At 44.6% G+C, this 107,214-nt stretch overlaps 1 protein-coding gene across 4 annotated transcripts; it reads right to left on the minus strand.

Moving 5' to 3' along the window:
- Positions 1–6,644: 6,644 nt before the first annotated feature.
- SPEN (spen family transcriptional repressor) lies at positions 6,645–76,733 on the minus strand. Of its 4 annotated transcripts, XM_040423343.1 has the most exons (15): positions 76,464–76,733; positions 65,496–65,816; positions 61,282–61,755; positions 33,526–33,686; positions 31,634–31,834; positions 31,319–31,470; positions 28,869–28,994; positions 26,788–26,901; positions 26,052–26,165; positions 24,953–25,053; positions 15,207–22,998; positions 14,396–14,764; positions 12,910–13,104; positions 7,256–7,414; positions 6,645–7,069 (listed from the first exon to the last, which is right to left on the minus strand). In XM_040423343.1, exons 1-15 carry the CDS (start codon positions 76,544–76,546, stop codon positions 6,938–6,940), a joined length of 10,494 nt encoding a protein of 3,497 aa, XP_040279277.1. In that variant the 5' UTR covers positions 76,547–76,733; the 3' UTR covers positions 6,645–6,937. The 4 variants fall into 4 exon arrangements, with proteins under 4 accessions (XP_040279277.1, XP_040279285.1, XP_040279293.1 ...); XM_040423351.1 differs by lacking the exon at positions 26,052–26,165; XM_040423359.1 differs by lacking the exons at positions 65,496–65,816; positions 76,464–76,733 and adding an exon at positions 64,339–65,467.
- Between the last annotated feature and the right edge of the window lie 30,481 nt (positions 76,734–107,214).

Below are 107,214 nucleotides of genomic sequence, written 5' to 3' on the forward strand. Positions count from 1 at the left end.
GGGTTGTCCCACAAAAATATTCTAGTTTACAAACCAGCACCTGGTTCAGAATACATTTGTAATTGCATGTAATTCAAAATTTTGCATAGCCACTAGGTTATTCAGTGAAATCTATGTTTTTTTTTCTTATTTCTTTGACCTGCTCAGTTTCACACGGCTGGATTTCTTGCGACTGCGGCGATCCCATTCATTTCTATAGGATCACCGCTGCTCAGCGATCCTGGCCATGACCAGTTGTTGCCGTGTAGCCCTTGCCTTAGGGTGTAAATGTCTCAAAGTGAGGCTACATTCACACAACCGTATGTGTTTTGCGGCCCGCAAAAAATACGGATGACGCCCATTTGGTATCTGTATTGCATTCTTTTTTTTTTTGTGGATTCATTGTAATGCAATGCCTATCCTTGCCTGCAAAAAAAAAAATTGTGATTCGATTTCGATACCATACGGAAAAAAAATAAAACACCAAAAAAGCTGAGTGCATTTCCGCATTTTATGGAACGTCTGACCCATAATTTAGCAGTCCTATCCTATTTTTTGGGGGGACAAGGTAACTAGAAAATGGTGAAACGCGCAGTTTATTTTTTTTCTCTTTCAGCGTTCACCGCATAGGAGAATTTTTAAAAATATTTTAATAGTTTGGACGTGGCAATATGTAATGTTTGTTTATATTTATTGTTTATATATTTTATATGTAAAATTGGAAAAGGGGGTGAAATATACTTAAATATTTTGGTGTGTGTGTTTTTTTTTTTTTTTACTTTTTATTTAAAAACTATTTCCCCCTTAGGGGCTAGAACCTGGGATCTTTTGATCCCTTGTCCTATTCACCCTGATAGAGCTCTATTAGGGTGAATAGGACTTCACACTCTCCCTTCTGCCCTGGGCTTTATGCACACAGCAGCAGGGAGATTACCATGGAGGGCTTCAGTACCTTCCTGGCTGCCATGGTAACCGATTGGAGCCCCAGTATTATACTTCAGGGGCTCCCATCACAATGGCCACTGCACCATTAATGAGGAGTAGGGGACCCTGTGACCACTGCCACCAATGACTTCTTACTGGGGTGTTGGGGCGCACTGCACCACCAATGTTTTTAAACCATTATTACAAATACAGGAGGCGGTGCCGGCGGCAGAATCACATAGCAGGTGCCGCACCTGAGGGGTTAACTGCCGCTGATCGCAGCTCCCTGTCAGAGGTCGGGTGCTGGTTATGTTTTTGCCGCCAGCACCCGCCTCCTGTATTTGTATTAATGGTTTAGTTATCATTGGTGGCGCAGTGGTCACAGCTCCTCCGCCCCTCTCTCTCTCCTCATTGGTGGCAGCGGCACAGGGGGGAGGGAGAGAGTGACTCCTTCTCCCCTGTTCTGCTGAGGGAACATGGAGCACGCTGAGAGCAGCGTGATCCAGGTTCTCTGATACTAGGCTGCACAGTAGAGTAAATTGCAAATCCCGGTATCGAATAGATACAGGTACAAAAGTATCGATTGGGTATCGATAATTCGATACCCGGTGCAACCCTAGTATAGAGTCAGAGAAAAGGGTCTGTCCCTGTGCCAGATTTATCATCCAGCCTGAGCCCCTGTGATAGATCTGGTGCAGGTCTAGAGCGCCGGTCTGAGCTTACACCATCTATAGGATAACTACCTAAATGTGGGCCATTTGTACAGGAGGGGTATACACCTGTTCCAAATTATTATGCAAATTCTATTTAAGTGTCACAGATTAAATATTTTGTTTTTCAGTTTAACCCATGGATGGCACTGTGTCTCAAAACTCTTTTGATCACTGAAAACAATTTCGGACACCTGTAATAATTTGATTGGCAGGTGAGCCCAATTTAAGGAAAAACTACTAAAGGAGGATGTTCCCCATTATAAAGCAGAGCACCATTTTCAAGCAATATAGGGAAGAAAAAGGATCTCTCTGCTGCCGAAAAGAGTGAAATAGTTCAATGCCTTGGACGAGGTATGAAAACATTAGATATTTCACGAAAACTTAAAGGGAACCTGTCATGTGGCTATTTGATTATAATCTAACTAATTATATACAATCATTAACTACTAAAGAGTGCCTTAGATGTATTCACTTACTGGTGTGACAGATGGTTACCTCATAATATACACACAAAGATGCCACATGCTAATGAGCTGATTTGAGTCCAGCGTTTTTTTAAAATTCAGAGCTATAGCCACTCCCCTGCCCACCTGCTGCTGATTCATATGGAAAATAACTGTCAATCAGCAGCAGGTAGGCGGGAAGAGTCAGGAGCTCATGAATATTCAGGACTCATCATTATGAGCTGGAGATTTTCAATACAAGATGTTGGCAGATTGACTGGGTCAATTAAAGAAAGTGACCCAGCATTTTGCTAAGAGAATCAGTCACTTATTTATGTTGCCCTTAGTTAGGACACCATAAAACTGGTGACAGGTTCCCTTTAAGCGTGATCATCGCACTATTAAGAGATTTGTGGTTGATCCAGAGCACAGACGGGTTCGTGCAGATAAAGGCCCATTGAGGAAGATTTCTGCCAGATCCATGCATCCGATGAAGAGAGCAGCTGCTAAAATACCATTACATAGCAGCAAACAGATATTTGAAGCTGTTGGTGCCTCTGGAGTCCCATGAACATCAAGGTGTCGAGTCCTCCAGAGTCTTGCAACTGTGCATAAACCTTCTATTCGGCCACCACTAACCAATGCTCACAAGCAGAAACGGCTGCATTGGGCAGAAAAATACATGAAGACTAATTTTCAAACAGTCCTGTTCACTGATGAGTGCCGTGCAACCCTGGATGGTCCAAATGGATGGAGTAGTGGATGGTCGGTGAACGGCCACCCTGTTCCAACAAGGCTGCGACGTCAGCAAGGCGGTGGTGGAGTCATGTTTTGGGCCGGAATCATGGGAAGAGAGCTGGTCGGCCCCTTTAGGGTCCCCAAAGGTGTAAAGATTACCTCTGCAAAGTATGTGGAGTTTCTGACTGACCACTTTCTTCCCTGGTACAGAACTATGCTTTCCATAATAAACTCATCTTCATGCATGACAATGCACCATCTCATGCTGCAAAGAATACCTCTGCATCAATGGCTGCTATGGAGATAAAAGTAGAGAACGTCGTGGTGTGGCCTCCATCCCCCCCTGACCTCAATCCTATTGAGAACCTTCGGAGCATCCTCAAGCAAAAGATCTTTGAGGGTGGGAGGCAGTTTACATCCAAACAGCAGCTCTGGGAGGCTATTCTGACATCTTGCAAACAAATTCAAGCAGAAGATGTCCAAAAACTCACAAGTTCAATGGATGCAAGACTTGTGAAGCTGCTATCAAATAAGGGGTCCTATGGTAAAATGTAACGTGACCTGTTAAAATGTTAAAAAGTTCTAATGTTGTTAAAAGTTTGATTGAAATAGCTTTTGATTTCAGTAAATAAGCTGCAAACACAACAAATGACAATTTTCAGTTCTTTACAATCCATAAAGTGTTTTGAAACTTCCTATGCGTAATAATTTGGAACAGTGCATGGTACGTTAATGTTTTAAAAAATAAGTGTTTCCATTCTACTTTCCGCACATAGGCCACCTGCACATCTGCGGCAAAACCGTATCAAATTCGCTGTTAGAAATTGCAGATTTGGGTGCGGTGCGCTACAGAAACCCACATAAATCTGCACGTATATTTGTAACTGAATCCCCGGCAAAAACCTGAGACTGCTCCTCAGATTTCTAAAGCCGGTCTGAATGCTGCAGATCTGACCGTGGTTTACCTCTGTTGAATGGAGCCACGTCCGGTATCAGGCCCTGAACACATTTAAGGAGTCAGCTGTAAGAGTCCCGGGTGATCTTAGGACACACACAAATCCTGAAAAAAAGCTGCCATGTTTTTATAGGGAAACAAAATCCTAGAAATGAATAGTAACAGTAAAGAGGAGATAAGCTCTCTCAGTATTTATAAGGCTTCATTCACACAACCGTATTTTCAGTCTGCTTCTGATCCATGTATATACCATTATGATTGATCTAATATATTAGATATATTAATAGGGGCTTGATTACTAATTTATATCTGTATTTTAAACCAAATGAAGACCATTTTCCGAAGTAGGTAAAATAATGGAATTGGTTGTTGGATCTCACAATTTTAGGTAGGGTTCACAGGGTGCATTTTCAATTTAGTTGTTTTTCCCCTTTTAATGCAGTTAGGGTCTGCTATGGAACTGAACTGTGTGAATGCACCCTTATAATGTTCTTAAAGGGGTTGTACCATCATGGACATTGGGGGCATATCGCTATGATATGCCCCCTAATGTCTGATAGGTGCAGGTCCCACCTCTGGGACCCGCGACTATACTTAGAACGGAGACCGCAAGTCCTGGAGGGTGCACTAACGCCCTCCATTCAGTCTTATGGGAGTGCTGAAAATAGCTGAGCAGTGCGCACGGCTATTTTCAGAAGTCTTACTGAAATGAATGGGAAGTGCACTGCGCAAGCGCAGCCACCACTCCATTCACTTCCATAGGGCTTACAGAAATAGCCTATTTTCGGCAGCCCCATAGGAATAAATTGAAGGCGGCAGAAGCACCCTGCGACATTTTGCAGGCTCTGCTATAAGTATGGGGGGCGGGGGGGTCCCAGACCCATTTGAGCAGGTTGTTTGTGCTTTGTTTTTACCATATTTGTGTTTTTATCAGTCATGTTCATGTAGCTTTAAGGCTAGGGCTACACGGTAACATGTATTTTGCAACAAAAAGGGGCACGGCTACACAGAACCAGTCAGGTTTCTACTCTGATGGCTGGTTGTATAGCCCTTATTTCTGAATTCTTGACAGCTCAAATGTTCATAATAGCTAAATTCTTATCAAGCTGCTAAGAATATGGCTTAAATGAGTGTTTATGAGCTGTCAGGAATTCAGAGATAAGGGCTATTCTCAGATCTCCCATAGAGGTGAACAGAGAGCGGCCACACCGTTCTAGAGATAAGAGCAGGTCCCAGAGGTGGGATCAACACCTATGTGACATTGATATCATATCCTAGCAATATGCCAATGTTTCAGAAGAGAATCCCCCTGTAAGTGGCTTCCTTTTAGGCTGAGCCCTTACACAGCAGTCAAATACCACAAGGACAAACTAACAGTTTGGTGCGAATTGACACAGTTTTTTTGGCAATTTACAGGTGAAGAACGTGGTCATTTAAAGACCGGCAAGTTCATCCCTCTGCGCTGCTGGTGAACGCGCCAAAGTTATGTGGAGGCGCAGGCCTCTACATAACTATGGCACTGCCTCCAGCAGGCCGTGCGCCATACTAAAATCTACGTCAGCTCTCATGCTGGCGTAGATTTAAGCCATGTTCCATGCCAAAAAATTGGCGTGGAAAACGATAAATGAGATAGGCCAGCCAGCCCACGCCACCTTTTCTCGGCACTCGGGAAAAGTGGTGTGAACAGCAAAGAATCACAGATTTTGATGCATAAAACCAATGCGACAAATTTGCTACAATAATATGTCAAAAAGTGCCATATAATTCATAATAAATGTCTATGATTTTTATGTGCTTCACCTGCACTTGTGGCGAAAACCACAGCAATTTATATACATTTTTTGCAGTTTTGCTGCACTGCAAACTACTCAGTGGCAGCTGCGTGAAGACATTCTCATTGTTCTAGATTCCACACATTTTGCTGTAGTTATCATCCACTGCACTGCTAGATTGGACACACTTTTTCCGCTCCAAGCAAATTTTTAAAACTTGCATTGTTTAACATCCACAACAAATACGCAGTGTAAGAACCTAAACTAAAACCACACGTGCGTCAGCACCCACATTATACTCTTGACAGCTGAGAAAATGGGGCAGTATCTTTTTTTTTGTTTTTTTTTTAATAAAGTTTGTAATCCAATGGACACACAAAAAAAAATCCAGGATGGGAAAGGGAAGAAAATCCATAAATTAAGAGGTATCTGGGGAAAAAAAATATATGGAGAAATAGAAGGGAAACGTTGGGGGAGGGATGGTTAAAAAGTTTTTTGTCCAAGTGTATAACACTTCCTCACAGATTGCGATGAGCGGAGAAATGTCTTAATGAAAAGCACTTACAAATGAGGGACAATACGTCTGAGTATGAAAATAAGATTCTTTCTGAAAACACATTTTTGGCACAGATTAAAAAAAATGTTATGTCGTGGGGTCTGATTTCTCTAAAGTCAGTATTATATATATTTATATATATAATATATATTATATATACTTATATACACACACCCATGGAGAGTCTTAGAATATCCGAGGAAAGGAAAATAGATCTCCCTTTTGAATGTTTCCCCATGTAAACTGTACATCCCGAATGAAAAGAAGTGAGAAGTCCTCAGAGCAGATCAGACCGGCTGCAGAAGATGACGGTGGCGACCTGCCGCCGCTGTTCCAGTCTCCTTATCAGCAAACGTCCTTTCTGTTTTCTTCCTCGGCCATGAGTCCAATAATTACAGGTTTCTGCTCATCAGTCCACCGTATCCAGGCTTCTCTATATCACAGCATGTCGCTCAAAATATGACACACGCAAAAAAGGGTGGGAAGGGCAGGGAATGCTGTACAAAGGTCCATGTCACTAATTTAGTGCAAAGGCAGGTTCAGCTTTTTTTTTTTTTCTTAAAAAAAAAAAAAAAAAAGAAAAAAAAAGAAGAAGAAAGAAGCACACAAACAGTAACCATCTTGGAATACTGCACGTTTTTTGGGCGTGGAATCAGACGCCACTTTCCATAATGTTGCATTAAGCCACCTGTGTGCATCAGCTTGTCCGTAAGCAATATGTAAACATCCTGGGAAGCAGCAGCTCCAGCTCCGTCCGGTGGGACATGATCTCTCCACGGCAGAGCAGGCCAGAGCACTCACTCAGCAACTTGTTTCCTAACGGTTTAGTGCGTTGTATGTGATGGCGGCAAGTGGTCTCATGCCGATGCAATGACAATCATTAGATGAGGAGAGATGTTAGAGATGCTGGCTAGTAAGTCCGGTGCGAGGCGGGACAAGTGACTTTCTGAAAATTCACAGGGCGGGAAGATCTGCAGGACATAGGCCGGCTGCAACACAAGAAATATTTCTGTGAGACACAATAAGTGACATTGAATTCCCAGGTGGCCCTCATCATCGCTAAGTGCTGCCTATGTCCATTAATTACTAAGCAATAAGTGGACGTTCTGTCTTGTATGAATAATGAACTTAATCAATGCTCTGATTAGATCAAGTAACAGCTGATGCCACTGTACCTGGTTGGACCCTGGATTGGGCACATTGATGATGCCAGCAGCCTGCTTTGCCTGTAGGTAAGTGATGAAAGCGGCTTTCAGTGATTCAGTCTGGTTTACCACATCCTCCTGGTCACGACCACACGGAAGAGCAAGTAACAAGCAGTAGTCACTCTCCACCTGCATAGACAGAAGTGGAAACAAATATTAATGGAAGAAATTAATCCCAAACAAATGCTGCTACAGCACCTTGTGCATGGCGTTCTGTGCCATACATGCAGAATTAACCTTGTTGATGGGCACTGGGTTGGCTGTGGTCTTTCACACCTCTGTCCAAACACATATCCTGCATAACCCAATGCATTCTGAATGGATAGAAATCAGTTCAGTTTGCATCAGTATGACTTCCGTTCGGTCACTGTCAGGCGTTTTGGCCGGACATAATATAGCAGCATGCTGCTGTATTATGTCCGTCCAAAATGCCTGATCAGTCGCCGGAATGCCGTATCTGGCATTAATTCCCATTGACTTGCATTAGTGCCGGATCCGGCATTGCAAAACAACTGAAGGACGGATCCATCCTTCCGGTCTGCGCATGCGCAGAACGGGAAAACTGTGAAAAAGACTGCAAGACGGATCCGTCTATCCGCATGACAAGGGGAGAGACGGATCCGTTCTTGCAATGCATTTGTAGACGGATCCGCACCCGGATCAGTCTACAAATGCTGTCAGTTGTCACACTGATCGGCGGATCCGGCAGGCAGCTCCGACAACGAAACTTTCTGCCGGATCACACTAACGCTAGTGTGAAAGTACCCTTACTTATCCAAGCCATTCTGAGAGATTGTTTTCTTGTCATGTATTGTACTTCATAACAGTGCTAAATTTGAGTCAAAATATTTCATTTTTATTTATAAAAAAAACTACCAAATTTACAAAAAAAATTTTATAATAATTTCTCTGCTTTTAAAACAGATAGTGATACCTCCTAAAATAGTTATTACTTTACATTTCCCATAGGTCTACTTCGTGTTTGGATTATTTTGTAAATGACGTTTTCTTTTTTTGGGACGTTTTTCAGAAAATTTCCAAAACCCAATTTTTAAGGACCAGTTCAGGTCTGAAGTCACTTTGTGAGGCTTACATATTAGAAACCACCCATAAATGACCCCATTTTAGAAACTACACCCCTCAAGGTATTCAAAACTGATTTTACAAACTTGGTTAACCCTTTAGGTCTTCCACAAGAATTAATGGAAAATGCAGATGAAAGTTCAGAATTTTACTTTTTTGGCAGATTTTCCATTTTAATCCATTTTTTTCCAGTAACCAAGCAAGGGTTAACAGCCAAAGAAAACTCAATATTTATTACCCTGATTCTGTAGTTTACAAAAACACCCCATATGTAGTCGTAAACTGCTGTACTGGCACACAGCAGGGCGCAGAAGGAAAGGAACACCATATGGTTTTTGGAAGGCAGATTTCACTGGGATAATTCAGTTGCCATGTCACATTTGAAGACCCCCTGATGCAACCCTAGAGTAGAAACTCCAAATAAATTACCCCATTTTGGAAACTACGGGATAAGGTGGCAGTTTTGTTGGTACTATTTTAGGGTACATATGATTTTTGGTTGCTCTATATTACACTTTTTGTGAGTATAGGTAACAAAAAATAGCTGTTTTGGCACAGTTATTTTTTGTTATTTACAATGTTCATCTGACAGGTTAGATCATGAGCTATTTTTATAGAGCAGGTTGTTACGGACAAGTCAATACCAAATATTTTTGGTTGTTTGTTTCAGTTTTACATAATAAAGCATTTTAGAAAAAAAAAAATTTGTGTCTCCATATTCTGAAAGCCATAGTTTATTTTTTGGGCGACTGTCTTATTAGGTAGAGGCTCATTTTTTGTAGGGTGAGATGATGGTTTGATTGGTACTATGTTATGGTGCATATGACTTTGTTCGCTTGGTATTACCATTTTTGTGATGTTTTTGACACCGTTTTTTTTTTTTTTTGGCGATTGTCCTAGGTAGGGACTGCGGGATGAGATGACGGTTTGAATGGTACAATTTAGGGGTGCGTATGACTTTTTGATCGCTCGGTATTACACTTTTTGTGATGTAAGATTACAAAAAATAGCACAGTTTTTATTTTTAAAAAAATTACGGTGTTGACCAGAAGGGGTGGATCATGTGCTATTTTTATAGAGCAGGTTGTTACGCATGCAGTGATACCTAATAGGTCTTTTTTTTTTTTTTTTACAATTTTATATGTCTCTTTTTATGGGAAAGGGGCTTTTTTTTTATTGAAACTATTTATTTTTTAGGACGCTGTACATGCGCGTGCCTTTGAATGGCTTGGGGCTGCCATGGCAACCATTGGGTCCCCGCCACCGCAGCGTGGGGACCCGATGGCTAAGGGGAGGGCGCGCAAACCTATCATATGCTGCAGTCCGCGCTGACCGCGGCGTATGACGGGTTAATCCACTGGCATCGACGTTCTCACCGATGCTGGTGGATGCAGCAGGGATCCGTGCTGCTGATCGCAGCACCGCACAAGGGGAAAAGTAGGACCGCAGGACGAGAATGCTCGTCCTGGGGCGCAAAGTACCGGCCCTTTAGGACGAGCATTCTCGTCCTGGGTCGTTAAGGTGTTAAAGAAGCACTCTATAGGTAAAGTAGAAACAATCCTATAGTGCAGGATAGGCCATTTTTAACGAATAAGATAGAGGCTCTTGTGTATACCCTGTGTACACCGGTTTTGTTTGATGTGAAATTTGTTGTCAGCCATCTTGATTCCTTCTTCCCCTCAGATATGGTTTTCCTAATGAATCCTACATTTCCCATCATGCCTGGATTTGCAAAGACACAGAGAGCAAAGTCTCACTACACTACACTGCCCTACATGAAGACAGCAAGTAACAGACCAGTGACACAGACCTACTGTCTCCTCACACTGCAGGGACTTTGGGTCAGATTTATCATGACTCTGACAGCTGACTCCACTTTCACATATGGCTAAAGTCAGTTTTAGCCAAGTCAGATTTATGATCGGCCCTTTAAGACTGAAATAAATGTGGTTTGACGGTAGCAGTTTATCTGTCTGTAAGCAGCTTTACGAAAAAGTTGCACATCTTTAAGAAAAAGTCGCATGTTCTATTAAAAAGTCTTAAGATAAGCATGGTCCTCACTGGAGTGAAATTGCACATTTTTTTGCGACTTTTTAAATAGTCCCAATAGTAAATCTGTCTAGAGATTCATTTACATAAGAAAAGACGCCCACTTTCAGAAAACTGGTGAGCATAGTGCAGAGCAGAAAAAAGTCGCAAATTTGTGCGCAGTTTTAGCGTTTGCGCATTTTTTGCGACTTTTTCACTCCATTATTCTGACTTGAGCTAATGATAAATCTGGCCCTTTGTGTTTTCCTGTGTGATGCAGATTGAGCCCATCTGCCCTGTCAGCCATTACATGCAGGAGAGAGGGAGACCAGTGTGAAGCTACATCCCATAGAACTACACTGGAGAGTCAGCACACCCAGATAGTACAGGCAGTATGAGTCAGGAGGTTTATATAACTTGAGCTCATCACTGTATACACTTATCTACTAAGTGTCTGCACTTCTGGTCTTTTAGATAGGGGAGATATTATATATTTAACAAAATACAGGGACATACAGAGGAACATGTAGGAAAGGGGAGGGGTCTGAGGGCTGCCAGGAGGGATTTAATTGGTAGTGATGTCATTCTGTAGTTCACAGTGGAGGGACTGAGTTCCATTAGAGCAAGCTTGAGGTCACAAAACCAGGTTCCTATAATGACAAGGTTCAGAATATATGGGTGCAACAGAGTTACAGTGTAACAAATTACACTGCTAGAATACTGGTGCTGAGTTAATATATGCAACATTAAACATTGGAAAAATACAAAAGTCCATCAAGTTCCGTAATCCTGCTATATTGACCAGCTCCTGCAGCTATTCCAGAGATTCACAGCCCTTACTGTAAAGAATGCTTGTCACCTCTTATGACAATCTTTTCTTCTCCAGGCGTAGGGAGTGGCCCCTTGTTTTTTGACGGGGTTTAACACACAATAGCGTCTCACAATATTTTTTGTTTGGTCCGTTTATGTATTTGTACAGGTTAATCATGTCCCCCCTTAGATTTCTTAACCTATCATCCACTTTGCTGTTACTGTAGAACGCTGTGGATTTGACGCATAAAATAAACAAGAGCAAATCCTTAGCGTTTCAGTCACATGTAGACATACTCTTAAGAGTCCATTCACACGTCCGTTATAACACTCCGTTTTCGATTTAAATCGGAACGTTTTTTCGGATCCATTAATTTCAATTGCCTCTGCAAAAATGCGGACACCAATCATAGTGCTGTTCGAATCACGGAATCAGTTCTTTTATTTTCGAGTATGCGGATCCTGAAAAAAAAAATTAAGCTTGTCCTACTTTCTGTCCGTTTTTCGGGTCCGTTGTCCATTCAAGTCAATGGATCCGCATAAATGCGGATGACATGCACAAAACCATGCGAATGTCATCCGATTTTGCGGATCTGTTGACAGGAAAATGGATGGAAAAAAAAATAAAAAACTAAATAACGGAAACACGGAACGGATTCGGAAGCAATTTAGTAAAAAAAACGGAAGGTTGTACTGAAAAATGGATCCACAAAAAAAGAACGTTTATCTGGAAAGGTAAAAATACTGATGTGTGAATGGACCCTTACATTGTGATCTTTAGAGGATTCTGCCACAGACCACCATTTTTTTTTCCAGCAGTATGAAATATAAGTAAAAGTACTGACTAAAACAACTTTTACACAGCATTTCCACATGGCATCACATGAGCAGATTCTCCATAAACATGTCAAAAGTACCTTAAAGGGACACTGACAGGGCCAATAAGCATATTGAGGTATATATATGGCAGTACAGGTCTTATAATGGGTATTACAATCATCTAAGTATCCCCCCTGTCCACCTTATACATACAGTAAACTTAAGTTTTATAACCTGCTCCAACGGTCTTCAATCTGCCCAAGGGGCGGCGTTTCACCTCTCTTGCGCCCAGCCAGCCTCCCCCAACTGCCGCTTTGAAGCGCCGCCCAGCTCATGAATATTCAGTTTGCTGGGCGGCTTCTGCGGTCCCCGCTCTGAAGCGCTGCGCTTAACAGTGCCCTGCGCATGCGCCGGATCTTGTGAAGTCGGGGACAGTAAGCGCCGCCCAGCGAAGTGAATATTGATGAGCTGGGCGGCGCTTACTGTACCGGACTTCACAAGATCCGGCGCATGCGCAGGGCACTGTTAAGCGCAGCGCTTCAGAGCGGGGACCGCAGAAGCCGCCCAGCAAACTGAATATTCATGAGCTGGGCGGCGCTTCAAAGCGGCAGTTGGGGGAGGCTGGCTGGGCGCAAGAGAGGTGAAACGCCGCCCCTTGGGCAGATTGAAGACCGTTGGAGCAGGTTATAAAACTTAAGTTTACTGTATGTATAATGTGGACAGGGGGGATACTTAGATGATTGTAATACCCATTATAAGACCTGTACTGCCATATATATACCTCAATATGCTTATTGGCCCTGTCAGTGTCCCTTTAAACACAGTAGAACCAGTGTGCCAAGTCTAGCACCAGGCATATTAAATACACTCATAAGAACCCTCACCATCATTCGTCGAGCTACCCCTTCCAGCTGAGTGGCCTCGAGTCGCATGCGCTGAGCAATCCTTAGTGGGGGTCCTCCTTCTGGGGCTGGTAGAGACCTGTGCGCCAACACATTATTCCCAGAAACAAAGTGCAGCTGTACCGCGGCCGTGTCATTCTTCAGCGCAAGGAGACCCTGCCATACGATTGGGTATTTCTAAAAAGGAAACAAACACTAGTTAAGCAGCCAGAACATGAGGTATAGGTTATCTTTTAGTAATGCATGACATTATCAGATTGTATCTCTCAATATAATATTTTGATATATTGCATGCTACAGACTCTTGCATGGTTCTTTCACACTGAGCTGAGTGCATGACTGAAAAGGTAACAGTCATTTTTAATTTTTAATAAAAGTGTAAGGCAAGTTGGTTTTCTGGGATTTTAATATTGATGACCTATCTAGAGTGGTACCTTGGAACCGAACCAGAGTTCAGAAAATGTTTTTTACAGTACAAATTAATTTATGAAGTTATTACCCGAAGTCTCGCGAGACTTCGCGAAGCAATAACGTCGGCTCATCGGAGCCAATACATTCTAATACTGTACGGAGCTCCTGCTCCGTACAGTATTAGAACGAAGTTTTAGGCCAATCGACTTTTTGGATGTTTCATCCGAAGTCGATTCGCTCATCCCTACTCATGACATCCATTTTTTGTCGACCCACAGAAATGAAAGGGTCTTTGTGTTATCCGCAGAATAATGCAGATGGGACACGAATGCAAAATACGGTCGTGTGCGTGCGGCCTTATTCAACATCTAGCACTGAATACAGATTTTCAGTAAGAACAACCAGCTGCCATTAGCAGAGGGGCTGTACTTGAACGGTTTTAAGAAAAAAGTTGATTTGCCTAATAAAGTATATTGTAAAATTTTATAAAATTACCTCCCCTATACCTTAAAAAAAAGAAGAAAAAAAAAAAGAAATTACAATTGCACTTTACATAAAAACCTCTTATGGTCTAATGTGGTTACAAAATCAAACACGACAGTCCCTAAGCATGAATACTCTTAAGGGCCCTTTACATGGGCCAATTCTCGGCCAGATGATCACTAACAAGCGTTCACAGGGACACCTGTTAGCAATTATCTGGCAGTGTAAAAGTGCCGCCGATTACCCAATGAACAAGCTAAAAGCTCGTTAATCGGGTAATTGCATCATTCATGGGGTCACAAAAATTGTTTTGTCGGCAGCAGATTGTGCGGTGTAAAAATCCTCTACTGCCAGCAAAGAATGTGTCAGTATGGGGATGAGCGATGGCATTAGCGACTGCTTCTCCCCATACTGTGGAGCAGATCGCTGCATGTAAATGCAGCAGTCTCCTACACTGGCGAGCAGGCAATTGTTGGAATGTAACGCTTCCTTCCAGATAATCGCCTGCAAAATTGGCCAGTTTAAAGGGGCCTTTACTGTATCTCCCAAGTTGGCCAGCAGTAAACATACTCACCGTTAGAAGTTGCACCATATCCACCGATCTTTGCTGGGGTTCTTGTTTAGGAAGAGACTGGACATCCGACCTTTGGAGAGTGCTGGCTGTGGAGGACATGAACGCGGCCTGTTTCTGGGACTGGTGAGGGGAGGGCAATTCTGGTTTTAAACTGATCGTAACAGGAGAGGGATAGGAGGTCTGAGATGTATCCACAGGTGCTCTTTGAAGGTGCTGAATGTGAGACTCCATCTGACCAGTATGCCTGCTGAGGGCAGCATGATGAGCATCACTTACTGATGACTGTGCTACCTTAGGGTCTTGGCCAATTTGTGGCGTTTTACTGCGAACAGGAGCATTTGAATGTGAATGTTCATTGTCAGGACCTCCCTAGAAGAAAAACATGCAAACGTTAGAACGAGCAGAAGAAAGCTGTAGGCAATATACAAAAAAATACAACACTATGGGTCCATTCACACATCCGTATGTGTTTTGCAGATCGCCGGCAGTATAATAGAAAATGCCTAATCTTGTCCACAATTGCGGACAAGAATAGGACATGTTCTATTTTTTTCGGGAACGGAATTGCGGACCCGGAAGTGCGGATCAGTATTTCCGGATACGGGCAGCACATAGTGTGGCCCCACAGAAATAAATGGGTTTGCAATTACGTTCCGCAAAATGCAGAACAGAATTGCGGACATGTGAATGGAGCCTATCCCAGAGGTCTGGAATAAATCCCCAGCATCATTTTACTAAATGTTTGCTTTCAACTATGTACAGGTATGGGAACAGTTTATGACAATGTGCCATTTCCTATATTATTTCTTACCTGAGATGGGGTCATGCTCCGGGACTGTAAGCCCATGGCCGATGCACCAGAGTACTGAGGATGGGAGAGCTGAGCAGCAGGATGATAGTTGCGGATGTCCGTGTACACTGGTCGATAGTCATGAAATGAGCTCCCAGAAGGATGGATGAGAGGCACACCGTGTGACACTACGACCGGCTGTGATAAGCTCAGGCCACTCATCATTCTGGCATCATTATGTTGGGAATGAGATAGTTTGACATCAGGTTGTTTGGCCAATTCCTTCACAGGCTGTGGTGTTTTACTAGCAGGTGGAGTCTTCACAGAACTCTCAGGGGTTCGGGATCGTCTGGTCTCTTGATGATGATCGCCAACAGCAGAGATGTGAGAGTGCATCATCATGCGGACATCACGAGGCAAAATGACATCCTGTGGAACGCTATAAGGATCCAAGCGCATCCCTGGTGTAGGCATGCGGTATTCATGCTGCATCACCAGGACTTCAGACTGAACATGACCTGAACCTCGGCCCACAGGATGGTGGTAATGCAAGTCCTCATCTGGAGCGTGCTGGGAAGACAATGTAGGGAGTACCACTTCTCGAATAGTCGCTGGCTGTGGAGTACTCGATCTTTGAGGTCTGACGTCCATCTGAGGCTGCATAGCTGCTCTAGGAGAATGAAGGGCTTCTGGCCGCATACCATACTGCATCGATGGCAGAGGCGGTGTATTGATTCTGACATCACCTTGAGACAAGTGTCCTAGAGACACAGGCTGCGTTACGCTGTGAGGTGGCATGATGACTGTCTGTTCTGGGTGCATGCTCGGGATGTATGGAGGCACTGGCATTCCTGCACCCAGCATAACTGAGGCATTGTTAGTTAAGGCAGGAGAAGCTGTAACACTGGGGTGACAAGACCTGGCAAATGGAGATGGTGAATGGCCAGCTGTACAAGGTGAATGAGGCTCCTGTTTAATATTTAGATGTGGGAGAGCCCTGTCTGTGGGCGTGCTGGATCTAGAAGTCACGTGGTTTGACTCTGCTGGAATCTTGCTTGATAACGAAGAATGGTGGGGGCTCATATTTGTAGTCTGAAGCACTTTAGACTCTATGACCTCTGTCATCTTTTTACTAGATGGGACCATCTGACCGGGTAGCATCTGGCTGTGCATTAAAACTGGAGCAGCATTCTGGGTAAGCACTTTCACTGCTCCGGATTGCGAGGACGAATTTGGGGCACTAATGTGGCTCGATTCAGATTTCTCCAATGACGTTCGCTCTTGTTTTATGCTTGAAATGACAGGTGATGCATTGTACTGTTGGTAACCCGAGGGAGTCTGAGGTCCTTTCGGCAACATCTGAGATGGAGCAAGCGGTTCCTGTTTGATTTGGGATTTGGACACAGACTGTTGAATCTCTATATCAACAGCACTCGCAGGAGGGATCTGGCTGATTTTTGCACTTATTCGCTGAGGCCCCTCTGTTTTCTGGCCAGAGTAACTTAATAGCATTACTCCCTGTGATGTGTTCACTCTCAGTCCAGGGCTTGAGCCAGTTTCAGTGGGTCGCTCCTCTATTACAGTCATTGTTGGTTTTATGCAGGCACGACTGTCATTAGCGTTTTGTCTCACCTTGATCTTCTGAGATGGGATGCAAGGTGGAGTGGGCTGATGCTGTGCATGTTTTGCCAATGTTATCCTTGGCAAATCATCAGGATCAAAGCTGGGGGGCATTCTACTGATAACAGAGGTGGCCTTATGGGCCACTGGAGTCCCTTTCTCTTGAAAAGATGGGGCTTCGGCCGCTGGTGGGACAACTGTGTTGGTAAGAGGAACAGCTGATTTCTCCTCAGACACTGGTTTAATAGCTTCTACTTGCGGATGAGTGGGTTCTTCTACATGTGACGCAGGGACAGGCTCAGAGATGGATGCTGTAACAATACTAGGGGTGTTGCTGGCCGAGGATACATATTTTGGTTCCATTAATATCTTCCTTAAGGTGCTTGAGCTTGTATCCACATCAGAGGCCTTTGTATCTGGGGGCATCGCAGGAGGTGTAGTAGAAATGGAAGCATTCTCTTCATGCCTAACAATCCAGTCAGACATAATTGCTGGAGCTGAATGAGCAAGAGGGGATGCAGTGACAGGAGCTCCAGTTTTCCCTGGGGTAGCGGACAGAACCGAAGTAGTAGTTACACTGGGAGGGGTAACTGGGGCACTTTCAGTACTTGAACGTAGTTTGAAGCTTCCCTGACTAACATCATCAATGTACAGAGGTTGGGGCGAATCACTTAAATTTGTAGCGGCAGACATTTCTTCATCTTTAAATCCTTCATCTCCTTCTTTGGAAATTGTGTCAGAAGAGGAATTCAGGCTTGTATCCATAGCTGGATTGTCAGGATTTGATGTAGACTCTTCACCAGGCTGTTCCTTTAGACCTTCATCCGAAGAGATCTTTTCATCTTTTGCAGGAGATTTGCCTTGAATATTCTCGCGCACAAACACGTTGCTCTGTATGGTATCACGGCTCTTGCCGGCTCTTCGCCTTTTCTTGTGTCCCTTATTACGACCCTTTTGTTTTGCAGGTAACTCCCGTAAAGATTCGCTTTCTTTGGCAGATTTTGTAGACTCGTTGAAGCCAACGTCGGGTTCTTTGCGGTCAATCGATTCTGTTTGCTCAGGTACAGCAGGTGCAGGAGCTGCACTGCCAGAGCTAGTGGTAGTATCAGTCTGTATGATGAGATTTACTGCTTGGTCTGTCTCAGGCTGTAAATCATCTGGCTGAGAAGCAGAAGCAGCAGCAGCAGCACCAGCAGCAGCACCAGCAGCAGCAGTCGCTGATTCAGAAGAAATTTCAGATTCCCTTTCTGCTGGATATGTTGGAGCAGGAGGGAAACTTTCAGTGTCAGTAGAAATGTCACATATAATGGACCCAATAGCTGCTGCTAATTCTGTTTCACTGGCCTGGTGCGCAGGTTTATCCCCATCCTCTTCTGTTCGAGTCTCAGATACTTCCCCACTTTGGGGGTCTTTATAAGGTGGAACGGCAGTAGTTTCAGTGATCTTCTCAATGTTTTCCACTGCTTGCTCCAGTTCCATCTGACGTGCCAGCCGCACAGCTTCAGATGAAATATTACATTCTTTCCCTGTGTCTTTGTCAGAAGCTTCAGGGAACTCTGTTGCAGGTAGATTTGTTATAGATGGAGAAACAGTATCTTCTTTTTGAGGACTTTTTATTTTGACAGGAGAAACAATCAGTGACTCTGTATCCTCATGTGGCCGCAAAGCATCCTTCACATCAACAGCATTAAGACGAATTTCAACCTTTTTTAAATGAGGAATATTTTTGGGATTTTTGGGTCTTCCAACTTTAGGTTTTGTAGCTTTCTCCGGAGATAATTTCTTGTCCAGGGGTTCAGTAACAGATTTCTCTGCAGGACATTTCTCTGGCTCCACATCTTTTAACTGGAGATTAACATCACCAGTTTCTTCCTTGTCCAATTTTGTCTTGCATGCCTCTTCAGCCTGCGGCTCAGCCATTTCATTACAGTCTTTATTGGTTTCTGCCAAACTCTCCTGAGCCTGTGGTGCTGGGTCACTTTTATTCTTTTTACCCATTTGGCTACTGGACAGAGGGGAATGGCTTTGAGACAGTTTTTGAGATCGTGGAGACCGCCATCCCTCTACTGGTTTTGCATTTTCAATTGGTTCTTTCATTTCTGTATCCTCGTTCTCTGGTTTTAATGCCTCTGCTTTGATAGGAGATACATCTTTCTTGCGAACCTTTGGTGGCCGCCCTCTTCTCGGAGTGGGAGGAGCAGTAACCGGGGTTTCAGCAACATCTTTTTCAGGTCTCTTTCTTGTAGATCGTGATGTCTCTGTAGTTTCTTTAACTGAAGACACTCCATCATTATCGCCTGTGGTGGCATAAACAGATCTAACATTTCTTCGTGTTCGGGGCAAAGCTGGCTCTGAGATGTCAGGTTCTGGAACAGCACTTGGAGATTTTGCAGAGCTCCTGGAACCTCTTTCATGTTCATTTTTTATTTCAAGATGTTTCTGGGGTTCTCCACGTGGGGAGGATGACCTGTTGCGCTTCTCGCGGTCAATCCTCACGCTCTTTCTAGTAGCTGGTTTGTCTGAAACATTTGACCTTTTGCCTTTAGGTGCCTTTTTGCTTTTCACTGCATTAAGAGGTTCTACTTCCATGTCATTTTCAGCTATAACAGGTTCAACTTCCTCTGGCACAGTTTCTGATTTTTGGCATACATCTGTGTCACCACTTGCAAAAACAGGAGTTTCTTCTTCAAAGGTCTCAACGGGTTCTTCTACCTTTATTTCAGGCTTGGAAGGAGAAACAGTAGGTGAATCACTTTTCAGTTCAGTGACAGGGTCTGCGTTGACCTCAGAAAACGATGCTCCTGGTGTCGGTGGTTTTGTATCCAAATAGGGAGGCTGTTCTGTACTTGTTGTTGCTATCTCTTCAGTTATATGCGGGGTAGTAGGCTGCGTCTCAGTTTCTACAACAACTTGAGTAGCTTCTACTGGGAGTGGTGGAGGGAGTGGGGGAGGGGCCAATGCAGGAATAGGGGCAACCACACTGGGAGGTTTAGGTTCCTCAACAGCTGGTTCACTAGGTTCAGCTGGCTTATCTTCTACTGTCTCAACAGAATGCGGTGGTGTTTTGTCAGCAGAGACTTTTTCTTGGACTGGTACTACAGGCTCTGGTGGAGGAAGTGTTGCTGGTGTTGGCACGACCGACACTGGTGATTTAATCTCTCGCTCTTTGCACTCTGGCATTGACTCAGGAGTTTTAGGCCGAATCTCTCTCTCTTCAACTTTTTCTACCTCTTTTGGCTTTTGCTCTTTTTCTTTCTCTTTCTGTTGCATTTTTGTGAGCTCAACGAATCGACTATGAAAGAGGACAACTGGTTCTTGCACAAGGTCTGAAGCATAACTGATCCCGTCAGAAGAAAGCTGTCGGCCGTAGGGACGAAAAACACCTATATCTGTATCTTCCTCTTTCCTTTCCAGATGTTGGAGTCTTTTTGAGTCTTGTTCAAAGATTGAACTGTGAAGGAAACGAGAGGCAAACAGTTCTTGCTTTTCTTGCTCCTCTTCTTTGTGGTCCTCTTTCTTATCATCGGATTTACCATCAGAGTCAGTTTTGATTTTCTTCTTTTTCATATACCAGGATGGAATAGGTCTTGGAGCAGAGTCAACTTTTTCTTTGTCTTTATTACTGCGAAAATTAGCAAATCTGGAATCCCAGTCTAAAAAAGACCAATTTTCTTCACGAGAAGAAGAGAGCGATTTTGCCCTCTCTAACAAGGCTTTTGTATCAGGGGTGATGGTTTTATCTAATGCAAAGGAATAAAACTTATTTCTTTCCAATGAGCCAGACAACCGATCTTCCTTGTCTCTTAACTTATCTTCTCCATCTCGTAACAAAAAAGAAAACCTTGAACCGTCTAACAGAGAAGAAACTTTGGGGGAAACTGGTTTTGGATCACTATCTTCATCAGAGTCTGATGGAACTTCCCCAGGTTCTAGGTCTCTGGGACGCTTTCTAATGGCTTCTCTTTTTATAATGTTGCAAGGAAAGCTAATATCCACCCTGTTGCCTTCTTGTTTGATCTGGTTATCCCATTTGCCATATTCTTCTTCTGGGCTCATAGCAATTAATTTACCTTTGGAAGGATCAGTTATGTTTTCCTTCTTGACAGATTCAGTTAGTAATTTAAAATGTTCATCTTTAAAGGCCACATTAGGAAACGTGCTCTTTTCATCTACATGGGGCGACTCTTTGTATTCTTTAATTGGTAGTAACCTAGGTGAGCCAACGGTAAATTCCTCCTCATTAAATCCGAAAGGTCGCATACCTGGAGAACCAGCCAGTCTCTCAGATTCATCACTTATCTGGCGAGAACTTCTATAGTGTCTTTCTGGCTTGGTGATTTCATAATCCAAATGATCGTTCTTTTTTTTTTTAGTTGGAGGGGAGTCATCAGTAACATCTTGTGGAGGCTTACCAACTTCATGGACAAGGCTACGTCTTTCATACTCCTCTGCTTCTTTGCTAGGACTCCTGAATTTTTCAGACTTCAAGATCTCCAGTTCCATCTGCTGCTTCAACTTGCGGTTTTGCTCCATCTGTTTCCTGTAGCTCTGAGTGTGGTCAATGTCGATTGCAAGTTTTTCATCCGTTTCTGATCTCTCCATGCCCACTGTTTCTCTTGAAAGAAGGCTGTAATTTTTTCGGTCATCCTTGGAGGAGTCTTTATCCATATCGTCTGACAAGAGTGCATGCCTCTGAATGTTCTTCAGGAAGGTCATCTTTTTAGAAGCTTGATCTGGAGATTCAAATTGTTCATCTACCGATTCCCCTAAGTGAAACTGTAGATCTGAATTAGGACGTCCAGAGATCCTGACAGGCAACAAATCTTGGCCATCTTTGGGGCTGTTGATGGCAAAAAGTCTTTCAGATTTGTTTTTTCGACTTTTTAAAAGTTCTTTCCTAGAAGCTTTCCTTTCAAAATCACCCTCTCTGCCTACGGTGAAGTCTCTTGAAGATACAGGCTCTGGTGGTTTCCTTAAACCTAAACGGCTATCCTCCTCATCTTGGTTATTCCTTCGTACATCAAGTTTTTGCCGTTCACATTTTAAATTTGCATCAGCAAAGCGCCGTTTACGAGCTTCTAGCTTGTCTAGGTCAGCAGTCGTGGCACCCTCTGCAGGCTGCTCTGACTTTAAGTGCTTTTTTAGTTTCTGTTTTCCCTCTTTGTCCACGACTTCAATGTGGCTGGATAGTAACTTGTCTTTTGGCACCTTAGTTCTTGCAGATTCAGCTTTAAGTTGCTCAAACTTGGGTTGCTCAAGTCTGACCATCTGAATTTTCTGATCTGATGAAGGGGACTTTACAGACTCACCATCAACCTTGTTTTTTGAAGCCTTATCTACTCCAGGAGTATCAAAGACTTTCCCTTCCTTTTCATTCACTCTTGTAAGAACAACACAAGGCATAAGGTCCAAGCGGTTTTTAGATGCACAGTCCTTGTCATTTTTCTCTTTGGCCAGCTGTTTGGTGCTGCTTTTCTGTTTCTCTAAGCTCGGCTCCTTCTCATTATCTTGATCTGTTTCAGAGGATAGGGAACTTGTTGAATGATTTTTGGACTTTCGTTTAGATCTATCTGATTTGTCCTTTTCACCCTTTTCAGACTTTTCCTTACGCAGTAGCCGCTTCTCTTTATCAGAACGATCTGAATCAAAAGTGCGCTCTTTTTCTATTTTTTCACCTTTTATGTAACGATCAGTCCTAGCTTTGTCGAGTTTGTCAAACCGTGAAGGGGACACAGAACTACAACTTCCACTGCGGTCAGATGAGCGACTGTAAATTCTACGTTCTGGGTCGCTAGCAATTCTTTCAGATTGTGAAGGGGATGCAGCAGGACTCTGAGGTCTTCTTGAATGGGTTGGACTTTGGCTACGTTCTACCTGCCTCCGCTCACTCGCATCTCGATCAGTCTCGAAGCGTTCTCGTTCCCGCTCTCTTTCCCTTCTGTAACTATATTCCCGGATGTCCTGTTCATATGGATCCCTATAGTCTCTATATTCTCTTGACTCATCATAATATCGTTGCTCGTAATAATCCCCTTGATACGAATCAAAGTCTGCGTACAATTCTCTGCTTCGAGCAGGGTATTCTCTTCTTGTTTCCTCCTGGTAAGCCCCAACAGTCCGGACACTATCATAATAAGTCCGTTCGGTGGTGGAAGTAAATTCACTGAAAGAACCCCTTCGGGGCTCATCACTTCTGGAAAGAAGAAAAGCAAAAAGCAAGTTAGCAGCGATGTACATATCGTGCGTGAAATATCTGTGTGTATAATACACTGCTCAAAAAAATAAAGGGAACACTTAAACAACACAATGTAACTCCAAGTCAATCACACTTCTGTGAAATCAAACTGTCCACTTAGGAAGCAACACTGAGTGACAATCAATTTCACATGCTGTTGTGCAAATGGGATAGACAACAGGTGGAAATTATAGGCAATTAGCAAGACACCCCCCAATAAAGGAGTGGTTCTGCAGGTGATAACCACAGACCACTTCTCAGTTCCTATGCTTCCTGGCAGATGTTTTGGTCACTTTTGAATGCTGGCGGTGCTTTCACTCTAGTGGTAGCATGAGACGGAGTCTACAACCCACACAAGTGGCTCAGGTAGTGCAGCTTATCCAGGATGGCATATCAATGCGAGCTGTGGCAAGAAGGTTTGCTGTGTCTGTCAGTGTAGTGTCCAGAGCATGGAGGCGCTACCAGGAGACAGGCCAGTACATCAGCAGACGTGGAGGAGGCCGTAGGATTGGCAACAACCCAGCAGCAGGACCGCTACTTCCACCTTTGTGCAAGGAGGAACAGGAGGAGCACTGCCAGAGCCCTGCAAAATGACCTCCAGCAGGCCACAAATGTGCATGTGTCTGCTCAAACGGTCAGAAACAGACTCCATAAGGGTGATATGAGGGCCCGACGTCCACAGGTGGGGGTTGTGCTTACAGCCCAACACCGTGCAGGACGTTTGGCATTTGCCAGAGAACACCAAGATTGGCAAATTCGCCACTGGCGCCCTGTGCTCTTCACAGATGAAAGCAGGTTCACACTGAGCACATGTGACAGATGTGACAGACGTGACAGAGTCTGGAGATGCCGTGGAGAACGTTCTGCTGCCTGCTATATCCTCCAGCAATGCCAGCATGACCGTTTTGGCATTGGGTCAGTAATGGTGTGGGGTGGCATTTCTTTGGAGGGCCGCACAGCCCTCTATGTGCTCACCAGAGGTAGCCTGACTGCCATTAGGTACCGAGATGAGATCCTCAGACCCCTTGTGAGACCATATGCTGGTGCGGTTGGCCCTGGGTTCCTCCTAATGCAAGACAATGCTAGACCTCATGTGGCTGGAGTGTGTCAGCAGTTCCTGCAAGATGAAGGCATTGATGCTATGGACTGGCCTGCCCATTCCCCAGACCTGAATCCAATTGAGCACATCTGGGACATCATGTCTCGCTCTATCCACCAACGTCACGTTGCACCACAGACTGTCCAGGAGTTGGCAGATGCTTTAGTCCAGGTCTGGGAGGAGATCCCTCAGGAGACCGTCCGCCACCTCATCAGGAGCATGCACAGGCGTTGTAGGGAGGTCATACAGGCACGTGGAGGCCACACACACTACTGAGCCTCATTTTGACTTGTTTTAAGGACATTACATCAAAGATGGATCAGCCTGTAGTGTGTTTTTCCACTTTAATTTTGAGTGTGACTCCAAATCCAGACCTCCATGGGTTAAAAAATTTGATTTCCATTTTTTTATTTTTGTGTGATTTTGTTGTCAGCACATTCAACTATGTAAAGAAAAAAGTATTTCAGAAGAATATTTAATTAACTCAGATCTAGGATGTGTTAATTTTGTGTTCCCTTTATTTTTTTGAGCAGTGTACAAATGTCCCTACTACAACTGCTACAATCATAGCTTTTTCTAGATATGCATCATACTTCTACTAATTAATTCATGCTCATACCACAAAAACCTATGCACAGCAAATGTGATAAAATACATTAATTTTCCAGTATTGCTTTACGACAGTTACGTTTATAACAAAAATAAGCTTGCTTCATTGCTTATATTTTGGCTGTTTTGTTCTTATGCTGCCCCAACAAAATGTATTTATTAACCGGAATCTGTGAATTACAGAAGCACAATGCATAAACTCACCTTCTTTCTGATATTATTTCATAGATATCCCGAATGTCCTGTCCTGAAGACTCCATGGAACCATAGAAGGCCAACTGGCTTTCTTGGTTTGCAAAATCCACCTAAAAGAAATACATATTTCCATCAATTTACGAGAACATTTTTTTGTTTTTTTGTATGGTGTGTCCTACTTCTGTACTACAAAAATGGCTTGAAGGGCCTACACAGTGCTATAAGTATGCCTCATGCAGCAATAAAATGTAGGCTCTGGATCATGCAAAATGATTAGGTCCCTGTTTAGTATTGGCTATTACAAAAGTCTTCAGTTAAAGGGGTTGTCTCATCTCAGACACTGATTGACTATCTCTAGGATACACCATCAATGTCTGATAGTTGCGGGACCCATATCCTAGAGATATGCCATCGATGTCTGATATGGGTCAGCCCCTTTCAGTTTAAAAAACATTGGGCCTAGAGGCATCCTTCAAATAAACCTAAACCTCAAATTACAATCTGTTCTTTGACTCTCAAAAACACCTGAGGTCAACGTGAAAAATGCTCTTGCTCGGGTGATGAGGAAGATACTACCGTAACAAGAGATCGCCACAAGAAGACATAACAAGAGGAAGGATAGAACTACAGGGAAAGTGGAAATGGGATGGTATAGGCAGGGGTTCTAGACACTGGGAGAATGTATAAAGGCAGTGTGTGTAAGCCTATACATTGTATGGGGACTGCTACAGAATCAGTAAAAAGATTCAGAAAATTTCACTGACCATACATACAAATGTAAAAGAAAAACGAGATGCAATTCAGACACTGAATCATCTCCCCCAAAATGATCAGGGTTACCTTAGTGTAGAGATCTAACTGCTTACCAGTAACAAGAGAGGTTTAAAGAAATAAAAACAACAGGATGCTCAGAGACACAAGGCAGGCGCTCCGCTACTAAATGCTTCACGTCAGCCTACAGGCTCTGGGAAAGCTGGACTTATTTAGTAGCTTTCCAGTGTATTATGGATCCCTTGCAAAGGATTTAACATAAGTAGAACTTGCTAGAAAATCCTACTCATTTCAGGATTTAAATTTTGATGAACTTATTAAGGTGGTCTCTGCACACCTTAAGGATATTCCCACCAATCTTCCTCCCCTTGGTCTCTTTTACAGCTGTTTGGGCAAATTCAATCTCATTGTAGAGAATCAGGGCCATGCCTTTAAAGCGATCATACACCACCTGTCGGGAAAGAAAAAAAAAAAACAAGGAAACATAAGAGCCACGTCCACTGGGGACTTGGTAAAAGAGCAGCGTTCATCTTGTCTTGTTTCAGTGAGGATTCTGACTTAATGACAGTCTTGTATCCCATGTACCAAAATGGATTCCATTATTGCCTTGATGATGAATTCTAATTTGCTTTTATCTTCAGTTCTAAAGGCTTAGCATTCACTCTAAGAAATGCAACGTATTCCATATAAAATCTTTAGCATTTTTTGTTACTGGTAAGACAGCTGTGGGCTTGTAGAGAGGTATGAATGAGCGCGGCCTCACTTAGCAATGAATATATGGATGTACAATGTATACTGCGTCCTCTCCACAAACTGCTGTCAGGGGAAAAAGCGGAAGCTCACACATTATTGGCAATACAGATGGTGCAGGGTTTGATCATATACGTGTACTATAACATGACTATTACAAATATAGTCAGACCAGCTCACAACTTAGAATTTATCATCTCCGATTAAAAGGTCATTGCGTCTGACAATATATGTAATTGTAATATAAAGGATGAAAGGACAGGAAAGAATTTAAGAAGATGAAAGATTAACAAGTAAATCATAATATGTGTTGGTTAACATACCTTAACCACTGGCCCATAACGGCTAAAATGGCGAGTTAAATACTGTTCTGTGACACTAGAGGACAGACCATCTATCCACACGCAGTTAGTTGGCATACTTTTCCCAAAGCCAAGCTGTGAACGAAGAAAATTGCCAAAATGTGAGATCACTAACAGACTTACATTTAGACATTTTCCAGAATTTTGATATGGATGGCATGTCCTCATTTGAACGGGAACAGTGCTAAAAAGAAACCAGCTGTGTCCATTACACAATGTACTCGAGCTGTACAGTTTGGACCTCTACTGATCTGATATTGACCCATCCTGAGAATAGGCCATTAAAGGGGTTGTCTGAGTTATTTTTTTGTTCTTTGTATGTTTCTAACTAGGCAAATGTAAGGACTTTACAATTCACTTACTTTATCTCCAGTTGCTGCTTTCTCAGATTTCACTGAGGGTCACATGACCTGTGATGTCAGCTTCTCTCCCTGCTCTGATGATGTTTGGTGCACAAGCCTGAGAGATCAGATAGGAGTCTGTACACAGACTCCCTGTGCTGGCCACACACCCCTGGATTCTTAACCCCTTCAGCTGCACAGACTCAGGGCTGAAGGCTTTACTGAGTAGCTGCAGGCAGTGAGGAGACAAATGCTGGGCACAGGAGCTGACAGGAGTTCTGTAGAGCATTGCTAAAGAACAAGTAGGGGGAAGATTCTGTGTGTATCAGCAGTGTCATTATACAGCTGGGACTTGTAGTCCTACACATACAACATACTGCTGAGTCTCCCAGCAGGCAGACATGTCACTCAGGGCAGCACTTGTATTCACTCCCTTTGCAGAGCAGTGGGAGGGGCAGAAATTGTTGTTATTGCAGGTAAACAAAGGGCCGGAAAAGAACCAGGGAAATGAGAAAATAGATATTTTTTTGCCGAAAACTTGCTTAGCTCAGTTATAGATTGCTGACCATCAGATTTACAGTGAGATATATATATATATATATTTTTATTTTTTCATAACTCAGACAACCCCCTTAATATCAAAATACTGGAAAACCACTTTAGATGCATATACACTTTTCTTTTGTATATTTGGGGTGGGGGGGGGGGGTTATCAGATTGATAGGTTTTCATTATTATTCAGAATAGTGATGGAGCAAAACAGTGTGCACGTGCAGTCTCCCTTCCGGATTTGCTGCCATGTCTATGGCAAAGCAGCAGTAAACAGGAAAAGAGACGGCATGTGCACACTGTGAGCGCCGTCTGTTCATACAGCTGATCCGCGGGGGTGCCAGATGCCGGACCCCGCCGATCTGAGGATAGGTCATCAATATTAAAAGCCTGAAGAACCCCTTTTAAAGAAGCACTGTGGGAAAATTTTTCATCTTTATCTACATTTGTAAAGTACACCAGGTAAAAACTAGGACAGATAAATCCTCTAATTGGACTCTTTATTGCAGAATTAAAGGGGTTTTCCCATTTCAGACAATGAGAACATATCGCTGGCTCAGCTATTTCGGTCGGCCCCACAGAAGTGAATAAAAATGGTGGCTGCGCAAGTGCGGTGTGCTCATTAATTTCTATAGGGGTTCCAAAAATTAGCAGAGTTCACTGCCATTAGGAACAAAGCCACCACATTGCCGGCTTTGTTTTTGGCTGCGTTTATGATATAGGTACGGGTCCCAGAGGGAGAGAGATATGCCCCCATTGTCGGAGATGGGAATACCCCTTTAAGAGTCTCAATGTGAATCTCAAAAGGCATGCATGCAGAAACGGACGTCTGGTCCACACAGCAAATTCTTCAGGATTCAAACAGTCAGAGCGTGGGTCAGATTATATAACAGAGGACAGAAACAGAGCTAATAATAAAGCACCCGGCAAGAGAATTTCCTGCACTACCTTTAACCTGATTTACAAACTAAGAAGAAGATAAAAAAAATGTTTCCTGGATTCGTTTTTCATAAGCAGCAAATATTGTGGCACTAACCCAACAATGCAAGAAATTTCATCCCATACTGCAGTTAGTTTGAGTACACTTGTGGTGGGGCCTGCACTGGTGTTTAGCGTGAGGAATAAAAGCTGATTCACTCTATAACTATATACCTTCAACCGGTTGTTTCCCAGATACTCTCCGTCCATCTTCTTAATGGCTTTACAGACGCTTGTAATATCACAGTACTGCAAAAACGCATATTGAGGGACGCCATTCACCTTCTTAACGTCAATATCCTGGACAGAAGAGGAGATGAATACAGAAAGATCAATAGGGCAGAAGTGGTGTGAACGCAAACCTAGCGAGGTAGGCCAAACAAGAGAATGACACATAAAAAGAACTAGAGACAGAGCAATTACAAACACATGCCAAGCTCGAGGATCAAAAAAATTTTACTTCTAAAATCATATTTAACAGAACATGTGCTTTATAGAGTATTACCATACTTTGCTCATATTGTTCAGTGCATGGCACAATTATAATACAAATTAAAATTAATCAATGTTGCTTTAAAGAGGTTGTGCAGTGCTCCTCAGTATAGATCATCAACATCAGATGAGCAGGGGTCTGACTCCCAGCACCCCGGCGGTGCTCCTGCAAGTGCTGCTTCCAATTACCTGCTCATCGTCTCAGCAGTGCAACGTAATTATAACTGCTTGTCCCATTTACTTGAATGGGACGATTAGTTGTAATTACACTGTGCTGCAAAGACGACAATGTGAGGGAAATTTTGAAGTAGCAGCAGCTCTGATTGGCGGGGGTACTGGGAGTCGGACCCCACTGATCTGATATTAATGAAATGTCTTAAGGATAGATCATCAATATACTATCACTACAGAACTCCTTTAACCCCTTAAGGACTTGACATATTTTGGCCTTTGGGACTGCAGATTATTATTTTTTATTTTTTCTATTTTTTTTTTAACATGTTGCTTTTACTCTATGGGTCATTACAAATCCAGCAATAACAAATATATAGATTATTTTGTTGCTCTACTACTTTTAGACAATAAAAATGAATGAAAATTGTATTTATGTCATCACATTCCAAGAGTCTTAACTTTCATGACCACTGAAAAAAAACTAAAACAAACGAGAGTTGCTGCGTTCCAGCAGCATGTACTGGGTAACATCTAACAGTAATTAACAGCTTCTAGTCTGGGTGCTGTTATCGGGATCTAAATCAATCAGCTCCCAACAATACACCTGGACCAGAGGCTTTTAGCTATCGCCAGAACTGGACACCCCATGAAGCAAGAACTCTGCGATTGTGAGGAAGAGGGGCCGTAAGAATACGGCAGCTCTGTAGGCTGGACCACTGCAAGCTGCCCTAAGGAGTTAAAGAATTACAACTGATCAAAACCTGTTAAACATTAGAACTAAGGCCCCTTTCACACGGGCGAGTATTCCGCGCGGGTGCAATGCGTGATGTGAACGCATTGCACCCGCACTGAATACCGACCCATTCATTTCTATGGGGCTGTGCACACGAGCGGTGATTTTCACACATCACTTGTGCGTTGCGTGAAAATTGCAGCATGCTCTATATTGTGAGTTTTCCACGCAACGCAGGCCCCATAGAAGTGAATGGGGCTGCGTGAAAATCGCAAGCATCCGCAAGCAAGTGTGGATACAGTGCAATTTTCACGCACGGTTGCTAGGAGACGATCTGGATGGAGACCCGATCATTATTATTTTCCCTTATAACATGGTTATAAGGGAAAATAATAGCATTCTGGATACAGAATGCATAGTAAAACAGCGCTGGAGGGGTTAAAAAAATAAAAAAATTATAATTTAACTCACCTTAATCCACTTGATCGCGCAGCCTGGATTCTCTTCTGTCTTCTTTGCTGTGTGCAGGAAAATGACCTGTGGTGACGTCACTCCGGTCATCACATGATCCATCACCATGGTAAAAGATCATGTGACAGACCATGTGATGACCGGAGTGACGTCACCACAGGTCCTTTTCCTGTACACAGCAAAGAAGACAGAAGAGAAGCCGGGCTGCGCGATCAAGTGGATTAAGGTGAGTTAAATTATTATTTTATTTTTTTTAACCCCTCCAGCGCTATTGTACTATGCATTCTGTATTCAGAATGCTATTATTTTCCCTTATAACCATGTTATAAGGGAAAATACAATCTACAGAACACCGATCCCAAACCCCAACTTCTGTGAAGTTCGGGTACCAAACATGCCGATTTTTCTCGCGCGCGTGCAAAACGCATTACAATGTTTTGCACTCGCGCGGAAAAATAGTGCAGGTTCCCGCAACGCACCCGCACCTTTTCCCGCAACGCCCGTCTGAAAGAGGTCTAATTGTTAAGCAAATTCTTGCTTCGGCCATAACATAAGCACTCCTGATCCTATCATACACATACCTGCTTGGCCAAGCAAGCATATGTGCTCACTAGGAAAAGAAGGAGGAAAGCAGTGTGTTCTGTCTACATACATCTAATGTGTATGGGCAGCCTTACAGCTACAGCTCACAACAGAACAAAGCAGCTACAAAAATAAAATAAAAAAGTCTCTGAAGCAGCTAAAGCCAACATACCACAATCTCCCCAAATCTCTGAAAAACAGTGTGCAGATCCAGGGGGGTGGTGGTTTTCTCCAAGTTGCCAATGAAGAGAGTCCTAGTGGCCTTCGGGTGAAATTCATCTATTCGCTCATCCAGAGGCCGGAATTCATTTTCACTTTCTGTTTCTGGAGGAAATAGAGGACATGCTTGAAGTTTTTATATCACTATAATATGGTGGGGGTCACTAAGTACAGCATATATTACACACAGTACACAGTGCTCATTCATAAATATAGGATGTATATTCACATTTGGTTGGCTTCCATGGACACAGATGTGACAACGTACCTGGTCCTACCCATGCTGTCACTTCTATCTGCATTCCAAAGAAAAGTTTTCCTTTTGAGGCATTAAGTGCTTTCTCCTGATCTTCTTGTTGCCTGAAGAAGACCAGACCGTATCGTTCCTCGGATACACCATGTATCTGCACTGATGTGACTTTCCCGTACTTCTTGAACTCATGAAAAAGTCCGTCTTTAAGGCTTGTATCTGGAGACGAAAGATACATTTTCATGCAGTTTCATAAATCGCTTGTGCAGGAGGAAACGTTTGCATTAGGATTCATCTTAGGCTACTTTCACACTTGTGCTTTCCGCTATTGAGATCCTTCATAGGATCTCAATAGTGGGGGAAAACACTTCAGTTTTGTCCCTATTCACTGTCAATGGGGACAAAACTGAACGAAACGCTTTAAAATGCATTTCGTTCCGTTTGATTGCGTCCCCATCGCGGACAGAAAAAAGCTGCAAGCAACGTTTTTCAACATTTCTGTCCGCGGCGTGGTGCAGAGCAAGACCGATCCATTATGACACAAAATGTAAGTCAATGGGGACGGATCAGTTTTCTCAGACGCAATATAAAACGGATCTGTCCCCCATTGACTTTCAATGGAGTTCATGACGGATCCGTGTTGGCTATTTTAGAGAGAGAATACAACCTGATCCGTTCATAACGGATGCAGATGGTTGCATTATCCTGACAGAAGCGTTTTTGCTGAACCCTGCCGGATCCAGCAAAAACGCTGGTGTGAAAGTAGCCTTAGGCCCCTTTCACACGGGCGACCCGGATTTACTCCGGATGCGTCACGTGTGCATTGTGGGAAACCAGTGCGCACGCAATTTCAGTCAGTTATGACTGCGATTGCGTTGTTCAGTTTTTATCACACAGGTGCAATGCATTTTGCACACGCGTGACAAAAAACGGAATGCGGTACCCAGACCCAAACTTCACTTAAGCTCGAGTTTGGGTTAGGTGTTCTGTAGATTTTATTATTTTCCTTTATAACATGGTTATAAGGGAAAATAATAGCATTCTTAATACAGAATCGCGCTCATCACGTGGTGACCTGCGCTGACGTCACCACATAGTGAGCGCAATTATGTCAAAGGTCCTTTGGCAGGTCCTGAAAGAAGAAGAAAGAAGACGATGCCGGCTCCACGAACAAGAGGATAAGGCGAGTTAATTTTTTTTAATAATTTTTTTTAAAACCCTCAAGCCACTTTTAGTAAGCATTCTGTATTAAGAATGCTATTATTTCCCCTTATAAACATGTTATAAAACAAAAATACAGTGATTAAACTTTAATGGGTTTGCTCATCTCTATCATGTCCTAGAAACCATGCGTGAAAATTGCACCGCATCCGCACTTGCTTTCGGTTTTCACGCATGCCCATTCATTTCTATGGAAAACACAGAATATAGAACATGCTGTGATTTTCACACAATGCACAAGAGATGCGTGAAAATCACCGCTCATCTGAACAGCCCCATTGAAGTGAATGGGTCCGGACTTAGTGCGGGTGCAATGCGTTCACCTCACGCATTGCACCCGTGCAGAATTCTCGCTATCAATGGTGGACATAGAAGTCTTCAACATTATATTTTATTTGCACTTAAAGCCCATCTGTCAGCAGATCTGTACCTATGACACTGGCTGACCTGTTACATGTACATTTGGCAGCTGAAGGCATCTGTGTTGGTCCCATGCTGCTGAGAAAAATGAAGTTTTAATACATGCAAATATGCCCCATTGCTCCTAGTTGCTCATTTGCAGGTACTTTTGAACATGGGACCAACACAGATGCCTTCAGCTGCCAAGCGCACATGTAACAGGTCAGCCAGTGTCATAGGGACAAAACTGCTGACAGATGGACTTTAACAACAGCCAACGCATACACTACCTGTTGAGCGCACAGGGAGATTCTGAACTTTGATCCCAAAACTTTTGCGAGGTTCATCTTTATCCAGAGATAAGAGTGTCTGGGAAGGAGGTGCAGGGACTGCTGCAGACTGCACAGACCTCGCTGGAGACTCATCACTCGAGGTGCTGCTGGAATCGCTGCTGTAAAAAAAAATTAATACGGTACTGTCAGACGTCTCAGAACACAGACCGGTGTCCAGCCATTATCAGGTAATGCTAATTCATCAGCTACTTAAAACAAATAAAAAATCATGTGTGAAAATGTAATATTTATGATCAGCCATTTTGTTTCAGGAAGAAACCATATACTCAAGGCATGCCTGAAATTAATAAAAAATAAAAATAAAATAAATAAATGAGATGCACTGTTTGAGGGCAGTGATAGGCTGCAGCACTGACATGTCGTTGATATAACATCACTGCTGCAGCCGGGCCAACAGAGCCTTGCCAGATAAACCGCAGTGGCATAGCAGGACCCGCTAGGTAAGTAATGGGCAATTTTTTTATTTCAGGCATGTGCTGAGTGTTGTCTGGTTTCTTCCTCCTTTTACACCAGTATCTGAGCACCAGCCACATCTGAACTACTTAATGACAGGAATAGTGTTACAGATCAGAACCCCCCCCCCCCCCCCCCCCTTTTTTTTTTCCAGGACAGAAATTGAATAAATTCTAAGAAATATATTTCATGAGAAAAATCAAACCAATGAATCCTTCAAATAAAAGAGCCGAGCTCTTGAGCCACAAGGGGGAGCCCTACATCCACATGACCGGGTAGGAAAGTCAAAATGACTCACTGCCTATTAATGATATTCACTTTGCAGAACGCGAACATTACAAAAAAGAGAAAATCAACAATACAGGGAGAAAACATTTTGCAACGTACATACATAAAACAGTTAAAGCTGTTGACCACTTAAAATTTTTTATTTATTTTTTTAAACTAAACTGTATGCAATTTACTAAAAAAAAATACCATACTACCAGTTCAGTGCCAATCTCTTACATTCAGATTTGCTGTCCCCTTGTCACTAACGCCTTCTGCACTGACTGTACAGCGATCCCATTCTAAACATGGCCACTAATGGAGCAACCTTCGACCAGACTCATCCATCAACCTGCTCTATTGAAAACCAATGGCACGGGAAATTAGCGCATGTGCAGTTTGAGGGGGCTGACGGATGAGTCCGTTCACGTCTTTCTCCATCAGCAGCCATGTGGAGAACAGGAGCTCTGTGTAGACATTGCTGAAGCAATGACAAGGCACTGGCAGGGCTGCTGAGTGAAAGTTCACGCATCCACATCTGATGATATAAAGCAGCCTCAGGATAGGACATCAATATCAGATCGGGGGATCCGACTCCTGGCACCCCCCACAATGAGCTGTTTGAAGGGGTAGCGGTACTTTTGCGACTGCTGCTTCCTCTTCAAAATTACCTGCAAGTCACCTCCTTTACAGCGGCAGGGCACTGTAGTCCGATCACTTCAATGGGACAGAGCAGTTGGATTGCTGCAAAGGAGACGACGCGCAAGGAATATTTAAGAGGGAGCAGTGGTCGCCAAAGTGGCAGCTGATGGTGGGGGTGCCAGGAGTCAGACCTCCACAGATCCTGAGGATTGGTCATCAAAATTAAGCCACTGCACAACCACTTTAAAGGGGGTTGTTTCACTTCAGTAAATGTAATTTATCATGTCGAGAATGTTAATACAAGGCACTTACTAATGTATTGTGATTGTCCATATTGCCTCCTTTTTTCCCCCATCACATTATACACTGCTCGTTTCCATGGTTACGACCAGCCTGTTGGCACACTATAGGAAAAAGTGCAGGCCTCTCTGGTGGACGGGACCATAAGAGCACACATAGGCCGGCTCTTTTTCCTATAGTGTGCACGGCCACTGCTGCTGGATTGCAGGGTGGTCACCACCATGGAAACGAGCAGTGTATAATGTGATGGAAAAATTTGTCTAGCCAGCAAATGAGGCAATATGGACAATCCCAGTACATTAGTAAGCGCCTTGTATTAACTTTCTCTACATGACAAATGCCTTTTGCTGAAGTGACACAACCCCTTTAAGGCCCCCACACACATTAGTGTATTGTCATAAGAAGCCGCAGGCTCGGCCGACAACCTAATGTGTGTAGAGGGCTCCTTTTAACTGAATCTTTTGCCAGACCCCTTTGCTCTCCCAGGAGACGCACATACAGAACATGCTGGGATTTTCTCGGCATGGACTGATGGCCCACTCGGATAATCACATAACGTCTGTAAACATACCCATCCAATTGAAATGGTCAACGTTTCTAGGCATGTTCAAATGCGGATCGGATGCGAACCAAACTTACGGTGGTGTGCATGAGCCCTTAAGTCTGGATCTCTAAAGAGTTAAAAAGTTTGGTCCACATCCGAATTTCTGGCGGATCGGATGTGAAACCATTCATTTTATAGGGGTCGCAACAGATGCGGAAAGCATAAAGCTCAGCAAAAGAGATAGAACACGCCCTATTCTCCTCCGTTTTGTGGACATGGATAGGGCATTTATACAGAAGTTAAAAAATAAATGGTGGCATGCACTAGGCCGAGATCTGTGCTTTGCGAACTGCAAAACACTTATGGCCGTGTGCATGAGCCCTAATAGAGTGGTAGTTCCTATTGAGCCCTGCAGGTGGCAGTGCTTCACTGAAATATAAGGAATTTCCCATACACTACTGCATTAAATCACAATATTGTATGGGAGCAGCGATATACAGACTGCATTAGAGAAAACTTGCCTGAACTCCGCACGGGAAAGCCGCTTGGGCCATGGGAGCATTGCGCGGAGGTTGAGAAGGGGTTAATTCACCCTTTAGTGTCCAATGATTTATTTTAAAAATTGTCATTGATTGTTTTTCTTCTGAAGCGCTGTATCAGAGCACCATGCTTAATTCCTTTTTAGTCCCTGCAGCCCACACCATGAATCCTGGCACGTGCTGCACTCATACAGCACTCTAGATCATCGCGGAAGCCTGGCATTGACTGTATCTATGCCCCCACTGTAACGGCCCACATCTGGTACCCACTAAAGTGCCAGGAGCGGGTACCATAAGCAGCAGACACTTCCAGGAGAGAAGCAGAACCAGCAGGCAAACAGCCCCATGCCTACTCCTTGGTCTCCTGCTATTGTCTTTCCTTTCTTCTTCTGGTCTCTTCAGATCTCCCCGGAGATCTGTGCAGGGAAAAAGCTCGACACGCAGGTAATGGATGTAGTCACCACGGTGACAGAGGAGGGGACAGCCTGTATGTGGCCTCCGATATGAGGCTCGTCCCGTGATGTGGTGACTATAGCAACTCACATGGCCACCTATGTGCAGCCTGGGCTCAGTGATTTGTCGTTTTTCTTTAGTCTCCATCTTCCTGGCGGCCCTGCGTGCTGGGTAAGTCTCGCGCCTGCGCAGTGCTGTTTAACCAGCACACAGGGCCGGCAGGAGAAGTCAAACACTTGCCTATCAATCAAGGACGGCGGGGCGTGGAATGAGGTGGGAGAACAGAGCCTCCCCCCAAAGGCTAATTTGCATATTACAAAAGTAAGAATTGTGCAGTAAGGGGGGGGGCATCAATAAACATAAAAATAGCAGAGTTGGATTCTGCTGACATTAGCACATCGCTAATGTCAGACAGTTTAAGAGGGTTAATTCTGGTGATCTAGGCAGTTTGAGTGAAGGCCGGCCACGCCTCCTTATGACATCACACTGAGAACTCAGTCCTTGTGGATAGTATTCCCACTCCATAGCGTCCTCCCCCAGTGTCCATGAACTCCATAGCGTCCTCCCCCAGTGTCCATGAACTCCATAGCGTCCTCCCCCAGTGTCCATGAACTCCATAGCGTCCTCCCCCAGTGTCCATGAACTCCATAGCGTCCTCCCCCAGTGTCCATGAACTCCATAGCGTCCTCCCCCAGTGTCCATGAACTCCATAGCGTCCTCCCCCAGTGTCCATGAACTCCATAGCGTCCTCCCCCAGTGTCCATGAACTCCATAGCGTCCTCCCCCAGTGTCCATGAACTCCATAGCGTCCTCCCCCAGTGTCCATGAACTCCATAGCGTCCTCCCCCAGTGTCCATGAACTCCATAGCGTCCTCCCCCAGTGTCCATGAACTCCATAGCGTCCTCCCCCAGTGTCCATGAACTCCATAGGTTCCCCCCCAAGTGTCCATGAACTTTTTTTTTACACCAGAAAACTGGCATGATAAATTCTCTCCAAGGGATACAAATCAAGTTATCGTATCAGATCTCTGAAGGGTTTCACAGAGTCTGCACTGAAAAACTGTTGAGAATTTTTAATCAAGTCGAATTGGAAAATTAGAATATAAAAATGTTACCAAAGGCGTCCATAGCCTTTATTGTACAGTAATTGTCTTCATATAAATTACAAACCTCCAAAACCTAGTATAAACACAAACTGGTATTTCCCATACCTGGATACAAGCAGATCGTACAGACCAATGCTGTAGTTAGCGCTTGCATTTATTTTAACACCTCTACATTGCTCCCACTGTACCTCAGCCGATCAGAAAGATTTGCTGTGCTAATTAAAGGAAACATATAAATGACAAAGAAATTAAAACTGCTACTAAATTTAGAAATATAATACAGGTCAGGATATGCATCTAGTTTTAAATCTCGAATTTCTTTAAATCTGAAGCAAAGAGCTATTTTACAGGTTTCCGGCACATTGCTGAGGTAGTTAAGGTGTAGTTTCCATCATAAAATAAACCACGACAGTGCTGGATCTGTCGCACTAGTCACAACTTGTAATGGGGTCCAGCAGTTTCCACTTAGGTTTCTGTTTTCATGGAAAAATAGTACTGCGCGCTGCACTTTTCTTCCTGCCGTGTATGATGGAATATGCAACACAGACTTCCCAACTAGTGAGAGATGAAGGAGCAGGATATCTTCTTTTTCATGTGTGCTGGTATGGGAGACATCAGAGCAGCTATAACCATATATAATTAATTCTGGTCAAGCCATTTACTTTTGGTACCAGAGCATTTGCAGCTTGCAAACTTTGGAAACCTTTTAATCAGCAGGTCATTATTAAGCTCCATTCACACGTCCGTATAATGGGTCCGCATCCTTTCCGCAAATTCTCTATGGGGACGGAGAGCACACTATGTGCTCTCCGCATCCGCATTTCCGGAGCGCGCCCCAATCCTCCGGTCCGCGGCTCAGGAAAAAAGGAAAACATGTCCTCTTCTTGTCCACATTGCAGACAAGAATAGGCAGTTCTATGGCGGTGCCGGCCGGGTGTATTGCGGATCCGCAATGCACTATGGACGTCTTAATGGACCCTTAGGCTCAACAATTGGTGCAGATCAGACATTTACAGCATATCCGCAGGGATATAGAGGGATTGGAACAGTTTTCCGATATAAAACTACAAACCCTCTGCATAGATAAAGGGTTAATCCCATCATCACTTCCTGAGATGTCAGACCTATGTCACCCCAATCAATTATGAGAAACAAGACCACAATATAAAGGAGTATTCCGGTTATAACAAAGAGCGCCGCGGCACCATTCCTTTCTATGGAAGCGCTGGAGATAGCCAAGTACAGCGGTCGGCTATCTACAGCGCTCCAATAGAAATGAATGGAGCGGCGGTGCGCATTTCTGAAGAGCTGCTCCACCAGGACGGGGGGCTCCACAGGGTACAGGTACCAATCTGATAGCTATCCCCTATCCTGTGGATAGGGAATAACTTGTTATAACCAGAATACTGTTTTAAATTATTATTTCTGTCTACCTGCAGCCACCACTAGGGGGAGCTTAGGAACATCACAGGAAACATGTGGCTTTAAGTGCAGAGAGCAGTTTACACAGGAACGTGGCTCGCTGTCGGCATGAGCGTTACCCAATAGCTGCATACTTTCACTAAAGACTATTCACCATGTTTTACTACACATGCTAAAGTCTTCATTATGATTGGTGCTAATAGACAGATGTAGGGAAACATGTTTATTCTCAATTACCTTCTAATTTACACCAATTAATCCTGTTATGCTCTTTACCAAAATAGCACCAAAAATAACAAAAGGTCCCTTAGTTAATATGTGGGTTTGCAGATGGGAGTAAACTACATGTACACAGGTCTGAGCAGAAGAAAGGCGCGCGCCCCCCCCCCAGCACTAAAAAATAAAATTAGGTAACTTTGATGGACACAACTTTGTTTCTCATTAGGGATTGTTCACATCTGTGTCGGCGACTCCGCTGTAGATTCAGGGATCAGGTGTTGAGATTTGGCTACTTTCCCACTCGCGTTTGGTGGGGATCAGTCATGGATCTGCACAGACGGATCCACACAGATAATACAACCGCATGCATCCGTTTAGAACGGATCCGTTTGTATTATTTTTACCATTGCCAAAACGGATCCGTCTTGAACACCATTGAAAGTCAAGTCAATGGAGGACGGATCTGTTTTCTATTGCATCAGTTAAAACGGATCCGTCCCCATTGACTTACATTGTTTGTCAGGACAGATCCGTTTGGCTCCGCTTCGTCAGGCGGACAGCAAAACGCTGCAAGCAGCCTCCAGAGCCGAATGGACACTGATCGGAGGCCAGCTGATGCATTCTGAGCGGACCCTTTCCCCTTCAGAATGCATTAGGGCAAAACTGATCCGTTTTGGAACGCTTGCGAGAGCCCTGAAACGGATCTCACAAACGGAAACAAAAACGCCAGTGCGAAAGTAGCCTTCAACATGCCTGATCCTCTCTTTCCCTAAAATCTATCAGGGAAGAGTCGGGAACTCCCCCATACAAATCAGAATATAAGCCGATCACGCTAAAACAAGTGTAATGTGTATGGGGGTCTTTACACAAGTACCACCACTTTAGCTTGGGAAGGTCATATTGCTTGAAATAAGACATTTAAGATATAAACCAAGCTTAAAAGGGGTTGTCTCACTTCATTAAGTGGCATTTATCATGTAGAGAAAGGTAATACAAGGCACTTACTAATGTATTGTTATCGTCCATATTGCCTCCTTTGCTGGCTCGATTCATTTTCCATCATAATGTACACTGCTCGTTTCCATGGTTACAGACCACCCTGCAATCCATCACCAGTGGTCGTGCTTAAACAATATAGGAAAAAGCGTCAGGCTCTCTGGTGGCCGGGACCATGGGAGCGCACATAGGCTAGTGCTTTTTCCTATATTGTGCAAGCACGACCACCGATGCTGGATTGCAGAATATCCATGGAAACGAGCAGCGTATATTGTGATGGAAAAATTAATCCAGCCAGCAAAATAAGCAATATGGATAATAACAGTACATTAGTAAGTGGCTTGTATTAACTTTCTCTACATGATAAATGCCACATGCTGAAGTGAGAGAACCCCTTTAAAGGATGCTATTTATATAATAAGCGCATAGAAAGCAAATCATAAAACCCTAGGTGAAAACAGGAACCAGTCTGACTAGTTCTGCTGACAGAATTTGCTAGTGATTGTATAGATAAAACCAGAAAGCTGTAGAAAAACAGAGAATACGACAGTGCCAGCTGCCCCCAGGGATCGCTGCCTGATATCAGATTTTAGGCAGCGACCTTGCCGAGAACACGGGGGAACTGCAATACTGTCAGGCTGAGCTTCTCCGAATGAAAACCGCGCATGTTCACAGCAGAGGAAAAGCCATAAGTATTCTCAACCCACTATTCACATGAAATTAAAAAATACTCACCAATAAAGCAGCCGGGTAGAGCGCCCAGCAGCATCATTAATGGCCCTGTGCAGCCGACATTGCGCTCACATAGGTCGAGGTGGTAAAGGTTCTGCCTGACAGTCACCCCTCACATGCTTGCAGGAACACCCGTTCAGCTGATCACCAGCCTGTCTATACTCCCCACCAATCATCCAACAAATGAGTAAATGTAACCCGTAATCGAATCTTTTAGGGTACGGTGACGTGTTGCACGACTATTTTAGAACTGATAAAACACAGCCAAGTCGCATGTAAAGCGTGACTTCCGTTAAAGTCTATGGATGAGAAGTTGTCCGCAAAATGTGAATGGTGACATAAAATTCAGCATGTCTGGATGTTCTGTGCCACCAATTGTTTGCATCAGCTGTGTAAAGGCAACTTCAACGACTGCCGTCCAACTTGCTACACTGTCAATCACCGCTTATCATGGCCCGAAACTGGGCCGGGACCCAAGCCGGGTCATACAGATTGACAGTGCGGCCATGTGTCCTAAATGGGGAGAGACAAGAAAGCCACCACCAGACTGAACTGGCAACAGCTTACCTCACCAAGCGGCAGATATTCAAATGATGGAGTGGGGGGTGTTAGTCAGGAGACCCCTACACACAGCCCGAATTTCTCTAATAAGCTTGGCCAGCTTAGCATTTAGAAAAAGAGGCTCTTTGCAGGATGATGCTAGGGAGCACGACCGCCAACCCGAGCAAGATGGAACCTAAACTGACAATCTTAAGGTGGTGAATATTCATAAGAACTGACTGCTTTCTACAGTATCTCCAGTCCCTGTGGAGCACCGTGTGCAGACATCAGCCATTGCTAAAGGTTGTGTAGGGTTATCTAGTCGTTCTGGTCTTTCTGGTTGGGTGGATCATGAAATAAAACAATGCAAATGAGGGACAAAACACTCCTGAACATGGTCTTCGCCTCACAGAAAATGACAGATGTTGACACCTCCACATGAAAACCACTTCCAAAAAAAAAATATATATATATATATATATATATATATATATATATATAAAAAAATTATATACGCACACACACGACTATTTTAGAACTATTTATATTTATTTACTTTTTCTTGTAAAACTTTTTCTTTGCAACTGGGGACTGGGTGGAGGTCAGTACCCAGAGAACTATGGGTAAGAGGTTTTTTCCCAAGTGTGGGAACTTTTATAGCAACCATGTCCATTTATATGCAGACTAAAATCAAAGAGCTGAAAGCAGTATGGCCGACACTGTCATTAAAAGGGGTTGGCCAATGTATAGAGAAATTAGTAAAAGGCCCATAAACTAATATTTATACACATAACATTACCGATACTGACTACTGTACCTCCGCTCTAAAGATAAAGGCTCACAGCTGCCCCAGTATCTGCCATTGTGCAGGCAGCAGAATCCCTGTATCTGACATGAGACACATACGTCCAGTTGTCAAGGAACACTTGAAGGTGGAGGAAGCGGTCACAGGAAGTCACGTGACAGACGCCATCTTGCAACCTGCAGAGGATTCCAACTTGCCGTGTGACATGGCCAACACCGAGGCAATCAACTTCAACAAAGATTAGGGTTTATGGTCTTAAATTTATATATAGACTGGCAATCTCCTTTAAAGAACATGTAATAAGGCAGGAAGCAGTGTACGATGCAGTACTGCTCAGCAACTCATTCAGGGTCTCCATGAATAGCTAAAAGAAGGTGGGAGTTACCGGCAAAGAAAACGGGCAGAGCCTCGGGTGCAACGGCAATGCCATCGCTGCACCAAGTGGCTAATTTGCAGAAAATGAAATGGCCTATTTCTCTGTATTTGGGCTGTGTATCATCATGGGATCAAGAAGAAGTGCATGTCCCATGTCAGCTGCATTTATTTCAAGGTATGTGGTGACAGATTCTCTTTAATACCGCCCCTGCGGACAAATATCAGTGACTGACACACATAAAGGGCCCTTTACACAGGCAGAGAATAGCACAGATTATCGCTAACAAACGTTCACAGTAACGCTTAGCGATGATCGGGCAGTGTAAATGTACTGCCAGTTACCCGATGAACGAGCAGAACACTGGTTCATCAGGTAATTGGATCAAAGATTGTGCTGTGTAAACACGATCCGCTGCTGGGAAACGAGTTATGGGGAAGAGCGACGGCATTAGCGACCACTCTGCCCCATCTCTGGAGGAGATCGCTGCATGTAAATTCACCAGTCTCCTCCACCAGCGAGGAGCAGATTGTTGGGAAGGAACGCTTCCTTCCTGACAATCTGCTGTAATATCGTCCCCGTGTAAAGGGACCTTTACACAGAGAATCCTCAATTCAATCGAGTAATCGTTTCAGCCCTAGCCAACAGACTCCTGGAGTTCGTGACACATATGTGAACGTACCCTAAGGCTTTCCACTTCTGGAGATCGGCCCACTTTGTAAATAAACCCCCATTGATTGCTTTCTGTGGAACATTGTGTCCATGGATGGAAAACTCCTAGTGGCACCAAAGAGGTTAGAAAATCATCCAAGCTAATAAACCTTTTACTGTGCTCGATCACTTTTTGGAGGATTGACCAGATCTTGTTTATTTGCTGGATGAATGGAAGCGAGATAACGGCATAGTCTGCTAAATGAACGTTACATGAAATCTGCACATTTTGACATGAACACATTACTTTCATTCTTCTAGATATATTTGCGACAGTCTAGAAATGCCCTGGTGACGCATATCACATACCTACAAGTACACACACTAGCAGGATGATGATCTGTCACACTGACCTCATTCCTAATACCTTTTATATACGGTAACATGAAAATGCAGCCACCAACCAGTCGGCATTTCACAACTCATATTTTGATGATGTCACACGGGAACTAAGGGTTGCATGTTCCATGGCTTGTGGGAAAACTAGATTTGTGCTGGTGATTTAACATGTCTGTAATCTCAAGTGCAAATATAGCTAATTAAAAAAAAAAAGTGGGTGTGAGGAGAAATCTGATGACAATACCCAGTGACCTGAACGGTGGCATCAATTACTGTGCGTTAGGACTATAACCTCTGAATCATCAAGTTCACAAGTCACAGAAAAGTGGAAATTTCTTTCTCAATACGTCCTGGCGTGAAGCAGGTCCTTGGGGAAGGAGGTCACTAACAGAGGTAACGATTGGCTAAAACCAGTGAGATTGTATATGGAGGGAAAAAAAGCTTGCTATCTAAGGTGTGTGGCTGTAAAATTCCCGCAGGTTTTATTCCACTCTGTACAATAAGCAAGCCTTGAGCGGATCAGGCAATGGCTGACCGGACTGCTCCTACTTAATCACATTACTGTCTTCATTATCCGGGGTAAGGATGAACACCGTCAATGGGATATAGGTTACTGGTTGTAATCCTGAAGACGGACTAGACCCATGCAGAGAAATTAGTCACAGTAGATATACCAGATAATTAGACATGTCAATTAAATGTGATGGTTGGGGGGGGGGGTTCTCTTAATCAGATCTGAGAACTATCTGTTCTTGAAATGCGTTAAAAGCAACTCAAGAATTCAACATCCACTTGAATCTTCCTTTGTCTCTTCTGCACAGTGACCAAGATGGATCCTCTTTTAAGGCCGCTGATAACTGGCCTATGCAAACATGCCATTAATTAGCCACTAAACAAGAAAACATTTGTTTATTGTGGTGATCCGATTGTTAAAGGGGTTTTCTGAGGTTCTAATACTGATTTCTAGGGATGAGCGATTTGCATAAAACTTCGTTCTAATACTGTACAGAGCAGGAGCTCTGTACAGGATTCGAATGTATTGGCTCAGATGAGCCAAAGTTATTGCTTCGCGAGACTTCATAAATGAATTTGTACTGTAAAAAAAAAAAAAACATTTCCCGAACTCGGGAAATCGGAGCCAATACATTCTAATACTGTACGGAGCTCCTGCTATTCAGTTATGCTGAATCTTTCCCCACCAAACTATACATCAATCTGCTCGGCACCTTCTGTTCAATAGTATGTGGCCTGCAGATTGCACTGCATTTTGTGGTGAAATGTCCTCTTTGAAGAGAACCTGTCACCATAAAACAGATTTTACCAGTCTTGGGGGGGGGCCATGTCCTCTGTCGCTCTCGTAGCATAAACATAAAGGCTTTACTTTATAATAATCTACATTAAAATTCTGCAGCTTAAAAGGGGTTTAACGACTTATATCATAAAGCTACTAAATGTGATAAAATACCGTATACCTAGGGCTGGGGTCGATATGGCCTAAAATCTATATTGCGATAATTTGAAGCATGTGTGATATAACGATATATCGCGATATATTATTTTCTTCTGTATGTATACAAATTACATGGCCATCATCATCCATGCCCCCCATCCAGCGCCATCGGCCCCATGCCATCCATCCCCCCCCTCACCCCCCGGTAAATTCGGACCCCTGCTTATATACTTACCTTTCCTGCGGGGTGCGCGGCTGGCTGATGGAGCCTGCAGGAGATGGACCGTGTCTTCTTCCCAGCATGTACACGCAGCGTCAGCCAGCGCGCTGACGATGTGTGCACGCAAGGCCATGGCCAGTGCAGCGCGGTGCAGAGTCGGGAGGCCACAGAGCGGTGAGTAAGAAGCTTCTTCAATTCACTACCGCTCCATTTTCATCTATCGCGATATGACGATATAGACGAAATCTATATCGTTGCCCGAATTTATGGCGATAATATCGTATATCGTTTATATCGCCCACCCCTACGTATACTCACCACTTAAACACCTGGCTGCTCCAGTCTTCACAGCGAAACTGCATTAACAAGGCTGCAGTGGTGATGTAGCCGTATAAAGCACGTGACCACTGCAGGCAATCACTGGCCTTAGTGGTAAACACTAACTGGAGAGCGGCAGTGCTGGAAACAGTGGGGGATTTAGCATCAAATTTTTTGCATCGAGGATTCATCCTTGTCATGTGACCACGGAGTGGGAGTGAAGCGCTTTCTATTACTCACCGCTCTGTGGTCACCCGCCGGTCCGCACCACGCTGCACTGTATCCGGACGTAAGCGCGAACCATGAGCCAACGCTGTCTGACATCAGGACAGCGCTTTGAGAAGATGGAGGAGCTGTGGCGCGGCGCCCCTACAGGAAAGGTAAGGAGGGGCTAGGAGGGGGAGATGGTGGTACTGAAGGGGCAAGCTGGTGGCACTGAGGGAAGGGGGAGGGCAGCTGATGGCAGGGGCGGGGGGCCTGATGAGTTTTTATAAAGAAAAACCTTATTTTAATTAGTTTTTTGTTATTAGAGTACTCGATTAATCGTTAAAATACTCGATTACAAAAATAGTCGATAGCTGCAGCCCTATGACCTTTTATTATTTTAACACATGTAGGGGCTTTGGGGAGCTTTTGAAATAGGTTTCACAACACCTTTAAAATAGGTGCGAGGAGGGGCAGCAACAAAAAGGAAACCGCGGTTCTGTGCTAGAGGTACAAAGGACGGGCTGACTCACATGGATTTCTATGGAGGCAAGCTTATATACACATTTATGGTCCTCAAGTATATTAAAAAAAAAAAAAGTTGTCCAGTGAGAAAATTACTTAGAAGTAGCTAACAAAATGCATATAAAAATAAAAAGGGATACTTATCCATCCCGATCCCCCACCTTTCCTGTTCCAATGCTTACTGTGTGGCTGCTGATCTCTACTTTCTTGTCCGGTCTTGACACACAGGAAATGCCAGGATTTACCTGCTTAGCCAATCACTTGGCACAACAGTGAACCGCCTCTGCCAGTGATTGGCTGACCAGTGTCTCCAGTCATTTCCTGTGTGTCAAGACCAGACAAAGAAGCAAAGACCGACAGGGACCCAGTAAACACCATATCAGAAACAGCAGGGGATTGCGAGGGCGAGTATGAAGCCATAAAAAAAAGTGTGTGTGGTTTGTGCAGCCGTATATCAGCGTTTTTATAAAATCACACACAGCAAACACGTTACATTAATTACAAAATTAAATAACATTAATGCAATTCAAGTTTTTTGCGTTTTCACTGGCTAGAAGTAAACGCAACAAAAACGGCACTTCATGTTGGGTTTTTTGCCACATACAAAACACAGCACTAACGCGATATGTGGCAGCCCCCTGAGAGGAAAAGGCGATGAAGCTTGAATGACATGATGCTGCAGACCGCATCCGGATCTGATTAAAGCATTTTCTGCTGTATCAGTTTATAAAGGAATTGCTCTATTAGCAATTTCCACATGCTTAGTAAGTATACAGAGGACAAAAGTTCAGGCAGTCTCCCAGAAATCACCCACATTCAGGGGAACTAGGGCAAACAGGCTGAGAAGCAGCAGGAAGAATGGTAGGTGGTGACTGGTTTCTTCACAAACAAGGCCAGTCTGTCAGGTTTGCACATTTGCATTTCGCAGCTTGTGTGCTCATCACCGGTGATCGTTAATTGCTGAACTATAGAAAACAAACTGCACAAAAGGTAAACTGTTTGCTAGAAGATTGTGTAAGTAAAGCTGCATTTACACAGCCAGATTTTTGGACCAATTATCTGGAATGAGCATTCCTACAAATGGTGTTCCCAACAACCTGCCAGACGAAGAAGTTCAATGCGAGAAACTTGCTGCATGTGTCCGTGTGAGCTCCCATTCTGACCTCTGCTCCTCTGGCAGGATCCAACAGCATTATAATGACTTATAAGGCTGTGTGTCCCTGTGAGACAGTGTCATTTAATAGATCCTCCAGCCTTAGGCCTCTTTCACACGAGAGTGACTGATTAGGGCCAGATGCGTTCAGTGAAACTCGCACCATTTTGCAAGCAAAACAAGTCAGTTTTGTCTGTCATTGCGTTCAGTTATTCCGCGGGGGTGCAATGCGTTTTGATGCGTTTTTCACGCGTGCGATAAAAAAACTGAAGGTTTACAAACAACATCTCCTAGCAAAAACACATTGCCTCCGCACTTGCTTCCGGATGCAGTTTGTTTTTCACTGAAGCCCCATTCACTTCTATGGGGCCAGGGCTGTGTAAAAAATGCAGAATATAGAACGCGCTGCGCTTTTCAGGCAACACAGAACTGATGCGTATAAAAAAAATATTTAAAAAAAAGTGTTAATGTGCTTGTCTGTGTCTGGCCTAAAGGTGCTGCATATCACTTGATGAATGAGCAAAATAAGCGCTCCGCTGCCCAGGAGCAGTGATTTTTAAGGGCACAAGTGACAGCAGCCACCATTGCTCGCTCTCATACTGTGGAGGTGATCGCTGCATGTAAAGGCAGCACTTCACCTCCACTTCACGAGCAGCCGATTGTTGGGAAGGAACGCTTCTTTCCAACAATAAATAAATGCAGCTAACATCCTGAAGAATAAGTTGCATTAAATTAATTGTAAAAAGGTGGCAACTGATCATTTCAGACTACAAAGTTGACCAAAAAAGTAATGATAACCAAGAACAATTTAACCATGTACAATGATCAATGCTAATCGCCTATGGAAATAAAAATAATGGGTTCTGTAAGGCAGACACCTGGGGTTTAAACGTGGTGCCCACTCAGAAGCCCCTCTTTCACCACATTTAAAAAGGAAAAAAAAAAAAATGCACTGGTACCTGTGCATCCCAAAATGCTCAAAATATTAACACATTAATTTATTTATCCCATATGGTGAGAAACAGAGAAAAAAAAAATGTATGTATTAAAAGAAAAAAAAAGAAAAAAATAAAATAAATTATATATATATATCGTATTTTTAGCTTTATAAGACGCACCCCCCCCCCCCCCCCCCAAAAAAAGTGGGGGGGAAATGGCTGTGCGTCTTAAAAAGCGGATACTTCGCTAGCCGCTATGCTACACAGCGCGGCCAGCGAAGTATCAGTGTGGAGGGAAGAGGCGGGGACACTCATGGCGGGGCCCGGTGCAGTGACTCTACTCTAATACACCGGGCCCCACAGCTGTTAAGTACATTCAATCCGAATAGGTCCGCAATTACTGTACTTACTGTAGTACCTTATGTATAGCATTAATACGGCGCAGACCGGCAGCTCCCTCGGTCATGCACCGCCTGCCTCAGCTCCTTCCTTATGGGGGTGCCGCCTGTCTGTTCATTCATAAAGTGAGATAAGCTGGCAGGCGGCGCATGAGGAGCGAGCTGCGGCAGGCGGCGCATGACCGAGGGAGGTGCCGGTCTGCGCCGTCTTAATGCTATACATAAGGTACTACATTAAGTACAGTACAGTAATTGCGGACCCATTCGGATTGAATGTATTTAACAGTTGCGGGGCCCGGTGTATTAGAGTAGAATCACTGCACCGGGCCTCGCCATGAGTGTCTCCACCTCCTCCTCCACACTGATGCATCTGATGGGGGATCTGTAGATGACACTTATGGGGATCTGTGGATGACATAAGTGTCATCCACATTTCCCCCATCAGTGTAATCCACAGATCCCCCCCATAACAGTGCATCATCCACAGATCCCCCCCCATAACAGTGCATCATCCACAGATCCCCCCCATAACAGTGCATCATCCACAGATCCCCCCACAACAGGGCATCATCCACAGATCACCCCCCCCCCCATAACAGTGCGTCATCCACAGACCACCATTAGTTAAAAACTGACCAAAAGCACACCTTTTGGTTCAAAATATTTTCTTCTTATTTTCCTCGTCAAAAACCTAGTTGCTTCTTATCAGCTGCGTCTTATAAAGCAAAATACGGTATATGCGATTGCTGTGATTGTACAGATTTGGAAAATGAAGGTAACTTGTCAGTTTTACCACATAGGGAACGGAAAAAACACAAAACCCAAAAAGCTATTCTTTTTTTTCCAATTCTACCCAGTTTGGAATAATTTCCAGTTTCCCACTACATTGTATTCATGTATTCAATATAAACTGGTGACATTAGAAAGCACAATGTGTGATAATAAAAATAAAAAAAACTAATTTAATAAATTAAAAAGTTATGACTCTGCAAAAGCAGAAAATAGCTCTGTCCTTAAAGGGTTGGCTTTCCGTGATAAATGCTGTGACTATCATTTACTGACCCCATACACCGCAGCGCACCGGCAATACTTGCAACACTGGAAAGGAAGATCTGTCACTTCGGCAGCAAAACCACCGGTGACCGACGGCTCTGTAACTACTGGCGCTTTATCCTGATGTAATGTATTAATGCCGGGCACAAAACAAACTCTGCAAAATTGCTTCTCAAAAGATAATTCTGGGGCCAGTAGGAATTCCTAAAAAAACAGTCCCTGCTACAAGTCTAACAGTGGAGAGACATCCCAGTAGATGAGCTGCAGAGGTGCACATCTGCCCACAAAGCATAAAAAACGTGCTATGTAAATCCAGGAGGGTGCACTTTGTAAATGACTAAGCATAATCCCCTCCCTGGGCTTTTTGTAACATATCCGGGTTAATTGGAAAGCGGTTCACACTTTGCATTAATGAGAGCTTCGCCCTCCCCCCCTTCCCATGCTACACGCTGCCAGGATGAGGAAGTGCAATGTACTCGGCCTGGGAGGTGGCACTCAGCCAAATAAAACTGGATTATTCCAGACCAGACTGGCTGCAGACATCCAAACAAGGAGCCCCATCCTCCGCTCAGCGACCACCTCTCACACACTAGATACACAGAACACACCCTGGACCACAGTTGTGGTTCATTCCCACGCACAGAGGACACACTTGACAGAGCTGATAGCAGCAGCAGCGCCGCCTCCGGCTTCCTGCATTTTTATGGCTTGGGACAAAGAAGAGTAACTAAAAATAAGACGGCACACTCTATAATCTCATCATACTTGCTGAACTTCAAGAAACAAAGGAATTTACTGAATCATTTGGAGATCCTTCATTGCACCGGACGGTGAGGGCCCCTGCACACAAATTTGCACTGGCCAGTAAAAGGGCATGCATTTAGTTTTTTTGTTTTTGGACGCCTGTGTCTTTTGCCACATATTTTCGGTGATTTTCTACAAACCGTGTTTTTGCTCATTAGTATTTTTTTCTCCAACAAAAGGGGATAACAAAACAAAAAGAAAAAAAACGCTACAACATGCTGCAATTTTTAATTTTTTTTTTGAAAAGCAAGAAAGAAAAACAAAAAAGAAAAAACACCTAATGAATAAAAACACCAGTAGCAAAAAATAAAACTAAATAAATAGAGTGCTTCATATTTCCCGTACACCTTCAGCTAACATGTGGAGCTGGCATTTAAAAAAATATATATATAAATAAATAAATAAATAAAATAAAAAAGAGACCAGAAATAACCTGTGTAAACCCACCCAGGTTTATGTACATGAAATCCACACTATCTATAGTATTTTTTGTGCAATTTTTATGCATTTTTTTGGGGACAGATTTCATGCAGATGTCACCCTTAGGCCTCATGCACACAAACGTATTTTTTTCTTTCCGTGTCTGTTCCGTTTTTTTTGCGGACCGTATACAGAACCATTCATTTCAATGGGTCTGCAAAAAAAACTGAACTTACTCTGTGTGCATTCCATTTCTGTTTGTCCGTATTTCCGTTCCGCAAAAAAATAGAACATGTCCTATTATTGTCCGTATTACGGCTAAGGATACGACTGTTCTATTAGGTGCCAGCTTTTCCTTTCCGCAAAATAAGGAATGCACACGTATGTCATATGTACTTTTTGCGGACCGCAAAATACATACGGTCGTGTGCATGAGGGCTTAGGCCATTGTGTGCACTGGGGACCACAATTTTGCGGTCCCCAATGCATGGGGAACATCCGAGCGGGGGCCAGGATGGATCGAGACCCATTCAACTTGAATGGGTCCGTGGTCCGTCTGCACCATAAAAAAATAGATCAAGTGAATGGGTCCGCATTCGTGATGCAGGGAGCACAAGGCCGGTGCCTGCATATTTCGAACCTGCGGTTTGCGGTATGCAATACAGCCACAGTCGGGCAACTGATTTTCTGCAGATTTCAAAATTCACACCCAAGATAAAAAAAAGCAAAGTGTACAAATTCCCTTTGCTGGTACTGTATTAGGCTACATTCATGACTGTATGAATGAGTCTGCATCCGTTCCGCAATTTCATTCATTTCTATGGGGCTCTGTTGCTCCGTGCTGCTGCCCCGCAAAAAATAAATAAAAATAGAACATGTCCTATTCTTGTCTGCAATTGCGGACAAGAATAGGCATTTTCTATGATAGCCGCAGCATGTGCAGTCCGCAAATTGTGGAATGCACATGGGCCGGTATCCATGTTTTGCGGATCCGCAAAACACAACGTTCGTGTAAATGTAGCCTTATACTGTGGTTTTTCCGCCCAAAAACCACCTGCAGATGTTGTGCAAGGCTGGGTTCACACGGGCGTTGCAGGTGACGTGTGGGAACAGATATGGAAAATGCACGATTTTTTTCCGCGAGTGCAAAGCGTTTTAATGCGTTTTGCACGCGCGTGAGAAAAAATCTGCATGTTTGGTACCCCACACCCGAACTTCTTCATAAAAGTTCGGGTTTGGGTTAGGTGTTGTGTAGATTTTATTATTTTCCCTTATAACATGGTTATAGGGGAAAATAATAGCATTCTTAATACAGAATGCTAAGTAAATTAGGGCTGGAGGGGTTAAAAAAAAAAAAAAAAAATTAACTCACCTTAATCCACTTGATCGCGCATCCCGGTTTCTCTTCGGTCTTCTTTGATCTGTGAGGAAAAGGACCTGTGGTGACATCACTGCGCTCATCACATGATCCATCACCATGAGCACAGTGACGTCACCACAGGTCCTTTTCCTCAAAGAAGAAGAAAGAGGAGAAGCCGGGCTGCACGAACAAGTGGATTAAGGCGAGTTAAATTACTATTATTATTTTTAACCCCTCCAGCCCTATTGTACTATGCATTCTGTATTCAGAATGCTATTATTTTCCCCTATAACCATGTTATAAGGGAAAATAATAAAGATCGGGTCTCCATCCCGATCGTCTCCTAGCAATCATGTGTGAAAATCGCACCGCATCCGCACTTGCTTGCGGATGCTTGCTATTTTCACGCAGCCCCATTCACTTCTATGGGGCCTGCGTTGCGTGAAAAAAAGCACAATATAGAGCATGCTGCGATTTTCACGCAACGCACAAGTTATGCGTGAAAATTATCGCTCATGTGCACAGCCCCGTAGAAGTGAATGGGTCCGGATTCAGTGCAATATGTTCACCTCACGCATTGCACCCGTGCAGAAAACTCGCCCGTGTTAAAGGAGCCTAATACGTGCAGTTTTTCTGTACAGACTCCCGTGCGGGAAAAACCACAGTGCAGTACAGGAGCAGCAAAGTGTATGAGGTTACACAAATCTCATGTACACTTTGCAGATTTTTTTTCTGTGCGGAAATTTACCTGTCGTGCGGATTTCCAAATCTGCAGCATGTCAGTTATGTTTGCGGTTTTAGCTTTAGGCTACTTGCACATGTTGCAGATTACATGCGTTTTTTTTCTGCGCAGATTCTCGGATGGAAAAACTGCAGCATATAACAGTACCGGAAAAGTGAAAGAAATTACACACTTTGCTTTTTTCCTCTGTGCGGAAATTTTATTGAAATTTTAAATCCGCAGCATGTCAAAAACCTCAAGTAACATTGGTTTTTGGTGCCGACTTGGAGTGGAAATGCACAGAAATCCACGGAAATCTGTGAGGGTTTTCTGATTTAACAGATATTGTGCTGGAAGTGCTAAACGGCAATAACTTGGGGGACTTTCACACTAGCGTTAGAGGAATCCGGTAGGCAGTTCCGTTGCCGAAACTGCCTGCCAGATCTGGAAATCTGTATGCAAACGGACATCATTTGTTTCCGGATCAGTCTGACAAATGCATTGCAATACCGGATCTGTCTCTCCGGTGTCATCCGTAAAAACGGATCCAGCATTTTATTTTAATTTTTTTTTTAAACATTTTTAAAGGTCTGCGCATGCGCAGACCGGGAAACCGGATCCGCTTTTCCGGAACACTTGGTACCGGATCCGGCATTCCTGCAAGTGTTCAGGAATTTTGGCCGGAGAAAATACTGCAGCATGCCAAATACCGTAAACGTGACTGAACTGAAGACATCCTGATGCATACTGAACGGATTGCTCTCCATTCAGAATGCATTAGCCCCCTAGAACGGAACTCAATACCGGAAGACTTTAACGCTAGTGTGAAAGTACCCTTAGATGTAGCTCATCGCTTACTTTTTCTGCAAAATAACCAACGGGAGATTGGAGACATGCTAACGTAATAAAGCAAATAAACATACTAAAGGTTCTCTAGCCCACCATTTTCCACAATGAACAGTTGTTCATTGAAAGCAGAGAAATATCAAAATTAAATTATATAATTATTTCTGGCCAATATGTTAAAATAGGAACAAGAAAACCAGTGAAGTGAACGATGTCTGTGGTTCAGAAAGGTTAAGTTCTGAATTCCTGCTGCTCCCTTCACAACAGACTACACAGATTGCATGAAAGCTGCCACAGAGGAGTTTCAACAATTTTCAAGCACAGTGGAAAAATCACACTGGTGGGAGGATTTATCACGAGGGTAATATTTGAGGTTAGTTTTACTCGAGTCTGTAATGGCGTACTTTGCACCAAATTTAATCAAACCTCGTATGTTGTCCGTTATAACTGGTGCATCTTTCAACCTAAACTTTTCTAAGGCTACTTTCACACTCGTAAGCTTTTCCGGTAGGGGAACAGCCTGCTGGATCCGTAGCTACTATTTGCACACGTGTGCTGCCGGAAGTCTGCCCGACCCCATTCACTATGATGGAGACCGGTCGGAGATCCAGCCGCAGCACAGCAAACATGCCGGTTTTTGTCCGGTAGCCTCTTTGCATGTTTGCCGTGCTGCAGCCGAATCTCCGGCCGGTCCCCATTATAGTGAATGGGGCCTGGCTGACTTCAGTACAGATCCGGCAGGGGAACAGCTTGCAGCGAGTGTGAAAGTACCCGTAGAAACACCACTCCAGTTGTTTTTCACAGCCCCCTCCCTTCACTGGGGTGAGTTTGCAACTTCTTAAAAAAGACACGGTGATAGAATCTAGAGTGAAACTAGTTAACATAGGCGACCACAACTTTCCCAACCACTTTTCAAAACTAGAGTGAGTGGTGTAGAAATGCAAAAGAAGTAACACATAAGCCTGAAAGGGTGCAAAGATCTATTCTGTGACTTTTTGAAGCTATAATTCTGGAGCGCAGGGCGTGATATAAACGCCCTCCAGAGAATACACCGTTTGCCTGACAAAACATGTCTATGGGAGCAGGTGCAGCACATGGCAACCCTGCAGTCGGCTATAGCCAGCCATGAACATGAGCTAAAAGTCAGATGAACTTATCTTTATTGGGGTCTCTCAACATGGAGAATAGGTCATGTCAGATACCGAACATGCTCCATCCTTTGTTCCATGATACATAAGTCACTACCAGAGAAGTCTTAGAGCTATATTTACATAATACACAGAAATAAATGGAAACAAAGCATTCACTTCTGCTCATCACCGGCCCATTCAGCGGCCTTATGTGCAGCAATCATCACCTCCATATGGGGATAAATGATGGTTACACCGTTACAGCATCCCCATACAGATTTATTGCTTGTGACGAGATATCCCTGTTTATATAGGGCGAGGTGTTGCTGACAATGAACTTATGCACGGCATAAACGACAGCTCACCCAACAAACATTTTACTCACTTGTCAAGTGATCAGCAGCACATTTACACAGGACAATTATCGGCAATGATCATTCGGAAAAATATTTGTTCCCAATAATTTGCACTTATTCCATTTTACCCACTGGAGATGGGTACATTCAACAGCGATCACCGTAATAGCAATCGGACACCACATGAAAACCACAGGCAATGACATTCTAGCCACATGATATTTGGGGGGACGCAATTTTACATGGCTGCAGAGACGACAACTCAGATGTTAAAAGTATAAAACTACTTGTTACCCACACCTATAGGATTTACAGGGAAAGCATTTCCAGGGAAAATAAGCCAAAGCCGCATAAAAAGATCAGCAGAAAACAAAATGATTAACAGTATCACACCAAGGATGCTAAATGTGCAAATGTAACAAACATTCAGCTGTGTGCATATAGTGAACACCACGGGAAGACTATATCAGAGCACTGCTCTAACCCCTCTGGAAACAGCACAAGTTCTCACTGGTTCGCCAATAACGTATTATGTTCCAACAATTACAAATGTTGTCAATGTGAACTGAATATTCTGGTAGAAGCAATCAGTGACATGGAAAAATAAAAAAACAAAAATCACCAAAATTATTTAACAAACATGATTTATTAAACAATAGGTAATTTTCTAATGACACATTCCCTTTAATACAGAAAGGTACAGGTCTGCCAATGGACACTTACCCCCTCCAGCTGGATTCTGCATGGCTGTGAGGCTATCTGCAGTATACCAGTCCGTATACAAAGGGAAAGCAATATCAGGGAGCAGAAGATACCAAAGATTACCTGTTGGTATCTTCTGCTCCCCTCATATTATATACCGACTGTATCACCACTGCTGCACTGCTATATGGCAAAGGACCTTAAGGAGGACCTGTCAGCACAAAATGCAGTCTGCAGATTATAGAGCAGGGGGAGCGGAGCAGATTGCAGATGCACTTGAAGTAAGTTAAGATTATAGACACTCTGCTAACTTGCACCAAATTTATGAACGTGGGCATGGTCTTTATAAATTTGGCACAAATATAATGTTTAAATCACTGAAAAAAGGTGCACCACAATAATATGCGACTGACCATACTGGCTAGACCCTCACGCTGATGTTAAAAGCGGAGATTTTAGCCTATTTATTCCAGTCAGGAACATATTGGAGCCCTGCGCACCCCATTAAGGGTCCTCCCGCTGCAGACGTCTGTTTTTGGCTGCAGTGGTGACCTTCCATGCACAAGTCCCTACCGCAGACATTCACTGGCCTCAGCCGTGCAGCGGACGTCTCTGCTGAGGCCAGAGGTGAGCAGCAGTGACCTGCGTGCACAGAACGTCAAAGCTGCAGCCAGAAGAACAAATAGCAGTGGAGAGGATGGGATTGCAGTGCAGGAAGCAGCACTGGAGAACACAGGCGAGTATCCATTCATTTGTTATTTTAGGCCATTTACAGGGGTTTCATGAGTTTTTATATTATGCTGACAACCCCTTCAAAAGTGATCTACTGGCAAAACCTGACAAACTTCTCAGTCCACTTCTAAAAGGGGTGTGGGAAGGAGCAGGTCACATAACATTAACCATTGTTTGCAACATTTTTACACCACAAAAATGGGGTAGCAGATTTCATAAACGACCCCTTCGGTTCTATAACTTAGACATTTAAATCTCTGCCATTTCTGTCTTCAGTTGTACACAGGGGAGGTGTCATCAGTGAATGATAGCGTTCCCTGTGTACATCTGTATACAGAGATAGCTGTCAGTCATTGATAACTGTACAAGGGGGTTGTCAAGTTATAAATGTATGAAATTACAAGTTTTATAGAATATTTTCCCACAAAACTATCAATCTGCTCAGCTCCCCCTGCTCTATAACATGCAGCCTACAGATTGCCTTGTGTTTTGGTGGCAGGTTATCTTTAAAAGTGTTTTCCAGAACTGGGTGTTTTTTATTAGGCCCCCTAAGGAAAGAATTATACTCTCCTACCCCATCGGCGATCTTCTGTTCCCTGAGCTTGTTTACTTTCAGCCAGGGTACGGTCAGGGTAACGTGCATACTATTGCCAATGACTGGCCTCAGCGGTGATATGTCCCCAATCGGCAAGTCATTGTTGGGTAAAGTCACTGCTGAGGTCAATCATTGGCTATAGCAGTGTACAATGTACATGACCCCGTCCATACCCTGGCCAGAAGTAAACAAGTCAGGGAGCAGAAGATTGCCGAACAGACGGAAACTGAGTAATGGTGCCGGACAGGATCGGTGGGGAGCAGGAGAGTATGCAGTGCTTCAGACTAAAAAAAAAATAACCAGGAGCCATTGGCTCCTAAACTAAAAAATTTAGGAGCCAAATTACATTTTTTTAGTCGCCAAATTTAAAATGCATATACCGGTAATAAAAAGATAAAAAAAAGGACTTTGAGAAGATGAGACGCAGGTCACAGTAGTGAGCCAGCACTACATATAGGAGAATACAGCAGCACATACCTCTTACATCCAGTGATATCTTCTGGGGGACAAGGTGACTAAAAATGGCGAATTGCACAGTTTTGAGTTTTTTTTTCTGTTACGGCCTTCACAGAGCGGAAATATTTTTTTATATTTTAATAGCTCACACTTTTTCGGACGTGGCGATATAAAATTTACAAACAATAAAGAATAAACATTTTACATATGTAAAATTGGGAAAGGGGGCGATTTCAACTTTTAGTATTTTTTTTTTTACTTTTTAATTTAATAACCATTTCCCCCCTTAGGGACTATAACCTTGATCTTTTCATCCCTTGTCCTATTCCCCCTGATAGAGCTCTATCAGGGTGAATAGGATCTCGCACATCTCCCTGCTGCCCTGGGCTTTGTGCACACAGCAGCAGGGAGCTGAACATGGCAGCCAGGACTTCAGTAGCGTCCTGGCTGCCATGGTAACGATCTGAGCCCCAGCAGTGTAATCTGCCACTGCCACCAATGGAGGGGATGGGACCCTGTGGCCACTATATAACAATGGGCTTGTGGCCAGTGATAATGGGGGGGCTTTGGGAGGGCGCACTGCACCACCAATGAATGTAATTAAAGAGGACCTTTCTTGGGTCCAAAGATGATGAACTAAGTAGCAGGCTGCATAGAGCGGCGCCCAAGGATCGAAGTGCATTTAATATTATTCCTGGGCGCCGCTCCATTCGCCTTCTGTGGCCCCTGGTATTTTCAACATTCAGAGCAGGGAGGAGGAGACGCCAGTGTCTCTCCTTCTCCCTGACAGCAGCGCTGTCCAATCGCAGCTCAGAGCCGGGGAGGTTTTTTTTCTCACTGGCTCTGAGCTCTGAGCTGCGATTGGACAGCGCTGCTGTCAGGGAGAAGGACAGACACTGGCGTCTCCTCCTCCCTGCTCTGAATGTTGAAAATACCGGGGGCCACAGCGGGCGAATGGAGCGGCGCCCAGGAATAATAGTAAGTGCACTTAGATCCCTGGGCGCCACTCTGTGTAGCCTGCTACTTAGTTCATATTCTTTGGACCCATGAAAGGTCCTCTTTAACTCATTTATACAAGTGTCGGCAGCGGTATCACAGATCCGGCACCTGGCCTCAATAACAGGGCATGCGATCTGCTGCAATTAAACCCTCAGATGTGGCACCTGAGGGGTTAATTGCCACGGATCGCATGCCCGTTTATTGATACCGCTGCCGACACTTGTTTTAATATGTTTTACATTCATTGGTGGCACAGTGGCCACAGCTCCTCCCCGCTATCTCCCCATTGGTGGTAGTGGCGGTCGCGTCACAGTGGCGAGGGAGGGACTCCTTCCTTCTCCACTGTGCTAGTGAAGAGAACGTAGGTTGCGCAACGAGCGCGGTGATACAGTGGCAAATGGCAACAAGACTAAAAAGTCTTGTCGCCAACTGCAAATTTGAAGGCGCATTGGCAACCGTTTTGGTCGCCATCTGGAGCCCTGGTATGATTTTTTTCTTTAGGTACCACCCAACAGGAGGCCCAAATAAGAAGGGAACCGATCCTGGGATACCTGTTTAATATGGAGAAGCACTTCTGCATCAGCGCAATGACTGGACGGCATCACGGTGATAAGTGGTTACCACTCTCAATGAGAATATAGGGAGGCATAACTATGGAATGGGCCGTTGTAGAAAAAAAATAAAAAATAGACTGGTTTTAGCAGGAATAAGAACAAATACGCAATTTTAATTTGTAAAAGTCCTCTTTAAGACGATTTCCACCCAAATTATATAAATGGAAATATTTGAATTAACTTTGGCTATCCCCCCCTAACCTGTCCAATCAACAATAGCCACGCTACCACACACTACCCCCCCCCCCCATAGCATGCGGTCATGGGAGTTCACCCTAAATGATTTTCTTGACATATAATATGGGTGTACCAGAAAATTCCATCGGTGGAAACTAAGCTTGACTAAGCGTTAATTTTCAGAACCATAGAGCCGTCAATTCCCTACAATGCCTGCCTTAGGGTATATTCACACAGCAGATTTTTCTCATCAGCGTAACCTTAGATTTCTGCCACAGATTCGCCTGTGGGACTAGTTTATAAGCGCTGACCTGCCACGGAAACTACAAGAGGAATGGAGATGTCAGTTGTCCTTTTTTGCATGAGGATTTAATAAACTAAGGCGCGATTTTCCAATCGCAGCAGTTAAGTTATCTTATTGAAAAAAAAAAAAATAATAAATGTGAACATAGCCATAGACATGACTGAAAATCGGATGCAACATGCTAAACAAAAGGCCTTCCAAATATATGCAATTTTGCGTGAAAGGTTGTGTCAAACGTCCAGTTAAAACACTGATGTGACAACCTGAGAAAACATGTCTCACAAACACAGAATGAGGCTTCTGTAAAAAAAAGCAGCTGCAGTACATTACAGCACATAAATCTAAATAAAAAATTAAAGCTCCTGGGCAGCACCACCAAACCGAGGTGAAGTCGGAGTGCCAGCGGTTAAGGCTTCGGTCCTACCACCTGTACATACAGCAAGGAATAAAGGATACAGCGGCACCTCCAATAAAGTGACATGTGCTTTATTCACCAATTAGGCGCCTAATTGGTGAATAAAGCACATGTATCTTTATTGGAGGTGCCGCGGTATCCTTTATTCCTTGACAAAATCTAAATAGCTCTGTAAGAAAAACCAAAAAAAAAACATGATTACATTTTGGCTATTGCTCAAACATCAAATTTTTTGGGTGGAAATAATCTTTAAAGCTTTACCAATGCAAATTACAAAATGACAAGATGAAAGACAATCAAATCAAGTTATGAGAAGCTTGTCACTTTAGTCTGCCCCCCTCCGATCCAGCAGTGAGACCTACCTGTCACTACTGGTACTACTGCTGCTGCTGAGAGAATCACTACTAGACGATCTACTGCGGGAGCCACTGCCGCTGGGCGACCTGGCGGGCCTAGAAGCTTGGCTTGCGAGCCTCTGAGGGGACTGGTTCCTTGACTGGGATGAATGAGGCGAGCGACTCCTACTGTGCTGGTAGTTCCGTTCAGGCCGTCTGCCTCGTGCCTCCCTTGAAATGTCATTTCTGTAAATATCCCTGTGCACTACACTGGGCAATGTAAACGGCTCCCGGGTCCTAGACTCATAACGTGGATCATGAGCATCAAAACGGCTTGGACTCCGTCGAGAATTATAATATATTCCATGTTGTAAGGTCCGGTCACGTGGGTCTCTATAGTAATCCTGATCATAGTGTCGTGTCCGTTCGAACGCTCCAGTCCCACGCTCATGGTGTCCATAGGCACTATGTTCATAAGAACGCTCCCGTGTTTCAGAAGCCCTGTGGTTAAAGAAGGGGGAAATAAAAATAAAAAAAGGAGGAACTGATCAATCTCCTGTCACAAAAAAAGTAGAATAAAGAAAGCACTTCATGCATTCAAATATGTAATGTGATCTAGTACTAATAAACACTAAAGGTGGGCATACACCTATAACAGCTGTTGAACAGATGAGCAGTTATTCCTACTGACTCCCCCGACACCATACACACCCTGCTTGGCATAGCATGCATGTGCTGTGAATGAGGAGAGGGGAATAGCCTGCTGCCAGAGACCTCTAATGGTGACTCCCTTCAACCGAGAGAAAAATAAATAAAAAATGCCGATCCTTCCCCTAATTTCTGTTGGTTAAGTATCGGCAGGTTTGGTCGACCTGTCTCAAATGTGTATGGGGGCCTTAAAGGGAATCTGTCCCCTGGCTGGGGGCCACAAAATCAGCCCTTATCAAACCTAACTGTAAAGTATAGTAAATGAAGATCTTACCAGTTTGGGACTCATCTCCAGAAGCATCAAACACATGCACATTTTGCAGAGTGCGATACGCCTCTCTTTATCAAACATGTGCCTGATGTGAAAGTTGTATGAAGTGATGGAAGGTGATCCATAAACGCAATACACCTGCGCCTGAGATGAGCACTGGACTAATATTGTTTTGTTAGATCTCCATTCACTATTCTTTGCAGTGACCATGGGCAGGGTGGGATCGTAAAGCCAAACTACATAACAGTGTGCTGGTGGTTTACTGGCCCCAAGTAGCTGACAGATTCCCTTTATTTCATTCATAGGTCCATGTGTGATGATGAATGCCATTTAATAACATCTGAGAGTAGCACTATCCAAAAATTATCATTTACACCAACTGTAAAAAATGTGAGGTCTGCTAGACTTGTCCAAGATAATGAAAAACCTCAAACAAGCCCTCAATTAGCCTAAAAAACAAAACAAAAAAAACGTTATACTTGCCCCTTTTCTCTGCTGCGCTGGTCCGGTCCTCCTGCTTCTTTACAAAACTGCAGCATTGACATACTACACGGCATGCGACTGCTGCAGCCAATCACTGTCCTCAGCGTCACACTATGTAGTCACAGCTGCAGCAGAAGTACCGGACCGCCGCAGCAGACAGGGGTGAGTATAACATGACTTTTTGTTTAGGCCATTGGAGGGCTTGATTGAAATGTTTGAAGGGTTTTCTGAGATTTTCTTACCGACGACCTATCCTCAGGGACACCCGGGAACCCCACCGATTAGCTGTTTGAGAAGGTACCGGTGCGCCCTTGAGCGCTGCGGCCTTCTCTCTGCTTTTCTTAGGCTGAGTGACTACACGTTCATGTGACACATGGCCTAGGCGCAGCTCAGCTCCATTCAAGGGAATGGGGCTGAGTTTAATACCAAGTACAGCCGCTATACTATGTACAGCGACGGCGCTGTGATAAGGCAGAGGCGCTCACAGGTGTGCTGCCGTCTTCTCAAAACAGCTGATCGGCGGAGGTCTCGGGTGTTGGACCCCCCAACCAATAACATACTGATGACTTATCCAGAGGATAGGTCTTAAATAAAGAAATCCTGAAAAACCCTTATAATTATCTTGATCAACCACCTTTTAAGTATCATTTATGTCAGCTAGCTTGGTCACAAATAATTCTGTTTTGCTTGACTAAGAATTATACTAAAAATATGCATATTCTTCTGTCTTTTCCAACCAGAAAATGATTCTTAAGGTTACAATAAGGCACGGCATCAGTAACATGTACCTTATTATTCAATTCATCTAAGGGGTTGGCTGATATTGTTTGAAGGAGCATCCAGAAATCCACAAAAAAAAAAAAAAATAACTCCACTTCTAGGAGAAGGAAATTTTCAGGGTTTCCTCTGGATAAAACACAGTGCATTCACCATATGAGATAGGCCAGTGGGTGGAAGGCTTGTCACTAGCGCACACCTCTACTACGGGACACTTCTTCCTGCCATGTTACTTGCGCTCACTAAACTGCCTATAGAGCGGCTTCCTATCCTGTGGCGCCTAGATCTCCCTTACGTCTCTTCTGGTAGTTCTTCTATTTGCTGGTAGAGAAAAATCAGTCAACGATATGTGGAAAAGGAGATGGCTCTTCGATAGTTATCCTGGTTTGAGCAGTCTATCTTACATCTCCCGGCCTGGGAGGTTATGATCATGTTTGCAATGTTGATTCTAGAATTCCCCATGGGTGAAATTAAGGCCTAGCACATCCAATCATACTATAACAGAAACAACTCGTATATTAAGAATGTCTTCAGCAACACTGCACTGGTGAGAGGGCTGCGGCAGAACCAACAGAATAGATTGTCATTGCCAAGGATTAGGAAAGCGGAACTACTGATAAAAGTGCCATGGCTTACGGTTATAGTTATGACAGACACATCAATACAATTGCTAAGAAAGTAACAGAGAAGAAAGGAGGAAGAGGAGGAAGCAAAGCTGTAAGGCTCAGAAGACTAAACACTAACAAGCTGCTGAATCTATTAGTTCTATAAGGGGTTAGTGGAAATAAAAGGATGACTTTGGGTTAGGAGAGGGGCGGAATATACACAGGGCAGCACATACCAACCTTTTCCGAGTGAGGAAACACGACCTACAATCCCAATTAAATCTAGGGAGTGATTTGAGAACATAACTTCCCCAATTTGGTCCCTTTTTAGGGTACATCCACCTTCTCAATGAGGCAAAAAGGGCAAGGGTTTCAAATGGCACTTTAGTTGAATCAAGGAAGAAAAAAAAAAAAAAAAAAAAAAAAAAAAAAAAACGTAACCAAAACAAAAACTTAAAATTTAAAAATGGGATAAATCCGCAGAGGAACCGTGTCCAATGGGGGGAGGGGAGGATTATTTAACCTTCTCCAGCCCACTGACTTGGATCAAAGTTATCCACTGTGGGTTTTAAAACAAAAAGAGGAAAGAAAAATAAACGTGTCCCCAGGCAGCTGCTGTTTTCTGGAAAACCATATCCATTAAAGTCCAAGGAAGCTTGTAATTCACATGGGCACTGTATAGACATCCATACTTTTCATATCCTCAGGCCACCCGTTTTTGCGCTAAGATTGTTAAGTTTTTTGGTGTTTTTTTTTCTAGTTCTTTTCAAAACGCATGTGATGTTACCACCATCCTCACTTCGACCATCCCTTTGAGGTCCAAAGTTCATCAAGAATTTCATATCCAATATTACATTCCATGTAATTTGGTTTTACACCGCCATGTGATAGAATAATTCCCAGCTATAACTGTGTAAATCCCATGCGTGTAGTCTTCACTCTTCTTAAACTATTCCCAGTCAGATGAATACACAATCCAGGAGCGGTCAGAAGATACGTCCCAGCGATTAACAATCCATCTCCAAGGTCAATTCCACCAGCTGAAAGATGTCACTGTGCACCACACCCCAGCGGTCCTTCGTAACTCCAAGGATATATCCACACAGACAGCAGCACTATTCCCGTAGGGAGGATAATCCATGGGAATAAACGCCATACTTCCGACTAAAGACAGTCAAGGACATACATCCAGCCAGCTGCAGGAAGACTCCCTTACAAATCCACGGGGTCCCAGCCATTAGGATAAGAATCACATATTTCCAAACCCAAGAGGTAGCATACAAATTTCCCAAAATTTTTTAATCCAACAGGGGGAACCTAAGAGTTTTGTATTTTTTTTTTCTCTCTCTCACCATAATAAATACAAAATACCTGCCTAGAGAAACCGTACAACTTACCCATCAAGTCTCCGCTCATAACGTCCTTCCCGTGCATGAAGTGATTGTGGGGGTCCGTAAGTGGGCCCACCACCACCTCCTCTGAAACCAGAAACCTCTCTACTACGAGATGTTATGGAAACTGTCTCATCCAAAACACGGGCAGCTCCCGGAATGGTGCCCGGTTCGTTATAATCCGTCCGTAGGTCTCGGTCCCCCATTTTATTGACAGCATTGTGTGCTTTCTGAGCACTTTTAATATCCACAAAATCCACAAAGGCTGCCACGCCACCATCAGATCCACGTTTAGGTAAAATTTTGACACTTTCGACGCGTCCATATCTGCAAAATATAAAAAAAGAAAGAAAGGAAGAAATAAGAAAACATTAAACCTAACCAGAATGTACATACATATACACAATGTCTTGTCCTTACATCTTAACCAATGAACATCTTTGAAAGGGAAAAAAAATAAAAAATTATATATCTATATATCTCTATCTATATATATACGAAAAGCTTTCCAAAAATAACCAAAACCATGACATTTATCTTTGCAAAGTGTTTTCAAGCTGTGACCTGCTCAGACGGTAACCTCTCTAGAAATGTGAACATTTCAGCCTGAAGGCCGAACTACGAGCTGAAAACCTTTCAGCATTCTGTCCTTACACCTGGTGAGTTAAACACCTCATGTGAGCACGATAGACAGCAAAAACCACACCCGGGCGTTTCATGCCCAAACTTGCGAAAGGGGTGTCAAGTCTCACTGCCATCAGAACAGAGGTAGCATCCAGAGAATAAGAAGGCTGCTGTTCCCCATGACACGGTGATTTACTAATTGCAAAACACGTTCTAAGATAAAACCTGCAGCAATGGCAAACACCCTGCTATGTACATTGGCCAATATTGTGCAAAGAACAAAAGAAAAAAGACCCTTCCCTAGAATCCTGGAGGTCACATTTTCGTACAACTGGGCAAGTGTAGGCGTATATTTAGTACAGACCTCCTATAGGGTATATGCACACCGTACGTATAACTCCCAGCAATTTAATACAGTACATACATTCACACTACGTGATCATCGTCCAATATTAATTGTTTGCGTTCAAACTGTAACGATTTGCCTTAAGTTCACATGAGCATTGAATTTTCTTTCAGTAAAAAAAAAAAAAAAAAAAAGTTTTTATTTTAAACATTAGCTGCATCAGCTCGGTTTCAGCTTTTTTTGACTGATCTTTTCTGCTATCAAAAATAACAAAACCTGATGGAATTAGCACAAACTGCTGAAGCTGAAAGTAACCCATCGACAGAAAGGACTATTCTAGTCCACAACATGGACAGGAACAGGACACGTTTTATAACTTGCAGAACGGCCACGTGGATCCACAAACAACAAGAAGGTGTGCATGGCCCCATAGAAAGTGTGCTATCTGCAAAAAAATAAATAACACACACACATAGCACACACAAAAAAATACGCACTCCGTATTGTGGTGCAGACCCATTGACTTGAATGGGCCTCTTGATCCGCAAGATACGCCCAAATGATAGATGAAGTCCTATCGTCAGTCGTATCTAGCAGATCGCGGACCCATTCAAGTCAATGAGTCCACACGGGGGGTGACCGTGCATTGTGTACTGTGCCAGTCCGCAATACGAGCACTGAGCCCTTACGTTCATGTGCCCTAAGGGTGTATTCACATGCAGCAGTTGAGGTTGAGTTTAAAAACTGCATCTGCAATTATGTTCTGTTTTTCAAACCCAGATCCAACACTTTCACCTGTATAAAAAATAAATAAATGCAAGACCAATTACAGATGAGCACTACTGCTGAAAAACCAAATGCAGTTTCCAGTTGCTTTGGGCCATGTTCACATCTGCACTAGTTATTTCCATCGTTTCTCCCCCTCAGAAGAGCAGAAACAATGAAAATAATTGAAGTGTTGGACCAACTGAGCCGAGCAGCCTCCAAAAACTATGTGACCATGCACCTCAGCTTCTACATCTAAATATATCTTATGGGCGCCAGCACAGAGTGCAGATTTATGTGCAGAAAAACTGCAAAACCGCACATAAATGCACACTACTTATTGCATTTGTGGTGCGGTTTTTCAGCTTATCGCACCCTTCCATTGAAAGGTGAAATCCCCAATAATGCAAAAATCGACATGCTGCAGACATGACGACAGTGGAAAATGGACATGTGATGGTCATTTTTTTATTTTTATTTTTAACGGCCGTCACATGTCCGTTTGAGGAAAAATGGTAGGCTACTTTCACACTCGCCTTTTGGGCGGATCCGTTATGGATCTGCAAAAACGGATCTGGTACAATAATATAACCGCATGCATCAGTCATGAACGGATCAGTTTGTATTATCTGTAACATAGCCAAGACAGATCTGACATGAACTCCATTGAAAGTCAATGGAGGACGGATCCGTTTTCTATTGTGCCAGATTGTGTCATAGAAAACGGATCCGTCCCTATTGACTTACATTGTGTGTCAGAACGGATTGGCTCAGTTTCGTCAGACGGACACCAAAACGCTGCAAAGCGGAATGGAGACGGAACGGCGGCAAACTGATGCATTCTAAGCGGATCCTTTTCCATTCAGAATGCATTAGGGCAAAACTGATCTGTTTTGGACCGCTTGTGAGAGCCCTGAACGGATCTCAGAAACGGAAACCAAAACGGCAGTGTTAAAGTAGCCGTAGACTATGGGGTTATTCGCACAGTGGTCTTTTGACAGCCTCTGTATAACAGCCGTTTAAAAATAGGACATGTCCTATCCTATCTGTTTTCATGGACCGACAGCCCCCATACAATTGGGGGCATCAGTGAAACACTACAAGTATTGCTACATGCACACGAATGTTGTTTGTTTGAGTGTCCGTTCCGTTTTTTTGCGGATAGGATGCAGACCCATTTATTTCAATGTGTCCGCAAAAAATGCGGAGAGCACACCGTCTGCTATCCACATCAGTATGTCTGTTCCGTGGCCCCGCAAAAAAAATATAACATGTCCTATTCTTGTCTGTTTTAGGCATTGTTACAATCGATCAGCAAAAAAAAAAAAAAAAAAAACACGGATATATTGACGTCATGGTTTATAAAAAACAACAACACCACCACGAAAATAATCTTTACTTGTAATGAAACCATGGGAACTTTGAGTATTCCCCTGCTACAATGTGGAAAACCAGCACAAGAGTGTATTCAAACTCTGCAGCCGGGGGTAGTTAAAACCACATTGAAAAAAAAAAAAAATTATATATATATATATATTTATTTATTTTTAATGTGGCTTCAGCTGCATCTCAAAGTCTGAATATAGCCTAATACTCCATATGCCTTGGCCATACTGATAAAGGCTAAAGTCACACGACAAAAATAAATAAATAAACACGACGGCCGGTTTCAGAACCACTTTTTTTTAAATAATCTGAACTAAACATAAGAAAAAGGGTCACATCTTATTTAGTCCGTTTTGACGGACAGAAAGCCTCCATACAATGCAAGGGGGGCTTTTTTTAATGAATGTTTTTAGAAAGCCATCCATGAAAAAAAAAAAAAAAAAAATTTTATAAATAAATTGCCTTTAAATATGGACCAATCTTAACAGCCGTGTGAATGTAGCCTAAACTAATGCAGGGAAAAACCACTTACTAAATGACGACAGAAAACTGCCACAGCCATCGAGCCACACGGCATGGACGCCGCTCCAAAACTTGGCCAAGATCTTTAGTGCTGCCTCCCAAACGAGGAGTGAACGGCGGCTATCACTAGGCCTTCATCCTCTGTACTTCTAGTAGGTTTCCTTTTGGTTCACGTTTAGTGCAGCAAATAAAAAATAACGACAAAGAGCTGAAAACCCAGGGGAAGATTTACTAGTTCAAAGGAAAACTGCCTTAGTTGCCCATAGCAACCAGCTTGATCATTTAATTTTCCAAAGGAGCTGTGAAAAATGAAAGGTGGAATCTGATTGGTTGCTATGGGCAACTGAGCCAGTTTTCCTTTACAGCAGTTTTGATAGCTCTCCCCTCCAGCCTTCACTATGACTGTTGCAGGCAGCAGCCCTATGTAACAGGATAATGTGCGCTTTCTAGCTGAATCATGACAAGGACGGACTACACTTCCATTAAATGGAAATGCTGTTCCATAGGCCTCATGCACATGACTGTTTTACAGTCCTCAAACCGCAGATCTGCAAAACACTGATACCGGCCGTGTGCACGTCGCGTCGCCGTCCCCCTTTTATAGAAATGTCCTATCCCTTTCTGCAAAACAGACAAGAATAGAAAATGTTCTATTTTTTGGAGGGTCGGCAGAACGGACAAACCAATGCAGACAACACGCATTTTTTTGCAGCCCAGTTGAAATGAATGGGTGCGGATCCGATGCGGGCTAAAAATACGGTCCTTTAAGGTCTTATGCATTGAGAAGTCTATTAGCCATGACAACAATCTGCTCATTAACAAAGTTTTAAACTGAAACATACAGCAGATCGGAGGCGGGTTATTCCAAGAGGTGCGGACACCTGCCGCTCTGTCCACATTACAAATATTGGCCATGGACGTCTCACTTCTAGCAGGTAAAGACTGGATCACAAGACCATAATGGTCCATTGTTCCAAACAAAGGTCCTGCCATAGATAATTATTTTGTCTACAGCACAGAACAAATTGCCATGCCAGAGATAGCGTAAGGTTCGCGCACACAGCTGCAGGTTTTAAAACCGTAATTCCGCACCCATTTCTCTGCGTTTCTGCACCAAAACCCGCAGAAACAATGAACATGCTGGACAGATCAACTTCCACACAGGAAAAAAAAAAAAAAAAAAATAAGCAAAAAGCGCCTCAGATCTGGCAAAGCTCATTCCCCTTGCTGGTTCTGTATTAGGGCTCATGCAAACAGACAGATTTTTGGCAGGTCGGATGCGGACCCATTCACTGCAACGTGGCCGCAAAAGATGCGGACAGCACACCTTGTACTGTATGCGTCCGTAAGTCCATTCCGCGGCACCACAAAATAAAAATAAATAAATAAAATAGATCACGTCCAAGTCCGGTCCATTTAACAGACAGATAGGACAGTTCTATAGAGGGCAGAACGTTCCGCAAAATGCAAAACACACGCCTGGCATCAGGGTTTTGCAGACCACAAAAACCGCAACGGCCGTGTGCACGAGCCTTTACGCTGTGGGTTTTCTAGGTGGAAAAACTGTGTAAGGCTACATGCACACGACCATATGTGTTTTGCGGTCCGCAAAAAAATATAACTGATGACATCCATATGCCATCCGTTTTTTTGGGCGGATCCATTGTAACAATGCCTAAAACGGACAAGAATAGGACATGTTCTATTTTTTTGGGCGGGGCTGCGAAACGGACATACGGATGCGTACAGCTGTCCGCATTATTTGCAGACCCATTTAAATGAATTGGTTCGCAACCTAGCCGCAAAAAAAATGGAATGGACACGGAAACAAACAACCATCGTGTGCATGTGGCCTAATCCACGTGTGTAGGAAGCCTAGGCGCTGTTAAACATTTGGCAGAGCAATGGGTACCACACAGAGGTTATTGCTACCTGAAACCACTGCAGCTACAGGGGCAGCCTAGCGATTAGTGTTAACCGCCGCATAAGGCTACCTGCGCGCGTTGCGGATTACGTACAGTTTTACAATACCAGCAAAGTGTACAAAATTAGAAAAATCTCACGTAGACTTTTTTTTGTCCCATGCGGATTTTGGGTGAGATATGCAGCAAATCCGTTTTTTGGTGCGGAAACACATGGTAATGTGTGCGGCATGTCTGCATGACAGCCCGCGCCCATGTGCAGGTAGCCTAAAGGGATAGCAGCACCCTTGTTTTAAACATTTCCTGGATTTGGTTAGTTTTTAACAAAAACAGTATAACTATTACAATATTTGCAACAATGGAAACCATTTTCAAACAAGCTAAATAATTCTGCTTTCAATGTACGGTCATTTGTGAAAGAGTGTGAATCAGGAGCGCCCATTCCCATCCAGGCTGTCAAAATATGCGCCAATCTATTTTGGTATCAAACAACACATTGTACAACAGGGGGGAAAAAATATATATATATATATATATATATATATATATATATATATATATATAATCAAACGCCGCATAAAAATCACTAAGACGCGCGCGCGTCAACAAGTCGGCACAACAAACAATGACATGAACAAAAGCGAATTAGTCAGGACGACGACTGGGACAATGAGCGATATAAGGCATAGACAAAGTATTTTCTATCGAAGCTGCACTTCCAGCGACGCACCTTGGTGACAAGCTAAACATAAGTTGCTCTTTGTAGCCGCAGTGCCATACAGAGTATTAGTAGGTAAAGTCCACATTTCACAACAAATGTAACACAAGGAGCGAGCCGGCCCAATTTAGAAAACCACATTGCAGACTTTGTCCTTGAGTGAAAACATGGGCTATGACGTGGTGAGTCAGTGAACAGGCATGTGGATAACCTAGATAACCGGAGCCAGATAAAACCGAGCAAGTGCAAGGACCCAGGGACTGGAAGGTTCAGAAACACTGATTCCTACGTTGTGACAATGCCCTAATGAGCGGCATGTGCCCGGTGACAACCAACCCTGCAATTCTCCCCAGCACAGTGACAAAACAAGGCGTCAAGGAGCCCCACAGAAAACAATTCCACAAGACGTAAGAGCAGGCCAGGATTTTACACCGATGTCTATGCTGCGAGGGGCTCATCTGCACGGCTCCAGGAGATCGCACTTTCACCAGAGAAATGTAATATACTGCATGGAAATTAGAAGTAATAGAGGGAGACGCCATCTTTCACTAGTTGGAGATCTATAGTTCACATAGTATTTCTCTTACAACGGATGTTGGACGTGTATTCTTCTATTTTGTCATAGTGGCTTATTGAGAGCCATTCGATCCAACTGGGGTTTTTTGTTTTTTTTTTGTTATGTTTTGGGGGGGGGGGGGGGGGTTTCCGTAGAGGGTATTTAACATGTGGGAAACGACAGTAAACATACCATTGAAGCAATCAGGGAGCAATTCAGATGTAAAATCTACAAGAGCAGGGCATTTACTCAACAAAAGGCGCAGTAACTGCAGATATTGGACAATAAAAGCAATTCCCACCCTAGACAAAGGCAAACTGCTGTTTACACATTCCCAAGGACAATGCAGCTTTAAGAAAGGGGAAAAAGAAGAAAAAAAAAATTCTAAATAATAAAAAAAAAAATGACTGCATTTTCACAGCGCGGTGGAGCACATGTTCTCTGGAGATCCAAAGAGGCTTTTATGTGAGCAAGCTTCAAATAATCTTCATGGGTTGGGGGATGGGTGGGAAGAACACGCAGTGTGTGTGTGTGTATATATATATATTATATACACACACAAAAAGCAGAAGGATATAAGAAGCAAAAAGCGACTGTCTGGAGAAGTGTCTGCGCCAGGTCGGGCTCAGATTCTGATTTTGGGATGCAGGACATGATTCTCCATTCACATTCCCAGCTTGTGGACAATACCATGTAAAATAACCATTATTTAAAATAAAAAAATAATCACGGCGGCCCCGCAGCGTACGCACACGGCAGATGCCCCCTGCTTTAAATAAGAGGAGCTTATTGTGAATTTGCCATCTAGATCCCTCCCTCGCTGCATCTCTTAGCAACCTCTCCATGGTAACTTTGGGCACAATATTTAAAGCCCTTTTCAGTCGCTGTGAAAATCCTAGCAACACAAGAGGCTTTATTTGCTCTATCCTGCCGAGTACAAAATGTCAGATTAACCTGGGGGGGGGGGGCTCCAAAAATAACCGACGCTGAAGGCGAAGAGGAGCCCCTCCTGGCGTACAAAGGTGCCCAAATGTTACCGCGTCACTGCAGAGACTGAGGGAGAGGCTGCGAGGGACATGTCGTAGGGGAGGCAAGCGTCTGTGTACACAACTTGCACCCGGGATGGGGGGGGGGTTGAGTAAACCAAAGAAAGGTGCCGGTCGCCATTTTAAGGAGAACCTCCGCTCCGGGATCTGCAGAACCCACGGCTCTGGATTATTATGGGTGGGAGCAGGGAGGTCACTGCTGGGAATTATCCATACAAGGATGCAGAGATCACAGCTCGCCCCCCTCCCCCAGCGTACAATAGGCTAAAGACATTTTATTATTGTTTTTTGTCCACGGGAAACACGGACATTGCCTCCATCGCAGGGACTATGTGTGGACCCCGGGGTCAGTTCCCTGGCAGTGTGGACAGGACGGGATCCTAGCCTGAGGTTCCCATGAAATCCAGGACTAATAGCCATTGTGAACACAGCGCAATGAAATCCCACAGCTCCCCCTCCCCCCACACACACTGAAATTAAAGGGGAGGAAGGGTAAAATGTTTAATAATTCACCAGCCCAAGAGCAAAATCACAAACAATACAAGCGATGCATCTCCAGCCAAGATCAGGATGGCGCACATTTCTTTATAACCGCTCTGTGCCCTGAAAAATACATATATATATATATATATATATATATATATATATACACATACACACACACACAGGCTACATATATACCTAGTGAACAAAATGTGGCATCGCATTTGCACCAATGCAAAACCCATGGATGTGCCCCTTTCAGCATATATCGGGCTCAAATCCAGGAAACGGGAATATTCTGCACATACCATAGATTATTGAACCCCCCACCACCCCACCCCCGCTACAGGACGCAGCACAAATATAGAAAGAGAGGGACATGATGAGAAATGCACACTGCCGGCATGGTGTCCACGCAGGAGCCTGACAGAACATGGTGTCTGGATCAGCCCTGCAGCAACACTACATACACAGGGACAGTGCAAGGCACTGGAGATGGAGGGGCCCGTCACAGGCATCACATCAATGGGATTAATGGGTAAAGCTCAGGGATAGTCAGGGAAAGGTAAATGGTGGAGGAATCCAGTCAATTATACCATGGGAAAGATGGGGCCAAGAAAAGCCAGGTCACAGCAGGAAAGCACAGGAACCACCAGCAATTGTGCTACAGGCAGTGGGAAAATCAAAGGGCTGCCAGGGAGGAAGAGTGGGCATAATGATGGAGCTGCTGAGACCCAGGAGTTCAGGTAAGGTATGGGGTCTACAGCCAGGGGAATGGCAGGTCTATTCATGCAACCGCCACTGGAGAAGGGGGAGAGGGGCATTGGATCCAGTCATTCAACCGCCACCGAAGATGGGGGGACGACGACACACGACATTGGGTCCAGTCACCGAACCGCCACCGGAGATAGGGGGGCATTGGGTCCTGTCACGCAACTGTCACCAGAGATGGGGGGGGGGGGGCGGCATTGGGTCCAGTCACTCAACCACCACCGGAGATGGGGCGGGGAATTGGGTCCTGTCACGCAACTGACACCAGAGATTGGGGGGGGGGGTTCGGCATTAGGTCCTCAACTGCCACTGGAGATGGGAGAGGGATATTGGGTGTTGTCACGCAACTGCTATCAGAGATGAAAGGGGGGGGGGGGGGGGGGAGACAGCCACTCAACAACCACTGGAAATGGAGGGGGGTGGGCATCGGGTCCAGTCACACAACTGCCACCAGAGATGGAGGGACATCGGGTCCAGTCACACAACTGCCACCAGAGATGGAGGGACATCGGGTCCAGTCACACAACTGCCACCAGAGATGGAGGGACATCGGGTCCAGTCACACAACTGCCACCAGAGATGGAGGGACATCGGGTCCAGTCACACAACTGCCACCAGAGATGGAGGGACATCGGGTCCAGTCACACAACTGCCACCAGAGATGGAGGGACATCGGGTCCAGTCACACAACTGCCACCAGAGATGGAGGGACATCGGGTCCAGTCACACAACTGCCACCAGAGATGGAGGGACATCGGGTCCAGTCACACAACTGCCACCAGAGATGGAGGGACATCGGGTCCAGTCACACAACTGCCACCAGAGATGGAGGGACATCGGGTCCAGTCACACAACTGCCACCAGAGATGGAGGGACATCGGGTCCAGTCACACAACTGCCACCAGAGATGGAGGGACATCGGGTCCAGTCACACAACTGCCACCAGAGATGGAGGGACATCGGGTCCAGTCACACAACTGCCACCAGAGATGGAGGGACATCGGGTCCAGTCACACAACTGCCACCAGAGATGGAGGGACATCGGGTCCAGTCACACAACTGCCACCAGAGATGGAGGGACATCGGGTCCAGTCACACAACTGCCACCAGAGATGGAGGGACATCAGGTCCAGTCACACAACTGCCACCAGAGATGGAGGGACATCAGGTCCAGTCACACAACTGCCACCAGAGACGGGGGTAGCCTTAGGTTCACAAAACCACCAGAGATGGCCAACGTTTGACCCATGCAGGGGATATCAGGTCCAGTCACGCAATCGCCACCAGAGACGGGGGAGACGTAGGGTCCACCAGAAATAGGAGGCATCAGGAGTTTGAGGTATATCCTATAGAGCACCCTCTGTAACTATTGGGGTGCTGCTACTTGAGGGGGGGGGGTGTCTCACGGCCACGAGGACAGGACTATCACTGCAGCCAGGGACAAAACAACCGGCACAGAGGTTATAATCTTGATGGAGGACAGGTGGAATAATTGGGGAGCAGGTATCTGAGGTAAATCCTGTCAGGAGCTGCCGGTGCCCACGCGGCGCAGGCTGTATGACCGGGCACCGCCGGGTAGAGGAGGTAAATCCTGTCAGGGACTGTGGTCGATTCGGGCACAGCCTGAATAACCGGGTGCAGCCTCGTACTCCAGGTAAATCCGGTCAGGTACCGCCGGTGTGATCGGTCAGCAGCCGAATATCTGAGGTAAATCCTGTCAGGAACCGTTGGTACATTCGGTCACTGGCGGAATAATCAGGATCCAGCCGGCAGAGCCCCCTCTCCTGCACCGGTAGTGATCTCCCAGTATCCTCCGCCACGTCGCGGCCACTCACCGTTTAAAATGCTCGATAATCTTGTCATCTCGCACGTTCTCGGGTAAGTTCCCCACCCACAGGTGCCTGGTTTCCCGGACCATGCTGGCTCGGTGTCCCGGCTCATGCAGACGGAGGTAGGGTGAGGAGGGCCGCGTAGCCCAGCATTGGCGGGTAGGTTGTTGTAGATCTCCCCGGATGTGCTCGCTCCTCTGCGCCGCGCACTCTCTCCGCCGCGTCCCGGTCACACACTCACAACCAGCTCTTCGGCGCCGACACTGACTCTGCGCATGCGCGGCGGCCAGTGAGGTGAATGGGGAGCTGAGGGGGTGGTGGAGGGCGGGGCCGCTCTGCGCAGGCGCCGAAACGGAACTTCCCCAGTCTGCGCAGAAGCCAGTGGCGGGTCGTAGTAGTGCGCATGCGCGTTGGCATTTGGCTATGAAATTTTTCTGTGGGGGGGAGAAGCGCTGGGAAAATACGAAGGGGGGTGAGAAAGAGGATGGGGCTGGCTGTGTGGAACAGACAGGCACCATTACAGAGGGAGCAGTGTGCAGAGAGCACAGAGAGGAGCGCAGGCAGCTGTTCCAGAGCCTGCAATGGAGCTAGGACTCCATAGAGGAAGCATTCTGCCAGCAGTCAAAATTTAAGGCCTTCTGTGACTAAAATCTGGCGCAATTTGGTGCATTTAGACTTTCTCAATATTTTTTTTAATCCTCTAGAAGAGGGTGTGGCCTGAGAGGCGCCGTTTTGCTCCAAAACAGCGCCACAATTCTGGCGTAAAATTGTCTCTCAAACGGAGCCGACCAATGGCTGCGAAGGAGTGAGACAAAATCATAATAGTAATAATCTTTATATAACATCTGTCCCCGCGCCACATTTATCATCCTGCCTGAGCCCCTGTGACAAGCCCGGTGCAATGTTTGTGGCCTTTTTTTTTATGTGGCTGCTTGGTTTTTCAAGCCATTTTTGTGACAAAATTGCTAAACGTCGCGCGTCATGTGATCAATTTGCTGCATAAACTACCTAAGGATTTTTCGGTCTAATTTATTACAAAGTCAATTTGTGCGCCCTCAGCTGTACACGTACGGTGCACGCGGCTCTATACGTACACAGGGAGATTTATCATGACAGGCGTTTTACACATCAGTATTCATTTCTCCCTACATTTAGTAAGAGGCGCATCTGGGCAGGTCCGTGCCTCAAAACTGAGGTCTATATCAGCAAAAGAGCCGGTGTAGATGTCCACTATAATCAATGGCTGTTTCCTGGGGCAGGTTGTAATGAATCTAATGGGTCGCCTACACCGGCTTCACGCCACTCAGAAAGTGGCGAACGGCGCCTTGTGCCACACTTTGTTATTTATTATTTTTCTTTTTTGTTTGTTCCAGTTTTCTGGTGCAGAGGGGATGATACATTTCCATCATAGTGTATGTAGCTTTATATGTACAGTGCGCACAGCTCTGCATACACTACATGCAGTTCTACATACAGTGCACGCAGCTCTATACATACAGTGCATGCAGCTTTACATATAGCGCACGCAGCTCTATACATACAGTGCACGCAGCTCTAGATACAGTGTATGCAGCTCTACAAATAGTGTATGCAGCTTTACATATAGTGCACACAGCTCTAGATACAGTGTATGCAGCTTTACATACAGTGCACGCAGCTCTAGATACAGTGTATGCAGCTCTACAAATAGTGTATGCAGCTTTACATATAGTGCACACAGCTCTAGATACAGTGTATGCAGCTTTACATACAGTGCACGCAGCTCTAGATACAGTGTATGCAGCTCTAGATACAGTGTATGCAGCTTTACATATAGTGCACGTAGCTCTAGATACAGTGTATGCAGCTTTACATATAGTGCATGTAGCTCCAGATACAGTGTATGCAGCTCTAGATACAGTGTATGCAGCTTTACATATAGTGCACGTAGCTCTAGATACAGTGTACGCAGCTCTAAATACCTTAAATGCAGCTCTAGATACAGTGTATGCAGCTTTACATATAGTGCACGTAGCTCTATATACAGTGTATGCAGCTCTAAATACATTACATGCAGCTCTAGATACCGTGTAGGCAGTATGCTGTATCCATTAAGTGCATGTAGCTCTATACACACAGGGCATGCAGGTGATTGCTCTGTACACAGATATTCACGATGCAGGTTGCATTGAGAATAAGGCTAGGGCTACACGATGACACATAGGGCACAACTACACTGCAACATGTGTCGCGTGACATTGATTGGGGGGGGTGTTGTTTTTGTTCTCCTAATGTGACTGGAGGAGGGATGGGGGTTCCCTGCTTGTAAAAGATCTCCCAGCCAGACCCTTCATAGGAAGAAAGAGGCTGACCTCTGGGGCCCTCCAAGGGTGCAGAGATGAGGGGCACATGAATGCAGCCGCCTGTAGTATTGCACATTAGGAGAAATCTGCACTGTACCTGTCTGAAATCCACAACAACAAAATCTGACCTTATAGTGTCGATTTTGCTGCGGAAATGCTGTGTAATTGCAGCAGACTTCACCTTTCACATTGCAAAGGTGGAAATCCAGGGCTCAAAACCGCAACATAAAGTGACGTGGAATCAGTACCGCATGTGAAGCTATGTGCGGAATTTCCATCCATTGTGCTGCCACTGTGTGCAGATCCATTGCAAAACATCTGCAGCATATAGGCCAGATGTGTCCGTCCCCTATAGAGTCCCCCCCACAATGAGCACCATCACGTACAGGCGCGTAACCTGAAGCTCTAGTCTCAATGCAAAATCTGTAATAGCTCTACCTCCACCCCACAATATGCCGTTTATAATACAAATGTCACAGAGGTCTTGGTGCGCTTTCCGGCACCAGGGCCTGATCACAATTGCTACCTCTGCACCCCAATAGGTTCCCTAACATATTTTATACACGTGCACTGCCACTTAGCACAACATAACATAACATGCATCACGAAGCTTAAAGGGGTATTCAAGTTTCTGTAAATTGATGACATCATCAACGGATCAATATCAGATTGGTGGAGGAGATCAGCTGTTTGAGGAGGCCATGGGGCTCCCGTGAGTGCTGCGGCCTCCTCACAGCATACCAAGCACAGAGCTGTACATTGTATAGTGGCTGTGCTTGGTAGTGCAGCCCCAGCCCATTCATTTGAACGGGACTGATCTGCAACTAGGCCATGTAATCAATGGCCTATCCTGTGGGCAACCTGTGGCACCCCAGCTGTTGTGAAACTACAACTCCAGGGGTGCACCACCAATGAGGCCAGGTAGGGGCAGGAGAAGGGGGATTATCTGTTTCTGCAGTATAGTATTGGGAAGCACAGTATATGGCGCTGCATTACCCTGTATGTTTCGTAGAGCTGTATGTAATGTCTTTAACAGTAGGGCTGGAGGGAAAGGGTTAGGTTAAGAAATTGGCATTGGAAGGTTGAGGCGCCATTTCAGTTTTCGCCTCAGGCAGCGGAAAGGGTAGGGTCACCACTGAATAACTCCCATAGCTGCCAACTCTCTCTGATTTTCACAGACAGTCCTGAGCCGAAAACAGGTGGGGCTAATACCAACCCCGCCCACAAATAGGTGTTTCTGGATGGGTCGGGGGGCGGGGCTTATATGCCCAGCATGCATACTTTCTCTGCTCTTCTCAGAACTGTCATAGAAATAAATGGAGCATGCTGGGAATTGTAGTTTCACAACAGCTGGAGTGCTACAGGTTGCCCACCCCTGGTAAGGTGCCTGGAGTCGGACCCTTGCCGATTTGATGTTGATGACCTGTCCTAAGCATAGGCTATCAATATAAAGGTATATAGTATGCACACAGCGCGGAGTTTCCACGCTGATTTCAGTACAGTTTTTCACTGCGTTTCCAGACCAAAATCCACGTGTTACTTGCGGATTTTATCACAGATATTTACGCAGATTTGCCCCAGGTCTCACCCTTTTGCATTGCAAAGCTTGATATCGGCACTTAAAATCCACACATACTGTGGATTTAAAAATTCTCAGCATGGCTTCAGAGCTGTACTTCCCGGCATCTTCTTTCAGAGGTTGTCTCTGGGGCCTCTAGGACTCCTGTGCGTTATTCCAGCGGCGTTCTCCACATAGCCCATACATATTGCTATAAATAGCAGGAGGCAGCTGTCTAAGGACAGTAATTGACCCTCAAAGACTAATGATCCAAGGCACTGTCCCAGCATGGAACATGATACCGCACTACTACTGCCCCCTCCATCCTTACATAAGAGACACGTGCTGGAACCAGCCGAGCGGTGGCCTACAGCCATAATAAAATATCTCTGTATATGCACACAGGCATCGAATGCCATCATGCTGATACTAGGAATGCTATGGCCTCCATTCCAAATCCCACCTTGATTGTCACCTTTCTAATGACAAAATGAAGGGCCGTTCACTCGTATCATTTCAGTACATTTCATTTCATTTTTAGTGGCCCTAGACAGCTCCTTTTACTACACCAATGTAGATAATCTTATAACTAGTGACATATATATATATATATAAAATCCGTAACCCTATCATGTGTGATACTGTCTGCTGAGATGCTGTATCTAATCCTATCATGTGTGATACTGTCTGCTGAGATGCTGTATCTAATCCTATCATGTGTGATACTGTCTGCTGAGATGCTGTATCTAATCCTATCATGTGTGATACTGTCTGCTGAGATGCTGTATCTAATCCTCTCATGTGAGATACTGTCTGCTGAGCTGTGTATCTAATCCTATCATGTGTGATACTGTCTGCTGAGATGCTGTATCTAATCCTATCATGTGTGATACTGTCTGCTGAGATGCTGTATCTAATCCTATCATGTGTGATACTGTCTGCTGAGCTGATGTATCTAAGTCTATCATATGATACTGTCTGCTCAGCTGCTGTATCTAACCCCGTTATGTGTGATACTGTCTGCTGCGCTGCTGTATCTAATCCTACCATGTGATACTTTCCTATGAGCTGCTGCAGCTAAGGCTACATTCACACAACCATATGCGTTTTGCGGTTCACAAACCGCGGATCCGCAAAGTGAGGATACTGGCTCTGTCATTTTTTGCGGGCCTCATTGTCGAAAGGCCTATTCTTGTTCGCAAAACCGCATGAATAGGACATGTTGTATAATTTGCCGCACAGATGACATTCATGTGCTGTCCACATTTTTTGCAGCCCCATAGAAATGAATCGTTCTGCCTGCAATCCGCAAAGATTGCGGATCGGACGCGGGCCAAAAATTCGGTCGTGTGCTGGAGGCCTTAGCCTATAGTTTGTGATACTGGGTAATGAGCTGCTGCATCTAATACTATAAAGTGAGATATTGTCTGTTGAGCCGCTGTATCTAAGCCTATAATGTGTGATACTGGGGGTCATCTACAAATGACCCCCACAGTCTGCTAAGCCGCTGATACCTGGAGATGGGTAATGTGACGTGTGCGTGTGGCATTTATAGGGTGCTCCCTGTCAGTAAACATCTATGTCCAAGGTTCAGGTAATAAATAGTAAAGCGCGTCCCTGGGATTGTGCCGTTTACAGATGACCTTTGTACGCTTGTATTGTGCACACACGTTTTGCCACATCCCCGTCATGGGAGGCGCCGGTGCAGAGAATTTTTACAATTTATAAACCTGGACATAATGTGCAATCTGTGGATGCAGTGATTGCCCCTCACCTACTCAGTTATGGCCGTCTAAACTGCTCTGTGACCTCGCCACCGGTGAACATCTCGCAGGACGTACAGACTGGGGGACGATTTGAATAGGCAAAATGGCAAGCTATCATTTAACCGGCTACAATTTCACGGCTATAAAACGCAAAACCGTAAAAACCTGCTTTGAATAAGGATTTGCATTGTGTTCATATTCCACGTAGAAAAACAATACGGACACTGCTCAGTACCACTTCTCCTGTCCTGTATACTGGGTGTAATCCTCAGTATCTGCTCTTATTCTGTATACATGGACACTGCACAGTACCACTTCTCCTGTCCTGTATACTGGGTGTAATCCTCAGTATCTGCTCTTATTCTGTATATATGGACACTGCACAGTACCACTTCTCCTGTCCTGTATACCGGGTGTAATCCTCAGTATCTGCTCTTATTCTGTATATATGGACACTGCACAGTACCACTTCTCCTGTCCTGTATACTGGGTGTAATCCTCAGTATCTGCTCTTATTCTGTATATATAGACACTGCACAGTACCACTTCTCCTGTCCTGTATACTGGGTGTAATCCTCAGTATCTGCTCTTATTCTGTATACATGGACACTGCACAGTACCACTTCTCCTGTCCTGTATACCGGGTGTAATCCTCAGTATCTGCTCTTATTCTGTATATATAGACACTGCACAGTACCACTTCTCCTGTCCTGTATACCGGGTGTAATCCTCAGTATCTGCTCTTATTCTGTATATATGGACACTGCACAGTACCACTTCTCCTGTCCTGTATACTGGGTGTAATCCTCAGTATCTGCTCTTATTCTGTATATATGGACACTGCACAGTACCTCTTCTTATGTCCTGTATACTGGGTGTAATCCTCAGTGTCTGCTCTTATTCTGTATACATGGACACTGCACAGTACCACTTCTCTTGCTGCATTTTCATAATTGCATGTATAATCATCCGGTATTTCATTCGTAGTGCTATAAATCCATTTTGCTGTGTTTCTCCCCGGTCAGATGTCACCTGCAGGCAGTGTTATCAGTTGTTTGTTCCAGGCTCCTGACTTCCTTTGTCTCCATGGTTACCTACCAACCTTTTGGTCGCCCACGATGACAGCCCCCTCCCCAGCAATCGCTCGGATCGCGTGATGGTCCTGTGTCCCAGGTAACAGTGCTAAGCAACAAGCAGCCGTGTTACTGGGTAGAACGTGTCACAGAACAGAACTGGTGGGGTGGTCAGAATGGTCACTGCCGAGACATGGAGAAAAGTATCTACAGATTCCACCTACAGGAGCTTCTATGTCCTCCCATTTTGCCTCCATAGGTAATACTATGGAGTTGATGCCCCCTTTGCAGGTAGACCAGATTCCACTCTTCTACAAGATTCTGGATGTGTCTATGAGATTTTTTGTCCATTCATCCAGAAGAACATTTGTGAGATCAGGCACTAATGCTGGACAAGGGGTTCTGGATCGCAATCTCCGTTCTAGGTCATCCTAAGGCCTCGTTCACAAATCATGGACAGCACACGTACCCATTGATTTTAATGTGTTTGTTCATACATCAGTGGTTTTCCACAAAGCATTGATTGGTCAGTCGAAAAATTACGGAGACATGCACCACGCCCATTGAAGTCTAAGGGGTCATGCACACGAACGTATTTTGTTTCCGTTTCGGGTTTTTTGCGGACCGTATGCGGAACCATTCACTTCATTGGGTCAGCAAAATAAACTGAAGTTACTCTGTGTGCATTCCGTTTCTGTATGTCCGTATTTCCGTTCCGCCAAAAAATAGAACTTGTCCTATTATTGTCCGCATTACGGACAAGGATAGGACTGTTCTATTAGGGGCCAGCTGTTTCATTCCGCAAAATACGGAATGCACACAAATGTCATCCATATTTTTTGCGGATACGTTGTTTGCGGACCGCAAAATATATACGGTCGTGTGCATGAGCCCTAAGGGTCTGTGACAAACCGCTGACTTTGCAGTTGTTTTTCATGGACCATTGTTGAGCACTGTCTGTGGAATACAGATGACACATGGAGGGCAAAACACTGACACGCAGACCAGACCGCACACGGAATCTTCACGGATGGATTTTCCCTTTTTTTTTTTTTAATGAACAGGGAAATATGAACGAGGCCTAAAGGTGTTGGATAGGGTTGAGGTCCGGGCTGTGTGTGGACCAGTCAAGTTCTTTCACACCATTCTTTCTTTTCTATCACAAATGTGTGTAATGGCAGACTGCATGGCCGGGGGTTGGATGTTATACACTGTGGTAATGGAAGACTGCATGGCCGGGGGCTGGATGTTATACACTGTCGTAATGGAAGACTGCATGGTCGGTTGCTGGATGTTATACGCTGTGGTAATGGAAAACTGCAGGGCCAGGGGCTGGATGTTATACACCTGTGGTAATGGAAGATTGCATGGCTGGGGGCTGGATGTTATACACTGTGGTAATGGAAGACTGCATGGCCGGGGGCTGAATGTTATACACTGTGGTAATGGAAGACTGCATGGCCGGGGGCTGAATGTTAGACACTGTGGTAATGGAAGACTGCATGGTCGGGGGCTGGATGTTATACGCTGTGGTAATGGAAGCCTGCATGGCCAGGGGCTGGATGTTATACACCTGTGGTAATGGAAGACTGCATGGCCGGGGGCTGGATGTTATAAACCTGTGGTAATGGAAGACTGCATGGCCGGGGGCTGGATGTTATAGACCTGTGGTAATGGAAGACTGCATGGCCGGGGGCTGGATGTTATAGACCTGTGGCAGACTGCATGGCCAGGTGCTGGATGTTATACACCTGTGGCAATGGCAGACTGCATGGCCGGGGGCTGGATGTTATACACCTGTGGTAATGGAAGACTGCATGGCCGGGGGCTGGATGTTATAGACCTGTGGCAGACTGCATGGCCAGGTGCTGGATGTTATACACCTGTGGCAATGGCAGACTGCCTGGCCGGGGCTGGATGTTATACACTGTGGTAATGGCAGACTGCATGGCCAGGTGCTGGATTTTATACACCTGTGGCAGTGGCAGGCTGCATGGCCAGGTGCTGGATTTTATACAGCTGTGGTAATGGCATTGATTGAGACTCCTGAATTCAGTGGGGGTCATTTACTAAAACCATCTTTCAACACCTTTTCTTACATTATACGCTGCGCTACCATAGGCTTGGGATAATTTATGAGGCATGCATCTAATAACGCCCATGCAACTAAATATTGTCACATTGGCATTAAAAAAGGCACCACTTTTAAGCCGTAGCACAGATTTAGATTTTTACGTGCGATCTTTCTTTTCTATGTCCGGTTTTACTGCTTAGGACTAATATATATCCCGCAGCACTGACGCTTATATTCCTTCCTTGTGTACTATCCATTTCACCACTCCTCTACAATCAGGAACATTTCACACATTTCTTGTCTTTATGACAGACGTCCTGACATTGACTTGGCTCGAGTTATAGCTTTGTGCCTAGCAACCAATTACCGGCAGTAGAAATGTACTGCGCATGCCCAGCTCCATTTCAGACACCCATCCCCCTCCCTCAATAACACAGCCAGGTAGCTCAGTACGCATGCGCAGAACGCCTCTTCCCCCAACACATTCTTGTCTGCCGCAGAGAGATGCCTGCGGATTCGCTCTACGCATGCGCGTCGTGCTGAGACAAGCTGGGGGAGGGATGGGTTGGTGGAAGCTTCTGGAACGGCGGAGGCAGCGGCTGCGAGAGTGGACGGTTCGGCAGCTACGGGACCTGGATCTGCCCTATGGATTACTAATAAAATATCGATGTTGAGGAGTACGGTGTGTGTTATAATGAGGAGCCCCAATTGATTTAGAAAGGTGTCACGGAATGAGGGGCGACTTTGGAGCTGTACGATAATAAACCCGGGATTTAGCCGCTTTTCTGCACGGATAAACACCGCCTGTTTTTTTTTCTCGTTGCCTTGTTTTGTAGGATTTATCTGCCTGGTGTCGCTTCAGTATGTGGATTATTCTCGCCGCCATTTTGTGATCCGAGAGCGGAGCACAGCCGCCATTTCGTGTAGCGCGCTGGCGGCGCATGCGCAGAGCATCGCTGGTCATTTGGCCGCTTTCCCGCAATTTCTGAGGGTTGCTGAGAGCAGTAGTGCAACAATAGTGGAAGAGAAAGCTCCCGATTCTCCCTGTAACCGCATGTCGTGCTGGGATGTTTTATCATGGCTCTCTGGGCAGCTGTGAGGTGATTTCTCTGTCACGAAGGGACACATTTATTTGTAGCAGTGCAATATCATGGGTGTATGTTGTGGTTTTGTGAGAAAATGCTAATTGGTGGCCTGTATATATATAAATATTCACAAAATACCTCATTGTAATGATGTCTGCGGTAAAAAAAAAAAAAAAAAAGACTGGTTTTGACCTGCTAATCATGTTACTACACTACAACTCCCAGCATGCCCTGTCAGAAAGCTGCAGGTCGGAGACCTTACCTGGGAGCCATTGATGTAGATAAATTCCTATGAGCAGTAATATGACAGGATGCCAGCGGTGAGCGCTGAGGAGAATCCACTGCGTTTACCCTTAGGGCTCATGCACACGGACGTGTTCCCTGGTCGTCCTGCGGCAGCACAGATCGAGCTGTCCCTGTGCTGCCTGCGGACTCCAGGAAACAACATTTTCAGGTAAGAAAAATGTATTCCTTCTGGTAGTTTGACGTTATCCCCTATCCACAGTCGTGGACGTAGCGGTAGGACCCCCACCGTTCTAATAGCTATCCTGCGGATGGGGCGATAACTTCATACAACCAGAATACCCCTTTAAGACAACGTACAGGGGGATGTGTCTTATCGGCTAGGGCCCCCACAGATAATAAGAATTGGGGCCCGCTCTCCTTGTTTGAATAAGGCAGCGTTAATGCGTGTACACTACTGCTCTATGGGGCTGTCGGCGATCGTGGGCAGCCATTAGCGGCATCCAGCGGATGAGTTCTTTAAAGGGGTTGTCAAGCTTTTTACCAACTTTTTTTTTTTTTTTTTATAGATCCCACTGGATCTGTGGAGGGAAGAGTATCTACCTGCTCCCTCGGGACCCCCGCTGATTAGCTGTTCAAGAAGGCACCGGCGCTCGCAGTAGCACCGCACACCTTCTCTCTTCTTCCCCCTAGGCCGAGGGATGACACGATTATCGGTCACGTGGCCTAGGGGGCAGCTCGGCCCCATAGAAGTGACTGGGGCTGAGCGCGATTCAAAGCACAGCTGCGAGAAGGCTGTGGAGCTACTGCGAGTGCCTGTGCCCTCTCAAACAGCTGATCGGGGGGGGTCCTGCAAACAGCTGATCGGGGGGGGTCCTGCGTGTCGGACCCCCCAACTGATCAGATACTGAGGAGGCCATCAGCATTTAAATCTAGGAAAACCCTTTCAACATACTTATGGGTTCAACCAAAACATTGCGAAAGGGTTATTCTGGTTAGGCCGCACGCACGCTGTAGTTTCGTAATGCGGATCAGATGCAGACCCGTTTATTTCAATGGCCCCCATCCGTTAGGCATTTTTAACATACTGCGGGAAATACGGTATCCCCTATTCACCCAGTAGGGGATAACTATTAGATCGGGGGGGGGGGGGCACTCGCCGATCAGGTACAGCGCTCGCCTATTTTTAATTTTTTTTAGAACTCCCATAGAAATGAATGAAGCGGCAGCGCATATTTCCGGTCACCCGCTCCTTTTGTTTCAGGTCAGCCCCACAGGGTTTGGGGCCCCCGTTTTCCTGATCGGTGGGGTCCCAGCAGTAGGACCCCCACCAGTTTAATAGTGATCACCTATTTTGTGAGTAGGGGATAACATGATATAACTGGGATGCCTGTTTAAAAAAAACTAACTGGGAATCCCTTTTAAAGGATTTTTCTGGGATTTTGACTGTTTTGGTCTGACTCTGCTTCCGTCCACTGTATAGATTCCAGCGGCTGCCTGCCACAGCTGATCAGTGGGGTTCCCGGGTGTTGGACTCCCACGATCAGATATTTTTGACATCAATACTGGAGTCCTGGAAAAGCCCTTTAGGCACAGGCAGTGTAGTTTATGCAGGTTTACAGAAAAGTTACTACAAGGCACTTACTAATGTATTGGGATTGTCCATATTGCCTCCTTTGCTGGCTGGATTTATTTTTCCATCACATTATACACTGCTCGTTCCCAGGGGTTGTGGCCCCCGCTGCAGAGCAGATACGAGGTGGCTGGGATGCCTATGTGCACTCCCGGCCACCAGAGAAGCCATTGCCTTTTGCTATAGTGTGCCGGCTTGACCACCGCTGCTGGATTACAGGGTGGTCATAACTAGGGGTCCACCGAAATGAAAATTCTGGTCCGAAACCGAAAATTCAGGATGCCCTTGACCGAAAACCGAAACTGCCTTTTTGCCCAAATACTTTTAAAATACTTTTTTTTTTAATGATTTTATTAATAATTCTTTTTCATGAATTTAATAAATCATATTATATATGGAGAGGGGGATCTGTGGGTGGCTCTGTTATGGAGAGGGGGATCTGTGGGTGGCGCTGTTATGGAGAGGGGGATCTGTGGGTGGCGCTGTTATGGAGAGGGGGATCTGTGGGTGGCGCTGTTATGGAGAGGGGGATCTGTGGGTGGCTCTGTTATGGAGAGGGGGATCTGTGGGTGGCGCTGTTATGGAGAGGGGGATCTGTGGGTGGCTCTGTTATGGAGAGGGGGATCTGTGGGTGGCGCTGTTATGGAGAGGGGGATCTGTGGGTGGCGCTGTTATGGAGAGGGGGATCTGTGGGTGGCTCTGTTATGGAGAGGGGGATCTGTGGGTGGCTCTGTTATGGAGAGGGGGATCTGTGGGTGGCTCTGTTATGGAGAGGGGGATCTGTGGGTGGCTCTGTTATGGAGAGGGGGATCTGTGGGTGGCGCTGTTATGGAGAGGGGGATCTGTGGGTGGCTCTGTTATGGAGAGGGGGATCTGTGGGTGGCTCTGTTATGGAGAGGGATCTGTGGGTGGCTCTGTTATGGAGAGGGGGATCTGTGGGTGGCTCTGTTATGGAGAGGGATCTGTGGGTGGCTCTGTTATGGAGAGGGGGATCTGTGGGTGGCGCTGTTATGGAGAGGGGGATCTGTGGGTGGCTCTGTTATGGAGAGGGGGATCTGTGGGTGGCGCTGTTATGGAGGGGGGGATATGTGCACTGTTATGGGCATAACAGTGCACAGATCCCCCCTCCCCATAGCAGTGCCATAGACCGATCCCCCTACCCATAACAGCCCCGGCCCTGCTGCTCACAGCAGACTAATCACTCACTGCATCTTTATTTTACCTTACAATCGTGACGCTCCAGTACAACTCTGCAGGCAGAGCGGAGGGCGGCGTAACGTCACTTACTCACGTGACGCACCTGCTCTGCCCACTTTATGGTAAGTGACGTTACGCCGCCCTCCGCTCTGCCTGCAGAGTTGTTACTGGAGCGTCACGATTGTAAGGTAAAATAAAGATGCAGTGACTTAAAGTAAACCGCCCGCCTGCAGATGGTGAGCTACTTGGTGGGTGACAAATCCCACACCCCATATTTTCGGCCGATATGTAACAATATCGGCCGAAATGGATTAGGTACATTTTCGGCCGATATTGTCGGCTGCCGGAATTTCGGTGCACCCCTAGTCATAACCTTGGAAACTTAATAGAAAAATGAATCCAGCCAGCAAAGGAGGCAATATGGACAATCACAATACATGAGTAAGAGCCTTGTATTACCTTTCTCTACATGATAAATGTCACCTGCTGAAGTGACACGTTCACATCTTTTTTTGTGGCTTTATAACAGATGCCACAAGGCTCTCCGAGGTCCCCATGTCGTACAGGGCCAGGTCAGCAGTGGCTCCCATATGTGCAGTAGGAAGATGACTGTAAATACAGGAGGAAATTCAGATCCTGGTAGTTAACCACTTCGGTTCCATGGTCAGCCGTGTTTGACACTGCAAAGTGTTATACAAGTCATTCTATATATGTTTTGTGTTACGATTCCTTTGGACTTTCTTTTTTTTTCCTGTACGTTTGAGTCCCCTGACTCCATTTTGTTTTTCTAAATGTCAGGATTAAACTATGTAAGAAACGAGGCCGCCAATGCACAATGCGTCGGAAAGTCCACCAGAGCTCGTCGTCAAGCTCACAGACGCTGTATGAATCCGCCTTGAATTGCAAATCGATAAAATCCAGGACTTCTGATAGATGTGCCCTAATACCGGGCACGTGGGGACCATAATAAGGTTTACAAAGGAAATATTCGCCCTGAGAACTTTATTTTCTGCAGTTGTCTGATGAGAAATAATTCACTATGTGGAGCGTTCAGCCGAGAAGAGAGAGACAGCATTGTGAGTGCTGATTAGTTCAAGGGCACATCTCCCAGGGATTGCACTTTTATTTTTTTTTTATAGACCGGATGATAAATTCACCTATACCCCCCGTGTGTGTATATATAATTTATTTTTTATACCTTTCAGAAAATTTCATAAGTTTCCCTTAACATAACTTGTGTGAATGTTTCTCACGCACTTTCTCCAAATGTTTTGTACTGTACGTCTGCTATGACTGTAGTTGACCTTTCACCTCGGCCAGTACATTTTCAGGTTTTTGAAGCTAAAACCGAGAGAAGATTTGAAAAAGAGAAGTACAATCTTTCCTGTGTGCTTTTTCCCTTTGCAACCTACCTTTTGTTTTTGGCTTCAAAACTGTGAGAAGAAACCTGACGGTGTAAACCCAGTCTAAGGGCGTTATAATGGCGCTTTTACACAGGACGATACAAAAAAGTGCCCCCGTCTAAAGGCTGTTAAAAAGGACCTGTGCTCCCAGTGTGATGATGTCACATGATCATGCTGGGGGCACAGGTCCTGATGCCTGCAGTGAGGGGCGAGTGTTCCTGCGTGTGCAAGTGGTTGAGGTGGGTATTTTTTATTATTATTTGTGTCTGCGCTAAAGGGAGAAATGTACAATACCATGGGTAAAAAAGGGGGCCATTATCTCTACTGGGGACACAATGGGGGGTATTATATATACTGAAGGTACTATGGGGGCATTATATATAAAGAGGGCACTGGTGGGATTTAAAAAGATTTTATTTTTATGGTCCATTCACGCTTCCGCATGAATGGGTCTGCATCTGTTCTGCAATTTTGCGGAATGGGTGCAGACCCATTCATTTCAATGGGACCGCAAAAGACGTGGACAGCACACCATGTGCTGTCCGCATCCGCTCTTCTGTTCCGCGGCCACGGACAAGATTAGGCATTTCTATCATAGCGCCGGCCATGTGCGGACCGCAAACTGTGGAACGCACATGGCCGGTGTCTGTGTTTTGCAGATCCGTGAATGGACCCTTAATCGATGTTTTGAACTCACACTGATGCAAAATGGCCATAAAAAAAGTGTAAACTAATCTGGTTTTAACATCCGTATGAATGTACACTTAAAGGGGTTCTTCCATGACTAATGTAAAATATGAAAATCAGACATCATACAGCACATGACAACCTTTTTAACAAAACTATAACCAGTGCTGTACCTCACATAGAACCAGAGATCTCCACATTCATTGCTCTGCTAGATTTATATCAAGCTGACAGCTCAGGGGGCGTGTCCTGTCTGCTGCAGCTAAGGGGCGTGTCCAAGCTCTCCCTATCACAGCTCAGGGGGTGTGTCCTGTCTGCTGCAGCTAAGGGGGGCGTGTCCAAGCTCTCCCTATCACAGCTTGGGAGACAGTTGAAGAATGAAACTGAGCATGTGCGGCCTTCTCAGTGAGCAGGTCAAAGAAATAAGAAAAAGAACAAACTGCCGGTGGCGCTATACAGATATATTATATTGAATAACTTAGTGGCTTTGCTAGATTTTTAATTACATGCAATTACAAAAGGATTCAGATCCAGGTGCTGGTTTGCAAAGTGTAGAATATTTCTCATGGGACAAACCCTTTAAGGCATATTCTCTTGTAGCTGATAAAAAAAAAAAAAAAGTTTAAAGTAGCTTGCAGTTTTTTTATTTTTTCAAAAACTGCTGCAGCATGAAAGCAGCTTGTATATCTGCCAGCTGGGCTGTTGCGCAGCATTCCCAGCAGCACGGGAGCAGGTTATGTTGCATTGCATATATACTCGTGTGTTATTAAAGGGTTTATCACATGAGTAATGTGAAAAATGAAAATCAGATATTATATAGCACAAGGCAGCCTCTTTCTAACAAACTTTGAACCAGCCCTGCACCTCACATGGATCCAGAGATCTGCCCATTCATTGCTCCAATTGCTGTACTAGATTTGTATCCAGCTGGGAGCGTGCACTTCCTCAGGGGGCATGCCCTTTCTGCTGGAGCTGGTGACAGTTGAAGGATGGAACTGAGCATGTATGTCAACCTCTGCGAGCTGGACAGAGAGTTTACAAAAAGTGCAAACATCAGGTGGCGCTATACAGATGGATTAATTACATGCAATTACAAAAGTATTAAGACCCAGGTGCTGGATTGTAAAATGTAGAATATATTTTGTGGAACAACCCCTTAAGAGGCTTAGAAGGCTGGGTAACAACTAGGGATCATTTCAGTAATCGAGTATTCTGTCAATTATTTTTTTTACAATTAATCGAGTAATCTAATAAGAAAAAATGAATTAATAGACTGTTTTCCTTTACAAAAACTCATCAGACCCCCTGCCATCAGTCCCCAACACCCTTCGTTCCCGCTGTGTGATCAGCCCAAGTGCTTTAGTTCCCCCCAGTGCCATCAGCTCCGTTCCCCCCACCCCAGAGCCAGCAGCTCTCCCCCCCTTGTGCCATCATCTCTCCCCCCCTTGTGCCATCATCTCTCCCCCCTTTGTGCCAGCATCTCTCCCCCCTTTGTGCCAGCATCTCTCCCGTCCTTGTTGCCAGCAGCTCTCTTAGCCTTAGTCGCACCAATTTACCTTTTCAGCAGGGGCGCCGCCGACACCATCATTCTGCGCTGCTTTGCGTCTGACGTCACACAGCGTGTCAGGTTGCGGCGCGTGTACGTCAGGAGGTCAGTGCAGCGCGGGACCATGGATGTGCTATGGAGTGTCCGGACGCCCCCTGCTGGAAAGGTGAGCATTGCGGGCCAGCGGGAGACCACGGAGCGGGAGTAATAGCAAGCACTTCACTCCCGCTTTGTAGTGACGTGACACAAACAAATAATTCGAAATTGATTTTTCTGCGACTGTCAGAGTCACAGCATGTCGCAGTGCGACACCATAGACGTATCATTATGAAAAATGTCGCGCGACACATGTTGCAGTGTAGTTGTGCCCTATGTGTCGCGCGATTTATTGTCGCCGTGTAGATCTACCCTTACTGTTTGGTGCTTTCGCACAGGTCTGCTGTTTTTCTTAGCTTTTTTTCAGCTTCAGGTGTTCGCTGAAAGTCTATGAGAAATATAAAAATGCAGGACGCAACTGTTTTTCCGCTCATCCATGACAGCTGGGATGGAGGCCTTAGACTGGGATGCTCAACCTGCGGCCCTCCAGCTGTAAAACTACAACTCCCACCATGCCCTGCTGTAGGCTGTCCAAGAATGATGGGAGTTGTAGTTTTGCAACAGCTGGAGGGTCGCAGGTTGAGCATGCTTGCCTTTAGAGCAATTAAAAAGGGAACGCCCACTTGCACCTTCAGTGGTTTCCTGTCCCCCAAACAGAGGAGCCCAACAATGTGGCCTCCAGGGCTGTGGAGCAAGGAACAAATAAAGGGGAAAGTAGAGGAAGTTGATAAAGCAAGGCTTGATGCTCCCTGCCCTCTTTCTGGACTTCCACGCCCCATAGTCCTGCTGCGGCACTCCTAGGGGGGTTAAAGGGTCCTGCTGCGGCACTCCTAGGGGGGTTAAAGGGTCCTGCTGCGGCACTCCTAGGGGGGTTAAAGGGTCCTGCTGCGGCACTCCTAGGGGGGTTAAAGGGTCCTGCTGCGGCACTCCTAGGGGGGTTAAAGGGTCCTGCTGCGGCACCATTCCAGGGGGAGTTTATGAAGTCAGGCTCAAGGCTTGATTGATATCTGTGTTAAGTGCTGTGGAGTGCAGCTCTGAGGGTATGACCGCACAGCATGGTTAGGGAACGCAGTTGGTTACCGCATGTATAATGCTTTTTGGGTGTGTTTTTTTTTTTTTTGTCCGTGATTGTTTATTGACTGTTGTTTAAACTGTTGTGAATTTTCATGGCTCTTTAGCCTCTGATTAACTTCAAATAGTGATACATGTGGTGTAATATGTTAAACATGATCAGTTGTACAGCCAAGCGGTCAGGCATGGTTGACCGCACATACACAACAGGTGCAGCCATCACATCTTAGAAAGTGCCAGGTCTGTCTCAGAAACCTATTTCCCCATTGACTTCTATTGAAAATTAGGATGCGGCGGTTCCTGACCTCGCCGTGTGGTCATACCATGAATCTCCTCTCGTTTGGGACCACACCCGGCTGCATGTCGTAGTCTCCAGGTTCTTCAGGCACACGTGGGATATTTTTCCTTTTGCTTCTGTGTCTGATTGGTATGAGTGATGCTAACCCTGATTATTGTTGGCTTGCAGCTTATGTGCATGTTGACTCCACTGACTCTTACTTTGCTGTAGCCTACATGCACACGACCGTATGTGTTTTGCGGTCCGCAAATTGCAGATGACGTCCGTATGTCATCCGTTTTTTTTTTATGGATCCATTGTAACAATGCCTATCCTTTTAACACTATTTCCCAGCAGACCATAGTGTTGTGTATGATCTCATCTAATGTGTGGTCTGTCCTTTCCCCTGAGACAGGTGGCTCCATGCACAGATCGTCATGTAATGTGTATGGGCAGATCTATAGTCTGTGTGACATCACTGTCCTCACGGAGTGACATCATTCAATGACAGTTAAGCAGTTGGTGTCCTGTAAGAGAATCTCGTGTCCGTTCACAGCCTTCTCTAGATGTCCTTATCTGTCGGGGTAGATGTGAAGTGCCAAGGTTCCCCACTGCATTGTGTGAACAGGACTTCTCTACAGTGTGGCAAATGACTGCAGCAGCCAGGCTGTAAAAGATGTACCCATGGACGCCCTCTTCTTTCACATGCCGCCATGTTGCGTCCCCCAGGCCCTTGCGGCCCCATTCACTTCTTTTATGTCTACAGCTTGACTGCAGGGGGATGTGGCGCAGCAGATAAGAGGATCTGAGATGAGCGCCCAGGCTGATCCGGCACATCGCAGCCTCACTAATTACACACAGGAGATTAGTGCTGCTGATCAGATGATACAGGACACAGCTCCGCCGTCGCCCTCAGGGGGTCCATGTGTGAATTTCTGTGCGCTCATTACGCTGGGAAAATGCATTTCCCATGGAGCCCCGCACATATGCAGAGCCCCTCGTTACATGGCCGACGGCTCTATTCCTGCCTGGATTCCAGCAAATTCTAATAGATTCACAGATGACGCTGCGCGGGAAGGGCTGCAACTAATTACTCAAGTGCTAAAAAAAGAGATGAAACTGTCATTGGCTGCAGGGTTCGGATGGAGCCGTCCGCCCTGTCATAAATCAGAATAAGGATATATTCCTTAAAGGCTATTGTTACTTCATTTTTGGCTAAAAATCACTTTTTCAATTGGCCTTTATTAAAAAATATTGAGATGCTCTGTCACAAAGGGTTAACAGTTTTTTTTTTCTAGCTGTGTGACTGGTATTTTCACTTTCACGTTGTGCCGGTCATCTAATAAGCCTTAGGCCTCGTTCACATTTCTGTGTCAGTGTCACATCTGTGAAAAAAAGTGTATGTGTTTCATCCAGAAGGAAAGTGGTTGGTCCATGTGTCCGCTGACGTTGCTCCGCTAATAATTAATTTCCAAAGAATCTCTTATTAGTCTTTAGTGAAAAATGGACGCAACACGGATGTGTGTCAGTGATTTTCACGGACCCATAGACTTCAATGGGCGTGCTTGGTCCACATCTCGGATCAAAGTAGTGCATGTCAATGTGATTTTAATTTTTTTTTTACGGACCCACGTTCAGTAAAAAAAAAAATACTGAAATGTGAACAGACACATTTAGATCAATGGGTACATGTGCTGTCCGCAGAAAATGCAGACAGCACACGTAAGTGAAAAACGGATATGTGAACGAGGCCTTATCTCTAAACTACTAACAGGTCGTAAACACTTAAGCCACATTCTTAGGGCTCGTTCACACAAACGTATTTTGCGTTCTGTATTTGGGCCGTTTTCTGCGTTCCACATACGGTCCGTATACGGAACCATTCATTTTAGTGGCCCCGCAAAAATTATGAGTCCTGTCCTATTGGCATTTTTATAATAGGCCTCCTGTTGTGTTCCGCAAATTGCGGAAGGCACACGGGCGCCATCTGTGTTTTGCAGATCCGCGATTTGCGGACCGCAAAAAACGGCACAATTGTGTGAACGAGCCCTTAGGCCTCTTGCACACGAGGAACCATTCATTTCAATGGATCCGCAAAAAATGCGGAAGGTACTCCATATGCCTTTTGTTTCCGTTCAAAGATAGAACATGTCCTATTATTGTCCGCATAACGGACAAGGATAGGACTGTTCTATTAGGGGCCGGCCGTTCCACAAAAAACGGAATGCACACGGACGTCATCCGTATTTTTTGCGGATCCGTTTTCAGTGGACCGCAAAATACTGAAAAAGTCATATGGTCGTGTGCAAGAGGCCTTATCAGTAAGATAAGAAATGAGCTATAATCAGTGTTTATAATGTCAGAGAGCAGAGATAAGGAGCCTGTTTGCTCCTGGTCTGGCGGAAAAGACAGAAAATCTAGGGGCTGCTACTAGAGCATCTTAGCTCTGTACAGAAAAAAGAATGCCAAATTTTAATAAAGCCCAAATAAAATAAAAAAATTTTAGCTGAAAATGAGTACAATGCAATAATAATTTTTAAAAAATAGCACCCAAAGGTGTACATAGCCTTTAAGAGACCATGTTCTGGACGGAAACGGACCAGTTTTAAAATTAGTGGAGCCTGCGTGCAGTGCATTGTTCCTGCAGACCCATTCATTTCAATTAATTAATCTTGCGGTAAAAAAGGATAAATATAGAACCTGCAAAAAAAAAATCGCCCATGTATGTGCTCTTTCAATTAAAGGGAATCCATCAGCAGTGAGCTCCCTATAAAACTGTTTGCATAGACACATACAGTAGCTGTGGTTCACCTGATTGAAGCTCTGTTTCCCTTTTGTTGATCCGAGGCTCAATAAGGGCATCACCATTGCTCTCGTTGCACCCAAGCGCCACCTCTTTCCTGTCAATCAAAGCAGCGTGGGAGGGGCTGGCCACAGAAAGGGGTGGAGCTTGGGTGCAACAAGGGTGATAGTGAGGTCCTCATTGCACCAAAGGCTTAATTTACATAGTAATAAAAAGTATCATAACTCGTGAACAGCGCCTCGGATCAACAAAACCAAAACTGCATTTTAATCAGGTGATAGGGAGGTGGCTGCTGACAGATTCCCTTTAAATGAGTTAATATTCGGTCTGGGTGTTCTCTGTCATTAATGTTAGGGCTAGACGGCAACATGGGTCGCGGCCAGGATCGTGGAGTACCGGTTATCTTGGGGAAATTAATGGGATGGCGCTGCAGTCCTATTAATCTCTATGGGATCACTTGTAGGGCTCATGTACATGAGTGTATGTATTTTAGGGTCAGCAAAAAATACGGATGACGTCCGTGTGACATCCATATTGCATCCCTTTTTTTTGTTTGGATCGATTGTAACAATGCCTATCCTTGTCCGCTAAACGGACAAGAATAGGACATGTCCTATCTTTTTTGCGGAACAGCTACGCGGACATGCACACGGAATCATTTCTGTTTTGTTTTTTTGCTGACCCATTGAAGTGAATGCATCCGCATGTGGGCCGCAAAAAAAAAAAAACGAACGGACACAGACAAAAAAATATGTGCATGAGCCTGTAGTCTGCGATCCTGGCCAAGGCAGCTGTCGGCAGGAATAGTTCTAGTCTAACTCACAGCACGTGGAGGAAAAGATCACTAAGGCCTCATTCACAATTCTGGGTCCTTGGAAAATACATCCGTGTTCCATCCGTGAAGATGTCCATGTGTCCGTTTTTTGCCCTCCATGTGTCATTCCTATTACACAGACACTGCTCACCTGAAAATTAATTTCCAGAGCATCTCCCACTCAAAAACTACTGACTGAATGTAGATACCACCCATGTTGTGTCAGTGATTTTTCACTGAACCGTACACTTCAATGGATGTGTTTGATCCGCATCACAGACCAAATTAGTGCATGCTCCCTTGTTTTGTTCACCACTGATGTGTGAACAAACACATTAAAAATCAATGGGTACATGTGCTGTCCATGGAGACCAAGGACAGCAGAGGTCGTGATTCACTGAAGTGTCAGAGGCCTAGGCCAGACACAGACGAGCGAGTTCATTGCGAGAAACTCGCGTGTGGCAGTCTTCTGACCACTGCTCCTCTGACAGGATCCCACGGCTTTATAATGATATATAAGGCTCCGTGTCTCTGCCAGACCTCGAATCTGCTGAATTAGGCCTCATGCACATGAACATATTTTCTTTCCATGTCCGTTCAGGTTTTTTTGCGGACCGTATATGGAACCATTCATTTCAACGGGTCCGCAAGAAAAATGGAAGTCAGGCTACATGCACACGGCCGTATGTGTTTTGCGGTCCGCAAATTGCAGATAAAAAAAAAAAAGTATGAAGTCCGTATGGCATCTGTTTTTTATTTTATTTTTTTGCGGATCCATTGTAACAATGCTTATCCTTGTCCGCAAAACGGACAAGTTCTATTATTTTATTTTTTTGTGGGGCTACGGAACGGAGCACTAGATGCAGAAAGCACACGGAGTGCTGTCCGCATCTTTTGCGGCTCCATTGAAGTGAATGGGTCTGCACCCGAGCCACAAAAAATGCGGCTTGGATGCGGAACCAAACCACGTTCATGTGCATGTAGCCTTACTCGGTGCGCATTCCGTTTCCGTATGTCCATATTTCTGTTCCGCAAAAAAATAGAACATGTCCTATTATTATCCGCATTACGGACAAGGATAGGACTGTTCTATTAGGGGCCGGCTGTTCCGTTCCACATAATACGGAATGCACACGGACTCAGTAGAGTCGAGATCGCACTGAACTCGATTGGTCTGTCTCTTGCCTAAGGCTACATGCACACAGCAGCGTAGTAATGCAGATTTTCGTGCGGTTTTCGCTACATTTCCACACTAAAATCGCCATGTGTTACCTGCGGAGTTCGTTGTCGATCTGTCTAGGGTCTCACCCGTGCTATTGCAATAGGTGAAATCTGCTCTGAATATCAGCACAAACAATTCACATGCTGCAGACTTCAAAAGCCGCATTGTAAGTCATCTACTTAGCTGGTACTGTATTACACTGCCCGTTTGCCACGTGTAATACGCACTGTGGGCGGTCACCCTCACATATAGCTTTCTTTAACAAAAATGTCGAGTTTTTAGCATAATTTTTGAAGCAAAAATTTTTTGGGCCCGATGTTATCTGTATGTCAATTAAAGTCTCAAACTTCACAAACCAGAATTTATTATGGGCTGTGCACCAGAATTGTGGCAAAAAAATATATATGCTAATTTTGGCACACGTCTATTTTGTGCATGGCCCTACATATTTGCTATAATTTATGCCAGAAACTGGTGAAAGAGGCAACTCTTTTAATAAGAGGTACCTTTTAAGAAGTTTGATTCATACTCCAGCACGCTTTGTATTAGAACGGCCATATAAAACGCAGTCTCAGTCAGTTTCCAAAATCTGCCACGGAGCTTTTGGAATTTCACAAAATTTTATCAAATGTAATGGTAGATACATCTAGTGGGTTATGTAATAGAGCTCCGTATGGAAGCAGAGACCAGGCTTGTGCTCCCATCGCCATCTGGTGGTCAGAAGTGTATTACACCAAATGACACATAATTGGAGTCATTTATTTTATACCAGTTTTTCCATTATCATGGTTTATTATCCTTTTTTTTTTTTTTCTTCTGGGAACTGCAGCTAAAAAGTTAAGCCAGAAAAAAATAGTTGTAGGGATGGAAAAGGGGCATATAAAATGGGCAGGGTGAATATTTAGATATTTTATAAGGCTTAAAGGGATTATCCAAGGTGTAAAACATCCCCCCCAAATACCCAGGCCCCTCATATAGACGGTAACTTACTCCGCTCCTCCGATCTGCATAGCTCCTGCTCCCTGCACGGCCGCCAATGCATCTCCCCAGTGCGCAGATCAAAACATCCGGCAACTGGGATGAGCCTCCCTAGCATCACCCGCGAGGGAGATCCAGCAGGGACCGTGTGGGGAGCAGGAGCTACGTGCATCGGAGGAGTGGGGTAAGTACCATCTATATGAGGGGCCCGGCGTTGGGGGGGGGATATTTTACAACTTGGATAACCCCTTAAACAAATCCTCTCGTCCTCTTGGGAAGTGGTCACCAGGGTCTAGTAAAACTAGTTTGAGGTAACTTTTCCAAAAAATACATTTTTCAAACCAGCACCTGGATCTGAATACTTTTGTAATTGCATGTAATTAAACATTTAGCATACCCTTTAAGTTATTCAATAAAATGTTTGTTTTTTCTTATTTCTTTGTCTGGCTCACTGAGATGGTCGCACATGCTCAGTTTCATCTTTCAACTGCCTCCTGATGTGGAGAAATAGGTCAGTGCAGGACTTGGGGCATGCAATGGAAATCTGTTTTACCAAATGTAATAAAATGGGTAAGGCCCCTTTCACACGGGCGAGTTTTCCGCGCGGGTGCAATGCGTGACATAAACGCATAGCACCCGCACTGAATCCTGACCCATTCATTTCAATGGCTCTATGTACATGAGCGTTTTTTTTTTTCACGCATCAGTTCTGCATTGCACGAAAAACGCAGCATGTTCTATATATTTTTCACGCAGCCCTGGCCCCATAGAAGTGAATAGAGCATCAGTGAAAAACGCATTGCATCCGCAAGCAAGTGTGTTTTTCACTGATGGTTGCTAAGAGATGTTGTTTGTAAACCTTCAGTTTTTTTATCACGCGAGTGAAAAAATGCATCAAAACGCATTGCACCCGCGCGGAAAAAACTGAACAGCTGCACGCAATCGCAGACAAAACTGATTGAACTTGCTTGCAAAATGGTGCGACTTTCACTGAACGCATCCGGACCTAATCCGTCACGCTCGTGTGAAAGAGGCCTAAAATTGGCAATAAAATCCACATAATCGTGCAATGGAATTTGGCTTTTGTGTGGATTTCTTTCTCACAGCGGTCCATGTTTGCTATTATGGCCGGGTCTGAATTCTTGTGTGAATTACACTGAAATCTTGGCGCAATTTGGCGCTTATGACTTTAGATATATTCATGAAGCAAGTACTTTAAAAAGAATAGATCACTGCACTTTGCCCAATCTTTGTGCTTTTTTTTTTTTTGCTTATCTATTAACTTGAATGGGCAAAGTCCTGTGTGAAAAAGGATGAACATAATTAGGCCTCATGCACACGACCGTTAGCTTCCGCGTCCGTTCCGCCGATTTTAGCGTTTCAGGTGCGGACCCATTCATTTCTATGGAGCCGTTGAAAATGCGGATAGTGCACCGTTTGCCATCCGCGTCCGTGATTCCAATCCGTCCAAAAAATATAACCTATCCTATTCTTGTTGGCGGACCCATTCAAGTCAATGAGACCGCTAAAAAACGCGAAGGCACACAAGATTGTCATCCACGTCTGTTTTATTCCTATCATTTGCATGGCAAACCTGTCTTAGACATTTTTTTTTACCTTCCTTTATGTCTGGTGGTCCTCCAAAAATAAAGGAAGACACACGGAAACAAAAACGGATCACGGAACCCCATTTTGCGGAACGGAACACAACAACGGTCGTGTGCATGAGGCCTAAACCGAAAGAGATAATGGATGAATATGGTAATCTGGTGAGAAAAATATATTGAGATCAGAGGGGAAATTTGGGGCTTTAGGTATTGCCTGAAGGTATTTAGGAAGGTATCTAGGTATCAGAAATGGATTGCAGGTACATTTGGCATAGAAACCTTGTCAAAGCAGTTTTATGTGGAAAGAGCACATAGGGTCCCATCAAAGCCTCCAACTACACGGGCAGGGCCGCGTGCATTATTAATTAGTTTTTTGTCCCAGGCGGATAAACACTATATATTACAGAGGGCATAAGTGATGCCTAAATTAAAAATTAACACTAACTTGGTCTTGGTATATCTGGCTACATTCACACGACCGTATGAATGAGTCCGCATTCATTCCGCAATTTTATGGAAGGGGTGTGGACCTATTTATTTCTATAGGGTCGCAAAAGATGTGGACAGCACACCGTGTGCTGTCCGCACCCATCGCTCCGTGCTGCGGCCACGCAAAAAAAAATAAAACATGTCCTATTCTTATCCGCAATTGCAGACAAGAATAGGCATTTTCTATGATAGCCGCGGCATGTGTGGTCCGCAAATTGCAGAACGCACATGGGCCGGTATCCTTTTTTTGCGGATCCGCAAAACACAATGTTCTTGTGATTGTAGCCTTATGCCTCTTGCACACGAACGTATTTTCATTCCGTGTCCTTTCCTTTTTTTTGCGGACCATATACGGAACCATTCATTTCAATGGGTCTGCAAAAAAACAGGAGGTACTCCGTGTGCATTCCGTTTCAGTATTTCCTTTCCGCAAAAAGAATAGAACATGTCCTATTATTGTCCGCATTACGGATAAGGATAGTTCTATTAGGGGCCAGCTGTTCCGTTCCGCAAAGTATAGAATGCACACGGATGTCATCCGTATTTTTTCCGATCCGTTTTTTTTTCAGACCGCAAAAATACATACGGTCGTGTGCAAGAGGTCTTACTCTGTATACAGTAGGATAGAGCTAGATTTGTCAAGGTTAGTCTACTTTCACTTTTGGCTTTCCGTTTGTGAGATCCGTTCAGGGCTCTCACATGCGGTCCAAAATGGATCAGTTTGCATTCTAATGCATTCTGAATGGAAAAGGATCAGTTTGCCTCCGTTCCGCCTCTATTCCGCTTTGGAGACGGAACCAAAACGCTGCTTGCAGCGTTTTGGTGTCCTTCTGATGAAACTGAGCCAAACTGATCCGTCCTGAACCACAATGTAAGTCAATAGGGACGGATCACTGACACAATAGAAAAGGGATCCGTCCCCCATTGACTTTCAATGGTGTTCATGACGGATCCGTCTTTGCTATGTTAACGATAATACAAACGAATCCATTCTGAACGGATACAGATGGTTGTATTATCTGCCGCACATAACGCGAGTGTGAAAGTAGCCTTAGAGGGGTTGTGCCGCAAAAAGTATGCTTCATTTTTCAAACCAGCACCTAGATCTGAATACTTTTGTAATAAAAAAAAATTAGTATAGCCACTGAGTTATTCACTGAAAACTATATGTATAGTGCCACCTGCTGTTTGTACTTTTCCTTATTTCTTGTCCCCCTCACTGAGGTGGTCGCACATGCTCAGTGCTGGTCAATGAAGACCGGCCAATCGGAGCGTTCTCACTGATAAAACCAGTGAGTAAGCTGCAGTTGGGTTCCGATGGGGGCGATTGGTGCTAAAATGAACAGCACAAATCATCCCTGAGGTTAGACAGGGGACACCTGTCCCCTCTTAGCACTGCGATTGGCTGTTATGCTGCACCACCCAACAGGAGCGCTAGAGAGGCAGAGGGAACAGGAAGAATCTCTGCACGCAGCCATTCTAGTTGGTGGCTGCGTGCAGAGAGGTGCCCCTCTGTGCTCTGGCTGACTGGGACTTGTGGTGCACCTGGGCTCCAGTGATCATCAGTGCTACTGTTGAATAAAATCACTATTTTTTTTTCTGGAGGTGGTGCAGTCAGTATTAAATGAGGGCTCGCAAGTGCCCAGGGGCGGCGTTCGGGCTGTAAGTGCCCAGGCCGCTCTGCCTTCTTCTCACATAACCCCTCCCCAGCCTGTTGCTTGGCCCGCCCTGTAAAGCCTCTTACGTCATCCAGTGTACTGGCCGATATCCCGCCCGCGCATGCGCACTGTGATGACCATTGTGGGCAGCAGCATCATTCCATGCAAGAAAGACTACTTTTTTGTTACTAAACTTTTAACTTATTTTTGTTTCCCTAAAATCTGTGTAAAATTATTACAAGCCCATTCACGTGTAAAATCACTACAGACATACCAACCCCTCTGAATAAATAAAATTACATACTTTACACGTGTTGAACCACACACATGTACACACCCCAATAAAAATGGCCTGTTGAACCCAAAGAATGTATTCAGCTGGGTAGGTGTACGTCATCTGTGCCTGTTATACAGGTACGGCCAGTAAGGAAGAAGAGGATGCCACATTCCCCTACTCCTCTGCCTCCTCCATCCAGTGATGAGGCATCCCTCCCCAGAGTTGATCCCATATGGACGCCACAGCCTCAGATTCTGGAGTTTGTGGGCAGCTCGGGAATACAGATTAACGTTGCGGGCGTCACAGAAATAGATTTTTTTTTAATTATTTTTCGCTGAATTTTTTATAAGTTTAAATGGTGGCTCAAACAAATTTATATACCCAGCAATTTATTTCATTGCCCAAAATCCCACATCAACCTTTGCTCAACCGCTGAAAGTGGACCCCAGTAAATGCAGCAGAGGTAATGATGTGCTGGAGGCTCGTGCTACATAAGAGTGCAGTAGTTTTGTACCAGACTCCAATTAACTTTATGGTTATAATCCCCCCACAATTCAAAGCAATTGTTACATTTTTATATATGATAATGTCTGACCCGAATTTTGACCGTCTGTTTAACCGCTTCATTACCAGACGAGTTTCCACTTTTGCATTTATCTTTTTCACGCCATACATTTTTAATTTTTTTATTCACATAGACATTTGAGGACTTTGTTTTTGCGGGATAAGGCCTCATGCACCCGACCGTTGTTGTGTTCCGTGTCCATTGTTCCGTTTTCCGTGATTTTCTGCGGACCCATTGACTTTCAATGGGTCCGTTGAAAACTCGGAAAATGCACCGTTTGTCATCCGCGTCCGTGATCCGTGTTTCCAGTCCGTCAAAAAAATATGACCTGTCCTATTTTTTCCACAGACAACGGTTCGCTGACCCATTCAAGTCAATGGGTCCGTGAAAAAATACGGAGGCACACAAGATTGTCATCCACGTCCTTGATCCGTGTCCGTTTTTTTCCTATCATTTTCAAGGCAAACTTGACTTAGATTTTTTTTTTCACTTTTCATGTCTGGTGATCCTCCAAAAATCAAGGAAGACACACGGAAACGGATCACGGAACAACGGAACCCCGTTTGGCGGACCGTGAAAAAATACTGTCGTGTGCATGAGGCCTTAGTTGTACTTAGTAATGGTACCATTTAATATTACATATGATGTAGGGGTGGAATTCTGCCTACATTTTATTGGTTTTACGGCGTTCCTTATGTGGTAAAACTTACCTGTTTCCTTCATTCTCTGGGTATGATTACAACGATACCAGACTTGTATAATTTTTCTTGTGTTTTAATACTGAAAAAAACTTTTTTTGGGGGGGGGGGAATTTATTTATTTATTTGCATTGTGATTTTCTGAACCCCATACCTTTTTTTTTTTTTATATAGTTATACTTCTTTTTGTCGTAAAATCTGTACTTTTTATCTATACTGCTATGGAGCGTGTATGACTTTCTTATCACTTTGTGTAAAAAATATTTTTTCGGGGGTGAAGCAATGAAAAAAATTTGAAATCGCTCATTTTTTTTTTTTTTTTCCTGTTATGCCATTTGCTGTATCGGATAAATATTTTTATATTTTAGAATGGGTGTTTCCCAATATTTATTAATTCTCTTTTGTACCATTTCACATTGTTACCTTTTTTTAGGCTTGATAAAGGGGTCTTGTGCCCCGAAACGCGTCATCTTTGAATAAACTGAAATCCATTTTGATACCTGGTTGTGATATTACGCCTTGTGCCGTCCATAAGTCCGCTTGATTCCCTATGGTCTAGCGCTCCTACAGTATCTACTCTGACAAGTGACTTTCTCTAGTTTTCTATGATTGTCAGAATATTTGCTAACTAAGCACCTATCAGGTGCAGTACATAGTGTCATGTAGTAGAGCACTTGTCGCCATCTGGTGGTCAGAAGTGTGTGTTGCAACAAATGACACCACCCTTGTAATATGGCTTAGGGTACTTTCACACTAGCGTTATTCTTTTTCGTGCATAGAGTTCCGTCCTAGGGGCTCAATACCGGAAAATAATTGATCAGTTTTATCCCCATGCATTCTGAATGGAGAGCAATCCGTTCAGGATGTCTTCAGTTCAGTCTTTTTGCCTTTTCAGGACAGAAATAATACTGCAGCATGCTGCGATTTTATCTTTCCCATTGAAATGCATTAATGCCGGATCCAGCAAAACGGATCCGGCATTGCTGTATGCGCATGCTCAGACCGCCAAAAATTTGAAAAAAAAATGCTGGATGCGTTTTTCCGGATGACACCGGAGAGACAAATCCAGCATTTCAATGCATTTGTCATACGGATCAGGATCCTGATCCATCTGACAAATGCCATCAGTTTGCATGCGTTTTGACGGATCCGACAGGCATTTCCGGAGACGGAACTGCCTGCCTAAATCCTCTGCTGCAAGTGTGAAAGTACCCTAAGTTTATTATTTAGCACAACTTTTCTCAGTACTATGAATTATTATTTCTTGTTCATCATAGAACTGCAGCTTGAAAAGGAAAGGCGACCTGGGTGTGTGTATGAGTAGGGGGCTCTAGGAATGGAAAACATTGAATTTTAGTTTTGCCCTTGTTGATCCAAAGAAGAAAAATAGGTGCAATGGGGGGAATTTATCATGTATCAGTAAAATACATCTGGGGAATACCTGACATGGAGTTGCAAATTTTTTGTGACTTCATAAATATCTACCCTGAAATTGTGTTCAAATTTTCACTCCAAATCTGTTGATAGTGCTGGAAGGCAAAGTGTTTGTGACTCCAAAAAGTTGCAATGCCCCTACTTTCAACTTTTTGAAACCA

The sequence above is a fragment of the Bufo bufo genome, chromosome 1, assembly GCF_905171765.1.
Source record: "Bufo bufo chromosome 1, aBufBuf1.1, whole genome shotgun sequence".
Taxonomy (NCBI): domain Eukaryota; kingdom Metazoa; phylum Chordata; class Amphibia; order Anura; family Bufonidae; genus Bufo; species Bufo bufo.

What these genes read in the sequence shown, in the direction of transcription:
- SPEN (XM_040423343.1), bottom strand. Translation starts at nt 76,546, where the DNA reads ATGGTCCGGGAAACCAGGCACCTGTGGGTGGGGAACTTACCCGAGAAC. An exon ending in GAAATAATATCAGAAAGAAG is followed by an intron (nt 22,999 to 24,952) that starts GTGAGTTTATGC and finishes TCTTCTTTCCAG; the next exon opens with AAGTGATGAGCCCCGAAGGG. An exon ending in ATATGGTGCAACTTCTAACG is followed by an intron (nt 13,105 to 14,395) that starts GTGAGTATGTTT and finishes TTTCCTTTTTAG; the next exon opens with AAATACCCAATCGTATGGCA.